At 39.5% G+C, this 124,661-nt stretch overlaps 9 protein-coding genes across 21 annotated transcripts; 6 read left to right on the top strand and 3 right to left on the bottom strand.

Annotated features, from left to right (window-relative positions):
- Nucleotides 1–5,786: 5,786 nt before the first annotated feature.
- LOC116718880 (coiled-coil domain-containing protein 81) lies at nt 5,787–16,730 on the bottom strand. Of its 6 annotated transcripts, XM_032561136.1 has the most exons (10): nt 16,639–16,730; nt 13,365–13,470; nt 10,904–11,114; nt 9,717–9,812; nt 8,682–8,851; nt 8,515–8,593; nt 8,150–8,260; nt 7,969–8,052; nt 7,757–7,920; nt 5,787–7,447 (listed from the first exon to the last, which is right to left on the bottom strand). In XM_032561136.1, the coding sequence occupies exons 1-10, from the start codon at nt 16,712–16,714 to the stop codon at nt 7,309–7,311; spliced, it is 1,236 nt and encodes a 411-aa protein (XP_032417027.1). In that variant the 5' UTR covers nt 16,715–16,730; the 3' UTR covers nt 5,787–7,308. The 6 variants fall into 6 exon arrangements, 1 of the variants encoding a protein (XP_032417027.1); XR_004339008.1 differs by lacking the exons at nt 5,787–7,447; nt 7,757–7,920; nt 10,904–11,114; nt 16,639–16,730 and adding an exon at nt 13,781–14,282 and having other exon boundaries at nt 7,973–8,052; nt 8,150–8,851; XR_004339009.1 differs by lacking the exons at nt 5,787–7,447; nt 7,757–7,920; nt 10,904–11,114; nt 16,639–16,730 and having other exon boundaries at nt 7,973–8,052; nt 8,384–8,851; nt 13,365–13,682.
- LOC116718687 (uncharacterized) lies at nt 16,697–32,510 on the top strand. Its single transcript, XM_032560879.1, has 15 exons — nt 16,697–17,243; nt 20,048–20,300; nt 21,888–22,074; nt 22,241–22,385; nt 22,868–22,927; nt 23,010–23,133; nt 23,264–23,418; nt 23,554–23,673; nt 29,298–29,465; nt 30,250–30,315; nt 30,424–30,535; nt 30,651–30,793; nt 30,919–31,071; nt 31,559–31,711; nt 31,785–32,510. Exons 1-15 carry the CDS (start codon nt 17,201–17,203, stop codon nt 32,117–32,119), a joined length of 2,217 nt encoding a protein of 738 aa, XP_032416770.1. The 5' UTR covers nt 16,697–17,200; the 3' UTR covers nt 32,120–32,510.
- Nucleotides 32,511–33,855: 1,345 nt separating this feature from the next.
- Nucleotides 33,856–40,571, top strand: LOC116718144 (interleukin-18 receptor 1-like). The gene is made up of 10 exons (XM_032559836.1): nt 33,856–34,056; nt 35,781–36,030; nt 37,140–37,326; nt 37,477–37,615; nt 37,707–37,772; nt 37,874–38,003; nt 38,110–38,255; nt 38,381–38,533; nt 38,941–39,093; nt 39,167–40,571. The coding sequence occupies exons 1-10, from the start codon at nt 34,020–34,022 to the stop codon at nt 39,499–39,501; spliced, it is 1,596 nt and encodes a 531-aa protein (XP_032415727.1). The 5' UTR covers nt 33,856–34,019; the 3' UTR covers nt 39,502–40,571.
- A 2,807-nt stretch (nt 40,572–43,378) lies between these two features.
- On the top strand, nt 43,379–52,145 carry LOC116718440 (interleukin-18 receptor accessory protein-like). Of its 2 annotated transcripts, XM_032560359.1 has the most exons (12): nt 43,379–43,689; nt 43,820–43,982; nt 44,180–44,330; nt 44,496–44,661; nt 47,970–48,041; nt 48,209–48,338; nt 48,416–48,564; nt 49,290–49,427; nt 49,660–49,761; nt 49,847–49,954; nt 50,062–50,177; nt 51,067–52,145. In XM_032560359.1, exons 1-12 carry the CDS (start codon nt 43,602–43,604, stop codon nt 51,298–51,300), a joined length of 1,617 nt encoding a protein of 538 aa, XP_032416250.1. In that variant the 5' UTR covers nt 43,379–43,601; the 3' UTR covers nt 51,301–52,145. The 2 variants fall into 2 exon arrangements, with proteins under 2 accessions (XP_032416250.1, XP_032416251.1); XM_032560360.1 differs by lacking the exon at nt 43,379–43,689 and having other exon boundaries at nt 43,865–43,994.
- pcnp (PEST proteolytic signal containing nuclear protein) lies at nt 51,680–54,968 on the bottom strand. 2 transcript variants are annotated; one of them, XM_032560363.1, is made up of 5 exons: nt 54,882–54,968; nt 53,445–53,674; nt 53,061–53,129; nt 52,922–52,977; nt 51,680–52,716 (listed from the first exon to the last, which is right to left on the bottom strand). In XM_032560363.1, the coding sequence occupies exons 1-5, from the start codon at nt 54,943–54,945 to the stop codon at nt 52,605–52,607; spliced, it is 531 nt and encodes a 176-aa protein (XP_032416254.1). In that variant the 5' UTR covers nt 54,946–54,968; the 3' UTR covers nt 51,680–52,604. The 2 variants fall into 2 exon arrangements, with proteins under 2 accessions (XP_032416254.1, XP_032416255.1); XM_032560364.1 differs by having other exon boundaries at nt 53,445–53,671.
- A 16-nt stretch (nt 54,969–54,984) lies between these two features.
- On the top strand, nt 54,985–61,052 carry stk16 (serine/threonine kinase 16). The gene is made up of 8 exons (XM_032560361.1): nt 54,985–55,090; nt 56,070–56,196; nt 56,340–56,559; nt 56,644–56,777; nt 57,518–57,605; nt 58,225–58,353; nt 58,500–58,621; nt 58,986–61,052. Exons 2-8 carry the CDS (start codon nt 56,111–56,113, stop codon nt 59,122–59,124), a joined length of 918 nt encoding a protein of 305 aa, XP_032416252.1. The 5' UTR covers nt 54,985–55,090; nt 56,070–56,110; the 3' UTR covers nt 59,125–61,052.
- A 17,314-nt stretch (nt 61,053–78,366) lies between these two features.
- Nucleotides 78,367–83,071, top strand: mnx2b (motor neuron and pancreas homeobox 2b). 3 transcript variants are annotated; one of them, XM_032559940.1, is made up of 4 exons: nt 78,367–80,091; nt 80,508; nt 81,116–81,276; nt 81,974–83,071. In XM_032559940.1, exons 1-4 carry the CDS (start codon nt 79,636–79,638, stop codon nt 82,412–82,414), a joined length of 1,059 nt encoding a protein of 352 aa, XP_032415831.1. In that variant the 5' UTR covers nt 78,367–79,635; the 3' UTR covers nt 82,415–83,071. The 3 variants fall into 3 exon arrangements, with proteins under 3 accessions (XP_032415831.1, XP_032415830.1, XP_032415828.1); XM_032559939.1 differs by lacking the exon at nt 80,508 and having other exon boundaries at nt 78,368–80,068; nt 81,119–81,276; XM_032559937.1 differs by lacking the exon at nt 80,508 and having other exon boundaries at nt 78,369–80,068.
- A 3,698-nt stretch (nt 83,072–86,769) lies between these two features.
- Nucleotides 86,770–94,862, top strand: atic (5-aminoimidazole-4-carboxamide ribonucleotide formyltransferase/IMP cyclohydrolase). The gene is made up of 15 exons (XM_032560014.1): nt 86,770–86,964; nt 87,140–87,266; nt 87,374–87,517; nt 89,426–89,514; nt 89,624–89,775; nt 91,449–91,605; nt 92,012–92,137; nt 92,229–92,336; nt 92,419–92,504; nt 92,587–92,676; nt 92,889–93,014; nt 93,095–93,187; nt 93,276–93,458; nt 94,310–94,465; nt 94,570–94,862. Exons 1-15 carry the CDS (start codon nt 86,946–86,948, stop codon nt 94,687–94,689), a joined length of 1,776 nt encoding a protein of 591 aa, XP_032415905.1. The 5' UTR covers nt 86,770–86,945; the 3' UTR covers nt 94,690–94,862.
- Nucleotides 94,863–95,319: 457 nt separating this feature from the next.
- Nucleotides 95,320–115,169, bottom strand: LOC116718246 (fibronectin-like). Of its 4 annotated transcripts, none has more exons than XM_032560010.1 (46): nt 114,840–115,169; nt 114,559–114,684; nt 114,226–114,357; nt 113,914–114,045; nt 113,694–113,831; nt 113,462–113,608; nt 113,201–113,377; nt 112,876–113,058; nt 112,559–112,735; nt 111,984–112,139; nt 111,734–111,862; nt 111,481–111,624; nt 109,980–110,101; nt 109,328–109,496; nt 109,050–109,226; nt 108,802–108,933; nt 108,590–108,679; nt 108,320–108,514; nt 107,096–107,374; nt 106,716–106,979; nt 106,545–106,639; nt 106,135–106,303; nt 105,868–105,954; nt 105,502–105,693; nt 104,340–104,618; nt 103,885–104,076; nt 103,709–103,798; nt 102,954–103,220; nt 102,733–102,849; nt 102,483–102,644; nt 102,235–102,390; nt 102,030–102,146; nt 101,179–101,448; nt 100,911–101,098; nt 100,734–100,821; nt 99,908–100,087; nt 99,722–99,811; nt 98,769–98,957; nt 98,534–98,623; nt 97,745–98,169; nt 97,514–97,652; nt 96,696–96,851; nt 96,488–96,613; nt 96,290–96,396; nt 96,117–96,203; nt 95,320–96,025 (listed from the first exon to the last, which is right to left on the bottom strand). In XM_032560010.1, the coding sequence occupies exons 1-46, from the start codon at nt 114,979–114,981 to the stop codon at nt 95,948–95,950; spliced, it is 7,347 nt and encodes a 2,448-aa protein (XP_032415901.1). In that variant the 5' UTR covers nt 114,982–115,169; the 3' UTR covers nt 95,320–95,947. The 4 variants fall into 4 exon arrangements, with proteins under 4 accessions (XP_032415901.1, XP_032415902.1, XP_032415903.1 ...); XM_032560011.1 differs by having other exon boundaries at nt 113,207–113,377; XM_032560012.1 differs by lacking the exon at nt 104,340–104,618.
- Between the last annotated feature and the right edge of the window lie 9,492 nt (nt 115,170–124,661).

The raw sequence follows: 124,661 nt of genomic DNA, 5'->3' as shown, positions 1-124,661 counted from the left end.
AAATTCAGAGCTGCATGAATACAGTTTGCCAATCTTTGTAAAAATGGAGCAACACTGCAAAGGTGGGAAAATTCTAATAAAAAGGAGGTCAAGAAGGTTTTGCAGATACAAACTGTCCAATCAACATATGTTTCAGTTTTTACTCTACTCGGGAACTTTGGCTCGGTTTATGGTAAAATAATACTAACATGATGTACCATATCCTTTTCAGATTTTTTTTACCTTTAAGATGAAGTTGAGCAACTTACTCCCAACTTTTAAATTTGGCTGTGTGTTTGAAAAATAACAAATGCAGTCAAAGTGATACAGTGCAAAAGAGTGTTTAAATTAAGACACCATTAGTACAGCAGTTCTTATTTAAGTGAAAGTTACATTTCCTCTGCATGTGAGGTCACTGATATTTGGAGATCATCTTTTTGTACTGAAATCCAGCTTGAAGGGAGCCTGGCTATTGCCTTCCTGTGCATAAAAGAAATTTCACTTTAGCACAATCTGGGTTTTTTCCCCTATGCTTGGATTCTCTGTTAGATTCAATCAGTAAACAGAAGAAGTTGTGAATAATATCGATTTCTGCTCTGTTTTTAAGTTGTAGTCTGTTTGTAGTTTTAGCGTCAAGTAGGCATATTACATACGTCACTGGCAAATGCTAGCAACTGGGCAAAATTTAAAGCCTCATTGGAGTCCGTGCCTCCAGGAATCATTTGTTTCTCAATAGCCGAGAGCCCAGACCCTCTGTACGAAACAAATAGCGTAGGATAAAGGTTCATATTCAAACATCACAGAGGCCATTTTCATGTCATGCCTTTTAGCTGAATCAGCTTTCAAGTTGATCTTATTCACTTACTCCAAAAGTTGCATTTCCATGTTGTGAAAATTGTTCCCAGAAATCGGAGTGTTTTCATCTGGTTATAAAGTCTAAGTTCTGGAAAGCATCCCAGCACACGATGGGCCTCACCTCCGGGTTTTGGAAGGCTCTCAGGGTTTTTATCTGTCTGTTTTTCTTTCCAGCTGTCATTATCTGTCAGTTCACCACTCATTAACAGCCGACAATTAACAGGATCAATTAGACTTGTTTTATGTACTAATTCCTGTCGGATGACCAAATCAGACTGACATCAAAAGTAATTAGACACGCTGCAATACATTTACAGTGGATTTGCTGAAATCCTTTGAGGTTTCTCTTGGCTTTATGAGCCAGACTGACTTTAATCTGTTATTTCACAATGTAGCAGTCAGCTATCACAGCATACATAACACGTGCAAAGAGATTGGAGAGCATGGGCTGATTAACAGGTGATGACATGGGGCGAGGCCTGAAATACAGCTGTGTACGTTTGTGTGAAAGGGAGATTAAGCACTGTGAGATAGTTTACAGTATTCTGCAAATAGTACTGCAATGTGAATATTTCCTCCTGTGATAAGACCTCTAACATATTACAACTTAAACCCTCTTGCTATTTAGATTGTTTTATCTTGTATGCAAGTGGTGATGAGTGAATGAATGAGTCTCCGATGAGAAAGTGTTTGTGTGATCACAAAGGACCTAATAAATTTGTGCACACATCCTCAAGACACCACTGGGTGTTGCACTAGAGCTGCAGAACCTCAGACTGTGAAGTAAAACTCTAAGTTGAAGCCTTCAGGCTGCGTGTACGTGTCCCTGTAACTCTAAGTGTGTCCTACTCTGATCTGTAACGTAGTCAGAGACGTTTATGACAAAAATAATAGTTTATTAAATCTGAAAGTTCTCAGTCAATGCCAAATTGATTTCACTAAAGCCTGCATGAGCTGATAAACTGCAAAGATTTCAAATACTATACCAACATTTAATAATTGGAAAAAGTAACTTTATTCTGTGCAGAATAAATTGGTCATATTCATTCGATATTTGTGTAAATTAATTAACACCACACTGTAAATAAGTGCTCGTGAAAACATCTTCATGCAATGGCTTTTAAGCTTCTTTTGACATTTTAATTTTCAAAAAACTGCTGTCTCTGTATACAGAGAAAATTATTTTTGCCTCCTCTTAGCATCAGACAAGTCTGAACAGCATGCACCATAAAATTAGTGGTTGTTCTATCGCGAACACATTGGCGACGGGTAAACTGAAAAGGTCATTTATTCTTGAACAGTAAACGTATGACTCAAATAATGAGTGTGAGATGAATCAGATCTCATGTAAGGACAACCTTTAAGCTAAAGGTCAAATATTGTACAAATTCATTTTTCCATGAACGCACTGACTCATACACAGGGTGATCACAGGAATCACAAAATGCTTTGGTCCTCAGCCAATGAATCCTTCAAGTCAAGACAAGTCAAGAGTTTTATGCAACACAGGTTTACAATTGTGTTCATCACCAGGCACAGTACATAGCGTATCTGTCCAACTCATTTCAGAAAAAAACCCACCACAGACCAACTTGATTCCAAAATTATTAAGCTATATAGTCAGATTCAAACCCAATTAATATCCAGATTAAATGAAAATTATGATACGAAACAGTCAAATTTAGCTGATCTAGTTCTAACTGGATGTGACATTAGATTTCCTACCAACTGGTAAAACGGTCGTCTCTCTTAATGTGTCAGATTTGCTAGCAGCGAGTGAGCTGTCCCGTCCACAACCCCTAGTTTTGCAAGAGTCCTGAACAAATTGTTCAAAACTAGTGAATCACTTTACTGACTCTTAATTAACTTCCAATTAGCTAGCCCTCCACCCTCCACAAACATGTAGCAGCACAGCAGCTTTTGGTAGCTGTAGTTATATTGACATTTCAACTTAACCGCTGCAATATCCCTACGGGAAAAGCAACTCAACTCACCGTTTCCCTTCCTGCAATGAGCTGTGAACAAAAAAGAATAAAAGTGCCTGCAGGATGGAGGAATCATTGAGCTGATAACTCAGTCCAGTACAGCATTTTCCAAACTCATTTCCAGTTTAGCACCTCATTCACTCTTCCACTTATGGCTATTAGTTTGCGCTTTCTGAGCTGATTAACTCTGCTAAATGCCCAGTGGCGGCGTAGAAACACATTTCTTGCAGCTTCTTGAGTCACGTTCAGCCATTTCAAAAAAGAGAAACGGTTCCAAGATTTATTTTGAGATAAATTTTGTAGAGTGGTGAAAATCTTTTCCTTTATTTACAGTTAAAAGTCAGGGGAGTAGCTGAATTACAAAAGGATACTGTTGTTTGGTTTGGGAAACATTGTGAAATATCAACAGATCAAACCATTTATGTGACAGATGTCTTTAGGGAAGGTTTTGGTTTTTTTTGTCCCCGTTTTTACTCGGTCAGCCTATCGCTTTCTCTTTTCCTTTTAATGCCCACTGGCTGAGCAGTGGGAGACTATGCAGTCATATTTTGACCATAACTAGGCATGAAACATGGAGAGCAAGAGAGAGAGAGTGCAGAGTTAGGAGAAACACACAAATATGCACAAATCATCAGCTAAAATAAACTGTGGAAATATTTACCCACGTCATAGCAAAAAAGGAGAAAAAAAAGTTCACCCTTGATCTCATTGCCCACACTGTTTAAATTTTATCAGCAGCACACTAGATTAGATGTATCCTCCGCCTAATTCGGATGTTGTTCTGTTCAGAGTAAATTTGAGCTCACTGTTGAGCTTAGGAGATCAATTCTGTCTTGAAAATAAACTCCTCAGTTCCACAAACCACAGATGTCTCCACTTTGGCACATCCATGCTGTCCTGCCAGTGTTTGCTGCCAGCTGTAGGTGAGTTTGGTGTGGAACATCTTGTCCTCAAACTGGTAGAAAATCCATAGACTAGCTAGACTTTCTCATCCAACATCAGTGTCTGACCTCACATATTCACTTCCAGAAGAATCAAAGCTTCCCACAACCCCTAACCCCTGTGAAAAACGATCCCAGAAGAGCTGGGATCATTTTATCATTTTTGATCATAAAATGATCAAAACATCATTTTACATCATGTTGTAAAATGATGAAGCAACATCATTTTACAACATTTTACATGGATCAAGTAGGGGATTTAATCGAGTTAATATCTATGAAACTGACATATTTGTGTGTGCAAACAAAGTTTAAAATTAAGAGAAATACAAGAAACATTTACTGTAATTATTTAGTCAGCAGTGTTTGACGGAAGTGCTGAAATTCAACATCTATATCTGCTTGTTTGCATCTGAACTATCTAGCTAAGGCACACGATGTTTTCTCCCATCTCCTGCACCCCCTCTACTGGGGATTTTGAAATGAAGACTCCAACTTATCAATAATCTAATTTTTGAAACTGTTTTTTGACAAAAATTTCTTTTAGCTTTGATTACGTGCAATATTTAGAAGACTTATGAGACACTCTAAAAAGACCTTTCTATGTTGTGGTAAACTGATGCGAACAATTATAATTAAATGTGTTTTTGCTGCTTTTTTTCCACTGTAAACCCTGCAGGGTGTTGACTCACTCAACAGTTACATTTCTTGCTCGTTTCTCAAGCAGTGACTGGACTCTTGACATTTAGGAAAGCATCTTGTTTGCATGTCGCAGCCTGTTTATTCGGGTTTCTCTTCTGGTCACTTTTGGATGGCTTGTGGGGGAGGCTGAGACCATTAGGATATTTAAACAGATGTTTTGGATAGGTGCTATAATAAAGTCAAGCACCATCTGGCTGCCAGTGGACTCTAATGGATTTCTTCCTGTTCTTGGAAACAGAAAGCAGCGAGACATCCAAACATGGAAAGCCTGAAAGAAAGAGAGAAACAGAATTGTGTCCATATTTCACTAAATGAACTATGATCCGCTTTGAACCAAAGAGAACACATTTTATGATGTTGAACAATGACACATCTTAGCCTCTCCTAACCGTAAGCAGACATTCTGTGGTAAAATGTGGTATGCTTGAGCAAAAAATAGAACAACATTTAGAAACTAAGTGACACAGTCTGTGTTGCACTGGCTCACAAATTTGTGAAGGATGAAATAACAGCCCTTTTCCACAAGTATGCACAAGTTGATAAAATATCTTTGTCAGGTTTTACTCAAAACATGTGGAAATACCCCAAAGTATCCTGTCTTCCGACCAAATCCCTTTGCAGCAGATTTAATTAGTGTTGGGTTATCCTTGACTCACTTCTGGAGAAAGGTGCAAATTACATTCAATGACATTTTAGCAATAAGTTTGCAACCTGTCAAAGTTTGCAGTAGCACTCAAATGCCTGCGTACCCAAAGTCTTACCTTTGACCAGGAATTAATTGCTTTGAACAATCTTGTCAAATTGTCTCAGGCACGTTAAACAGACCGTTTAACACATCTAGTGAACGTCTATAGCATTATTGCTCTAATTTTCCAAGTTATTAGAGAAGGTGTACATTACTCATTGTGTACTTGAGTTAGCCAGCAAAACAGTTTTCATTGGTTGTCTCTGCAATCAATACAGAGTAAAATGAATATGTATCAGTGAATCAACAATTGTTTGACTCACTGGCAGTGCTGGCTTTTGTTCCTGGTTCAGAAAGTAATCGATGATAAAGTAAACATAACGTTTATAACATTAAAACGTAATAACTCAAACTTTAAAAATTAATTCAGTTTTCTTGTTGTGATATGAAACATCATGAAATGTGTATTTGAAATTAAAATAGAAAAAAACTATTTAAAGCAGGTTGTTCGCACGGGGAATCAAACTGGCTAGAACCGCCCCTGCTTAAGCTAACAATTAATCACACTGACACTTTTGAAGCAATACATTAACTGGTTTAAATAAAGCACCTCTGAGAATCTGTGCTTGCTATTTTTTATTTTTTTTGCTGCAGCACTTTTACCAGTATGTGCAGTCTGTCTGGTTGAAGTCTCCTCCCTAAGGCGTTACTTGAAACGGTTTTTGTACTAGTGCACAGTTTGTGACTTTTCACTGAGCGATTACAGTGTGGGATGCAGGTGTGGCATTGGGGTTCAGCTCAACTAAGAAAAGCACAGTTCAGCTTTAGATATTACTGAATTTCTATTTGTGATCCTAGAGACAGCATAGACAGCATTCATTAAGGATTCCCAAATATAAAAAGGGCAATGTAGCTGGGAGCCCTAAGTAATTAGTTAATGTAAAACTCTAATATAACGTGAACCCAAATAAATAGATGAAAATGGAGACGATAAAATGACAACAGCAAGAACCTTACCCAAGTTACACATGTTGAAACTTACTGTTGTAGTAGATATTTTCTAACGGTGGGTCTCGTGTAAGGGGCATAAAGGGGCAGGAATCTTGGTAAGTTTATGAGATGCCTGTAATCATCACTTTAGAGATGATTACAAGCATAAACTGAACATTTAATTCCAGAATATATCAAAATAGTTACTGAGGAGAGTCTTTCCTAAATCTGTTTTTTTTTTTATTCAATATTATGGACTAATGTTTGTATTTATTTTTTTAAAAAAGCATATCCTGAAGTGAAACAGAATGGCAGATAAAGCTGGGGAGTTTGGGGGAAAAAATGTCTTTGCTTGCTGTTATTATCTGTAATCTCTGTTATTTGATCATGTTTTTCACTGCCATGTACAAAGCCTGGACATGTAGAGCAAACAGTGGTTTTGTTGAGATGCCGTTTTGATTTACCATTTCCCATCTTTTTAGTCAAAAGAAAAATCCCCACACTTCCCAGGATGGAAAGTGATCTTTCACACGGTTTCTGCAGGCTCACTTTTGTTGTGGTTTCTGAGGAACTCGCAGGTGGTCCCAGGAGATTTAAGAGTATTATTTAGAAAAGCTTCCAAGTAGGATAAATACTGCAAAGCAGGGGGTGTTGCACTCATTCCCAGTAACTGCAGCAGAAAATGTGTAGTAATCCTGTTCCAGTTGCAGCTGGTTAAATTAGGGGACACTGAGGGATACTTTTTTTTCAAGAATTTCCTAAGTACTAATTAAGCTTCATTTAAACTCTGCGGGTATTTCCATTCCACTTTAAATCTTTCTAACTACAAGTCGCCTGTTTTGAACAGATTCTGTCTGAGAAAGCTCGTATCATCGCAGATTTGCTTCTTTAATTTAATAATAATAAAGGCAGAGCAATAAAATGAAGCTCACAATCATCAAATCCTATTTAAAACTTATTCTGTAGAAACACTTATTATGGATCTCTGAAAAAAAGTTTCCAGAGTTTAAAACGACTAAAAAATAAATAAAACACAGAGCAGCTGCGAATTGCGCATTATAATTGTGAAAGAGTGATCAAGAACAATTAAACTGGTGTATATTTCACTGGGCTGCAATGCAGCAGCGACTTGTTCAATTTGTTAGTGTTTTCCTCGTAACGTCATTCTGCTTCAGATCATAAGCTGTGAACCTGAGGGGCAACACGAGTCCTTCCATATGTTGGTTTCTCCGCAGTTGGTGGTCCTCGTTTTACACCTCCAACAGCGTTGGCATTCTTTGAGCTTGTCTACCAGCAGTTTTCCAGCAGACCTGTAATCAGGGAGGCATAGAAGGCAGAGAAGGGGAACATGTTTGGAAACGAATGAAATTATATTTTGAAAGAAAAAAAAAAAGATATGGAAAAGCGATTTACAATCCTTCCACAGAAGACGTAGAGTTTAAGCTCAGGAATCACCTGCATCCTTCCTTTCATTTCCCGTGGTTTTATCGTGCGCTGTTGAATACCCGTCTAATTTATTGCTTTATTTCCACAAATTTCAGTAAAACAAATAAAATTGAGGAACCCAGATTCATATTTCTATCTGCTTCAGGAAGTTTGAGTGTCTTTCAGCAACACACCTCAGGAAGCGCCTCTCCTCTTCCTCTCGCTTGTGTTTGAGCTCAACACTTCGACTCCAGTCGTCCTCCAGTAATTTTCGGAAGGCACGCTTCTTTTCAAAATGATTGGTGTTGTCCTGCATTAACCTGTCCGGAGGGTGGGGGGAGCACATTTTTGATGCACACTTTTTTTTCCTTGCATGTCTTTCTGGGATCGAATTTTATGTCCTCACTCCATCCAGCTGTAGTTGGAAAAAGAAAAAGTGTAGTTGGATCTCCTCCCTCTGAGTGGCAACACTGAAGTTTGCCTGAAAGAGCTGTAAGAGTATGAAACATGGGTGTAAAAGAGAAGTTCTGATGAATACCCAGGCCCTTAAAAAAGAATCAATAGCTAAAAATCAAAAGGGAAGTAACCTTTTGTGCTCTCTTTCGGTTCTCTGCCCTCCTAATTGCTGTTTTGCAGCGATTTAGTCTTGGTTTGTCAGGCGGACACTCGGGACACGATGTGAACATCTTGTCCTCCACCTGAAAGGCAATCAACACGAAACATTTTGGTTGCAAATGCTTCATAAATTTATGTTGAGCTATGTTTGAGGAGGTTGTGGATGAACATTGGTAAAGCACATTTAAAAAAAAGACTATATTCACCGTTAATGTTAACCATTAGCCTCAATTTACTTGCTATTATCACTTCCAGAAACAGGAAGGGCACAAAGATAAGTCTTTCCAAGTAAATGAAAGAAATACTAATAATCAGAGATGGCTTTCTGTTTCCTAGCCTGAGCGTCCAGAGCCTTCCTGTAATGCTTGGTTTTCTCCAGTTTCTTCTGGAGCCGCTGAGCCCTCTGCAAAGCTATCCTGAAATTAAAACATATGGACAAACACACGCACACCCGCTGCAAAACACATAAAATCCAGATATCTGACTTGTTGCTCAGTAACTCACTCCTCCATCAGCTGCATCTGGTCAAGTCGCTCTGTAAGAAGGCGGTACTGCTGGTCCTGAGCCACGAGTTGCTGTCTCCTTTCCATCTGGTTCCGTAGATCACGCCTGTAACGATGCTGCCGTATCCTCTTCGGGGGAGTGACTGGTCGAGCCGGGAAGACGAATGATCTCTAAGCACAACCCGGAGGAGACACGGCAATAAAAAAAAAAAACGTCATTATTTTCCTTAAGTTAGTCTTGTGCAAATTCTCCTGACGTGAACAAGAAATATCTGAAGGATTCTGTTGTGTGTTCGCAAAGAACGCCGATGCATTTGCACTGGCATGGAATGAGAACTTCCTGCACTGCAGATCCTCCAGTGAAAAGTCAGTATTCAGTACCAGTAAGACCAGTTCACCGTTAAAGCCCACATGTGATCAGTTAAAGTAGTCCAATAGAGAAACATGCAGTAATCCTATATGTCTGCGTTCCTCTCATCAGTGGGCAGGATTTTGGTAATGTCTGATTTTGATCATTGTTTTATCGGTGAAAATGAGGCAAAAAATGATAACGATAACAAATTAATTTCATGCCAAGCAGTCCGGAGGAGTCTGTGACGTGGACATAAAGTTCACTTAAGTTTTCAAGCAAAGACTTGGAATATTTAACCCGTTAAGTTAAATATAACTTAAAAGGTCTTCAGAGGTCAGTGAACTACAGGCTCAAGAGGGAAAGCTGCTGTGCTTGCTTGTCATGTTTTTCATCCACTTTACCACAGTTCTTTCAGACGCATCTAAGCTTCCTGCTAAAACAAACCAAACTGATTCCAGTAAAGTAAAACTGATCTCTGTTGTGATCAAAACATTAAACTGACGCATGTGACAATAAGTCGCTGAACTGCAAATAGATGAGCAATCAAAAACACCCTTAAGAAATTCCCACAAACCGACTCACTGGTGCAAACTGCTCTCCTACCGCAGTAACCACAGTTGCCATCACGCTGTACAATAAAAAGGATGTGTAAAGGTTGTTGGTTTTATGTTTACTTCTACTCACAGGACAGTCGAAACAGGAGCTCTTCTCCCGCCTTGACATGTGCAAGTTGAACGCAGCCACCTTCTTTGCCTGCTCACGCCGCTCAGTTAGCTTTGCCTGAAGACAAACACACTTTCAATAAACATGTTGACGATCATTATTAGCAGTTTTTTCACTTTTACATAAATCAGCGTAATTAAACGTACTCTTTTGGATGCAGAAATGTAATTTATTGTAGTCGTTTCATTTAACACAGAGGTCATCTTACCAATACTGGGATTGTCCCAGTTTTGAGAAAAGCATTAGTTCTGGCACCTTTGAAATGGGTGCCATAATGTCGATGGCCATTCATCTCCATACTGGCATACATGGCTGACAAAGTGACTTGTTTTTCACAGAAACGGGGAACCTACAAATTTAATTTCAGCAGTTTGTTACGACAAACTCTTTGCCATAACAAAGAGTTTGTGACTATTGTTGTGGGGATCAGATCTCATCTTCACTGAAACAGTGAGGTAAGGTGACGTCAATAAATCACACAACATGTGCTGCTTTGTTCAGCTGTGTCTCAGCCAATGGAGAGCAGTAAAGTAAACCACTATACTACATTGTTATTTACAGAGTATCCTTTCTTAATTTGTAAACAGAGATTTGCAAGAGGGGTTCATTTCCTCTAGTTCAGTATTAGATCCATGGCTGGAGTTAACCTCATTACTGACCTTTCGTTGGAATTTTTTGTTTCTGGAATCGGAAAATGTCATTATTGGCAGAATTTTTTTCTGGTAAATCACCACCACAGGATCTAGCAGCTTGTAGACGTGTTCTTTTCTGGGTAAACCAGTCCTCTGTTTCCTGGTAATTTCTTTTGTGTTTATTGGCCCTGGACTCAATCTGAGAACTCAAGCAAAAACTCCCTAATTTTGCCAGTAAAATTTGCTTTTCCATGAAACAATTCATCCTGATACGTGGAGAAGATTTTCCAGAAAGAAATTCAAAAATATTAAAAAGAATGAGGTAATCAAGATGAATAAATACTTATGGCACTAAAGCCCCAGTTGTTTTTCAACTAAAGGAAGAAATTTTAGGAAACGTAGGGGATTTTAGTCATATTCACATTTTTCAGACTTGCACAGCACAGCTTTACCTCACATGTAGCCTTTTGTAATTAATACTCTAAATACAAATAAACTGGTGTGTTCTGGCTGTACACTGGCACACCCCAGCTCTTGCTCCATCTCCTGCTCATCTCTCAGTTGTTCTGTAAGCAGTAAAAGGTTTCCACAAGCTTTCTCCTCTGCGTCTCGTTGCTCTCGTCTGTTCTCTAGAACATTCCTCAAAGACCGTTGCATGCACAAGTAGCACAGCTCGTACGGCGAGAGCTGGAGAGTTAGGTTTCTTGGAAGCACAGAGCAACAGTAGCTGTATTCTTAGCCTGGCAAGTATTGTGCCAAAAATGCCCAACAGGACTTGAACCTCTCACAGTCAGCATACTCTACATTACATAATATGTTGGGTGTGTGTGACAGAATGAGTCCACAGTTGGTTGCTTCAGTGGAATCTTGTCAGAATGATTCAACAAAAAATATAAGTCCAACAATAAGTATACAAACATCCTCACTGATGTTATTATTTGGTCTGGTCATAACTTAGAACAAAGGGACAATAGTGACATATGAGTTGCAGTAACAGTCATGTTGTCACGCTAAACAATGCTTGATATTCCCCACAGATCAACTTTAGATGTAACAATAGTAAGTCAATGATGGGTGTGGCTGTTTGAACGATTCAATCTCACAACCAAAGCTTTCCCCACATTGACAGAAGATTTAGTAAAAAAAACTGCTGACAGTCACACAGTGTGAACCCTGCTCTTAGTGACTCTGGTCACCATCTTAAATCACAGCTACTCCACTCATTCTATGAAAAATGTATTTTTGCACTGGGAAAATGTATGTTTGTTGCACTGGGAGTGGTTATAACATGTCAAGAATTTCAAGAAGTGTTCCCTGCTCAAACCACCACATTCACCGAACCGCAGAGCCCACGCTCTCCTCCTGACCTCTAATCTCCATAAAAACCGTCAACGTGGCTGCAAGCAACAGATCTAAGTGGTGGGGGAGGACTGCTCTGTAATGCAGAAGCATTAGCAGCTTGGAAATTGCAGCTACTTGGAGGAGCTACGCCTTGAACGCGGAGCTAGGTCCACCCGGGCATTTTGCACAGCTGAATGGTTGCCATGGGAGATTAAAGGATTTCTCAATCATGCATGGAAGAATCAAAGCAACACTCCAGGTATGTTTTTGATTAGAGAATGTGGGAATGAGAGTAGAAGCAGACTGCTTCACACATCAGAAAGACCAACACGATGTTTGAAATAAAAGAAAAGACAAAAAGTTTCTCAACCTCAACACATTTCTATCAATAGCATTAAACATATTACAGAGGAGTTGAGGGTGTTGACCCTTCTTGGATGTGGGATTGTCAGAATTTGGGTTGGTTGGGTATGTAGCTGGAGTGGGTGGTGGTTCTCCCTGGGCGGTGAAAGTGATGTATGTTTGTTTGTAGGTTTAAGAGTGCGGTTGGAGCCATTAGCCCACCTCCTGTCAGGAGATGCTTGGCAGGTGAGTTGATGTCATACTGGTGATTGTTGAGGGGTCCTGTGTGGTTGTGGGCCTCGCTGGCATCTGCTCTGTTGCCTTCGCACAAGGCCTTTCTGTATTATGTTATGGGGTGTGGGATTTGAGTGTGATTAATAGCGCTAAGTCCTTCTTCCCCGCTCTGATTGGTTGTTTCTGACCAAGCGGTGTATTTCTACAGATGACAATAGGACCATAGGGAGAAGGCGGAGGAGCTCATTTTTTTTCACAGATTATCTGTGTCTTGTTATTCTGTCATGACACAGTGACAATTTTAAGAAATATGTAAAACACCTAATTTTATAACAGTTCACTAATCCAGCCACATAGAGACATTTTATAGCACATTCAAGGTCCGGGAAGGAGCTCTGTCCCCATGGCGGCGCTAGGTCCACCAAGGCGTTTTGCACAACTGAATGGTTGCCACGGGGAAATAAAGTATTTCTCAAACATGCATGAAAGACTCAAGGCAACACTGCTGGTATATTTCTATTTTTTTTGTGATGAGGGAATAACATTCTAACATGATGTAAAGCCCAAATAAAGTCAATTTTACACTAGACTTCAAGGTTTGAAACTTTCATGTTCTCTCAGGTGAACCATGGAGAGGTTTCGGTGTTTGCTTACAGTACATGTGCACTTCAAATTGTGTTTCTTTCCTGAAACGCACGAAAAGACAGAGCATGATTCTGAGAGTTTCCTGGATTTACCTTCAGACATTCCTAGATGAACTCACTGTTCTTGTGTTAACATTTGTTCCAAAGATCGCTTTCATGTACCAGCTGCATTATAAAGGCTTCAGATGTGCTTGTCCAAGCAGACACCTGAAGTGAAAGGAGGTGCGAACAGAGGAGGATCTGTCCGTTCTACATCATTTATGGCGTCTGAAGCTGTTAAAGAGGCATTGACATTAATCTGAGACCCCCATGAAGCTCTCAGCTCTCCCTAATTAACCTGCTTATTCGGAGCGTTGAAAACTGACCCGCCGTATGAAGTCTCTGTGTGTGTTTTCATCCACGTGTGTGTTGACTACCTGCTTGTGGGCTCCGCAGGGGGGATTGGATTCAGTTTCTCAGTCAGGCCGACAGCTTTCATCTGCAGTGATTGATTGGATTTAGACTCTCTTTGCTGGGGAACCTCTGCAAAGAAACACAACACTGAGTGGCTTCACTGCTTTAAGGTTCTGCTAACTATCTTGGTTTCACGATGGAAGCTATTAATTATGTTGTTCTAAAGACTGAATCTAAGCCGCGACGTGGGAACATCTTGGGGGACATGTACAAGTTGTGGACTGAAGCTAAAGTCAGAGCCATCACATAACTGTTGTCTCTGAACCATAAGCAACTTTAAAAACATGATCAGCAGTTCAATGTCTTTTTTGATGAAAGTATGCTTAGGATTGAATTTGAAAATCTCTAGAAGAAAGAAAGGTTGCAGAACAGGACTTACTCAAGGTCCAGTGTGAAGTTTCCACAGTCGCTGGTGATTTGAGGAGACATTCAATCCTCTGCGTTTTATCAAGTCCGAACTCAACTTGGCAAGAAGAAGAGCTGGTCAAGTGAGTGCATGCATCCAACAGTGACTTACTTTTCTATGTACATTTTTGTGTTCAAATGTATTTTTATTAGTCTGATGTACTATGTAAATATTCAATGAAACTGGATTTTCGGTTTTCTTTTACTATAAGCTATGAACTTTTAAATGACCCAGAATTACAACTCCAAATACTCCCTTATTATTTATAATTTCTTAAACTGAATTACTGAAATATTTTGTGTGATAAATCTAATTGATTTTAGATGTATCCATTGGTCATATGGAAATACTTCTTAATCCTTTACAATAATCAGCTTGAGGTTCTCACTGAGAACTAAAAAAATGCTGTTCTGATTGTAATTCAGAGTACTAAAGAAAAACTATGACAGACTACCAGCTTCCCTGAAACGCTGAAGCGATGTTGTCACTGCCGGCAAAACAAATGTATCAGTAAATTGAAGCAAGAGTGCAGGAAATTCTATGACCAAAGGGCAAATGAAGATAAGATCATGAACTATTGATTTTACTGCCTGTCTGGAGCGAATTGGTTAATAAATGACATTACAAAAAAACAGATCTGTTTGCTTTCTGTTTCTTAAATCACAATGAAGCTATTTTCCATCCATCCATCCATCCATCCATCCATCCATCCATCCATCTCTCATCCTCACCGTGTGGATCAAGCCTCTTTAAACTGTCTGAGGAAAGTTGAGAGGAAGGAAAAAACTGTAGCAGAAAAAAATTGCTACACATACACTGTTTTGATGGAGTTGTGCTGAAAGTAGCTCTGGGTTCCCACAGGTACGCTTTTCATTTCAAAGTTTCATTTTCTTTTAGGATTCATTCACACCAGCTCCATTCAGTCTGCTTTAATCAACTTCATAGTTCATTTGCCTAGAAAGTCCGGTTCGCTTGGTGAGATGTGAATGCGTAATTGATCTCTGATGCGGACCAAAAAAGTGAACTCCGCTCTGCGGAGGAGGACAGGTTTATTTTTTTAAAGGGCGCAATGTGAAAGCGAACCGCACCAACTGAAAGGGAAACAAACGTTACATTTATTATATTTTGGCATCTGAACTAAGTTCACCTTTATTTCAAAATCCGTGACTCTTTGACTTGTTGAATAAGGATTGGAGTATCATAAAACACACAAATTCTTGAAAGCACATTTTGTGAGCTTTGATATCTTTAGCGTGTAATAAAAAAAATGGACACAGTTCAAGAACCACAATGTATTATTTGGTTCTGATATCGACTCTGGTGCAGGCAACAATTAAAAAGGCAGATGTCAAGATCATTTTTACAGGATTGAAATGTTCAGCGAAGTTCTGTGTGTCTCACGGACCGGGTTTCCAGGGGAGGACACCGAAGGGAGAGGCGAACAACCCGGCAGTGTTCAACATTCCAGCTATTAGAGGAGTCGAGAATCTGAGAGGAGGTTTGTAGCTGATCTGAGCCTGACCGTTCTCGTGTTTTTCCTCTGATATTGTCGACAGCTGGTGGATTTGTTGGAGGTTGGACAGGCAGGTGATCAGCCGATAGACAAGTGTGAATTCGACCAGGGCAGGAGCGCAGCATGAGGAGCATCCAGGAGAACAAGCTCTTCTTCGAAAAAAGAGACCAAGGAGGCGACCACAAGCCACAGCTTGATCTATCAGGAAGAAGATTAACGGTTTTTCAAGTAGAGAAACAAAGAGCTAGTGCCAGGATGAGTCAAGCATAACATAGGAAAAAAAAACAAACGATGCCAGATTATGTCTTGGTGGGAGTGAGATCTGGTGATCAGGCTGAGCTGGTTCCTCTATAAAACGTCTATCTTATGAAAAACAAGCAGTTTTCAAAAGATTTCATCCATGAAAGAAAAACAACAACCAGGTCTGATGAGTGCCACGCCAGCAAAAACAATCAAAAATTCTTTTAAAAAGAACCTACAGTATGTGATAATATGAAACGAGCTACAGATAGAGAACCTAGAACCCATCTGTCATAAAAATAATAATAATAATAGCACAACCAGTTATTATGTACAGGGGTTATTACTTTTTCACAGAGAAGTTTGGTTTGAGACTTTCTTCTCTTAAGATATGAAATAACATAATTTCTTTTGTATTTCCTCTTTTCTTGGCCAATATTAACATTTCTCTGAATGATACCAACATTAATACAAAAGCAACAACAGAACAAAGTTGTAAAGAAGAACATAATTTCTCACAGTACTGTAGACAGATACTGATGTAGAGCTACTGCAGATTAATTATTCCTCTTGAGCAATATCTCCCAGCTCCAGTTATCCCACATGTCGAGGTTTCCCTAAGTTAGCTTACATGACCCTAATTGCTCAATTATTTTCTTGGCTCTTTTCTGCAAAGGCATCTTTAAAGACAAGTGAATTTGTAATAGAGAAACATTTAAAAACCCCGATAGGCTAGTTGACTTGAAAATGTGAAAGTCCCCAATCCTGATAGGTTGACCCCCTGTAGAAGATAGATAGATAGATAGATAGATAGATAGATAGATAGATAGATAGATAGATAGATAGATAGATAGATAGATAGATAGATAGATAGATAGATAGATAGATAGATAGGTTTACCTTCTGCAAGTTCATCTGACATCGTATATAGAATGATACTTCCGCTCATTCAACATCTGGAAGGAAAAAAAAAAAGGTCGTCATATCTCCTCGTTTTTCTGTACAACCAGCGCCGAGCAACCTAAACTGTGAAAAGAAAATGAATAACCACGTAGCGTTATTGGAAGAAAAAATATACCGTTTTTCGACAACTGCGCCAGACTCCGCAACATCCGCGTGTCCCGTTCGGACACCTGCAGCAGGATGTTGCTCATCTCATCAAGCCTCAGACCCGCAGAAGCTTTAGAAAGAGTCCAGATGCGCCTTTGAAGAGGACAGGCGCGGAGACGCACTTGGAGGACAGAGTTGCACGAATCATGCAAAGAAAAGAAAATCAAAGATCCGGGCTCTTGATTTCTGTTAGAGTTACGGCAAACTGCAACTTAAGCCTAAAGGGAAACCAAAAATGTTCAGGAACATGCGTCATATTTTTCACTTTTTTTTTTTTTGAATAGGCAGACAGATTCAATAGAAAGACGTGGGGGAATGATGATATTAGTGGTGAATAGAAGGCTTTACCAAGCGTGTGGCGTACACAATTAAAGAAACAAAAGCAAAAGCAGTGAACATTCAACGCAGTTGTGGACTGCCTGACGACTTGATCTGTCAGTAGCTGACAGATCAAGAAGGGGGAGGTTTTCCAGGGAAAAGTGACTTCACGCATCAAAGTCATTTACACGTCGGAGTCAATCCAGATCACAATGGAGATGAACGTTCTACTGATGCTCCTTCCTTTCCTGACAGGTAATGTAATTTTTATTCTTTACACTAGTTAACCTGTGTTGGATGCATTATTACGTCTCTCTCTATATATATATATGTATGTATGTATGTATGTATGTATGTATATATAGATAGATAGATAGATAGATAGATAGATAGATAGATAGATAGATAGATAGATAGATAGATAGATAGATAGATAGATAGATAGATAGATAGATAGATAGATAGATAGATAGATAGATAGATAGTTAGTTAGTACTGGACATTTAAAATACATAAGGTGAGCTCTGTCTAAACTGTTGAGTACTCTTTATGTACCCCCTCGTACGTGTGACACAAAATGTGACACAAAAGAAACTTAGACCTTCAGTTTGGCCTAATTCAAGATTGAACATCGGAGAATCGGAGCCACGCTAGGAAATAAAAAAAATAATAAAATCACAATCACCGTCAGACATAGCGCTCACCTGATGTATTTTAAATGTCCAGTACTCTGGTCAACAGATGCTGTTTGGAATGTGTTATATAATTTTTTTTTTTTTTCAAAAATAAAATTAACTATCTGTTATTCATTTGTTCTGTCTAGTAAAATGTAAATAATTATGGAGCCAGTATTGTTCATACCGCGATAATAAAGTTTAAAGTTTTTATTTTTTTATTTTACCAACATCTGGTAATTATTACTGGTAATTTTACCAGTAATCTTGTCAACAACTGTTGATCTTTCTTCTGATTGGTCGTCATATTAATGCTTAGGACTGGACCAGAGCCAAATTCTTACTCCAATCTGATAATCTGTGGAGGAAGCAACAGATTAGGATGGTAACAAGGGAGGTCTTTCAACCTCAAAGACTTGAGGCTCATTGTAAAAGATAAGGATCACGATTTTTTCATGCTGAGCAACAAGCCTGTTCATGCGTTTAAATGTCGTGAGAATTAAGCAAGCAACAAGAAACGTTTCACCTAATTGTCAACATGAAAATTGCGCCACCCGAAGATTAAGTAATTCAAGTTCTGCAATGTCTAAATCGTGTTTACTTAAATGTCAGGCAATATATTTATATATATATCTTCTGCACTGACTGCCAAAAATCCTTTTAGTCAAATATGAACAAGACTTGTTCTTGGAAAAATATGACCCCCTAACTATGCAGTGTCTAGTGTCATGTGCAGGGACGTGCGGTGAGGTTCATAGCTGGTGAGGCACTGACTTAATCATATTCAGATTTACAAATATAGACCCCCTGCATGTTATTGTTTATGTAAGGAAATTGCGCGCATGTGGACAACGCTGGAGGGCAAAAAGACTATTTCCGTTCACTCAATCAAACTTGGACATGTAGATATTATTCATTTCGTGCTGTGCTCCACAGCGAAGGGGAAACCCGTTAAAGTACAACCCAAAACCACGTCTTTTGTCGCTCTCGGTATCAGCGCAGCTACGCGCAGACTCGTTGCCACAGCAACTGACAACAACGACACAATAAAAAACACTCAAATATTTCCCAAGCAAAAAGCAGAACATTCAGTTTGTTGCCGTAGTATTGTTGTAGTATTATTTTGCGATTATTAATTAATTGCTGTGGTAAGAGGAGAAAACTATAAATATATCGCTGCACTTGACCTTATTGTATGGCTAGCTCCATGGCTAGCTCGCTTACAGTATCTTACTCTGCAGTTGTGGAATCACAATGTCTGGGATCATGAGCGCCCCCTGCCATGAGGCAAGAGAACTGCCTGCCTCACCTCGAATCTGTTCTCTGCCGTTTTTGATCGCAATTCAGCACATGAAACACGTTACACACACAATTGGTGACAAAAAAAAAAACACTGTACATTATATACATAAGTTAAATTATGGAAAATCAGTTCATACATTAAATGTTTTTTTAGCCATTTTATTGGCGAACATGCTCTCAGAATGGCAGCCAGTGCAGTTAGCGAGAAGTTGCGCAATCCCAGGTGAGGCTCAGCTCGCTGCTGCCTCACCAGCTTCGCTTCCGAGCATTTGAATGGGAAAATGCAGAAATTCAGCGATTTTGAAGAAAAAATAATCTGAACTTTTTTAAATTAAATGAAAAATAGGTATAGTACAAACCACAGGGTGAAAATAGCAATATAAATGATTTTATCATTATTATTTTTCCATGATTACAGGTGAGGCTCTGCCTCACCTGCCTCCCCTGACCGCACGTCACTGGTCATGTGCTAGTGATTCACAACGGAGGCGCCATGTAAATATTTGTCATGTTCCGCGTTTTTCTGTGTTTATTTTGAGTTTCCTGTGTCTCTGAGTCTCCGTGTTGTCCTGTCTCCCTTTGATTACTTTCTCGTTCCCTAATTACCTCCTGTGTATTTAGTCTCACCTGTGTCTCTGTGTTTTGTCGGGTCCTCGTCATTTGTGACGTCATTTCTGTCTGCCTGTTTGCCAAGTATATTTCTGTTGCTACCGGTGTGAGCCCTGGCTTCTGCTCAGCTGCCAGAACTTTGTGGACTGTTTGGAGCATGACTTATTATTAAAATCTACTATTCATCTTACCTGGGTCTACAGCGTCTGCCTCACCATCTCTCACCACCAATTCATGACAATATTTGCTTTAAGATGTTTTTGCTATCTTCAATAATGTTTAATGAGACAGCACAGTTATCGCTGCACTATCAGAACCACATAAAAACTTTCCTCTTCTGTTTTTGACTTTGTCTCTGAACCGCTAACGGATTACAGGCTGCAGCTGCTAAAGAGTGTGCCGTTTTCAAACAAACTTATGTTGCCTACAACCAAGTCCAACCAATAAATCAGCTAAAATCTGACTCTGTTGCAGGTGTATTTTCACTGAGACCTAAAACAATATACACCAGGGCAGGGGAGATGGTGGTGCTGCGCTGCCCTCAGAAACATGATTCTGACACGACTATCCTGTGGACCAACCAGACGAGACAGGGGATGGATGTGACCAGCATCCTGTCAACACAGTCAGCTGTTTTGAGTCAGATGGACGTGCTTCTACACGGGCACATCCTTGTGATACTCAGCACCTCTTTGAGCCATCAGGGAAATTACTCATGTTCAGCGAGGTAAGATGAAACACTCAAGACCTTCAAAATGACATTTCTATCTGAATATTAGCATACATCATCAATTGCATGTGGGCTGAATTCCAGAAATAAGGGCTGGCTCAGTGTGTCATCTGGATGCCTGATCAGATTAACCCCGGAAGTTAAATCCTTACGTCTTCTTCGAGCTGTTCCTTACACATCTGTTGGGTAGGACCTCTGTTCTGAAAGAGTGCTGAAATAGGTGTGAAGCATTATTCAGTTCAGATTGGAGTCAAGGCAGCCTCTACATTTGTCTTGTGGAACATCCTGTTCAACAATATGATCAGAGTTGTTCATAAAATCTGTCAGTGGTTTCAGTAGTATCTGCTGAGCTGCTACATCTGAACATAAAAGTCTGTTATTAAGCCTGGAAACATAATATCCACATATTTAGTTTCACTTTCAGTTTTAGACTCATTTATCATCTGAACAGGCAATTCAGAACTGTATTTCACCCCTCTTCAGATAATCATTTTATGGCATAATCCAATAACTATGTTACCTTCAGTAGTTGTAAAAATAAAATAAAATAAAAAAACTATGAAAAAAGAGCTATATCTATCTAATATGACTCAAAGGAAATTTTACTTCCAGATCTTAATGCCTTGAAATTGGGCCTCTGTCGCTTTAAAACTGTCTGAAACTCCTCCTTCAGGAATTCCTCATTCCTCTGGTAACCTTTTACAATTTTTGTTAGCGTTGCTCTGGGAAGTAGCTCATATAATGAGCTCAGCAGATGCACAGTTCCACCAGGTGTTTGCTAATTGCTGCTGACTAGTCTGAAGGAGCTGAGTGTTGGAGTCCTGGGGGAGGACTGATCTGTGAGGTGGAAGGTTGGAAACTGCAACTTTGAGGAGGAGCTGTGCCTCAAAGCGCAGTGCTAGGTCCAACCAGACGTTTTACACAGCTGAATGGTCGCCATGGGAGATTAAAGGATTTCTCAAACGTCCATGAAAGAATCAAGCTATGTTTTAGACAAGCATAACATGACATGTAGCTCAAAAAAGTTGATTTTTACACAATACTGCCCTGCTACGTCTTATTGGACTATATTTTTAACAGTCAGTAAAACTGTATTGTTTGCATTGTGATGAACTTAAGGCTTTTTATTCTTTTTAAATCTGTAAGCTGGTGTGCTTTTCAGACAAAATATTCTTATATATAATTGTTATTATCTTTTTTGATGGAAGAAGCTTGTTAATTTCTCTGTATTGCACTGTTTATTGTTTTTATATTGATGTACCCTGAGGGACTACAGATAAAAACTAGCCTTTATGGCAAACTCTGGCATATCATGTGTTGGGCATTGTCCCTTAGAAATAAATAAACATCAACAAGTGTTCATGCTGCACTTGAAAATAAGGAGAAAGAAGGCTGAATTAATTATACAATCTCTTAAAAACCCAAATAAAATATGTTTGTAGTTGCAATGTGACAAAAAGTGGAAAAGTTCACCTATACGTTTGCAAGGCACTGCAATCAGGCTTTTCATACACCAGCCATCCTTGTTTTAATTACAGATGCTAAGTGAAAGCTCTCTTGTCACGTTGCTTAATGTTTTGACAGGAATGCCAGCAGAAGGTTCTGGTTCAGCCTGATTGTGTATGAACCCCAGTCCAGAGAGTATGAAGAGAGGAATCGTTATTCCACAACATGCTACACACAGGAGTCCTGCACACTGTATTGTCCTACAGCGAACATCCCCGCTCATGATACTCCTAATATCACAGGCAGAGGAATCACGTGGCACAAGGTATTTGAAAGCAGAGGAAGCATCGGTGTGGATAGGGTCAGCCTGAGAAGGTTGCATGATTTTCTTTCCTTTTCTTTTGAAAGCTTTACTTCAAGGTATTACATTGTGGCGATATCTTTCCAAGTTTAAAGATTCACTGCTTCTGAACATGTCTTCTATCTGGCAGGAGGGCGAGACAGTGTCAACACCACACGACTTTCCGAGTGCAGTGGAAAGAGACGGTGGCATCTACAAGTGCATCAGATCTTTCTTGTACGACGGTCAAATTTATAATATGAGCTTCTCAGTAATGCTGGAAATCCAGAAAAGCAGTAAGGACAACACACTTTGATGTACAGTACAGACCAAAAGTTTGGACACACCTTTCTAATTCAATGGGTTTTCTTTATTTTCATGACTATTTATAAGGCAAGAAATCCCACTTATTAACCTGACAGGGCACACCTATGAAGTGAAAACCATTTCAGGTGACTACCTCTTGAAGCTCATCAAGAAAATGCAGAGTGTGTGCAAAGCAGTAATCACAGCAAAAGGTTGCTACTTTGAAGAAACTAGAATATAAGGGGTATTTTCAGTTGTTTTACACTTTTTTGTTTAGTGCATATTTCCACATGTGTTATTCATAGTTTTGATGCCTTCAGTGTGAATCTACAATGTCAATAGTCATGAAAATAAAGGAAACTCATTGAATTAAAAGGTGTGTCCAAACTTTTGGTCTGTACTGTATATCTATGCTCTTTATATTTTAAACTATTTTAAACAGAAACCTTTTTTTTTTTTTTTGGTTGCATAGAATATGGAAAATCCGAGATCATCTCGCCACAGCAAAATGACGTGTTCCACATAGACTTAGGTGAGTTCTTGTCTGGTTTCATTCTAAGACTGCGTCTCAAAGTTGAATCAATAATTTATGTTTTTTTCAACTCTGTTCTTAGGATCAACATTAGTGATAGAATGTAAAGCAGTTGCGTACTCCGACTATGACGTGGTGTTTTGGCTAAGTGAGAATTCATTTGTCGATAAGGATGAGAGCCTACCCGTTTTCTACAATTATTCAAGGTGAAACGTTTTCTACATATTGTCTGACCAAGCTTGTAAAAAAAAACACAACACAGTCAACATTTCGCCCACATCTAGTAGAGCTAATACGTTTGCTTCTTTTCTTTCCATTCTGTTTTGCTCCTTTTAGTACCAAATATATAGATGAAGTAAATATGACAGCCTCGTTAGTCTTCAAAGACGTGTCAGAGGAGGACCTGTTGAAGAAATACACATGTAAACTGGAGTCTGACCACCAACAGTCAAGCTTTATCACCATCTCTCTGGCTGAAAAACGTACGCCAGGTGAATATTTACAGGATGAGATTAACCTTTAATAAACCACCATTAAACTGAAGTCATAATCTGCTGATTTATAACATTTAAATCTTCGACGTAACTTATCTTAATTACTACATATTATGTTAAATTTTCCTACAGCTCATCTGGTCTCGTTCTTCCCAGTCTTCTGCACTTTGGCCGTCGTTGCTGTTGTTGTGATCATGGTGTTGTTACTGGCGTTCCATGTGAAAAGGTCCAAATATTCCAGTTGCAGAGTATAAAAGCGTCTGTGGAGCTCCGGATCAGTTAATCATAGCTTTGGCAAAGTAAGGTTAACATGTTCAGCACCAAGACAAAGCCTCGGTAAGGCTGTGACTGTCAGTTTCTAAAGACTAAAGTCTGGAGGAGTTCATGTTTTCAAGTACTTGCTTCTACCTCACACTGCAAGCAGATAATGCGGCACATTTAGCAGTGTTTTTTATGCTTGGTTTCCCCCTAGTGGAGATCAATTGTAAGCGCAAGTTTAATTTTACACATACGAATCACACAGATGATTCCTAAGAGGCCAATTAAGCAAAAATAGGCTACGTAGTGTATTAAACATTCTTCCACTGGCTTCACAACTAATATTCTGCTAAGATAGAAGAAAACAAACCCACCAGCGTAACTCTGCTTTGTCTCAAGTACAATGGGAAGTTATAAAAGAAAAAAAACAAACATGAAAACTCATTTCATAAAAGCGTAAGAACATGATATATATCAATCAAATCAGTCAAATTTTATTTGTGCAGCACATTTCAGCAACGAGACATTTCCAAGTGCTTTACATCGTAAAAACACAAAAAATAAAAAGTCATAAACACAACAACTGAAACATTACATTTATTCAAGTGCCATAGATACATTTTTCATTGATTATGTTTCAAAAGCAACTCCAAACAGGTGGGTTTTTAGGCACTCAGTGATATAATCACATACAAATATACACTGACATAACATTTAAGTCAGTAAAGGTGTAGTCTGATTTTTATCTGACAGCTGACTGACATTGTTTTCTTGGTTTGTACATTATGTATTATACTATTTATTACACTCATGACCTAAAAGTTGACTTTTTATTGTCTGAAGCTCCAAGGGTGTTTAATTAGCAACCCGACTGTTAAAAGTGTTTGCGAGTATTTAAGGATTTCATGATTTTTTTTATTTTTTTTTATTGAATCAACTAAAATAACTTCTCCGAGAGGAATGACAGAATGTGGCAAGTACAAATGAGGGAGTCTTATTATTAATGCCACAAACAGCAGAGATCATTTCTCTACTATAAATCAGTTCAGACTGCTCTACTTTTTCAACCTGCAACAACCAGTGTTAGCCAGCAGGGGGTGGTAGAACATCAACATCTTCAGCACTGAACATGAGCTTGGATTAATTTGAAATGAATGGAACAGAATTACTTCAATTTACTAAGTATTCAGAATTTAATAGAGCTAATTAGTTGTTCATGAGTTTAAATATAATTAAGCTGGCACACATGGACTCATTCATGCATCCAACTATTTTTCCTTGTTTTATGTTTTAATTTGAAATAAAACCTGATTATGTCTTGCTTTGGTTACGTACAGGTAAGGGGAGGATTCCCTCGCATACTACTGCGCTATGCTTTTATATTTTTAGCAGACCAGCAACACTTATTTTAGTGCTGCTAAAATCTTATCCAACATTAAGAAGAGAGATTGTGAAGCTGACTGCATAAGTAGCACATGACTTCAGAACAGCATCATTTCTCTGCCCAGCAAATAAACTGAAAAGAATTGGGGGAAACCTCGTCAGTGATAGAGGGAATTTATTTATTGATACAACACATGAAGGTCAAACATAAATAAAGACTCAGGGAAAGGAAACTATTGCATAACGTCGATGTGGTTATGGAGAAGCTTTGTAAGCATTCTGGGAAAAAAAAAAACAATGATAACGATTAGTGAAGCAGTTTTTTTTTTTTTTAAAGTGTGAGATGGTTAAAGTATTTTAGGAGAAGCAACCTCAACTTCACCCTGAATCTTGGCTTTCAGTCGCCCTTCGTCAAATCCGAGACAGATGAAAAACATCTGGATTAACCGACCACCATTTTTTTCCAGTTGACTTGTCTTGTATACGAAGAGATAAATGAAAGTAATAATCAAACAGACTCTAGAAGTTAAGTTGTGGTTAATGCACGTGTCTGCACAGACAGTGGTTGATGCGTCATTCAACACGGTGCACTATTATTATCAGTGTTTGCTCAGTGTTTGCTTTAAAAGGCTTTCTGCACACATAAATCCCTGGTTCACAGGCAATAGTGAGACAAAGATGAACTAAACTGACTGTTTGAATGTTTTGTGTTTGAAAATTATACGAGTCACTTCAAAATATTTATTAAATGAACAGCACTTTGCATAATGCGTTCGTTGTGAAAATATATATATTTTTATTTCAATAAAAGTTTCTCCAACTCAGATAACAGCATGACCAGACAGAAGATTCATAGAGTTCCTCCTTTGTCCTGAATTCAATAGTCTTTTAGGTCTAGTAATGTTTTTTTTTGGTCCGTTTCAAATGTTTCCTGAGCTCACACATATTATATTAGCTCTTAATTATCACTTTGTTTTTGTCTCAAGTCTATTGAGGCCAACATGCTAACAGACATTGGAGTATGGGAAGGCTAACCAGCCGTAATGCTCACTTGTGGCGAAGGCCAGCTGTGCTACACGGTACCAGGAAGGTGAAAGTAATCTATGGGTTTACATCACAGGTGTCAAACTCCAGTCCTCAAGGGCCGCTGTCCTGCAACTTTTAGATGTGCCTCTGCTGCACCACACCTGACTAGAATAATTAGGTCATGGCTCTGGAGAACTGATCTACACAAGGAGGAGGTCATTAAGTCACTTCATTCCAGTGTTTTGTGCCTGTGGCACATCTAAAAACTGCAGGACAGTTTTAGTCCTCCCTTGAGGACTGGAGTTTGACAAACCCTGGTTTACATGATAAGTAACATCTAGCATAAAACGTTTATTCCTAAAAGGTGCTGACATGTTCTCAAGCTGAGAGGGGCGGCTTTGACAGTAAAAAAACAAAAAACAAAAAACTTGAATTTTAAAATGAAATGTTATGACGTCAACAAATCTGTATCCAAGTTCTGTTGCCCACAGTTTTATTGCTGAGTATTTTTCACTTCAATTCTAGATGAGAAAAAAAAAAAAAACCCTATCAATAACTTTATACCACTGTAGGCCTATGTGGGGGGAAATGGTTTCGATAATCACTGTGTTTTTGGTCACACGCAGAGTAAAGAAAACCCGAACACAGATTATGCAGCTTCTTTGGAACAGGAGGTAAAAAAATCACACGAGCTGAGAGCGTTCGTGGCGGACTCTTCCCCACAGCTGTACTGTGGGTGGGTTTTTTTCTCGTTTACAGAGCAGCTCTTACTTGTCACTGACACAAAACTCCCGATTATATATATATTTTTTTTATTTTTCCAATTACGCCGGAATAAACGGTGGGAGGAGGGACTACCGCGACTCAGTTTACCAGTTTCTTGGACGATTGAGACGAAAAGAAAACGAGGGCGGCTTAAGGAATAAGCAACTGTGCCGTGATCTTCCTTAAGTTTCACTTAATCTTCCATCGCACGTCGGTAACGTGGAGGAAGTGGCTTTCAGCGCGTGGGGGGAAATTTAGGCAGGAGCCAAACTGTTCACAGACACGACGCTGCTGGAGGCAACCAAGGATGATTCTGCTTCTTCTCGTCCTTTATACGGGTAAGTCAACGTTGATGGTTTCTACACACGTTTACCTTTGACAGGTGCCCTATAATGATGGTTATGTGCGGAATGACGTCACGCAAGGAGATAGGAGAAACTGTAGTAAATATGATTTTGACACATTGTCGTTGTAATGGCCGCAAAATAAATGAGAGTGATTTATACACCGCTGGGTTAGATGCGGGGTCCTCTTTAATTAAAAATATTTGATTTACAGTGAACCCTCGTTATGACGCGGTTCACCTTTCGCGGCTTTGCGGATTTTTTTCCACAGTGCCTCGTGTTCTGCGTCCTGATTGGCTTAACAGTCTGCGCTCCTTCTCCACCTGTGTGCCAATACCGTTACGGTATTTAAATATACGTAATACAGCTGGGCAAATTTTGGCAAATATTTTTGCCCAGAACAACTACCGATAACTACTGTATGTTCTTCTCTCGAAAAAAAAAAAAACTCACCTGCACCGCAGGCTTCAGGAGAAAGAGACACTGCAAAGCGGAGTGAGGCCGCAGCGTCACAGTCAGAGGAACAGTGAAATACGCGAGTCACAATTTGTCCCACTGTACTTCGTGTTGATGATTAAAATGATTATTTTACTGTAGTTAGCCTATTTGTAAGAAAGTGTTATATTTGTTTTAAAAAAAAATGCTTGGGCCTGAAAACAGATTTTGTTCTTTGGATTCAATGTAGAGTATTTAATTATGCTGCGTCATAATTGTAATTTAAAAAAAAAAAAAAAAACTACTTCACGGATTTCGCCTATCACGGGTTCTTTTCGGAACGCAACCCCCGCGAAAAACGAGGGTATTTATGTCGTTATCTACATGATAATTAATGATAATTAGGTATGTGGGCAAAATGTTGCGTAGGGAATTTTATCATAATACGTGAGAAATGCTCTTGTGCGATTATGTCAGGGGAAACATTGAGTGAAGCTGCATAATATCATCAACATGAAAGCAGAAAAAAGGGGAAAGTGTCTCAACTTTTAAAAAAAAAAAAGGCTGTCGGGAAAAAAACAGGCATTGGTGCAAGAAACCTTCCTTAATATTGTACACACTAAACCCTCGCAAAAAGAATCAGAGGGATCTTCAAATACTGGAAAATGTTGCATGTAGTTCAGAAGAAATTTGTCTGTTTTCACACCCCTGGCCCCTCCTAGAAATTAGGATGTGGTTAACTTGTTGCCTTCGGTGACTTGACAGCTACTGCAGACCATGTGGTTGACACATCTGGCAGCATGGTGCATTGTTATCAAAGTTTGCATCAAGCTAAAGGGATTATTTATAGAAAATTCAGATAGCCTTTGCATGCTCCCTACAAAATTGCAACATTTACCACACGATCACTGAAGACGGACGTCTTTTTAATGATCATTTAAGGTTGGACTGTAGAAAGAAAACAGAAATGTGACTTATTTTTTTTTAGCCTGATGTTCAAAGTCAGGCTTGGTTAGTCAATTTAACCCGCATTTAGACTTCAAGAAACATCTTTTATGTGGCTTTCTTTTCACCTTTTACCTTTCAAACCACTATTTCACATTGTTTAACCTTTGCTCAGGGGAAACGCAATAGTGGTTTCTAATCCATACATGATACCATCTGTGCTGTGTGAAAGGATTGAGCAGGCACATTTGGTGTGAAACTAACATTTCAGAGACAGAAGATCGTATCTAGAGTCCAATATGGCGGTGGTGTGATGGTCAGAGGCTGCCTTTCTGCTTCAAGATCTGCACAATCGGCTGAACTTGATTCTCTCATGTTGATTTCTTACCAGAAAAACATGTATAAAAAACATACAAAAAATTCAAAGTTGTCTTTTTTTAGTTGTAAAGTTGTCTTTACTAGCTGGATTAATGGCAAAAATGTCTGGTTTGTAAAAGGTTGTAGAGGTATGTACTAGTTCAGCAGTATATATCCACCAACAAAAACTCAGTTCAGTGTGATATCATTTCATTATAAATTCAAAACTAATTAAATAAGATTTTTCTTTCCTTTTCTTATCATTATTAGTTTTTGAACAGCTATATTTTTTACAAGGAAATCCACTGATAAAAAAAACAAAAACTACCATAGCAAATGAAATTTGTTGTTTTGTTTTTGCAGGCATTTGTCCCGTGACGGCCAATGAGATCTATGCTAACGCTGGTGACCTGGTGATGCTAAACTGCAGGGAGTCTAAACATAATGGTACCGTAATGCTTTGGAAGATGGAGAAAGACCAGAAGATGCACCTCTACAGCAACATGTCAGCGTCTGAGCAGCAGAAGCTCGGTTTGATTTTTTATCGGCGCAGCCTTGTGATTCTCAGTGCATCTACAAACCATCAGGGGAATTACTCATGTGGTCCTCTCGGGTACGAACTGATGCTCACACTCCATACCTTAAGAGTCTCTTTGTAGAAATGTATTTAAAAAAACCCGTAAACTTTACTTTAGATGTACATCTTTAAACATAGACCAAGCCATCTGAATAATGATTTTCATGCTCTGTCCATCTCTCTTTGATGATTTACTGGAATACCAGCAGCCAGATGTGGTTCAGACTTACAATATGCGAAGAGAAGTCCACAGATTGTGCCATCAGGAACAAGTACTCTATGACATGTTTCGCAAAGCAAGCCTGCAAACTGATTTGTCCTGAAGGAAGCATCCCCGATGCAGGAATCCCCGGCATGGAGAGCAAGGAACACATGTGGCACAAGGTATTAAAATCAGCAGTGGGTGTGATCTGATTATATAACATCTGTCTGACAAGTTCAAGTGAGATTATTCTTGCTAATATTGAAATCCAATAGTATAATTGGTTTACAATATGGCTCCTTTCTCAGGAGAATGGTGAGCGCTCAGTTAATTACTTCCCAAGCGTTGGAGTGGAGAATAGTGGAGTCTACATCTGCATGCGGTCTTTCTTGTATTCTGGGGAAATATATAATACTTCCTCTTCATTGGAACTTGATGTCCAAACAGGTGTTACAAAAATGCCCTCTTGATATCTATTTATGTGTTTTTATAGTTAAACTTTTGTCAAAACCTAAAATACATGTCCTTGCGTGCAGATGAGCCTCCGCCAAAGTTAGGAATCTATTCACCCAAGAATGGTCAGATTTTTGAAGTAGAACTCGGTGAGTGTTTTGTTTATAACATTAAGACACCAAAATACATTCTATATTTTTCTGTGTTATTATTATGTTTTTATTCTTCTGTGATTTTCTTTTTTTTTTTTATTGCAGGCACAAAAAAAGTGATTGCTTGCAAAGCACTCGTAGATTCTTGCCAAAATGAACCATATTGGACGAGTGACGGGGAGTTTGTGGACGACTCGGATTTTTTCACAGATCCATGGCAAGAACCGAACTTACATTTTACATATACTGCAACTGATGATAAGTAGAAATGTCATGTAGATGTAATGCTGTCAGTGATAGCTCATTGACGTCCCTTATGTCCTTTCCATCAGTGAAAATGAAAAAATGCCGAAATGGATGAATACATCTTTAATTTTCAGAGAGGTGTCACCTGAAAACCTGTCAAAAACTTTTACATGTGCATATTCAAGTCACAAACTCATCTCCACCGTCAACATCACCCTCGTTAAAATAGGTGTGGGAATTTTCAAACGTTCAGTGTTCTCGATTGCTCATTTCGTGAACAGATTATCTCTTATTGCAGAACAATTGCAAAATGAGTTATCTAATGATTTCATCAATTCAATCGCCTCCCTGCAGCTCAACCTTCTCATGTGACGCTAACCGTATGCTCTGTCTGCGTTGTGGTGTCGATGGTGGTGATCGTTGTTGTTTATGTGAAGTTTAAAATTGACGTCACCCTTTTCCTACGAGATAAAGTTGGCTTTAAAGATTGCCGAAGCAGCACTTCAGGTGAGTCTTGACCAGAAAAAGCTCATTTGATCTTAAGTTCAAAAAGGAAAATAGGCCCGGGATGCGTTAATTCACTACACAGATTTTGATTGTGCAAGAAGACTATTAAACCAGTCATCCATCTAACTTTATTTGTTTAGAGACCGCACATAGTCAGTGGTACACACTGTTTCCCTATAAGTGATCTTTCTAGTCGTCAGATAATTTGCAGATCCAGAACATTTTCTGGATTTATTTCTATCAAGACAGTGTAGTTAACGTTTCTGAGAAATTATTAAAGTTGTCCAGTTGCTAAAACCTTGACGGCAGAATGTCAACGGCGATGGAAAATGTTTTCAAACGCTTTAAAGACTTAACAAATGCCTGTCTGCTCTGAGTAGCAACAAAAAAGATGTTTAAGAAGTTATTGTATTTAATTTACATCAGAATGGGTTTTTGAAGGCGAACATGGGAGAAGTTAATAATAATGTTTTTTTGGTGTTTTTAGATGGAAGAAGCTATGATGCATTTTTGATGTGTTATAAAAGCATCACTGATGGAGGACTGAGTGAGGAAGACAGAAAGTGCCTGGCGAGCACTTTGGAAAATGAGTTTGGCTACAGCATCTGTCTTTATGATCGAGATGTCTTACCTGGTCAAGGTAAGCTGAAATGAAACGCGGCCTATTGTATAGTAAAATTGTAATATTTACCCTGCGCTCATATCCGTTGCAGCTGTAGCCGATGCTGTGTTGGACTGCATAGAGCAGAGCCGGGCTGTGGTTTTGGTTCCCAGCTTTCCAGATCCTGAACCAGGAAGTGCAGTGCTGAGTGCCATCCACTCTTCTCTAGTGGAGCGGAAGACTCGCTTGATTTTTATAAACACAGAGCAGACGGAGGCGTCGACGTCGGGTTCGTTTCCAGAGGCTTTGCAGCTTCTGAGTAAAGCCGGGAATAGCGTCACCTGGAAGGGACGGCCGCCCTCCACCTCCTTCTGGAAGCAGCTGCGTTATCACTTACCGGCCCCACAGCAAACACCAAAAATGCAACTTTTATCACAAGAATGCTAGGATGATATCCAAACCTAACTCTAACCATTTTACACTGGACATACAACATGAACGATAAGAAATGCCAAGTATTTTGTTTATGCGTTAACAAAATAATGCAGAAATCAATTTAATGAATGTGTTTATATTTAAAATATCCTGTTTATTTATGACTTTAGTCTACTGAGTACCTCAGTGCAGTACACTAAGAAAAACTGACATGTGAATGCAACAATTATATTTCTATCTTATTGCTACAGTACAAGTTGAGTATTTGCAGTTGTTTATGTAACATGTGAACAGCACAGTAAAAGTGAACAGCAGAATGTGAATTAATCTCAGCTGTTTTATTATTTAATTTGTACATTTTTGTTTCTTCATTTAGAAATTAAATTTCTGTGTTTATTGTCAACTGTTACTGTCTTTGCTGCACCATTAAATATGAAAAGCAAACATACAATGAGGAAAATCAGTGTTCGTAACGCCCCGCGACTTTACAAGTTCTCCCACTTAGAAATCATGGAGGGGTCTGAAATTTTAATTTTAGGCGCATATATGCTGTCAGAGACATAGTATTAAAAAAGAAAATCCAAAAATCACAATATATGATTTTTTAAAAGAATTTATTTGTGTGTTACTGCTGCAAATAAGTATGTGAACACCTTGCAATCAGCAAAAATTCTGGCCATCAAAGACCTGTTAGTTCATTTCTAAAAAGTCCACCTTCGCTCCGCTTATTATTCTTAATTAGAAGCATTTGTTTGAGGTCATTAGCTGCATAAAGACTCCTGCCCACCAAACACAGTCAGTAAGACTCCAACTAGTAACATGGCTAAGACCAAACAGCTCTCCAAAGACTCCAGAGACAAAATTGTAGACCTCCACAAGGCTGGAAAGGGCCAGCCTTAGTAAAATGGATGCCTATGGATGGATGGTAAACTGAAAGTTGTTACTGACACAAAATCACTCACATTTACCAATTAAGATGGAATACGTAAAATGAAACTGAAATACATTTTTAATGAGCTTTACTTGTTGTATATTACACAGGAAATATGTAACTAGGGAACGGGGGGGAAACATGCAGCGATGGTCTTAGGGTCAGGAATCAAACACTGGACGGTTGCATCAAGACCTCCTGTTAGAGAGGAAACAGTATTTATGGAGTTGTTTTTGTGAAAGGGTTCTTGGCATCACTCTGGGTCAAAGTGACCCGTACTCCTCTCTTCCTTGTGTGTGAAGTCAGAACTGAACACTATCTATGACTCGGAGAGAATGCTGTTTGGACAAATTAAAACAAAATGAAAATGGAGCAGATGTTGATATCAAGAGGTCCCGAATAATTTCTAGGAAGTCCCAATACACACCCGCTATAAATGACGCCAAGAAGCCTTAAGTAAATCAAGGGTCTTCTTTCCAACTCACACCACTAGAGATGAGACTCTATAAATGCGGTGATGTTAGGAATAGAAGGGGGGATTTTTGAATTTTGTATTGACGTGATTGAGAAGATGTACTGCTGGTAATAAATCTCCACCCGCCTTTGGCCTAAGCAGCAAGGAATTGAGTCCTGTGTGCGTTATTTCTTTTACTCATATATTTGAGAGTTAGCCACCTTTCTAATCTCCTACACTCCAAGCCTCCATTCACGGTGAGTCACGCGCCTTTCCTGGAAACCAGTTTTGAAGAAGATTCATACGTTTCTACTAAAAACTGCAGAAGTTGGGGACAGAGGAAGAAGTCTTGGTTTATGATTCAAAGGCATAAAAGACAGCGTGATGTTCTTCCTTCCTTCAGTTTCATTTTCTCTCCAACCTCACGCTGCAGTCAGATTAAGGAAATCACTGTTTGCTCTGAAGGAGAAGGAATTTAGGCAGAGGGCAAACTGTTCACAGTGAAGTCTCTCCTGGCACTACTGAAGATGTTCCTGCTACTTTCATTCCTCGCATTTATCTCAGGTGAGTTAGAATGGGCGCCAGTCGGGAAATGTCTGCAAAGGAGAAATAACAATGTACTTCTTGCTTAGTCAGATGTTGGATGTGTTTCCCTCGAGCACTACTTCCACATTCGTGCGGTTAAAAGTTTTCTGTTCTTTACACCATGATCCTATGGAGATTATTAAAGTTATGAATTAAACATTATCAAGTAAAATTTAGTTTAAGAATTTTAACTCGAAATACAGAATAAAAAGGATCCTGTGCAAGTAGCTGTATGAATTCAGCAAGAATAAGCCTTATTAAGGAAGCAACCCAGACACTTAAAACCGCTCTGAAGCTTAAGTGGGTGAGATGGGGGAGAGTTTACCTTGAAAAACCGTTCCAGGTTGTTCAATGCTCAAAGCTGTGTGGGAAAGACAGAAAACAAATAGATCTAATGGAGATCTTGCCTGGAATCTTTCCAAACATGCCAGAGAAACTCCAAGAAGAATGTTATTTTGTCGGTGAGAGAAAAGCTGTTGATGTGGAAAATTACAATAAGGTCACACCTGCTAGTTGTATTGCTATATGTTTATTCTAAGTTCCTGTATAGTCCCACCAAGATAAAGCTATTTTGGTTACATGTACAAGGTTGGACGTTGTTTTTCACAGCTGCATGGGAACCAGTCTGCTTCCCATGCTTTGGATCCCTTATCCTTTTGTATAAAACTCATGTGTTGTCTCTGCCTGGCAGAGCTTTTCATCCAGACTTGCTTCATTACTGATTGTCCTACAAGCTCTCTGTATTGTGCACAATATATGAATAAACCTGATTGAGTGATTTCACCTGACAGTGCTTGGTAAAACAGTTTTTTCCACAACACTGTCTATTTTCGTTAACAGACGATATGTTATGTTTGGGGAACATCAAACATTGCACGCCATCAGAAACATAACATTTATGCCGTGAAGCATGGTGGTGGCAGTAAGGTGTCAGGGCGTAGACGGCTTGTAAAGGTAGAGGGGAACATGAACGTGGGCAATATTATAAAATTCAGTAGAATAATCTGACAGATATGTGCAGAGGATGCTTTAATTTACACAATAACATTTGTTTTTGGGGACTTCTTTTGGTATTTTGCAGATTGCTTTCAGGGTGAACTTGCTTGGAAAGCCAGACCTGGGCATGTTGGTACATGTTTTGAATGTCCTCCACTTGTAGAGTATTTCCCTTACAACTGACTTTAAATTCTTGTCAGACCTCTTTTTTCCCTTTCCAGTCTGGAGGCTGATACAATCTTTCGTCTGAGGGCCTCAAACTGCTTATTTGACCATACAGTGGAGTCTAGCTCACCTCTACAGTCAGAAACTCATCATATTAAATCTACAATTTTAGCTATTTCAGGTGGAAACAAATGTGGAAGAGTCTTACTTTACCCTTTCTCAGAAAAGTTTGTCTATTAGCTTTTCATTTTTAAAGTTACAAAAGTACATGGAGTTGAAGCAATATATGAGCATAGTTATCACAGTTAACCAGATTGTGTGATGATTTGGCGGTGAAACATAAAGGGTCCCTGTGTTTTTTCATGTTTTTTTGTTTAATGAGATTTTACAAGAAGCTTAGAAGAATAGTAAATTGCTTTTTTATGGGGAAACTAAAGCCAGGAAGCACAGCCACAATGCTTTTCAAGTTAACAAGAATGATGTAAACTTGAGTTATTTCAGAAATAAATTTGCTCACTCTCTTTTTTGGGTTTTTTTTTTAGGCATTTGCCCCATGACAACCAATAAGATCTATGTCAGAGCTGGTGACCTGGTGATGCTGCAATGTGAAGAGTGTAAATATGACGGTACTGTAGTGCTTTGGAAACTGGAGACTGGCCAGAAAACACAACTCTACAGCAACATGTCAGCGTCTGAGCAGCAGCGGCTTGGTTTGGTTCTGTATCAGAACAGCCTTGTGATTCTCAGTGCATCTTTAAACCATCAGGGGAATTACTCGTGTGGTCCTCTCAGGTACGACCCATAAACTGATTCCTGTTCAACACATCTACAATCACTCTGTATATTCATAACTGATTCATTCTGTCCATATTACACTTAAATCTTTCATGATTATATTAAAAATATATCAGACAAAATAAAATTACCTGGGAAAAAAAAGCTCTTGTTTTCCAAATGATGATTTCATTATAATGGGAAAAGCAATCTATGCCTGGACTTATGTGAAAATGTTGTTCATAACATTTTGCAAAAGGTAAAGGTAAATTTCACTAGCCTGACTACTAACCCTGCTACTGCCAGGGTTGAACATAAACCAACACATCATGCTTCAGTCGGATGAGAAACAACGTCACTGACATCTCAGGCAGGAAATGTTCACACATCCATTTCTGAGACTTGGGGGACTCCAGTGAACCACCTCCAGAGCCATTATCCACAAATGAGGAGAATTTGGATGAAACATTTGTTGTACCTTCCCCAAGAGTCGTTGGCCTAATAAAATTACCTCAAGAGACAACTGGGAATTAATCCAGGTGGAGATAAAAGAACCCAGAACAACATTTAACACCGCAGACCTCATGTTGCTTCAGTTAATGTCGGTGTTCATGATTCAGCAGCAAGAAAAAACGTCATCCATGGGCGAGTTTCAAGAAAAAAAAACAACAAAAAAACTCATAAAGGTTAGAATCACAGTTGCCAAAATCCACACCAAAGATGTTTGGAAAGTGTTCTGTGGACTGATGAGACTAAAGTGGAATTGATGTTGGTACATCCAACACTTTGATGATCTGGGTCTGATTTGCTTCCTAGGGATCTAGGAGGCATGTAATAATAGAAGCAACCATGAATTCTGCTTTCTACCAGAAAATCCTGAAGGAGATGGTCGGTGATTAGATTGTGACCTTAAGCTTATTTCCACCTTAGTTATACAGCAGGACAAGGATCCTAAACACCTACAAGTTTAGTACCAAATGGAGGAAAAGGCTCTCTATAAAGTGACCTGTTCAAAATCCTTAATTAAATAAAAACTGAGAAATTGGCTTTTTGTCTGATTTTAAAACTTGTTAATATTCTGCAACAGCTGGAAAATAATTTTTTGTCTTCACTTTGATGATTTACAGTATCAGTATCACCAGGTGCCAGATGGAGTTCAGGCTTACAGTATACTCAGAGTCGTCCAGAGAGGCTGAGTTTGGAAACAGGTACAGTCAAACATGTTACAAAAACCAAACCTGCGAACTGAACTGCCCTGAAGAAAACCTCCCCTGCAGCACTGCTTGGAAGCTGCTGGAAATCACATGGCACAAGGTATAATAATCAGCAGATCAATCACTGTGGATGTAACTTGATGTCATAACAACAATAGCCATGAACATTTAATGGTGCTTTTCTTACATTTCAGTTTGAATTTCAGTATTGTATGTATATATATTTTTTTTATTGTTCCTGCTTTCCCAGGAGAATGGTGAGATCTCAGAAGATTACTTCCCAAATATTGATGTAGAGAAAAGTGGAGTCTACTTCTGCACCAGGTCTTTCTTGTATTCTGGTCAAACATACAACGCTTCCTTCACAGTGGTACTTGATGTCCAAACAGGTATAAAAGGCCCTTTATTTACCAGATTAAGTGTTAGCTAGTTAGTTAGTTAAAGAAAAACACAAATAAATGTGGGTTTCTCTACGTGCAGGAAAGCCGCCGACAAACATAGGAATCTATTCACCAAAGAATGGTAAAGTTTTTGAAGTAGAGCTTGGTGAGTTTTTTTTTTTTTATTATTTGAAGCATTGAGATACAAATATATATATTTTTTGCATTATGCTATGTTCAGTTCGATGACTTTTTTTGTTTTTCAAGGCAAAACAGCTGCGATTACTTGTACGGCACTCATAGATTCTAGCGACGGTTCGCTGTTCTGGTTGAGAAATGATGAATTTGTGGACAATAACGACACCCTTCGCTATTTCTACAACAGTACATCCTCAAAGTAAGTGCAGAACTCACATTTCTATGTCAAATCGAGTTGATATTACAAACTAAATGACAAACACATTAATATCTTGATGATGTCCACTATTTCCCGTGCTTTCCAGGAACGCATCACTGGATGACGCCATTTATCTGAGCGCAACTTTAGTCTTCAGAGAAGTGTTGGCAGAGGATCTGTCCACAAATTTCAGCTGTAAACTTGAAAGTGCTGAACTCACACGTTACGTCTCAGTCACCCTGGATAAAACAGGTGTGTGAATTTGTAAACTTATCACATTTTTTTTTACAATCGTACATCACAGAACGTTTACTATGCAGTGGAAAATTAATTTTAAAGTTGCTGTACTAATTCTCTGCTGCTAACTCTCCCTGCAGCTGGCCCTTCATATGTTATTCTGACCGCATGCGTCGCCTGCATCCTGGTGGTGATGGTTGTGATTGTTGCTACATATGTGAAGTTTAAAATTGACGTCACCCTTTTCCTAAGAGACAAACTTGGTTCTAGCGGTTGCCAGAGCAACAAGTCAGGTGAGTTTCTTTTTTTGTTTTGGCTTTTTTACTAGAAAAGCAAACCTTGTAACAAAATGCAGCTGAATCAGGCCGACAAAAGCTTCATAAAAATAATAAGATGCCCTTAGTCTCAAAGTCAGACAAAGAAACTTGGAATTTATAGATTTTATCTGTGTAAGTTTTCTAATATCAGCAGCATAAATTCCTATTGAATTATTATATTGGCCAAACATGGTTTAAAATCTGAAAATGAAGAAAAAACCTTCCTAAAGTTACAAAAAGAAACAACAATTATCTGTAGACTGTAACAACTGTTTCTGTTTCAGTTCTTAGTTTATTTAACATGAAAATTAATCTCTAAGTTAGCCATGATCTTTGATGGACTCCAGCTTCCTTTACAACGGCAGCTTTTTCTTTGCGTTCAGATGAAAACAGCTACGATGCATTTTTGATGTGTTATAAAAGCATCACTGACGGAGGACTGAGTGAGGAAGACAGAAAGTGCCTGGCGAGCACTTTGGAAGATGAGTTTGGCTACAGCATCTGTCTTTATGATCGAGATGTCTTACCTGCTCAAGGTGAGCTGAAATGAAACGCGGCCTATTGTATAGTAAAATTGTAATATTTACCCTGCGCTCATATCCGTTGCAGCTGTAGCCGATGCTGTGTTGGACTGCATAGAGAAGAGCCGGGCTGTGGTTTTGGTTCCCAGCTTTCCAGATCCTGAACCAGGAAGTGCAGTGCTGAGCGCCATCCACTCTTCTCTAGTGGAGCGGAAGACTCGCTTGATTTTTATAAACACAGAGCAGACGGAGGCGTCGACGTCGGGTTCGTTTCCAGAGGCTTTGCAGCTTCTGAGTAAAGCCGGGAATAGCGTCACCTGGAAGGGACGGCCGCCCTCCACCTCCTTCTGGAAGCAGCTGCGTTATCACTTACCGGCCCCACAGCAAACACCAAAAATGCAACTTTTATCACAAGAATGCTAGGATCATGGGTGTCGTGGTGGCACCGGGGAAAGTGCGGCCCATGTACGGAGGCCTTAGTCCTCGACTACTGACACCATTTTTAACAGAGCAAAGGGGCAAAACAGACAATCTGGAAAAGACTACAATGAGCTCCAAGAACAACTGGAAGCTTGGTGAGAAAGTAACAGCTGTTGGAGCAATTACTGAAAACTGGTAAAAATACTAAATTCACCCTCTGTTTGGAGCTCCATTTATGGTCTTGACTTAAGACCATAAATGGTGAAACCCCGAATTAGAAATCTATCGATGAGTCCTGGATGAGTCTTCCAGCAGGACAATATATGTAGATACAATGCTAAAACAAACATGAAGCCAGAGGTGCATTATGGTTATGAATTAATAAGTTTTGAGATCTTTAATCCTGCAGAAAATCTGCAAATTCAAATTAGGCTTTGCTAAGCGATAAGAACTGTATTCTATTCAATAGTCAAACATTTCTTATTGTTTATGTAATTCATGTTTTCTCAGATTTAATTAGTTGTGTTCTGTTTCCCTTTGTTTAAATGAAACTGCCGTACAACTATGAGACATTAGAGGGTTATTGTGTTTAAAAGTAAGCAACAGAAAAACAGCAGGGATCAATGTGTCACTTTGAGTCATCCAAGTAATGGGATTTCATTACAATACTACTGAGTAGCAAACTGTGAATTTATCTGTCATGCGTTTTGTTGTTGCTGCGTACACCAACACCTCAGCTTTTGCTCGTCGTCTATTTTAAATTCTTTTGCTAAGATTTCTTCGACATGTTCTCACTGGATCGTGAACAACTACTCAAAATAACTTTATTTCCACAAAAGAAGTCCCAGAAGTGTAAAATATGAAGAATGTGTGCCTTTGCTCATTGTAACCTCTGTTTGTACGAAAGCTGCCAAAAGACATGAAAAGTCTAAGACGAATGAAAGGTTTTTGTTAGAATACATACATAATCTAATTTTTTTTTATGATGTTAATTTACAATTAGTAATAATTTTGAATATTGATTAGTAAAAACTTTCTGGAATAAAGTACATACAATTTGTTTTCACCATTTACTATGATAATTTTCTTATATTCTGCTGTTCATACAAATCTTTTCAAATGCTGTTATTTACTGCTGGTTAATTCTGCTTTCAGCTACTTCCATAGCCAGTTGCTATGAAAGCGAGGCGAATGGTCCAGTCCAGTTCAGGGTGCAGCACAACATTACTGCTGCTGGCTCTTTTGCTGCTCTTGTCAGGTTTTGCGGTGTGAGTGGTGGTGAGGCAGAGGCAGCAAACCCAGGTAGCGATAAAGTAGATGATTTAATAAGATGCAAATCCAAAATCCAAAAGTCCAGAACACAGAGAAGCAGAGAGCAATGATCACTACAGGTGACAACTGGAAACTAGACAGACACGACGAGGAACAAAGAACACAGGTGGGGTTAAATACACAGAGGGTAATCAAGGAGACAAGAAACACCTGGGAACAAACAAGGGGAGACAATACAATACGGAGACTAAGAGACACAGAAACTCAAAATAAACACAGATCCTGACAGCTCTCTGAGCAAACCACAACAAAGAAAGTCGCAATGGTCACAACACACTATTAAAGCAAAAAGCACATTTTAAGATCTTTAAAAAAAGACCTAGGCTTCCCCAGGAAATAGATTTTATTCATCTTGTAACTTTGTTGTGTGTGTGTGTGAGGCGGGGAGGGGGGTTTCCATTCAAGTTCATAGTTGTTGGATGCTGGTAGTAGCACCTTGGCGACTGATGCTCTTCACAAACCCTACTTCCTCTCTCTAGTAGCTGTGAGGCTGTCTTCTTCCTCTTATTTTCTACTCCTATCTTCTTGCTCATCTCAGTTTCGTTTAAGTTATTTCCACAGTTATCTCTCAGTTATCTCTCAATGCCCTCCTGCGCTCCTCTTAAACAACAGTTCATCAGAAATGTAGTCAACCAAAAGACCACTGATGCATTCAGGTCTTTATATTTGCCACCTTTAGTTTTACACTTTTGTTTTGATGAGCCAAGTGTCTAACGATGGATCACAATAAAACTGTTTCTGCACAATGTTACGGAGCAATATGAAAACATTCAAAAGATATTAGCGTTGCATAAAAGAAATATTTTGGGTGTTAAAAAATCATGCTAAAATTACTTAAAGAAGAATATTCATTTTCTTCAACTCTTCTAAATATTGCAAAGCAAAAAAAAGGCTGGATTTATTTACGCAAAGCGTAAACAAATAATGGGTGATTTGAAACTTTAGCACAGCAGTGCATTTTAACATCAGATATAACCCCATGAGATCCTGAAGATTAGAACATGTCCCGATACTGGATGTGGTGAACTACTTCTTCAGACTATCTTGTCTCATCTGCTCAGACAATGCTGCTTGTCAGGGTAAAGAGCAGCATCTGTTTTGCTACTTCGCTTTTCCATTTCTGCTTCAATACTTTATGAACATAGTACAAGTCAACTCCACTGAGTTTAAAGTTTCTGCACAAAAAATGTGCACATGAAACTAAATTAGTCCCGATACAAAATCATCCAATTCTGAATGACCAGTGCTGTTTGTGACTCACAGTTAGCATAAAATAAATTACCGTCCTCCGAAAATTGGTGTTGGTCATGAGGCAGATTTTAGACTTCACATTCACAGGCCAAACATGTCACCAAGGTATTCAGTCAGCTATGTTAGATGCAGTTTCACAACACTGCTTAATTTATAAATACATTCTCAAAATTGTAAAAAAAAAAATAATATCTTGCTCTATTTTAAAAATCTGAAATTACACCATGAGGGCATACAAGGTTAGTGCAGGAAAAATATTCTGATTTTAAATTTTCTTTCTATTTGTAATTCAACTTCAATTTTAGCCATGAAGATGATTTATTTTTGAATTTATTGCATATGGGATTTTCTGGCGGTTTCCAACTTGATTCCTATTTCTGTTATCACCTTTGTAGCCAAGACAACATTCTTTGTCAAGAACTTTGAATACAGCAGGCACTGACGAAAGTACTGAACAAAAACAAGTGGAAATAAAATTCAAGAAAAATGTAGATACAAGAAAATACAATATGAAATACAAAATAGAATACATATAAAGAAAACAAAAGTAAAATGAACCACTTATACTAGATTGAAAGCTAAGAAGAAGAGGTGGGTCTTAAAATCAGAATTAAAATGGTAAGCGAAGAGGCTTTTCTAATTTGCAGTGGAAAAGCGTTTTATGATTGTAGGAGACACAAAGGCACAGAAATCACAGAAAACTTCCTCATTATATGGAAATCCAGGAGATTGTAATTAAGCCATAGAAACAAACTCTTTCACATAATTTTAGTGCTGTGCTCATGTGACATGGTCTTAAAGTACATACCTGCATTGTCCTCCGAATTACACAGTATGGAGATGCAAAATGTGGCAGGGATGGAAAAATGAAAAAGCAGATTTGAATCAAGTGCTGTGTTTGCATGGACCACAAGAAACGGTGGAATGATGTAGGTCAGGTTTAGAGAAGTCATTTCAAATAGGTCATGCAGGGCTAACCATAACTTACAGGTTTAAAGAAGAGCATCTGATGCAAGAGAAAAACTGCATTCAATATATATATACCTATATATATATACAGTTTTTAATTTCTGTCTGACCTTTTTTATTAATGCTTTCTTTCTTCCTTTTTTGCTTTTATGCTTATCTCCAAAATGCCAAACAGATAATTTCACAACACCAAAAAAAAAAGACATCTCAACATCATCTACTTCCTACATATAAACATATGAAGTGGAAGTAGCCACCTCCTATGTTTACATAGGAAGTTGTGATCATGTTAGATTTCATAGAAATCAAGTTCAAAGACAAGCAAACAGGAAACTGTGCGTCAACCCACCATGAGAGCAGTTTGCCCTTTGAAAATAACACCACAAGATTCACCCCTCAAGAGAGAGGTTGATAACGTTTAAGATGAAGAAAAGAACATATCCGAAGCATCACTTCTGGCTGGTCATAAAAAAAAAGAATTAGTGCGATGTAAAGATCTGCAATATCTTCCACTGACAAAATCAACAAGCCTGTGGTTTTGGAGACGGAGCATGCGAACCGGGATCGTTCTGTTTTACTTTTTCTTTCCAACTATCACAAAGGGATGCTGTGGGAAGAAACAACAGAGGATTTTGACAGGTATTCATTCCAGCTTTGTATTAAAGTGCCTAAAAAGTCAAAGCTAGCACGCAGGAATTTACAAACAACTGAATAATTTGGTCGAAGAAACAAAAAGAGTTTGATGCAGCTGCAAAGCTCCTCTCTGCAGATCAGCTGTTTCATCACTACAAAGCTGTGGAGGGGGAAGTCTTTGTGATGCCATGCGATCCATCTGAGAAGTTCAACGTGAAGAGAGCCGATGCCGGTGAAGGCAAAACATGTGGGGAAGAGTTTGTGGCTAAAGATGCTGGAGCAAATAGAAGCTTCACAGGGTAACTAATGAGGTCATTGTAACAACATTTATTTTAACTGAACGCTAGAGTTTAACTCCATTCACTAAAGTGCCTTGAACGTCGGGTTCATGCTTATATGTTGTTCCTTTAATACATATGTTTTAATACTCTGCATACTAAAAGTGGTTTGATTGAAATATTGTTGATCCCACCCCGCCACTTGACTGTTGTTGCAGGTCAAATTCGACTCTGCAGGTCATCGCAAAAACCAGTTTGAGATGCTTTAAGCCTGAAGAGAGCAGCGTGATGTTGGTGGTTGACGCTGGTGGAAGCATCCCCTGCCCCGGACATGCCTGTTATAACAACACAGGTGTGGTTTGGTACAAGGTGAAGTACATACCAGTGCAAAGTAGCAACTTTTCACAACACCCAAAACCGCTTCCTTGCAAAATCCATTTCTGATTGTTTTTCACGACTGAGGTACTTCGCCAGTGTGAAGGCGACGTGCTCCTAGATCTCAACAGAAATTCACTCCTGTATGCCTTCTTGCAGAAAAACAGACCTGTGTCTATAGCTAGAGACTCCTGTGTTAAAGACGGGGAGCTTCACCTCTGCACAGTCTACAAAGAGGACACGGGTGTATTTTATTGTGACAGACGAATAACTGAGCAAGGAGTCGCGAGGATCTTCAGGAGGGCCGTCCACGTTAAAGTCATACGTAAGACTTCGATATTTCTGTTATAATTTAGAAACCTAACCTGAAGCCATTTCATGCATGTGCTGCGCCACAACTGCCACAGTGAATCACACAAATGTCTGAAGATAATTCTGAAAGTTTTGATTTATCACGTAGCACCTCCTCTGTACTGCAAACCAGACATGCTGCTCACACCTGTTCTACGAACACACAAAAGTCTGCACTGAAAAAACACAGAGTCACACTTCTGCAAAATGCAGCGTGTGTGTAATCTGTAGACAAAACGAATAAGTCTTACATTTTTGCCATGTCATTCAATAATTAATAGACAAATGCTGGCAAATGCTTTCAAGCAGAAATATTTTCTGGGTGTTTTAACCATAAATGTCCATATTTCTTCCATACATATGCAAAATCTACCTTCTCCTAGCTTTTCAAGCAACACCCCATTTAAAGGATTGCAGTTTATGCATGCATCCACTTGTAAGCAGGTGCAGAATCATTTTCGAAGGATTGCAAAAACTTCAAAAAACCTTTACAGTTTATAAAGTTAAGGGTCTTCATTATATGGGGAATATGTTGCATTAGCCCCAAATATGGCAGCTATTTTTCTAGATCACCCAGTGACAAACATGTTCATCATAACTGTTTTTATCCCCCCCCCCCCCCCCCCACCAATAAATTAGTTCACTGATAACCCTGAAACTAGGAGGCGTCTTCTGCAGAAAGTGGTTGACTGTTGGTGTGGTTGCTGGAGCCTTTGCTCTGCTGTGGTAGATGTGTAGTGTCACAAATATATGAAATATACAGGCTGAATATTCTGTGTATATCATATTTTGTTGAATAAATGCACATCATCTAAAAAAATAGTACCTTCACAAACTTTTAACATCAGGTGTATTGGTAAAAAAAATATATATATTAATGTGAAGTCAGTTTTTAGGCCTGAGGCAGAGAGGAAGTTTCAGAAATGCAAGATTCAGTTTTTCCACTGTTAGCGCTCATGCTCACACTCACACTTTGTGGTTTTCCTTTTCCCACTAAACAGAGAGTACACACAGCAAGTAATGCTTTCCTGCAGTTATACTTGAATGTAAAGTTCATGTTCGTTTAAAATTTGAAATATTTTCCGGTTTCTTTGTCTTGTGTTTTTAATTTTCCAACTTTATATAGCAAAGTGTTAATAGTACAGATGCAGCAAATCTACATAATAATAATAATAATAATAATAATAATAATAATAATAAAAACCAACAGATAAATGAAGAGATAATTCATACTATTTAACACACTTACTGGACATTTCATAATGTACAATGATTCAAGTGTTTTTTAGCTCCAGCAGAGAATTAATTAATTGCATGTGCACAACTCAATGCATGTAGACGCCTGAATGCAGTCTACATGCATTCATGCTTGTAGACTGAATGAATGCATTCATGGTGTAGACATTCATCTTCCTTCCCCATAAGAAAGGGGAAGAATGTGGATTAAGTAACATGGTGGTTGGAGGCATGCCAGACTAGTATGAATATTTCAAAAACAACATTTTGTGGCTCTAAGAAAAGGGCAGTTCTCAAGGCCACTGAGTAAGTGTGTGTCTCGATAGGGACACACACAATAGTCCCAATGACATATTGCCATTGTAAGTATTTTCCCTCGCATTGTTAACTTTGATTTTCCTAATCGTGACTATTTCATTTCTGCAGTTTGCAATGTTTATTTAGAAGTGAATACTTGATGCTACCATCCACAGTAGCATTTGAAACCACTTTTTGCTTAAACTAGCTGCTTACTTTATTGAGTTTAATGTATTTATAAAAGTATTAAAGAAGCCCTATCTGTTAAGAATGATGTTATTTATCCTTCTTGGTTCACTGGTTTGACAGAGCTCTGTTTTCACAGTACTTTAGACTATCTTTTTTTTTTTTAAGAAAAATGAAACTAATCTAGTCTTCCCATATCTGTGGCTTACCAGTGCTTTACTGTTTCACCTCTGAGTTTCTCAGTCACTTTCATTGTGTGCATTCTCCACTCGAAAGCATTATCTAATTTGGTTTTTATTCTGAGACAAGTTATCTGGAGCTTTGCAGGAAGCCATGCTGCAAATGGTTTTGTTGTGTTAATCTCGGCAATCTGAGCTTCATCTCTTACAGTTTGATGGAGGATTTCCAGACTCATAAAATATGGTTTCCAACTCTAAAGTGTATCAAAAATATTTACTTAAACTAGCAGGTTGTACGGAAGCATTTTATCACAACACGTTTGACAACATTTTGTCAAACGCTGCGAAAACATGTGAGGCATAAAAACTGGGCTCATTTTTTTTTTCCTGTTAAACCAAACTCACATAAATAGGATTTATAGTCATCTAAAAAATATATTGTTTCAATAACCATCAACTACAGACATTCTTACTGATTTTTTATGACTGAAGAGGAAAAGAGGAAGACTGGTGCTGTCAATTAGATGCACTAGATTAACTTTTATAGTGACCAACACTATAAAAGCTGGCACTTTAGTTCAGTACTATTAAGGAAGAAATTAACAATAATCTTACATAGCAGTGGTTGCTGCCGACTGATCTGTAAAAGTTTATTTCTAAATAATTTGAAATCAATCATTCCACAGTGAGAAAAATGATTTAGTTTAGTTCAGACAACTTTATTAATGCCAATGGGTAATTGTCACCAACCTGTGTGTACTTTCACCTCTAAAATGCATCCACTAGCCATAATCATCAATACACTGATCGAAAACACACATTAGTACCACAACAGATAAAACAGCAGACAACAAAAACATAAAAAAACGGTCACAAGAATATAGCAGCTTGATTTAGGTCTGCAAACCTTCACCTGACTGAAATGTAGGAGTTTTGCAACAATATTCTTCAGACAAAAAAGGTCAAAGTGGAGATTTGGGGCCATAAAGCAGAAGGCTATTTTTGGAGAAAATCAAAGAGAGGTTTTCATCACAAACTCCAACTATCTGCCCAGCATAGTGCTGGAAGATTGATGATAAGGGACTGTTTGGAGACAGAATCAAGGTGCCTAATTTTTTCATGACTTATTCACATAAAACCTTAGACTTCACCTTGACTGTGGTGAATTACCCGCTAACCTCTTATTTCTCACGTAGAACGGAACGGGAACTAAAAATAAATCTGTTGTAGTCCAAAAGACTGCTGAAAATAACATGTTGAGTTATTTCTTTTTGCATTTTTATATGTAAGACTTTCTAGCAAAGTTTGGGTCTGGATAGTGTAGCACCTTTGAAGTCCCATGTTTTGCAGAATGAAAATATAACTTTATTTCCTGTTACCACAGCATATTTGCAAGCAAACTCTCCTCCTGTGGTTAAGTATCCAGCTGCTAACATGACTGAGGAGGTTGAGCTTGGTAAGTGCTATGATGCCGCTATCTGGACTAATATCAAAATCTTAGATTTTTTTATTTTTTATCACTGATATTTTATGTAAATGATGTAGACTGTTAAGAATATCCCAGCTTAGTTAAACCAAGCATTTTACACTTGTACATCTGAAACAAATTGTTTTCTGTTTCAGGTCAGCCTCACAACCTCACATGTGACGTAGACTTTGATTTTGAGGTAAACATTTCTCGAAAGGTAGAGTGGTTCATGAATTATGGCGGCGATATGGACAACATGACCCTGTTAGACACGGAGCAGCATCAGTGAGTAAATAATGGCACTTTCAACTGACAGTTTTGCTTTGAAACAGAAAGTAAGTTAACGTTCTCCTACGTTCCAGTGAAGTCTTGTTTTCAGAGACCAAGGTCACGCAGACACACACCATAAAGGAAGTGACGCCTCAGCACCTGAAGCACTCGTACACCTGCTTCACCAGAAACGCTATGGGAAACAGCAGCGTCACAATTACACTTAAACAAAAAAAGCAAGGTAGCCCATTTGTGCTCCATTTGTTGGGCATTTCCAATTCGGTGTTTGACTTTTTTAAAATTACATCGTTGCTCCAACAGCTGCATATGAAAGGCGATGACTGAGTCAGCTACATCGGTATGACGAGGTGCTTTGGTTATTCCGTTTAGTTTTTAAGACTTGCGTGGGTGTGAGCTGTGTGATGAAGCCAAACCGAAGGCTTAAAACCACATAGATTTACTGAGGCTCAGATTTTGATTGAGAAGATAACATAATCATGTCAGCCGAACAACACCTATAAAGAAGAATGCTGCTCGGGTAGCCGTACCAAGATAAAAATATTATTGCTAATTTTTGTCTCGACAAAAGGTTGTAGTAATTGTATTTCCTAATATAGTAGATTACAAGATTTTTTTTTTTTTTTTAAATCAATTAAAATTTTTTATTTAACTTATTTTTTAAGCCAAACTTAACCTTTTTTTTCATTATTTTTAGAAAATTCTCCCCATTCTCACTGAATCCCAAAGAGGTCAAATCATTTCGCAGCCTTAGTTGATTTTTTAATCATTTTAAAACCTTTAGTAAAAATCGATAATATGTCATGCTTGTTCATTATGCTAAAAAAATTAATTGCCTGGTCGGGGTGCCAATAAGAAAATAAATAGTCAGTTTATCTGATTGTGTATTGTAGTAATTAAGCTACACAGTAATGCCAATTTTAAGATGTGTGTGTGCTTTCATTCCAGTAAAATGGCCGTCACTGGTTGGGTATCCGTTTGGCTGCTTTCTGCTGGTAGTCTGCCTGGGAATCACCTTGCATGTGAAGTGGGTGGAATTACAGCTCATCTTCAGATCACGCTTCCAGTTTGGAAAAGATGATGGAGGTCAGAAAACACACACACACACACCCACGCCCACACACACGCACACACACACACACACACACCCCGCATGATACGGCTGATCTCATTGCTAAGATCTGACATTGTGAAATCTCACGTTATTTTATCAAGCAAATGCAGATGCAGTTTTCTGATAATACACAGTAATGTTGCTTATGGTAGAAAAAAAAAATGTAATTCCTATTTTAATATTTAATTTTTTTTTACCTTACAGAAAAGGAATTTGATGTTTTTGTGTCATACGTGTGGACGGGTCCATCAGCAGAGGCGGTAAATGGTTTGACCATTTCCTCCAGGCCTTACAGTGATGCAGGAGGTAGGAGCGAATATGCGTATCATTGTTTGGATTTAAAAGAGAACAAAACAAGTAAAGTTTTGTTTCCTTCGTACATCAAACGTAGAGATGCAGAGCCGTGAGGAACCGATAGAAATGTGGCTGCCACAGGTGTTAGAGGACCAGTGGGGGTATCGCGTCTGTCTGCTGGAAAGGGACATTCTTCCAGGAGGAGGTAATAGCATCAGCTGTGTGGGTGTGTGTGTGGAGGGCGGGGTGTGTGTGTGTGTGTGTGTGTGTCTCCACAAATGTTTTAATTAATTATCTGATTTTGCTTTACAGCTTATACAAACGATGTGGTTCTCACTATAAACAGAAGTCGGATGCTCATCTGTGTCCTGTCAGCTGAATATTTCGCCAGCAGCAACTCTGTTTTTGTACTGGAATCAGGAGTCAAGGTAGGCCGCCATATTTCAGAGTGGTTTGGTTTCTGTCGCTGTCGCTGCTTTTTTTGAGTGTGTACTGCAGTGGAAACTGGAAAATACAATTAAAAAAACTCACAATTTAAAAAATTTTAATTAGTCAAAATTTATGTTTTTAAAGGACAGTTTCTGTATTTTCATAGAAAATGATCAATTATGAGAATGGTACCATTTAGAAACTGGACAAAATAAGTTAAGAGCAACTTCCTTTTCAATACTTTGATTTCATTTATTGCATGAATGCAGCTTAGTGTGGGTAGGCCTAAAATAAACATGGCATTTTTTTTATTACAGCTCACAGCCAATGCATCATTATTAAAGTTTTGCTGAAAATGGCAAATTTGTTCAAATTCTGATCTGTCAGCTTTATGGGACAAATGATAAATTATGCTTTGAGATTTTGGATTGCACATAATTATTCAAAATGAATTCCACCTAAGTTTTTTATTTACATACTTGTGGGTTTAAATGTTTTTGCATGTTTTTTTTTAAATACCAGAAGAACAAACGCAAGCCAGTACCATTCCCACTGCTTTCATTCACAAGAATCTCTAGTTCTTCTATATTTTCTACATAATATTTTACCCCCAAAACTTTGTGGACTTTTAAAGGAAAAAGAGAAAACACCACAACTGTTAAAAATCCAGTTTATACTGATTCTGAGAGTAATACAAAAACAGCTTGGTTTTATTTGTGGCTGTTTTGACATAAACAGAAACTGGCACCGGTACAAGAAATAAAGACGCTCAATCCACAACAAAGCACAAAGAATCCTCTGTAGTTTCTGAATGGTTCAGTTTACCATCCTGATTCACTGTCAAGTCATTTTAACCCCAGTGACTCACATCTCCTTCCACATCTTCAGGCCTTACTGCAAAACTCTGCCTTCAAGATGCTGTTGATTTGGACCAGAGGAACTTCGGCGTCCTTCATCCAGCCAGAACCTCCACTGCCCAAACTGGTGCAAAGAGCCTTGAAGGTGCTTCCCAGTCTGCAGTGGAGCACAGACGCACCTTCCACGGCCACCAGGAGCTTCTGGATCTCTTTGCAGAAAGCTATGCCAGCTGGTGGAGCGAGGCTGGCTTCACATTTGCAATAAGCCTGAGGTGTGGGAAACACGTTTCCCCGCTGGCACTCTACTCAATATGCGTTAGTTTTCATAAATGTGCGTCACCAAAAGACCATATCAGAAAGCTAAAGCTGAGTCTGAACAAAGAAATGTGTGAAGAGCGGTTCCATGGTGACGCACATGCAGGCGTACCAAGTGTTAATTTAAAATGCTCGGGGGGGGGGGGGGATAAAAAATCATTTTCCATCTGCAGGAATTCGTCCGTCTCATCAAATTTTCATCAATTCTTCAGTTTAAAACTATGGAAAGAAATAAAAACTGAACTGTTAAATAAAAATAAATAAAAATAAATAAGACCATTTTTTTTATTCATATTCACTAGACATGATTGAAACAAAGACTATAGCAATAGGTGTTGATATATTTTATTCGGAGATGTCAGAACGAATGGTTGCGTAATCCGCAGAAAAATCTAAACTACACATTTTGGACAGTGGGAAAAGAGTTTAAGACACATAACATGTTGGTGAGTTATGATATTAAATTCAAAAGGAAAAGAGTTTGGGAAAGTACCTAATTTTAACAAAAGTGCAACCAAGAAAGTGTATATGGTAACAATTCAATGTTTAAATATTTGACAACAGAAAACATTTACTGTAAGCGTGACAAACTGGAGTTCGGCTGCATGTTTGACAGGCTGAATGAGGCAGAAATGAAAAAAAAAAAGAAAAAGTGTGTTCTCATAGGTGAGGAAGCTGGTGAAAGCAAAGGGCTGTGCAGTAAAAGTGAGGATCTAAATTCAAAAAAGAATTTAATCTGAAAACAAAACCAAAAAAAACCCCTACACTTAATATTTTAACCCACCGTCTAGTTTGTGAATTAAGAAATAAAACATTGTCACTATGTACATTTTTACACCAACATCAAACAAGCAACGTGCTTGTTAGGATTAAACCAAACCAGCGCATGGAGGGAACAAGAACGGTAACACCATGAGAGCAAGAACTATCCCAATCATCTAATTAGCCAACAAAACAAAAGCAACACGTAGCAAAAAAATTTCAAATTATTTTCTGGCCAACTCCTCCCTTTGTCATCACCACTCCACATCTCTGGAGCCAGAGACACCTGGCAATTTCTCCTCTCGAGTTAAGATCAACCAGCTGTGGTTAGAAGCGTAAACACAAGGTGGAAGACTGAAAGTAGCCTCCACTGCTGTGCGCCGAGTTGTACAAACCAAGGCTGCAGCGACAAAAATGAGAGCCTTCGTAGAGATCTCACAACGTTAACAAGTATAAAAATGTCATTTAGTGACAGAAGTTTGTGGCAGAGATTTACAACTTGTCAGATTGGGTCTTCATCTTCCTCTCCCAGAGTTTCTGATTATCAGAGAAGCCCTGCTTGCCCTTGTTGAAGGAGTTAGGGCCTGCAGATGTTGGGGTCTCCCTGAAAAGATAAGTTTATCGTCTTACGTCAAGTTATAAAAAAAAAAACTTAACACACATTTGAAAGCAGATGTTTACATACACTGCATAAAAAATTTTTTTTTTTTTACAAAAATTTTATTTTTTTCTTTCTTTTTGAAAAAAAAAAAAAATCAAAAACTGATTTACTAAAAGAAAAACGGGCAAAACTGTCGCAGCTTTTGTACCTCCCAATGTTCTTCATCCTCATCTTTGCTTCTGGAGGCATTTCTTCTGGTTCGCTCTATACAAGGGAGAAAACTAACATCAGCTAATTTTCATCGATTCCACTCCATACGACGTTTTTTTTTATGAGCAGGTACTTACATCATCATCTTCGTTAAAAACTGACACCAGCTTTTTTGGAGGAAGTGATGGCACTGTCTCCTTGGGTTTCTAGAACAGGTCAGGGACAAAAATAAAGTAAAACAGCTAAGCAGCATCCACACTTCTTTGTTTTGTGACATAACTAAAGACGTCCTCATATTTAGTAAGAGTTAAGTAAAAAAAAAAAAATTGTAATAATTAACCAACTTTAGGTTGTTTCAAAACCCAAACACGTAGGAATAGAATCTGCTCATCTTTATAACCCAAAGGCCTCAACATTTTCATGGCTCAGACCTCAGTGTGCTCATTTTCAGGCTGTTCTGCAACTACTTTCACAATACTATCTGCACAAATGGTGTTCTGTAAAATAAGCTTAACACTTACCGTTGCTCCTAGTTTGATAGAAATAGGGTTCGATTTCTTCGCCATCTTACTGCCCATGCTGAAGCCAATTTTGGAGGTTTTGCATGGTGCTGGTTGGTCTGCTGAGGACTCGTCCTCGTCTTCAGGGGTAAGATGCTGAGATGTGCGTTTGACAGCAGTCCCATCTCCTCCCCCAGTGCTACAAGAGACAGGCTTAGTTTTCACTCTGTCCTCCTCCTCCTGTGGCCCTGCTTGAGGCAAGACAACTCGCCAAGGTGAACAACTGCTTTGTGGGATCTGGGAGTGTTCAAAGCTACAATTTAAGTTCTTATTTGCTTAGAATTCAGATTACAAGTCTTATTTATGAACGTCACAGTTAATGGCAGTAGCTGATAAGAGTTTACACCACACATGAAGCCAAGGATATTACTACTTTTACTAGTACAGAACAAACTAGAAGAAAACATGGATTGATACACTGAAGTCACTGCAGCTGCCATTTTAACAGTGACAGTGCTCGTCAAATTATTCTAGAATAAAAGGTTAGTTTCTTAAAGACATTTTCAAATGCCTTTAAACCTGATCATGCAGGCTTTCTACTTTATATCAAGGTAGTCACAATGTAGTGACTACGTAGTAAGTAGTGTAGGTAGAAAATTTCAATCCCTTCTCCCTAACTCGATAAATGGTTTTTGATGTGTTGGGGGAGAAAAAGAAAAACAATGATTAGATGTGAAAAATTATATTAAAAAGTCTATTCAAGACTTGTGAACATGAATGCACATGAATATCACTATTATAATGCAGCATAAACAGAGCATATTCTTAAAAAAACAAGCTAATTATTATATTTAATATACTACTATTACTACCAATGCATGGTTACCTTAAAACAAAAATTAATAGTGGTTTCAGTCGGATACAAACCATATAAATAACTGATTGTGTGATTTTAATTAGACACATTTTTATCTGGCATTTAACACGAGCCAAATAAAAATGACAAAATAAAGCCAACAGTATTCAAAGCTGAATGCAGTTGCTCCTTTTCTCTGCGAGTCTAGCCATCACTAAATCAAAAAGTCATTTAATTCTGTCTCCAATTCCTCTTGCATCAAGACGTTTACCTTGAAACTGCCTGTGGTAAGTTAGCTTAGCAAATTCTTAGCTCAACTTAGCAAATAACAAAAGACTACTGTTACCCAAACTCATGTAAATGATGAGTGATTCTCTTCGCTCATGGTTTGTAGCCTCATTAACACACTTTAAGTAACATTACTTGTAGCCTTATTCCAGCGTTAATGATGCTAGCAGTAGCCAGCTAAAGCTAACATGTAGTAAGTTCACAAAGCGTCTATTTGTAGGACGAGCTTCTTTTAAGCAAATGGGTAGCACATAAAATTTAACAGTTTTTATATGTTAACTAGATTTTAAACATCAAAACAGCACAAGTATCACCTCCGTCGTCGGAGCTATTTTTCCTGTTAGGCCTGTTATCCGCCATCATATCTTTCTCTGGCATCTGCCACTAGTCTTTATTTGGCGCTGTTTGATTTATGGTCTTCACAATGTTCGCAAACTAGAGACGAAGAAGAAGCAGCAGCAGAAGGGAGAAAAAAAACACAAAAATGATAGCAAGCTAACTTGTAAGGGAAAGAGGGAAGCAGGTAAGAAATATTCAGTTACCAAGTTAAGAAGAACATTTTGTCAGGGGCTCAGTTTAAATAATACATATAAAAGAAATTAAGACGGTAACGGTATTCCAGATTGCTTGAAAATATTGCCAGTGTGATGCGTTAGCTAACCTTCGTTTTCATGCTATCTTAAGGTAGCATGCGACTAGTATCCTTCATATTAATCCACATTATTACCAAATAATGTAGCATAATTTATTTTTCGCTGGTATTTTTTTTTAAATCCACCCAGGGGTTGAAATTTTTTGCAGCTTATTTTCTTGAGCTTTGAAACGTTACCTCTAATCGAAAAGGTTTCTTTGATGATTGAGTCATTACAGGGAAGGAATTCCTATATTCCTGGGTTTGAATAGAACATGAAACAATTTAAGGTATTCGGAATTAATGTATTTAATGCTACCGCAGGCTTCAAGGTTAATTACCCATCAACTAGCATATGTAAAACCATAGGTACGCTAGTGTAGACAGGCTACTGAAGACATATATTATGGAGAATCTTAACAATTGGATAACAGAATCAGTGTCACTGTCAGACTGTTCCACCCTATCAAAAAGAACTCAGTATAAGAATTCAAGAGCCAAGTGATGGCTGAGTTGACAGCAGAGTAACCAATGTTGCTTGGTATAAAAAAAAAAGTACACTCACACATTAGTATAGGAGAAGGCTTTGCCTCTGACCAATGACCTTTGGAGATGTGCACCAAACCCCAGTGACCCTGCAAGGATAAGCAGGTATAGACGACGGATTGCCTACATGACACGTCAGTACTAATTAACTTCACTCTTGACAGTGATCAAGAAAACAAATTGCATTTCAAAGTTTACAGCACCAAGAATTGCCCCTCAATTAGAACTGGTGAAGCGTTTTGGATGGGAGGCCTACAAAGAGGATAGAAACAGTTGCCCTCTGTGTTCATGCATGTTTTTCGAATGTCTTTATTGTTTCTCTTAGGTTCTTTTTAAAGTTTTTGGTTAAACAATGTACATGTCGGCATGGGACAGGCCCTGTGTATATGCTCCCGTGGCTCCATCACCATTGATAACAAAAAGTACTACTTTGTCCAGAAATTGGATGAAGGGTGAGTTGACTTGATTGTGTTGTAAAGTTTCATGTCAACTGCTGTGCAACTTTATTGTTATTGTAATTATAACATTTAGGATTCACATTACCCCCCTTTTAATGTCATGCTTCCTCTAACCTGCTGTCTCTCCGTCAATTCAGTGGGTTCAGCTATGTTGATCTGGTTGAGGGGGCAAAGGACGGACAGTTCTACGCTCTGAAGAGGATCTTATGTCATGATCGCCAGGCTCGCCAGGAGGCTCAGACGGAGGTGGAAATGCATCAGACGTTTAATCATCCCAACATCTTGAGCCTGGTTGCATATGCCTTCTCTGACAGCGGAGGCAAGACAGAAGCCTGGCTACTTCTGCCTTACGTTAGAGTAAGTTGATACTGTAATTTGGACGACGAAGGAAACTTGTCAGAATGTGGTCCTGTTGTGATTTGTTTGTGTATTTGTGAACAGAAAGGAACCCTGTGGTCTGTCTTAGAGAAGCTGAGAGACAAAGGGAGCTCAATGCCTGAAAACCAGATTTTGAAAATCTTCCGCGGAATCTGCTCTGGTTTGAAGACCATTCACGACAAAGGCTATGCCCACAGGTAAAGTCGCCCAACTTTCAGAGACGAGCAAATTGTATTTGTTGTATTTTATGTGAAGTTGTATGCATCCATGTGCCAAAACACGAAGCACAAGTATGTCTATGTAAAAGATATGATCACAGGGGTTTCCATAAAGAAATACAGATTAGTTTCATATATATTTTAGATGCAATTGTTTTAAGTAAATATTCGGTTATTTGGTCCAAGAAAGAAATAACCATCTACAGAAACACTGCAAATACTTATTGAAGATGGACATTATGGAGGGGTGATGTTTGCACAGTGAAGAGCATCTATGTTTATCTGACCGATCTGGCGGAACAGCTAATCATATCTTATATGTTAACACTCAGCTTGCCTGATGTCATAACTACAGAAGTGGATACTTATGCTCATGAACAGATTAATAAGATTAGTTAGTATATTCATCTGTGCCCAATCTGCTCGTCCATCACAGAAAAGCACGAGAGGAGTGATTAAGGCTTTTGATTATTGAAAACATACTGTGATAAGTGTGATGTGTATGAATATTTGACAAAACTGCTTTGTAAAAATGTTTAAATTAGCAAGTCTGCTGATGTGCTGTTTTTCTTTTGGGTTTTTTTTCCCCCAAACATTCTAAGTTTGTCATTTCTACAGAATTTAGCTTCCAGTGTTTATAATTTTGTGACTGTCTTGTGTATAAAAAGCCTTCTGGTTATTATTGTCCACCACTTATGTCATTTTATTTAATCTGACAGGGATCTGAAACCCACAAATGTTCTCTTGGATGAGGAAGACAGGCCAGTTCTAATGGATCTGGGCTCAATGAACCGGGCAAGAATTGAGGTAAGAGTGGACATCTATAGAAAGTTGGAAAATCTTTACTTATTAAATGTAAATATTTTCACACGGTGATAGCCACCTATAAAATTGCAAAGTTAATTTGATGTGATCGACAGAGTGCGACACATATTGTCACTTAGACAGAAGTGTTAAAACATAGTATACAGTAGCCAGAAGCACTGCAAATAATTGATTCTTAAATAATATTGAATACTTATAAACAGGTTTTCTTTTTCAATAAATGGTTCTGTTTTTTACCACTAGGTGGCAGCTTAGCATTGTTGATGCTGTTGTAACTCTTCATAAGATGAGGTTCACGTCCTAACATCTTCTGTCTTTCTGGTAGTTTTTTCTCAGGGCAGCCATTGTAATGTATTTTGTTTTCAAATCAACAGCACTGTTTTAATCGGTTAATTCAGAATCTTTTTTTTTTGTAAGAATGACAGAAAAAACACATTTCTCTTTAAATTCATAACTTGGATGTTCAGAAATGGTGTCAAAATTGTTATTTTATTTTCATTTGTGCTGTGAACATTGAAGTTTACTAGATTTACTTTTAGGCGTTACTCACCCTGTCGGGACTATAATACTAATTGGTCAATTTTTTAATTTTTTTGAATAGGTCAGGGGATCCAGAGAAGCCATGACTGTACAGGACTGGGCGGCCCAAAGATGTACCATTTCCTACAGAGCTCCTGAGCTCTTTAACGTAGAAAGTCACTGCATTATAGATGAGCGAACTGATATTTGGGTAAGACATCTTCCCTCCCGTTTTGAGCAAATTGTCTTAGTTTATTTTCTGTATTGGCCTCTGTATCTCTCTGACGCTTGAAATAAAAGTGAAAATCTTTATTTCAGCTAATAACATCTTCTGTGTGTGTTTTCATAAACCTCCAGTCGCTGGGCTGCGTGCTGTACTGCATGATGATGCTGGAGGGCCCTTATGATCTGATCTTTCAGAAGGGGGATAGTGTTGCTCTGGCTGTCCAGAATCCAGTGACCATCCCTTCAACTTGTAGGTCCGTATTCAAACTGCAACAAAACGATGAGCACTTACCACAAAGTTTTAAGTTTTGTAGCAGTTGTTAACCAAGATTTCTTTACACTTCTTGCATTTTTCATTCACTACTTCTGTCTTGTACTTTCCTCCACAACAAAGTTAAAACTTAAAATGTACCATCTTGCTTTTTTTTGTCATCAAATTAAAGCATTACTTTTGTAAGTATAGCTTGTCTTGTTGCTTATGAAGACTTCTTCCAGCAAAATAACAACAAATCATATTCTTGTTGTTTGTGATTCAAATCTAAACTATTAGCTCAACATCTGCATCTCTGGATGTGAATAAAACTGTGCTAATCTTTTGTCTGTCTGTTTTTGATTCAGTTACTCCAATGGTCTCCAGATGCTGCTGAGCTCCATAATGGTTTCGAATCCCCAGGAGCGACCGGGCATCGGCTGGGTCCTCGATCAGGTACAGGACCTGCAGAGCCGCAGTCCAAACACTCAGACCAACATGGTTTGATTCCTTCATGTTGCGCCATGGACACTTCGCCACGTCGGTGTACCTTCGCTTAGTTCCAGGTTGAAATCTCACCTTTTATTTGTTCTTTTAAAGTGTAAAATGTTTCTGGGTTGTTTTTTATTGTGACAGTTGCTATCTAATTAATTGCTTAATCCTTTTAAAGCAAAATTAAAGAAATGCCTTAAATTGTTTCACACTCTGAAGTGCAATGCATTACCATGTCGTTGGTATTAGGATAATTTCACTTTATTTCTTTCTTAATAGTTGTTAAAGGGGATGAATAGTTCAGGTTTTTCTTTAAATGATCGGCATTTTATTTTAGCTCTTGAATAGATCTGGGAAAAAGGTGCTAGCTGGGTTTACCAGAAAGCAGACAAATCATTCATCATATTATATCTTGTTGGCTTTATCTGTTCTGAATAAAATTAATCAAAACATACATTACGTATAAAGGTACATTATGAGTAAATGACTTGTGGATTTAGTTAGTTACACCTTAAAGGTGTCAGCTCTGTCCTCCTTTTTCCAAAGCTGGTCTGGGACAAATAGCCAATGGTGTATATTTAGTACCTGCAGCTTCCTGACCTGCTTCAGTAAGCAATATATTGTAACATTTGGGCAAAGTAATGCAGTGACTGCTTTGCCATTGAAGCCGAAATCAGCTTCCAGCTGATTGCACTAATAGACGGCCTAAATTTGTTTCCTTTGACACACATAAGGCACGGTTGCTGTAGAGACCCAGCTTTGTGAAGTTTGAATGCCTAATATTTAGCTTGAAATATGTATTTTAACAAAGAAAATGATTTTATGTCTGTTAACGGGGAAAAAAAATGAAGCAAGCGTTGTTTTCTTGTTGGACCTAGTTATAGTTTTTATGAATATTGTCATTATTATAGTCAGACTTTAATGAAATTGAAACTTTCCAGTGAATGAATGTTGCTTGAATTTAGCATGTTGGGTTACATTCTCCCTGAAAAAGGATTAATGATTATTTATTATTCCTCAGTTTCGGTCCAACATCTGTTTTTAAAATGTCAGCTGTTATTTTTAGACAACAGCTTCACCTTTTCTCTTTCTAATCGCAATCTTTTAGTTCCAATTGGAGTCACCAGTGCAGTATGTGTCTACATGGTGCTGTGATTATTCATCTGTGCGTACTGACACTTTATTTACAATTCCAGATTCAGCGTCTTGCATCACAAGTAGGTAAAAAAATAAATCTTATGATTAGACAAAGGTTGTATAATCAAGAAAACGGCTTTTTAGATTCAGTAATCCTATAGAAAAACATCTATTGACAGACGGGGGACGGATTATGCTACTGCAGGATAACACTTTTCTTATCCTGTAATTTTTATGTTTATAATGGTGTTTTAATCAAATTTGTATTTTGCATTCCACAATTACTTGTGTTTAGTTTTGATTTTCTGACACGCTTGAGTGCGTGTGTGTGTTTCACACTTTACTTTTCTCAGGGTATGCTTACATAACAAGATCCACACTAGAGGATTACCAAGGTACCTGGAAAAACAAATGTTTTTGGCATTCATGATTAATTTATTGCTTTTGTGACTGTAACACAGTAATATTTCGACCATGAAGAGTCAATTTGGCTTTGTTATTGGACTTGTACAGTTGGAGTTTATTTGACTTTTTGGTGTAAAAACATTTTCTTTTGATGCAACGGTTGGTTTCAAGCAATGACTGTAAGGTCTTGTGTTTTTGCAAACTAAATCCTACTTTAATGCTGCTGGTAAGACAGTGCAACGATGTGAGTCAGTCGTTATTAAAGGTTATTTATCATTACTGGAAATTGGTAAAAACATCTCATATTTTCCGCACTGCAATGAGTGTATAAATGTTAAATATGTAGCATTCTATATTCCGTATACTTTTTAATAATTATGAAATAAAACTACTTCCTGTAATTTGCTCTGTTCTAAGCACTCCTTCCTCTGCTTATACTTTAATAAACACAAGCCAATGGAGACCCCCTGCTGTCAAGAAGTGGTGTTGCGGTGAAATACGGCGCGTAAAGGTGAGACGAGGAATGCCAGGAACCAAGGTCGGCAAGCAGAATGTCACACCATAACAGCATGATGGCTTCTGTCTCACTTGTTTTAATGTTTTGGCTGAAAACTAAATGGTAAAACAAATCTCAAAACTGAATTGTAGACTTAAATCCAATTTTTAAGCAATCGTTGATGTAGTTAGAATAGAAGCTGCAGTCAGACTTAGCAAAATTGAATCTTGATTAAATATGCTTGAGGCCTCATAGAAAACCTGAACATGCACAGGCAGGAAGTTCAAACTTCATGCAGAAAATATACATTTTGGCTATTTGAATAGAAATGACTGAGATGATATGTGTAGATGAGATGAGCTGCATCGCTATGTCGGTCTTGTTGAATACTCCTGTGTCATTTAAGTTGATCGCTCTTGAAATGTCAAATGTGTAAAGTAGAAGAAAAACAAAGTGGACTCTAGTTACACAAATGCACTAAAATCTGTTGCTTTATTCAAAGATAGTTTTCAGAGTAATAGTTTCCTCCTCGCTGAGTGGCCATCCAGGCCATGTCTGTTCAGGTCATGAATGTTTCACTGTGAATAATGACACTGTCTAACCAGCTTCAGCCAGCATCTAGAGACCAGACAAGGCCGTTAATATGTATGACACATTTTCAGTAACAAGGCAATTCAAAGTGGTTTACATGAGTAAAAGGAAAATCAAACAACAAATGAGCAAAAACATTGCAGAAGCAACATAAGGGAAAGCAATGAGAGATTGAAGAACTGTAGTTTTTTGTATTCCGGTTGTTATCAAAGACAACACTAAACAAATTAGTTTTTAAGCCTTGATTTAGAGGAATATGGAGTTTCAGCATTTTTGCAGTTTTCTGGAAGTGTCTTCCAGATTATTGGAGCATACAAGCTGAATGCTATTTCTCCATGAACTAGAAGACCTGAGTGGAAGATTAATACAACAGATCTTAAACGTATTTTGGTGCACTCCTGCAGTCAATGTGACTGAAGATAAACGCAATGACGAGTTTTCTAGATCTTGTTCGGACATTAGTCGTTTCATCCTGGAAATATTCTTCAGGTGATAGAAAACTGACTTTGTAACTATGCCTTTGTGTCTGTGAAGGCTCAGGTCTGAGTCCATCACCGCACACAGATATCCTCCCTGTTCAGTCGTTTCCATCTGTAATAACAGAAGCGGTGTACTGACATTTGATTGTTTCCTTTTAGATCAAAAATTCTCCACACATTTATTTGTTCTCGTATCTCCTCAGCAGGGAATGCAGAAATCGGTTTATTAGGATTATCTGTTTAGTTTTTGTTTCGTACAAAGTGAGCTACCCTAGATGTAACAAGAGTTTGTCTGATTCTAAAGCAAAGCCTCTGAAGTAAGTTTAAATATTGCTTTGTACTTCTAAATACCACCTTCATCTGGCAATAAGGCAGAATTTACTGTTCATCTACCTCTGTGCCGGCGGCGTGCTTGGAAACAAATATTAAACTGTTCATGCAGGTGGATTTACAACAGTTACATCCTCTCCAATAAGCGAGATATTACATTGTGCCTTTGGTTCAATTACATTTAATAAAAAAATTTTTGCCTTTCCAGGTTCAGGCCTGCAAATGTGACTTATTGTAAATAAAGCACGATCTGCCTGATGTTTCTAATTTAGATGCCTTTTAGTATTCCAAATATCCCAAGAAGTCTTTATGCTTGAAATAATAAAATCTTCTTTGGTTTCTTCCAGAAACTCCCTGACAAAGCTTGGATTCCCTAAGGATCAAGGGAGTTCACACTCTAAATTGACAATCATGGTCTTCTGAGGGGCAGAGTGAAGTCCTACAACACAACCACAAGGTCAATTATTTTGAACCTAAGGACAACTGTAAGGACCTCTCCCATTCATTCATAGGGCAGTGCTGTTGGTTGCACCTTGTCTTTTTACTGGAAACCGCATGCATTTCATCTGCAGCCTCACCCAAGTCCTCTTGCACAAACTGGTCTCACAATATATAAACCATCTGCAGTCTTTATTGATTTGGCAATGAATCAATTAGTGAATTATTTAATTAGCGAAGCATTATGGGTCAGCGCAAACCTGCTCCTCGCCTGCAGTGCGTCTAAATCTTCTAAATCATTTTGCACGTTTGGAAGCCATGAGGACGTGTCTATAAAAAAATGGCCAAATAAGCCCGACTAAATACAGAGAATTATTTTATGATTCCGGTAAAACCTTGTAAAGTCATCTAGTGAGTTTCTGTTGTTACTTGCCAGGGAGATCTTATTTCTTTAAGGCTTTATGTGGCCAGAGTCAGAACTTTTGCTGTCACTTGAGTCCAAATTGGTCTTGGCTGCAGCCGAAAGAGTAAAATATGGACATTACGTCTGCCCCGTTGAGTGGATGAGTTATGACTTCTGCCTGCGATCAGGGCGTTGTTTCCGTCCAGGAGCTTTCTGCGCGCTCATTAATTCACGGGAATGTTTGGGTTAAAATGCATAATGAGTTCATTAAGGGGGATTGGCGTAATCAAGAAAGGTCTTGCCTTAATTACTGGCACCAGGCCAAACCTATCCGTTCTTGGAAAGGCCGGCCACCCACAGTCCACAGGACTCACTAATTTAATTAAGTGTACAAAACGCTACACCTAACGTCACCCTGGGGGGCAATTATGGCACTAGATATTGAAAGATCTCCATCGGGGGTATTTTTACTTACTGGCAGGAGATTGCCTGTGTCAGTTAGCTGATTGCATTGATTATATTGATTTGTAACAGCTTTTCGGGTAATTTCATCTACAAAGGTGAGAGCAACACGTTGGTCCAGGAATTTCTTTTATTTATTTACCTATTCCTTCTTTATATAGACCCTGGACTCTTTTGCCAAGTGATTAGATGGAATGGAGCTCCACAATAAGTCTTTTAAAGTGGGAGTTGGGGGGAGAGGAGGATCGATAGTTTTTATTTGCCACATAAGGTCAGTACAGGTAGTACAGGTCGGTCGTTGTAGATTCTTTTACAGGCTCTCCACCTGCCGCGTAGCTGCCTGTCTGATGCGAAGAAGCAAGAAAATGGCTTGAAACAGGAAGCTGAAAAGAGGAGTTGCAGCATTAAAATAGATACAAGGCACCCAAACCACCAGGAAAGGCAAAATCTTGTTTTTCTACACTTTTGCCAATGCTTAAAAAATAACAACATATTGTGAGTCTTCAACTAGTTTAAAACATGAATATTTATTTTTTACTGATTTTTAAAAACCTAATGTTTAAAAATAGTGAGTTTGACATTTTTGGCAATAGCCTAATATTTCAAGAGATGGGTTCTAACCTTGGAAAATACAAAATGCAAGGCAAGTAGTTTAAAATTAAAGAGATCGCAGCGACACAAGGCTTCACCTTATGTCTTTCTCTTTGTCACTCTGTCATATACGGCTGATTTGTATATTGCACAACTGATATTTGTCAAAGTCTACTGCCAGAGTTGTTGATGCTTGCACTTCCTCCAGAGTTTCCATGAATATGTTGGCTACTTTTCTTATTAGTCCTTTCATTAATGTTTTGAACAAATCTTTGAGGCCTCAACAGAACATCTTATTTTATTATTACATTTATATTGAATGACTCCTCAGTACAGTTTGTTGCACCAGATTTTATTTAGCGGTATTAGAGTAAAGAAACCGAATACGAAAGGTACACACATACATTTTGCATTGAGTTTCCACAACAATTGATACAATTAACTACTTCCTCAGAGGAACTTTGTGTATTGAACCTATTAATTGATTTGTCAGTTTTCAAATCGACATGTTTATAGAAGTTGTTCAAGCATGCGACATGTAGCAGATGGGTGAAAACCAAAGTATGGTGCAAATAAAATCAAGGGATGCCAACACTTTTTTTCTGATAAATGTAGTGAAACGTTCTTTTATGATGGTTTTACAAAACCACAGTAACTCCTTCCCTCTCTATTATTTGTTGTGTCTACAAAATATTTAAGGACCCAAACCAGCTATATTGTTGCTAAAAAAAAAAATCCCTCTGTTTTACAATGCCTATTCCTGAAGATTATTACACATTTAATTTTATCTTCAGTACAAATTCATTATTAGTGTTAAAAATTTTTTCTTATGTTTGGAATTAGGGTGATGTTTTTTTTACACACTGTAACATGAACCTTACATTCATTTGCACAGATGTAACAGTGAGTGCACAGGATTTCTTATAACCTCTTTACCACTCTTCTTATTGTGTGTGTGGTGGGGGGGGTGGTAACAACAGCATATATCTATTTTGAGTCCTGACAGTCATAGTTAAGTTGCTTTTTATTTATTACACAATGGCTTCGTTCTCTTGTTAAATGTGTTCACATAACTTGACTTAGAAAATCTGGCCTCTGTGACACATTTATACCCAACACTTTAACACATCTTAATAAATAAACCATATATTATAAAAATGGGTTACTTACACACTTTGCAAGAATTTCTGCTTGAGTGACCGTCTGTTTCCACGTATTCTTAGACTGAATTTTAATGGCGGTGCACATGCTGATCAGCAGAACATTTTATTCTTGGCACAACCATAGCAAGAGCTTAACCAAGGTAGTGGCCGTTTTGTCTTGGGGCCTGTATTTCTTTAATAATTTTTAAATAAGTGACAGGTTTGAAAAAACAAGTTAAATCTCAGTTTTGTATTTTTTTTGCGTCAACAACAAATTTAGAAGCAATGATGTCGACCTTTGACCTAACCCTCGACCCTGGCATTACACCTGCAGGCACCAAGTCCACTTCTTTATATTTTATTTCAGTGACTGTGTTACATCACCATGAACAGGGCTGGGACAGTTACCATGACATTTTAAGTTTTTTTTTTTGTTGTATGGATGAAGACGCACCTAGAAATGATGCTGTAAGCTCGTTTTAAAAATGCACCATTAAAACCATTTGCCCAAAACATGTTGGTGTGAACAAGGTCTAAAAACCTTGAAGTTGGTGTGAACCTAACAATAAAGCCATGGTAAAAAATAAACTTTTGTTGACAGGATAAGGCACTAGGACTGAGTGAACCATTGTTATCGGAAATCCAGACCAGATCTTTTCACAAAAATGGGGAGTCAAAGGCAACTGAACTTATTTTTTTTAATTTATTTTAAACTGAAACTCGTTTTTCCGAGCTGTGAGATTTCTTTTTTTAATTTGCACTTGTGCTCTTCTGTCTTCTGCTCATTTAAAAAAAAAAAAAAAAAAACCTCTGTTGCACATTATCTTTTGCCAATTAAAGAGAAGAACTGCTGCCCGGCAGATAATTTTTAATTACAGGCTTTTAACCTTTGTTAAGCTCAGCAAAGCAAAGTAGAAGCTAATAGTTTGATGAGCAGTTAATCAGCGCTGATTAAGAGGCTGAAACGACAAGATAATCCAGAGGTGGCCCGGTCTTTAAGGGTGACCAGAGGAGGGCAAATTAGTTGATTAAACAAGTTGCTGGCCATCCAGCGCTGAGCAGGCAGCAGGGAGATCCTTGCTGGAGTGATGGATGAGGGGCTGCGGGGGAAAGCCTTTATGTCCCCTCGCTGGTGGCGTTGTCACTGAATGAGTGAAGTGGCTTCATCAATTTGGAGCCATTATCATGTCAAAAGGCGAGGACGGTGCTTGGGGGAACAAGTTGGAGGAGGAGGAGGTGGGAGGGGCAGAGCCTATCTGCATACTTCAAGTTTATTCATCTTCACCCACTCCCCTTGAGCCCCTCCTCCCATGGCCCGGCCCGTTTACCGTAAGGCTGTTTAATTTTCCTGAAATAGGGCTGTGACAGCTGTGTCATGCTGATGAGAGGAGTGGCAGCCAGTCTCATCTCATCTATTTCTGCTCTGCTACAGCCGGACCTCCTCCTCTTCCTCCTCCTCCTCCTCCTTCTTGCTCCCCGCCATCCGAGATGTCAAAGCTTTTTCTTAAATAAACACAGCAGTCCCAGTCTGTTAAACTGGAGTGTGTTGAGGGAGGGAGCGGAAGGGGGCTGAATTTGGGCGGTGAAACGCGGGACGAGGACAAGAAGTAATAACCAGGAGCTGTTTTTTATTTCACCTCCACTGATTGTTATAGGTCTCTTTATCATCTGACCTGGCTCAATTATGCCAATTGGATATCCCTGTGACACAGTGAGGTGGCGGGGACAGTAAAATGAAGCGAGAGGGGGGATGAAATTGTGTGTGTGGGTGTTGGAGAAGGTGGATTAAAGATGCTGCAGATGAGTGTAGAAAACAGCTTGTTGGTGGAATCTGCATTAGCGTGTATTACTTTGCTGAAAGAAGGACAACAACTAAAAATTTTTAGTGATGTCATTTCCACCTGTCAGTCACGGCCGGGTGCGATAAAAACGTAGAGCTATTATATAAATGAGATGTTGACGTGACCCTCGGTATGCATGCATGCAGACGCAGTTTTTATGTAAATAGAAGACAAATCTGGTGAATAACTTGACCTCCGTGTGTCAGCAGCAGCACCAGAAGACCAGCAACATCAGGAAAGATTTGTCAAAATCAGGTGCATTCAAATTTATTATTATCATATTTAGTGACTGAAGTTGCTCTGTGATCAAGTAACCCCAAAGAATTGTGGATGAATGTAGTTGAAACAAGATATGTACACGCAGAAAAATGCACAGCTTTTTTATTCACACCGTCAGACGCTCCTGTTGTAGATCAGTCAAAATTACCGCGATACTTTTTTATTCACCAAATGCCAGAACGATGAGAAGTCATGGACTAAATAGCAGTACGGCTGTAGACAAGTTGGGAAAACACAAATTATGTCATCATGGTTTTTAAGCTAATGACTGGTTAATTTAGGCTTGGTCAACTTTTGAGTTAAATGAAGCTGCACTTTTGTTGAACTATAGGCAACAGCTCAAACACGCTGCTTCCTTGTGTGGCATCAAGGGAAATTAAAAGAAATCAGCTAAAATATCAGGAAGCAAATTGTGGAGCCCCAAAATTATTAATATCATTGAAATGTCCCATCAACCTGTTTAGGAAGAAAACAGGTTTTGTGCCATATAATCTGGTGAAAGATGTGTGTATTAACACCAGAGGCAAAATACTTAAGTCTGCCAATTGACACCCAGAAGCTACAGTATGTACTTCAAATAAAATTTATACTCAATAGTCAGGAGATGCATGAAGACATTTAAAAGAAAAAAGAAAATGTAAAATAAAAACACTGGTAATCCTAGCTGTCTGGTAAGAAGGAAACATTTTCTCAGATTTATTATCAGACACTGAGGAGAAAAAAAACATATATTTTTATAAGGCTGCTCAAATATCCTTAGGTAACTTTAAGTGTCTGAGAGCTGCAGTACAGATATGTAGCTGTGTTATAGTAACATCACCAAAAGCTTCTCTTCTTGGCTGCTTTCAGTAACAAAAAAAATTGTTATTGAAAAGTTCAATTTGGTAAATTAAGTTATGTACAGTACAGACCAAAAGTTTGGACACAACTGTGTGTCCAAACTTTTGGTCTGTACTGTATGTAAATTAGGATTTTATTGGAATTTTACTGATTGATTATTAACTAGTTTTTTTTATTGTTGCTATTTGACTGGTTTTGTTCAAGAATCTGTTTCTGTAGAAAAAATGACTATTTTTAATTAGTTTTCTCCAAAAAGCTACAATTTACCTTACTGGGTATGTTAGCTTTAAAATTAAAATCTGTTTGAATATTGTTAGATTTAATCTTGTAATTCCAAAATGTGTCAAAAACTTAACCCTTAACCCTGCTGTAATGTGTGCCATATAATCTGGATTACATATTATTCTGCAGCATAAGTAAACCCAATGTTTAACAATGTGAACCAATTAATTTTAAAAAGCAAAGATGTTTGTTTGTAAATATAATTAGCTCAGAATACATTTTCAGTTTGACAGTTTTTCAAAGGCACACTTTTTTTTTGCCAACCAACATGTTTTGTTCTTATTTGGTATCTGGCTGAAGAGAAATTAAATTACAATCCCACAGCGACAAATTTCTTCCTCGGGTCGCATGTAGTTGGAAGGACTATTTCTCCCAACAAATAAAATACATTTAAATGTTCAAAATTAAACACCTTTCAGTTTAAAAGTTATACAATGTTTAAATGTTATATATATTTGTTTTCAAACCAAATTTAATCGGTTCCTGAACACTAACTGAGAATTTAATTCATCTCTAACTCAGGTTTGCCTGCAAATTACGTCCTCTAAAAAATTAAACTGTCAAAATATCAAGTTACACTTTTACGAATTTGTTGATATATTCTATTTTCAGATTAGAAATATTTCATGCTGCATATTGAGTTGATTTTCTTTAGTTAAAGCTGGAGGCAGTTTTCTAATTAATGCGTCTTCCCATGCGATCTCTGATCCAGGTACTGGCACGCTCACATAACCGTGAGTTCATGTGTAACTTTCCCAAACAAGCGGCCCGGGGAACGCCTCCCTCCATGTGAACGGTGCCAGTTCTTTTGATGCTGTCATCCGGACAGATGGGCCCTCTCTTAACCTGCTTTTGAACCCTGCGTGCCGCACGAAAGCCAGAAACCGGCGCAAACACCTTTTCACATTAATGTCATTTTTATTTGCCGTTGTCACTTTAGAAAGCAGAGGAAGGATAAGTTTGTTTTGAGTCAGCGATACGATCATATGTGACAATAATAATAATAATAATAATAATAAATCAATTTTATAAAACGGGACAGATTAGAAAAGGTCAACAACACTGTAGCGACAGACAAAAAGGACAAAAGCATCATCATCGTCAGCATCATCATCATTTGTTGATTACCTGAGCAGGCCTGGGAAAGCAAACATTGTTATTACAGACAAGCACAGTGCAGAAAGAAACCTTAAACAGTTACTGTGTTTAATTATGATAAGAACAACCGCTGTTCTTTGGGTTTTGAACTCCTCAGCTTGTTACCTTGCGACCACCGTTGCTACTATAAATATATAAGGATGTTCCCATTAAATGTTCTTGCAGTTGAGATGACTTTATGTATAAATATGCTTTTGCATGCATCGTTGCGCTGCAATACGTTCCAAGGACAATCCTTCATATAAAACTGGTCATTTAATTGAAATGTATTATTTATTATCCATGTCAGTGACACTGAGTGTCAGCTCTGATTAGACCTGAACTGTCTCCGTGTGTCTCTGCAGTTTTGGGGAGCTGAGGTGGGAGATGAGAGCAGCGAAGGGGGAGAGAAGGAGGAACAGAGGTCGGGAGGTCAGTTCTTTCCCCCCGCCAGGGGAGGGGAGATCGTCTGTGTTGGTATGGGCGGGTAGACGGTGGGGGGATTTAATTAGAGCAAGTGCCTGCATCCCCCCTCCAGTGTCCTGTTCCGAATTACTACTTGCTGCCAAGGGTTAACCAGTCTGATAAATGGGATCAGCTACACAATACCAATACACACACCCACACACACACTTCTTCCTGGAGGAAAGGAATGAGGCCTGAATAATTCTAATAAACTATCTGTACCAAAACAATATGAGGCCAACATTTTTTAATGGATTCATGCACCAAACACCAAGACATATTCTAAAACCCTAGCCAGGCAGCACGGCCATTTCTGCTCCCATGATGTCGCATCCCTTATTTGTGAGTTTAACATGCGATGCACAAGTGTTGAGTTGAATTTTGCTTAGAAGAGCTCCAGAAGACGTTTACTTGGAGGTGAAACAAGCATTTTTTTTCATGATGTTTTTTTCTGTGCACATTGAAAAGCAATAGGTTGATAAGATTTGGAAAGATGCAGAATTTTGGAAACAAACTATAACCAAGGACACAAAAATAGACTCTTTGAATATCCATATTTCTTGAAAAATTCTTAGCAGTCATACTTCAACATTATGAAAAGCCTTTTAGGAAGATGTTTAGGCTTTCTGAGTCGACATGCATTTAGTGATTAATAAAAAAAGTGGGGATGATTAACTAGCGACGTTAATCAAAGTTCCTGTTTGGATAAATAAAATGTTAAAGGTTTAGGAAACAAAGATGCAAATTTTATCCCCTTTCTTTATTTCAAATACTCCTAAAATACACCCATGGTAAAGAAAAGAAAGTGAAAGTTTTTCATTTCTTGTTTTTGGCGTATTACTCAGATCTGTAAAAAAAGGAGAAAGTTTTCTATCTAAGGAAACCCAGCAGCTTGCATCGAGCATTCACTCCTCCTTGACGAGCATGTGGCGACAGTGGAGAATAGTGCAAATTGAAGAATAAAAGATCAAACGTGGAGAGTGAGGAAACATGGCCAGTTTTTCCTTCTGCAGCCTAAGTCTACAGAATAACAGAATAACTCCAGAGTTATCTCAGAGTTACCTAACCCCTTTGAAACAGGCAGTGCGAGGGAGAGCGGATATTTATGCCTCACACACATTAAACAGTGTCAATAGGCGACATCAGTAAAAATAACAGTAAAAATGGAGAGGAAATAAGACGTTTCATGTTTTCAACACCTTCATAAACTGCTGCAAATCAGCCTCTGATTTGCTAAACAGACTTATCTGAATATTTAATTTGAGTAGAACTGTTATAGCTTTCGGAAATGTTCACATATCTTAATAATATGTCATATTTCTGTTATAAGGCTGCAAATGCTGCATAAGGGTTTGGGGCAGAATTACATAAATTCAAAATCTCACTTAATTGCACATGAGGCTAATCTTTTAAGCAAATTAACTTCTTTGTATTATTGCTAGTTGTGCCACCTCCACGGAGTAATCATTGTTAGGAGGTCGTCAATAGTCCAAACACTGGAATGAACCCTTCAGTCAGTATTTCATCAATAAGTAGTAATGGAGCCCAGTTGAGATTTGTCGATAGATGAAATTGGGTCAGATGTAAATCACAGCATTGTGGCCGTTTTTTTTTTTTTAATGACGCTGAATTGATGAAAACATTTGGAGAGGTTTGACAAAGTGTGAGCCATGTAAGTCCTTTAAATGACATGGTAAAGAAGCGACAAAATAATTCTTCCACCTTGAACAAATATTAATAATTTATCCCTGTCATAGCACAGTTTAAATGCAAATTGGAAATTGCATAGATAGAATCAAAAAAAATCTTCACACAAGTGCAAATCAGTAGTGAGTATCTTGATTTGTTTAGTTTTGAGTGTTTCATGTTTTGTACCTTTTCTTTGTTTCTGATGTTTGTTGTGTTTACTGGCTAAAAGGGTCAAAAGAGCAGCAATTGTCTCTTCATGTGTCCTAATTGGTTTCTATAGGCTGCTGCTCCGAATAAACAACACATGGTCTGCTTGATTCATCATTGTTTTAACCTGTCACAAAAAATAAAAAAATAAAAATTACTCTGGAAGCTATCAAATAAGCTGACAAATTAAATGTTCTCAACTTTAAATAATATTCTTCAAAACCATAAGAACAAAAGGTTTCTGCTCAGATATTTTTGAAGCAGCTTTCATCTGTGATCTGAAATGAATATTTACAAATGCAACTTTAATTGCTCAAGCTTTTTAAACAATTTTTCAATGCTTTTTACAAACAAAATACATTTTTCTTTTTTTTTTTATTTAATTGGAGCCTTTTGTGAAGTTACTAAAGCTTAATATAAGATAGTTTTGATTTAGTTCGCCACCACATGAATATATTGGCCTTTTTCAGAACCAAATTTTCCAAACATGTCCTAAATTTATCTTCACTTATTACGTTCATACCTTGTTTTTGTAAAGTACTTAGTACACCAACCATGTTTACACATGTACAGCCTATTGACATTCACGTCTGTCTAAATATTCACAGTAGATTAGTACTGTTTGTGATTCCCTGTTTGCGTTCGGGCGCACTGACGTGTTGAGTTTTGGGAAACGTACCAGATGTGCCGAGCTGCAGAATGACTCAACGTGAACCCTCCCTGAGGAATTAGCTGCTCAATAACCCACACAGTCGGTTATTGAGCCGGGATGACGCTGCAAGTGAGACATTTGTCTTCAGTCACGCTGTGTCCAAAACTAGAGACTTCAACAAGCGGATTTATGATGTCTTGTTCTGCAGTGTACAGTAGGCTTACAGTGGCAGGCCATCAGTCGTATTGGAGAAGTACTGTAGTTCAGTTTGGACCAAAGTGGCGACAGATCACAAACTGCTCAAAAGTTTTTCATGCAAATATTATTTCTCAAAGTCAGAATAGTCATTCATTTAATCGGAATTCATTGAAATCTTGGTATTTTATTCTTTGATTGTCCATTTCTTCTCTCTAACCTTTGATTGCCAGACAGATTGAACCATGGGATATTTATTTCTCGTGAGTGTGGATGGCAGCAGGTGATTTTTGCAGCATGCCAGAAGGCTAGCTTTGACCGGCGTGTGCACAACGTGCCGATTATTTGCTGATTTAATAAACGTGATTTCTGACAAAGAGGTTTGGCTCTCGGCTGGAGGGAAAGAGGCTGGATTTATAACACGCTGCAGAGTTGAAGCTAAGTTTATCTGTAAAGAGGAGAGAACTATAAACACCCAACTGACGGAAATCTTCAAAGCTCTTGATGACTCTGAATATACTCATAAGTGGCCAGATAATGTGTGATGAAGAGGAACGGCGAGATAGGAGGGTGAAAGTAATGATGCCTTGTTGTGGCTGATAAAGCGTATTTATCTCCTATCTCTTGTATCTATGCACAATGGGGCACTTGTATGACTGACTATAAAACTCCGGGCTGTTAAATAGAAGGACCCATTAAATGATAATAAAAGTCACACTGGGCTGGATACTGTTGAAAAGGAGCTTTTGTTTCCACCGTTGGACCTCTAAAAGTGAAACCAGTGATCTGGGAAGCAGACTGAGAAGTTGAAAGGTTTCCCTAAATTGGACCAGGGCAGATGCATTTGTTCTGAATCTATCATGGTGTCTCAGTTGTGAAAACTTTATTACGTTGTCATTAATAAGCTCAGATCTAACAAGAAGGATCTAACAGAGTTGTTGAGATAAGATAAGTGAAAACAGCAATGTTGTTTTTATGTATCTTTGTTTTGTTTTTTTTTAGGGTGGGGGATTAGGTTTAACTTAACTTAAAATTAGGCCATAGGATACTTACTTACACTTATTTAGCAACCCAGAACAGGGATTAGAACCTGGAATCCAGAACAATTACCTCAGCAACTACTTTTTAGACTCCTATTCTCCCAACCCAGAAAAGGAATCAGACCAGACCTTACTTATACTTATCTACCAACCCTGAATAGTAACTGAGTATTCAGATACTCCTTAATAGGAGTATTTAGTTTATTTACTTTGGATCAACATTATTAGCTTTTTCTTCTTTCGCCCTGTTATTTTGTTTGTATTTCCTTTTAATTCCTGTAAAGCACTTTGTATTGCCTTGTTGCTGAAAATGTGCTATATAAATAAAATTGCCTTTATCTTTACCTTTACCTTTACTTTTAAAAGCCAGGAAAGGTACAAATATAACAGAAAGTTCCCATGATTTAAACATTAAAAAACAAATGCAACTACCCTCACAAAGTAGTCCAAATCATAATCCCTCCACTCTCTAATTTAAACGAGTTTGTGTTTGTGTTATATTCTTCCATTAAAGTTAACGTTGCACATGTTACTTGAGGCTAATGTGCTTTCAGGTGACTAATAAACTTTTCTGAAAAACCTCTGACCTGCTCCAAGCAACACAACATTGCCCAAACAGCAGAGCTCAAATCAATGTTTTCAGCAGTATAGCAGCAACACAGCGCTGCTACAAATTCTCTTAAAGGGACAGTTTGTTGTTTTGGTAGTCGAGTTCTGCCGCGACACTTTGAGTAGTTAACTTACCTACAGTAAATGAATTTGCCAGCATCTTCACTGTGTGTCAACAGATTAACGACCAGTCGTATTGGCCGAAAGAATTTGAGTCGTAGTTCATTCAAATGTTACTTGATAAGCCTTTAAACTGTTTTATTTAATTTTGAACATAGAAATGCTAAACACCACCGTTTGTATTTGGAGTTGTTCTAATTTTGATCTTCAGGTTCCTTTTCCCTACCAGCTAATATCTTTCTAACAGAGACTTCTGAAACGTCAAAACTGTTTAACCCTTTTTGGGAGTTTTTAAAAGGAACATAACAATCTGAGAGTCCATGTTTTCACTTATATATCAAGCACTTATTTTCCCAAACTTAAACTCACTGTTTATGACATCCCATAATGTTTTAGCCCCACAGAGAAGAGTGTCGGTGATTTTAAAATGCTGTCACTCTCTTAATATGTATAACCTAGGAAAAACAGTCTGGGTGTAATTTGATTGGTTTAAGTTATTTTCCGATGGCATAATTCGCTTTGACATAAAACTCTTAACAAAATGTAGCCAGCAAATTTATTAGCTTAAAAGCCAATCTCTGTTTCATAAAGGGTAAAACAATCACACACTTACAGAAGGAAAGATGATTACTGCTTATAAACTCTCAACAAAACCCCCCACTTAAAAAGCCTGAGCATTCAATTTAATTCCTATCAGTGCAGAATCAGTGTACAGAGTTGCTGATTCTTTCTGTTCTGTTTTGTTTCCTGGGTCGTCTCAGCTTCTTCTTCTTCATCTTAAGACAGCACGAGGTCCTGATGAGCCAACACTCGAAGGAGCTCAAGCTTTGTTTTTACGATGACTGGAACAGAACTGAATCATCTATAGAATTTCTAGAATCAGAACAATAAAAAGGTGAAGCTTCTTGCTTTAGACGATTTTTTCTATGAAATTTTGTGCATAAAAAAAAAACAGTCAAGCAGCCGAATTGTCTAAAGTTTTGTGGACTTGCACTATAGCTGTGATGCACAGCAAAGAGGATTTGCACACTCTAGATTACATACATGTACTTATTTAGTTATTAGTAAGTAAAGCCTTTCATTTCAGCCACTTGAGGGAAGAACTTTCTTGTCTGCAATAAGCCTTCGCATTTATGAATCAACTGTCTTGTTACTAGACAGATTTGGCTTTTATGGTGTAGCATCTGTAAGCATCTCCGTTTTTATTGCTTTATTTGGTCGGGTCGCCCGGGCAACCGTGAAAGTAAACATCCAACTACGTGGAAAATAATCAGCTCAAGAACGGTTTCCAGGCCGAGTAAACAGCTTCATTATCTCTGATGGAAGTGCTTATTCACACCTGATGGGGATGGGAGGAGTGAGGTGGGGGTGAGGGGAGGGGAATCAGAAAGGGCCAAAGTAGCAAAGTCAGACAGAAAGAGATTCATGTCCAGTGGGCTAAATGTCATATGGCAAAGCTCAATATTGGTTAATAAATGATGGGGACAAGGTACAGAGCCTGAAAAGAGAAGTAAAACTCTAATAAATTACCTTTATCTCCATAATGAGACAACACTAATTTTGGTCTCAAGGTCTGGCAGAAGCAAGCTGATTTATCACATGCATTAGACATTGTGGGAATTAGTCTAATTACCACTGGGAGGGAGAGCTGATTTTCACTTCACAGAAAGCTCATTGTGCACCCGGATCATTTATCACAGCCTCGGCCACCGTGCCGCTCTCAAGGCCTGGTGGGAAAGGTGGTGCCCATCCACAATCTCCCTGAAAGCCTCGTGTGTGTCACAAGATGACACAGGAACACGCTCACACACACACGCACGCACACCCCCCCCCCCCCACACACACAAACACACACCATCAATGCTGACTGAATCGTGGCAAATCGTCACACCTGGAGAGTACCAGTGACTGAGAATCAAATCATCTGGAGATGCATCAAAGGTTTTCAACAGGACAAACTGCAGAAGCTCCAGAAATGTGCTCCCTAATCACTCGACAGCAGTGTGAAAAATCTTATCAGCATGTTAAGGAAATCAGCGGGAGTCTGTGACCTGAAGAGTGAATATTGCACCGGGGCATACAAAGAGCACAAGAGCATACCTGGATTAGTTTAAGGACAGGGCAAGCCGTCTCAGAGCTGTGGTAATGATTGAAAAATATGCCTGTAATTGCTGATAAGCTCTTTAATGTTTCAGTAAACTCCTGTTGGCCGCTAAGTTTACTGACGCATAACTCGTCGATAAACTCTGGCTTTGTAGTCGACGGCCGGCGGCCTCTTTGAATCAATTGTCCTCTCACGGTGAGAAGGGTGTGAGCGCTGAATTTTCAGAGCGCTGAAAAAAGTTCAAGAGGGCACGAGCATGTAATGGCTTGTGATAGAGGATGAAAGAAGGTGGGAAGGAGGAAAAAAAGTTCAGATCAAAGTAAAAATAAAAACGAACTAACCAGCAATAGTGAGCTAATTTATATAATGACCTATAGGGGCTAACATTTCATTCTTTGCTCCAAATTCACCTGTAAACATAATCAAAGGTAAATCAAACTGGCTCATTTGAATGCTTCTACCAAATCATCCTGGAAAACCAGATATTGAACTGACTGCCACAAGACTGAAAACTCTCACTTTACAACTCTCACTCAAGTTTAAAGTTATTACTGATGGAGCAACACTAAATAGCACAATGTGCCTGTACTTTAACTCTCCATCAACAAAGTAATCTAATGGCAGAAACCCAATTTCTCAACTTAAGTTCTTAGTCTTAGTGTTAGTTTCTGGGACAGCATGTGAGAAACAGCCGTTTGGCTAATTCTGGCACATTTACTGAAATATTACGTAAAGTGCGTTTTCCCTGCCAAATAAATGGATGAAAGTTCTTATATTACCACCCATTTATTGCAAATGAGTGTAGTCCCTTAACTGTGTGGGTGTTTTGTTGGGCGAAAATCTCTGGACAATAATTGCGAAATGAAGCCAAGAAATGAGAAACGGTAAGAACAGCGTTTGTCACGTTTTATTTGTTGTGCTGAGATCTGACCATTTATGGAAACTGTTACATTCAGGACACGCTTTCAGCATTGCAACCTAGTGTGTTCACACACACTAAATCTAAACATCTTGCGATAATTATAATAAAGCTATGACGATACAGAGTCTGTGAAAGGAGCAAAAACCCTCCGAATGGTAAGTGTGCAAGTTTTATAAGGTTATATCAATTATTCATGTTCCACCCTTTTTTGGGACAAACTGAAAGAGAAAAAAAATCAATTTCTTTCCTACCATCATATTTACGAACCAGTGTTAAAGACTCTAAATGGAATATCTGTTTTGGTCATAGGGAGCTGATAGGAACAGTGCAGGTGGAGGAGCAAAAATGATTACATTTAACAACAAACATGTTAAACTGATCCAAACATGTTCAGATTGTGAAAATGATTCGTGGTTTAGAACACAGCTTTTCATCTTTTATTTTACACAAATATGCAGAGCAGATGCCTGCATGATTCACCCATAAAGGTCCCTTACATGTTATGAAAGACCGCATGTATAATTCAGTCATTGCCAATCTATGCTTAAGGTCAGCTGTCCTTTCGCACAGCACACAATGAAGCAATTCTGTCATATATTTTTTCGAACATATGTTTAAGTCATGCAAAATTGATTAAATGTGCAAAATAAATTAGAGATTAGGACATTTGTTGAAGTAGGCTGCAGACATTTGCCACACAAGTGAAGGAGCTTCAGTGATGTTTGATGAGAATTTGTCAGTGATGCGCCATGAAGAAACATTTCTGAAGAGATTTAAGGCATCCATCACCTCCTGTCATTTCCCCCAGCAACCGCTGAATGAGACTCATCTTTAGCTGACGCCCTTTGACTTTTTCAGTCTTAAAATGGCATTAGTCCACATTAAGCGGGAGGCCAATTAATTTAAGGCCTCCTCTGCCAAGTCATTACGGTTTTATACGATTTGTGTGCAATTCTTGATCGTAAACTTTAATGGAAATGGTATGCCCTTAGCATGAGACGAGACGGAGGAGTTCGTATTAAAAACCCAAATGATGGACAGATTGTTTTCTGAGCAGTTCGAAGGCTGTTTGACTGCATCCTCCTGATGCTGAGGAGGATTTCCGCAGCATCTTTTCTTTGTGCCGAGTTGCTCCAATCTCGGGAGAGTCCTGCTGAACATATAAGTGCCCAATCTTCTAATGTAACCCCCGCGCTTCAATACAGTTGAAGGTGTTTGCAGGCGGGACAAGGGTTGAACATTACCTCACTCTGAATGCTTTCTGGGGGGGGAGAAACGAGCGAGTAATTAGCTGATTAGAGGCCCGTCGGAGCAGCTCCGCTTCCAGCCAATCCCGGCTCACTCCGGCCCCTTGAGGTGGAGAGGGGCGGCTGGCGGAGAGCCGCATACCTTTGTAGTTTTAATGGTGCAGAGCGATATGTATGAGGTGCGCTTAAGAAGAAAGGATGACTGGATGCAAGCGCCATAAAACAGCCTTGAAATTGTGATAACTCGTTAATGAATGTTGTTGTTTTTTTCTCCCCCCCCTGCTCGCTCCCAGACTAATTTTATGAAAACGTCTCACTGAAGAGGCTTCACTGTCTGCGTGCTGACGCACGGCACAGGTGCGCATCTCCTCAGCTTGTTTTCGTCAAAAAGGCTTCAAAGTTTCATCACTCCTTTAGGACGATATGGAAAAGTCCCAAAACTTCAGAATCGACGCCCTCCTCGCCGATGCGACTAACCGTGGCGGTCGAAACGTTTCCCCGGGCCTGAGCAGCGACAGCCCCGGGGGCAGCCCCGTCTCCTGCCACCGCGCCGACACCCCATCCCCGCGGGGCGCTCACCTTCAGACGGGAATAATCCCCAAACCGAGCGTCCTAAGTTTCCCGCACCCAGGCCTGGCTTCTCTGACGCCGGGCGCCATTCCCGGTATGTACCCGGCACCGATGTATCCACTGAGCGCTCTGGGAGGGCAGCACCCAGCTTTCGCATACACCGGCTTCACGCAGCTGACACAGGGCTACCCGGAGCACCTGAAGGCGGCTGCCATGGCCGGATCACTGCCCCTGGAACACTGGATCCGAGCCGGGATCATGATGCCGCGGATGCCGGATTACACCTGTAAGTATGAGCAAATGAGATTAGTTCCACCCAAAGCGTGAATTTTAAAATATGGGAGAAAAGAAAACAAACAAAAAGGTTCCAAGAAAAAACAAATAGAGGATATCGCTTATAATGTTTCTGAGACGTCGGGGATAGATTATTATTATTATTATTATTATTATTATTATTATTATTATTATTATTATTATTATTATTATTTACAAAGCATTTTGATAGTTGGGATGTTTTTTCGTTTGGTTTCTTTTTTTTTCTTTCTTTCCATCTTTTCAAAGCTGCACAATCTACACTTGAAATAAAATAACCTTTTCTTCTGAATCAATAAATGTTCTTTTTAACCTTTTATTTTTCTTACTGTTTCTTCATAATTAAAAAAAATATATTTTACTTTTTTAAAATGTATTTTTAAAGAATAATATTTGTATAGCATTTCCTCCAGAGTTTGAAGTTGTAGTGCTCCATCTCTGCAAGCCTCAAGTCTCTCGCAGTACAGTGCGTCTCCATTTTTTTTTTTTTTTTATTGCTTATCCTTGTGTCATATTTTTAATTTTGTCTCATTTATTTCTCTATAAACGCCAACAAGATGAAAATTGTCTTTGTGTGACGAAGTAACTATAAACAAACACCTAAAACGTACTGTAGATCATCAATAAAACCCCAAAAGCCTTCATTGGATTTTCATTAAGTTAATGGCATGCCTGCGTTTTTATGGCCCGCGCCTGCTGCGTCCCCCCGTCAACAATAAACTGCAGTGAAGCTATTATAGTTAATGATGGCCACAGAGTGCTGGCATATGTGTCCCTGTTCCCACCCACAGCATCACAGTGAACTTCCAATGTCCTTGGTGTTTTATAATTAAGAGAGGTGTCTGTGTTTGTCCCAAATATTTTGATATGGAAAAAAAAATGTAAATGAACCTAAATTTGCTGTGCAACCAACTTCAAATACGTCTTATACCAAAGTTGTTTGCTGCTCTCGGGACAAATAGCAAGAAATTGGTAGCATGTTGAAATATATGATTGACAACTGATGCTCTTCCTCTTCCAGCAGGCCCTCAGTCCGGCCTGTTGGGGAAATGTCGCAGGCCTCGTACGGCCTTCACCAGTCAGCAGCTCCTGGAGCTGGAAAACCAGTTCAAACTAAACAAGTACTTGTCCAGACCCAAGCGCTTTGAGGTGGCCACGTCCCTGATGCTGACCGAGACGCAGGTAAGACGGCATCATCGATCAGGAGGTTTGGCTTCTGAGCTCCTCGTGTCTCGGGGTGAAAGTCTTCAAACGCAAACACGTTAAAAGGTTCTCGTTCCAGACTGCTGCAAGTTATTGCCTTTAACGTTGACATATGGATTTTTGTGGCTAAATCTCAGGACTTTCTTGCAATTTCTAACGGCTTGTTTTGGCCTGTCACAGCCACGCGAACCTTTGAACAGAGTAACTGTAAAACCAAATGAATTTACAGCTTTAAAAACAAAATCTATATATTGTTTTTACCATAAAAGCTTTGATTAAAATATTGCATGGACTTGAAAACGACCAGTACTTCACACAAACACGAAACTTTATACACGATTTTAACAAGGACTAGATTGTTCATAAATCTAGTCAGTGATGTCAATGATCTCCAACTCTAGAAGTATTCTGCTTCATTTCTTTGCGTAAGCTTAAACTACATTTTGTGTTACATTTTACCAGTGGCAGGGTTAAATGAAAGACTGGACTTTTCTCCAAAGGCAATTTGCGCCAACTGAAAAAGAAAAAAGAAAGAAAGAATGAAATTACATCAGATAAAATTTAGCTCCCAGCAATTTCTTTACAAATTCAATTGTTTGAAGAGCAACTGTTGTCATACAGATCTTATTTTTCAGATGTATTAAAAATATCTATCACGTTCCATTTCCCCCGGCAGGTCAAGATTTGGTTTCAGAACCGGAGGATGAAGTGGAAGCGCAGCAGGAAAGCCAAGGAGCAGGCATCCGCCTCCAGCAAGGCGGAGGGGGAGCAGCTCAGAAGTGGAGGAAAAATAGCCAGCGCCAAAACAGACGAGGCCAGACGGGGTTTAAATGTGGACGGCAGACGGGCAGACTACGGGTTGGAGGACAGAGAGGACGGTGAGGAAGACGATGAGGTAGACGAAGAGGAAGAAGAAGAGGAAGAGGAGGAGGAGGACGGAAGCCAGCATGGGTATCGCATCACTGTGAGCAACAAAGTTGAAATATCACGGTCCACAGACTTCATGCAGCACAGCAACAAGCTCGGGTACGATCCCCTCAGCCCGTTCTCTGATGATGAGCTGGAGGGGGTTCAGGTAGGAGGAGGAGGAGACCGGAAGATTGGGGCAGGACTGTGAGGAGACCCCAGGAAGACCCTGAATGTTACAAAGATTTTACCAGGAAAACTGCTCAAAAAGCAGCTGTTTGTGTTTACTCTAAAAGACAGCGTCCAAATCTGAAAATGTGTCTGTTTTCATTTCCATCAAAAAAAGGTTTTTTTTGTTTGTTTGTTTTTTTAAGAAAAAAAACCCACTAATAATTAACACAGCACATTCTGGACAAATTAGTATCTGAATAAAATCACTTTATGTACTGTAAACCTTGTAGCATGTGAAAAAATGAGATTTAGCATCCTGCAGATCTGTCACTTATTATTTGTCAACATCCTGTTTGTTCCACCTGCTGACAGCTGGAGCTCAACCCTGCACACACACTTTCTGTAAATGAAGGATGTAAAGACAGTCTGAGGACAAACAGCTTGTGCTCCGTTCAAGAGTCACGAAGGTAAACAGGTTGCATGGTACTCATCACGTGTTGCATTGTTTTAATGTAAATATCACCGTTTGTCTGTCATTTCTAACGTTGATGAATCCGTTCCTGTCACTGACATGCAAGTGAATGAGTTTAATTTATTTGAATGATTGCAAAGATTAATTAGAGTCGTATTTATGTCAAACTTGTCTGTGGTACAACTGTGAAATAAAAAAGCGAACGCAACACAAGACTGGAAATTATTCAACAGTTTTCACACTCTCGTTCATTTTTCGTTGGTAAACAAAATAAAAAAAAAAAAACCTGATTGTTTGCAACAACAAAATAGTAAAGAATAATACAATACCCACTGGTATGCACTTTTTAGCCAAACACATCCCAAATCATTTTATGTTTAACCTACAAGTAGGGTGGAACAATTTGGAAAGTCTTGAAATAAAGTAAGCATCTGGTAAGCTTTTCATTAAAGCCAAACTGAATTCAAACCTTACATTTCCCAGTTCACAATATATAAAATGAATTAATTTGTGTGGATAAAACTCACCTGGCGAAATTCTGTAGTTGTCAGTAATAGAAATACCATGTTTGTTTCTGTGCAGACTGTGCCTGTTTACACTCCTGCTGGTTGCTTCCTGCAGTTGTGTAATGCACATCAAAATTTTCACGTCAGCTGCAATTTACCACCGAGGCTCCCAGATATTAATTATTTGGTGGTGTTTACTGATAGCCAAATAATTAAGCTAATGAAGGGAAGTAAAGCCATCAAAAGCCTGATGGTGAGCGGTCACACAAGGCCATTTCTTAACAGCAACAGCACTGAACTGGCTCAGACTTTTATTGGGCACCAGTGTGATTAAGGAGCAGATTGGTGTACAGCTGATGAGGTGTTTTCACCCCATGTTAGACCACAACCACGTGTGAGATCACATGATTTCACAGAAGATCTTGGCTCTTTTTAGCACAAAATAAGTTTCTTTAAAAACTGGAATTGTAGTTTGTTTCCTTGTCCTGTTTTTTCAGTCTCATTGGCAGCCCGGAATCAATCACAGTTGTGAATGGAGAATAAAGGATTAAACTATCACGCGTGTTTTATGGAGTGGGAAAAGGCTGAAGGAAATCAAGAGCAACCATACAGCATGCACACAAATTCACATATGCAACATGGCTCTCACAGTGAACATCCACCTGTTAGAAATGTCCAGATTTATGATGAAAATGTTAAAAAGCAAAAAGGAGCATAATATAAACTTATGCTTTGTTTTGCCACTGTTTTGTCCAATCACATTATGTGGTTTCCCTGTGTTTGCACCTAAAACGAATTACTGTAAATCTGATTAACCAGAAACAGTTCAGCTGTCACTTTCATTCCTGCATGGTTGCAGCTGGTTCCGGTGTGCATCATTCATGTGTCTGAATTGAACTACATAGAAACAGTAATTATGAAATCAAATAGTTGAATTTCCCTCTGTAATAAATGAAGCATTTGTTATTCAGCTGAGTTAAATGAATTCTACTATTGGTAAAATGTTCATAGCATGTCCCTAAAAAGGACAATTGAGTGTGCAAAGCAAATAATATGTACACTATCTACAAACCAGCTATATACATATTAATTCAAAATGGCTATACATTGAGAGCATAGGAGAGCCGCTGTCATTCTTTGACCAAAGGAAAACTGAATCTGATAACATCAAAATTAATAAACATCAATATTTGTTAACGTCATGAATTTACTCTAATGGTGTAAATTAGAGTAAATTCATGTAAATAAGAGTAAATATCGTAGTGTGAGAGGAAGAACACTGAAGCACACATTTTGTCCACATCCAGCTGATTCAAAAATATGAGCTTCAGTGTTTGGTTCTGTGACTTTCATAAAGGTACAACTTCTGATTGAAAAATGATTTACAGAAAACAAAACAATCAAACCGAGCGAAGAAGCAAACATGATTTTCAAGTCAAACTGATGATTAAGATAAACTTTGTATTCAAAACAAATTGTTTCAAAAATCCATCTGACTGATTGTTGAATAGTTTGCTCAGTCAAATGTCCCAGCTCCAACGAGAGGATTTCTGAGAATCTTTTTTTTTTCTCCTTTAACTCAAATTACAAAGAATACCTTCCTTTGCAGACTGGAATGAATCAACCACTCTGTGTGTGTGTGTGTGTGTTTTAAATTGGGCTGATGAAAAATCATGCAAATCAATAGGACCTAATTTAGCTGTGTGACTTGTCATCTGTTTGACAAAAGGCCCCTTTGACACAGAACAAAAATCACAGCTAATTGATAAGGCAGGAGAGCAATATATGGAGGCCATTGATCCTATTCATCCTGTAATTTCATCCAAATCCAGGCTTCATGTTAATTTAAAAAACCCCTGCGCATAAATTACACTTAGTGCTGATAATGCTGTCAGTTTTTTCAACGGCCCTCAGACAGAAGTGCTGACGGCTCCATCACTTCTTTCGTTTTTGAACCAATAACGCATAGTGAGCCTGTGTTTTACCATAAAAACGTTTCATGGTCTATTGAATCACTCACGTCCCCGCTGAGATGTCAGAGTGGTTACCAGAAACCCCCATTTTCATGGTTACACAAATAAAATTGGCGTCTTTTTGCTTTGTTGGATTATAAATCAGGGGCCCCTTAAAATATTTACACCCCGCGGTTTAATCAATCAGCAAAACGTCGGACTCATTACGTAAATATGAACAGATTGCGCGATCTTTTAGCGTAATCACACGTATTGCTGCTACTTTCTCAAGGCCCTGTCCTGTCACTTAACTAATGGACAAGTACTGCGGGGCCCAATAAATCCACATCTGTCCGACTTAAAACGCTGTTCTAAAGCATGAAAATGCAGCATTTTTTTTAATTTTTACCAGTAAAGTCTATTGAAGAGGCGTCAGCGGGGAGAATATATTCATGGAGCGTCATTTATTGTTGCAGGAAATATGCGTTACAGGTGTCGCGCCAATTATAATGAGAATGGTGCCAATCTCCACGTCAGCGTAACCTTCAGCGCCCGATTATCTGCAGAAACACTTAAACTGGATCAACAAATAGAGAAAAGTAAAGCTGAGGCTCCTTGTTCTTTACATCACTGATTCAGGGCAGCATGACTCGTCAAGTAAAGTCCATTGTTTTTCTTTGAAGTTTCAATTATGTAAAGAGACTTGAAACAAAATAATTGTATTTATTTATTATATTATGTATTTACTATATTATGCGTCTGATAAACTGCTGGTCAGATACGTCCATTCGTTCAGTTTGCGTACATGTCTGCCCTCTGGTGGAAAAATAAAAGAAGACACTCTCAAAACACTCAAAAGCTATTCAGTTATTTTTTTTTAAATGTGGTATTTTTAGCTTTTGCTATTTCCATACCTCTGCATCGTTGTTGTAATTTTTTTTTTATTGTCACATATATTTATTTATTTATTGGTCCTTGAAATGTTCATGTCTTATGTGTTTTTTTATTCATGTCTGGTCTGTTTTGTTATTTTTGTTGACTGCGAGCAGATGCAGGTTTTTAAAAAAAATGTAAAACAACAAAAACATAATTTATTGACTTAGGTGCAAAATATCAGAGAGACAAGAATATGAGGCTCATATAGAAAATTTTAGACTTCATATTGAAAAAACAGAATTTTTGCATAAAGACTTGAATTCAATGATTAAAGGATTTATCAAATATGCATGGAAGAATCAAAGCAACATAGGCTTTGATTATAACATGATACAGAACTAAAAAAAAGAAATCACTTTTTAAGGAGCATGTCTGGTGACATGGGAGTCGTGGGCACGAATTATAAAGTTCTGGCCAGGATTTCTGTTTTTTCTCCCATGTCTCCAGACGGGCTCCGTAGCCCTTTGCGTAAAAAAAAACAAAAACGCACATTTTCTGCGCAGTTGGTTCGTTTGGTATGTGGGACTGGCCTCAGAGGGGCGGTTCCCTGGAGTTTGGAAGCGCACGATGAATCGGTGAAGAGCTTGAAAACTTCTCGTCTCTTGCTGGTTTTGCTCTTCAGCGCTGACTGAAAGTGAAACAGCCTCCGCAGAAAGAGCCAGCTGGTATCCAGACAGAGCGTTTCCTGACGCTGCAGCAGTGAACATGGCCTCCACGGAGCTCGGTAAGACGTGTTTTTTTTCTCTCTCCCAACTTCCATTCAAGCTTTTTGTCCCCTGATGAAGAGTTTCTCTGCCACATGCGCAGAGCTAGCTACGCAGCTAGCATTAGCCAGCGTGCAGAGCCTTTACTACGCTGAAACACGTACTTTGAACGAGTCTCTGTCTCTGTCTCTGCAGCTCTTCTGAGTGTGTCAGATAAAACTGGGCTGGTGGACTTCGCCAAACGCCTGGTTAACGTGGGCCTGTCTCTCGTGGGCTCAGGAGGCACAGCCAAAGCCCTGCGCGATGCCGGACTGGCTGTCAGGTTGGGAGTTTAGCTGGACTCCTTGGTTGCATTCAAACCCTGTGCTGAGGGCGGTTCTTTTTTTTTTTCTTTCTTTTTTTAAAAAACCTGTCTCTGCTGTGTGTCAGGGATGTGTCTGAGCTGACCGGACATCCGGAGATGCTGGGAGGCAGAGTGAAGACCCTGCACCCTGCTGTCCACGGAGGCATCCTGGCCAGGAAAAGCGCCTCTGACTCTGCAGACATGGAGAAACTGGGATACAGCCTGGTCAGGTGAGGAGGGAACATTTCCAATATCTAAACACACGTTCAGTTTTTTATTTTATTTATATATATATATATATATATATATATATATATATATATATATATTTTTTTTTTACCTTCTACAGTTCTTTCACCACAGTGAGGGGGGTTGCTTCTTTAACCCTCCTGTTATGTTCCGGGTCAAATTGACCCGTTTTAAAATTTACAAATTAAAAAAAAATAAATAGAAGCATTTTTTTTGCATGAAACGTTTTCTATTTGTCTTAATAGGTGCACTCTAGACATAAGTTGAAAATTTATTCATTTTACACATTTGTACCAAACCCTAGGTCTACTTTTTACATCGATACTGTTCGGGTCAATTTGACCCGGCAGTCAGGTTAAAGTGCAAAAAAAGATTTTATAATGTCCAATTCTATATGTTTCCTTGCAGTTATGAACCATATTTCACCACACACACACTCACACACACACACACGCAACCACACACACACAAGCCCACTTTCTCACTATTATCTTTACTTCACTAGGAAACTGTGAGAAAGCAGGTGTTCACACAACCTTTGACGGGAATCTTTTCTGTTCCTGTGGACAAACTCCACCCACACTGAGTGGACACTCAGCAGAAGTGGAGAAAAACATAAATACTCTCTGCATGACTCATTTATCTTGATTTTAATCAGCGGGTCAATTTGACCCAGAACAGTATGTGTGTCTCAAGTTCAATTATAAAGATCACCCTTTGGTAAAAAAAAAAAGTATAATATAAAATAATTTACCAAAGGTCAACTTCAAGGAAATTATTGTTTTTTTGTGTCTAGGTTTTTTTCAGTGGACATTAAAAATCTAAATTCCATTTTTTATGTCCAAATGAGTAAATGAGCAGGTTGTCATTGATCCTTAATTTCTGAGAAATAATAAAACATCATTGCACAAATATTGATTGAAATGGTTAGTATTGGAGTTAATAATCAGATACAAAAATGTTTTGGAGGAATTTTTTGGTTTCTGACACTATTGCATGATTAAACACTCCCTGGGTCAAACTGACCCACGAACATTTTTGCTGTACCCTAGAAACGAACATAACAGGAGGGTTAAAAGCAGATGAGAAGCCGTTGCGAGGTTGGCTTAAATCAAACAACCTCTGCAACCTCTGGCTTTGAAGCACTTTACAAGCTCATCAGATTTAATGGCAGTGCGTGCACATGTTATCAGCAAGCACGCGCATTGGATTTGGCATCTTGATAATTGGACAACTGCTGATCATCTTGTGACTCTTGTTTAACTGAGACCAACAGAAAACGATTAAATCGCAGACACACTGCGGGGGCCTCTGGAGCTGATTTTGTGGGGGAAATTTTTTTTTTGGGTGAAGTTCTGTGAAGAGTTTTAATCAAATGCAGTGAAGATAATTATTTATTTCAAAACCAGTAGATTCTGTAAAAAGGGTAATTAGGGAAATTTACTGTATGAGGCTTTAGAGAAAAGTGTCGCAGAAGCCGGTGAAATAAGAGCAATGCACACTGAATATTTAGGGTTCTTGAACTTACTACTAGTGATTATTATTATACAGAAAGCAAAAAAGAGGAACTGGATCCGTAATCTAATTGATTTCAGAAATCTGGTCCACATGACTAAAATTATTGAAACATCTTTGTTCCCAAAACTGATGTAAGCCTAAAGGTTTGACTTAAAAGTCCAAGTATTTTTTATATATAAACTTGCATTTTCACTGACGATTAATAAAACAAAACGAGGAAGCATTTCAGAGATCCAATGTTATGATGCTACCCGTACGTACTTAATCAGTTGAATGTTAATTCTGGTTATTTGTGAATGGATGAAGCTTGAGTATATTCCTGAGAAAATTAGTAAACTTGTTTTTCTGTTTCTTTGTTTTTTTTTTTAAAGAGTGGTGGTTTGCAACCTCTACCCTTTTGTAAAGACAATCTCAAGCCCAGATGTGACTGTGGAGGGTGCCGTCGAGCAGATTGACATTGGTAAGTCAAGCTAGTGAGAGCCTTCATGCAGTCTGTGTAAGATTTACATTTTTAAATAAAACCACCAACAGTTGTTATGTAGAGGTCTGAACTTTTCGTGTCTCTTTAGGCGGTGTAACTCTGCTGAGAGCAGCAGCTAAGAACCACGCTCGCGTCACCATTGTGTGCGATCCGGCTGACTATTCGCTGGTTGCCAAGGAGATGGAGAGTTCAGGAGACAAAGATACGACCCTGGAAACCCGCAGGACTTTGGCCCTAAAAGTGAGGCATTTTCATTTTTTCCCCCCAGTATTTTCCCTTGCCGTGTTTAAAATGCAGAAGTTTCTAATTGACTCAAGTTTTGACACGCGTATGAAAAGTCATGCTTTGTTTTTCTGTCCTTCACTACAATATTTTTTTCCAGATTTGTTAGAAACTTTTAAAGAGTTTTTTTTTGTCTTTCATTTAAAACAAATCATTTTTAATTGCTTCTAAAATCTGAGATTCTTCTAAATTGGTCTTGGTTTAATTTTTTTCATTAGTTTTTATTTTAATAGGAACTAAATTATGTGACAACAGAGTTTTATGGGGCTCATAGACTCTCTTGGAAATACTAGAAAACTGTATGATTTGTTTTTACCATTCTCCATGTCTTTACTAATGGGGGGTGGGGGGGATAAAATTGAGAGTGGGGACTCTCATGTCACCAGACGTGCTCCTTAAAAAGTGGATGGGAGCGTAATTTTTTTTTTAGTTTTGTATCATGTTATAATCAAAGCCTGTATTGCTCTTCACAACTTCATTGTTTGAAAACTTCAAACTTTTCTCAGTGATTTAGAAATAGAATTAAACGCTATAGCCTCTCAGTGGGGAATTTCAGCTGTATCAGTAACAACTGCGACAGACTGGTGACCTGTCCAGGGTGAACCCGCCTCTCACCTGGAACGTTAGCTGGAGAGAGGCACCAACGCCCCTCCCGACCCCACTAGGGGCAAGGGTGTTAGAAGATGGATGGATGGACAGTAACAACTGTGACTGTGCAGTCAGAACAAATTTACAAAATAAGAGACAGATAATAGAATAATTGGATTTTAAAAATGTGCAAAATGAGTACGTATATTTTTGCATTTAAGTTAGAGATAAGAAAAGCAAATTATAAGAAAATCAAAAATGCCAGCTGTGCAAACAACAGCAGGGTTGTAAAAACGTCTTGAGAACAGTGGTGGTTATAAAGTCTGCAGAAGGATCTACAGTGACGCTCATTTGTACCTCTAGGATGCAGCAGTCTGTCACTGAAGGAGTTCTCCAGTTCACTACATTAACTATTTTTTTTTCCCCCTTGAAGTTCATTTAACTTTTTTCAAACAATTGAATACATTTGCAGGTTTTCACAAACGCTTATACTTGAGTTGCATTTGCTTGAATAAACTCCAATTCTTATACACAAATCTTCTACAAATCCAAAAGTTACATATTTCAAAATTGAGTTCATATATTTTGAGTCTAGATGCCAAACAGCACACTCTGAAACTGGAAGACCATTTGATCATTGTTTTGTTTCATTACTTCTGGAATTTGCAGCCAAGGCTGATGACATGAAAGCAATTAAATGTATGGATTTTTTTTTTGTGTGCGTTTGACTTGGAATTGGTCAGGGGGAAAAAATCCATAGAGGGTCATATGATGTTTTTTCTTTTTCTTCTTCTTCTTTTGTGTGTGCATGTGTAAAGGTGTTGGTCAGAGCAGAACAAAGTCCAGAGTAAACTTTTTATCACAGGTCACAGCTTTAGCATTTCAGGCACCTGAACTTTAACCATAACTGATTGGTGAAGCTTGCAGACACAAATACTTTCCTCAAATTTTACTCTAGGTGGATTAGTGGCAAAAAGTGAGTTTTTAGTCAAATTCTTAAATGTGAACTGGGCTCATGCATGTGAATTTGATTCCCTCTCCAGGCCTTCACACATACAGCGCAGTATGACGAGGCCATATCTGACTACTTCCGTGGGCAATACAGTCGCGGAGTGTCCCAGCTGCCCCTCCGTTACGGCATGAACCCCCACCAAGCCCCGGCCCAGATCTTCACGCTGCGCTCTGAGCTCCCGCTCAAGGGTACAGATGCATCACAGACGGCTCAGCTGACTGGAATATTTTAATTTAAAATTTAAAAGTGTGAAAACCTGAACACAAAGCAAGTTTCTCTGTGATTACTATTAATGTGGATATCAAACTTTGTAGTTTTGATGCGTCAAAGGAAAAGAAAAACCACCAAGATTCGATTGCTGTTTTTTTTTCAGTTAATAAGTAGAAACTCTTTTTGACCTGCCAACTGTAATATAATTGAAAACAGATTATCTTTTGCAAACTAGGGCTCCTTTTCACATTATAAAACAATGTTCTCAGCGACGTGAACATAATTTCCTATCTGCAACAAACTTTTTGTTCAGATGAAAATATTTTTTGAAACATCTGCCTGGGGGTATGAACAATTTTGAGCTCAACGTTTTCTGTCCTTCAGTGGCAAATGGCTCTCCGGGCTTCATCAACCTCTGCGACGCTCTGAACGCCTGGCAGCTGGTCAGAGAGCTGAAGGCCGCCCTCGGCGTGGCTGCTGCCACGTCCTTCAAACACGTCAGCCCTGCCGGTGAGACGATGACACACTGCCGCTCCTCAATATGTCGGAGGAGGGATCTGTGCTGCTTTATCTGCATGGTTTTTCCGCCTCCTCTCTGCAGGAGCTGCAGTAGGAGTTCCTCTGAGTGAGGAGGAAGCCAAAGTGTGCATGGTCCATGACATGTTGAAGGATCTCACCCCTCTGGCCACAGCGTATGCAAGAGCAAGAGGTCAAACAGGCTGAGTGTTTATTAATGTAAAGTATTTTGTGTTTGAATCTCTATGCCATTGACCTTAATGAAATCCTTCCAGGCTCAGACCGAATGTCTTCTTTTGGGGATTTTATTGCTCTGTCGGATGTTTGTGATGTTCCTACAGCCAAGATTATATCCAGAGAGGTGAATAAAAAAAGAAATGAATACGAGTAGTTGATTCTTATTTTGAATTTAACGCTGTTTGTTTCGCTCTGGTGATTTTCAGGTGTCAGATGGTATCATAGCTCCTGGTTATGAGGAGGAGGCGCTCAAAATTCTTTCGAAAAAGAAAAACGGCAACTACTGCGTGCTTCAGGTGAACATGGCACAAGTTTCACTAAAGGAGACAGTTTAACTCTGCTTTCCTCAAGTCTGTTAATAGAGAAAACACATTTTTATCTTCCTACATAATCAAAGGAGTTGCACAAAAACACTGAAGCAAAACCCGGTGCTGCGTTTGCTTCAGTTTAATGCTTTTTCCTGTTTAATAAAATTGATTTCGTTTTTCACCTTGTTCCTTTCTTCCAGATGGATCCAGAATATGAGCCTGACAGCACCGAGGTGAGGGTGCTGTTTGGTCTCTATCTCAAGCAGAAGAGGAACGGCGCTCTGATCAACAAGGAGTTCTTCAGGAATGTTGTTTCCGAGGGTTCGGTGAGTCTCTGCGACGCACCGCTGCTCACCTGCACGGCCTGAACGATCAACTCTAACTGCTTTCTGACCTTAACCACAAGCTGACTGAGGACGCCCTGCGTGACCTCACTGTGGCCACCATCGCTGTCAAGTACACCCAGTCCAATTCGGTCTGCTACGCTAAAGCTGGACAGGTCAGTCCAGTCAGGAAGGATGTTATTGCATTCTGAATGAAATGATCCGACTCGGTGTTAATTTTCCACTCGTCTGCGGTGTGTCCAGGTCATTGGCATCGGTGCCGGTCAGCAGTCTCGTATCCACTGCATGCGGCTGGCGGGTGACAAGGCGGACAACTGGTGGCTCAGACACCACCCTCGTGTTCTGAGCATGAAGTTTCGCAGTGGTGTGAAGCGAGCCGAGATGGCCAACGCCATCGACCAGTTTGTCAGCGACACCGTTGGCGAGGTGAGGAGGAGATGGCCACCATGTTTCTGGTAGCTCTGCTCTGCCTGCATTTCATCAGTTCAGAAGTGTGTTTTATCTGTGCAGGAAGAACAGAATGCAATAACAAAATCATGATTTCGCTGCAACTAATGATTGTTGTGTATGATTAATCTATTGATTATTCTGACAATCTGATAAAAAATGGTGCATTCTGCAGATTAGAAATCCATTAAAAGATGCAAATAAAAAAATATTTATTTCTGTATTTAAAAATGGAATTGAACAGGGTTTTTTTGCCTACATTGCAATAATTGCATTCCTTTAGCCTCATTGTTTGTAGCAAATTATGCAATGAAAATAATACATCTAACATAAACGTGCTAAACACCCTTTCTGCTTGACTTAAAGTCAATTCAGTGCAGGGCTGATCTGTTTGAGCGATTTTATAAGTGGATAGCAAAAGGTAAAAGTTTTTTTTTTCTTCTTTTTTTTACACATTTTGAACCAGGTTATGTTAAAACTGTCATAGTACATATCTGGGTAGTACATATTTACAAAGATGGGTTTTTTTTTAATCTTTAATGCAAAATGTATTTTTTGTTTTGTACAGTTTTGGCTTAATTACTGCTCTGTGTGTTCTTTCAGCGAATTACCCTTTTGAGTCTTCATAAACCTTTTAATGATTAATCGATTACTAAATTAGTTGTTGATTATTTAAATAATTAATTCATCCCAATTAATCATTTCAGCCCATCTACAACTTCACCCAAGCTGTGAGACCAGCAGCAGAAAACAGAAGAGTGTTTAGTTTGAAAGATTTACGGGAATTGATGTTTGTTTCTCAAGGTCGTATGTGTGTTTTGTGCTTGCAGGGCCCAGACCTGGATGTCTGGAAGTCCATGTACGATGAGGTACCGGAGTTTCTGTCGGCTACTGAAAAGAAGAACTGGATCAGCTCCCTGCAGGCCGTCACTGTCAGCTCTGATGCCTTCTTTCCCTTCAGAGACAACATAGATCGAGCCAAACGGGTAAATTGCACTCCAAGCATGTACACGCTCTTTAGCATGTGTGAAAATCAGCCCAGTTTGCAGGCTAACCACCTCTCATGTCTCTTCTTTCTGTCTGTATGCAGAGCGGTGTTGAGTACATCGCAGCTCCTGCGGGCTCTGCTGCTGATGAGGTTGTGATTAATGCCTGCAATGAACAGGGGATCACTCTGGTGCACACCAGCCTGCGACTCTTCCATCACTGAGCATTACCAACATTTCTGATACTGAGACATTCCTACTGTTACCATTGGAGAAGTGTAGCAATCACTACTGGTTTGTTTTTGTAACATTAGTTGCGCTCTAATATGGGGGAGCAATAAAGTAGCTGTGAATGTTGAATGTAGGTCATTCAAATAAACTGCTGAGTAGTATTGTTTTTATTCTTGTGGTCTGTTATCTTGCTTCTCAAGTTTTTAACTTGGTATTCAGTTACATCACTAGGTCAAAACATTATTTTAAGTTATTTTGAATTTATTACATTCATTCCTGTTTTTGAAAAATGACAAGTTTGTTCCACCAATATTTAGAAAACCACTTTAGCATCACGATTCTCTACAGAATATGCATGAACAAATTTGCAACTACTATTTTTGGTCATATTCCTCATTTGATTTCAAAACTCAGTTGGCAACATATGAACAAAATGAATGTTAAGCAGTTGATTGCATGCTAGCAAGCCAAGGTTTGTTAGCATGCAAGCTAACTACCCAGAAAAAAATCTATTTGCTTTATACAAGACAAGACACCAAGGGACGTTCAGTTATTCCCCTGGTGTCTAAGTTTCTGTTTGTATGCAGAACAAAAAGATATAGCATAGATGATCACACAATACGCAAAATTTAGAATCTCTCCAGCTTTATTAAAACAAGGGACTTTTGTCAAAGACAAAAACCACATTGTCACTGACAAAGTACAAAAATAGACCGGTTCACATTCTCACAGCCTAGCTCAAACATTCGAATACCGTGATTAAAGGGATGAACTGGTAAAAAAAAAAAGATGTTTGAAGTTTGTCAATCACACACGGTGTGACCCTTCCACCTTAAAACGAAGGGTTACAGAAAGAACCAGATGCTTGCAGACAGTTACAAATGCTAACTACTTGCATTCTTAAACACAGTGCTTACTTTCTGACAATGTTTTGTGATGAGTAGATCCAAAACATGTCAATGGAAAACAAATGCCAGCTGGAGAAGTAGCCTTTATAACCTTATTTACATTTAGATGTAATGGGTCATTAGAGCCCTCAGTTCGGTCATTAGGCAGGTGTTTTCAACAGTGAACTGACTGGCTTGAAAAAGAGATCTGGACAGATCAGGCAGCAGGGCAGGAAGCTAGGTGAACGTGCCATAGAAAGTGATAATGCAGTCACACTAACAGCATGGCTTCTACAAGGTGAGACAGTGCAGCAACTGAGGCGGTGACGGAGCAAACGCAAGAGTCACGCCACCGTATGAGAAGTTACTTCTGAGCATTTTGATGAGTGATTCCATCCGCTAGCAGCTCAGGTCGGAGGCACTCGATGGGGCAATGGATATTCTGAAAAATAAGAAGAGTGCAACGTCAACGTGAGGAGTTGGCAAAAAGAACTATATTCAATACTTGTAAAAGAATATAATATTCATCTCACTTTTCGAAGTGTGTTTTCTCCATATCTAACAGACTCCAACAGGGTGACATCAGAGCCTGGTCTGCGGCAGTTCTCACACCGCCATCCCTGTGAGACACAAACATGCACGGTTACACGTCAATTAGGGCTCCATCTAATTCACCACAAATAAAGTGAAGGTTGATTTATCAAACCTGTTGTCCTCCGTCGCAAGTGCAGGTGCAGATAGAGCCTAGGTACTCCTTCTGCCACTGGCTGCCCACCTGGTAGGTTTTGCCCTCATCATAACACACTGACGCGTCTGTGTGAAAAGTCACGCACAGTAAAACTCGGCTGTATTGGAAACTCCTCATCACGTCAGAAAATATCTCTGGGTGTGAAAGAAGCCTTACGTGGTTCACACTTAAATTCTCCTTTGCTGTTTCCCAAGCAGGTGCAGCTCATGAGGTGTCCGTTCTCGGCCTGGCGATCCCACTGCTCTCCGATGCGGTAGTTCACGCCGTTGTCATGGCACCACTCTGCAATACAAGAACAAACTGTTACGGAAGTCGAGAGAAACCTGCTCGGTTGTGTTCATATGTGAGCACCCCCAAAACTTACTCGATGAATCACATCTAAAGTGACCGCCGGCCAGGCACCTGCACCACAGCTTGAAGCCCGTCTCGGACATGCGCTCCCATTCGCCTCCGACGTCGTGGTAGGTGGCAGTGAAGGCATCGTAGCATGGGTCGTTGGTGGTGGGGACTCCACTCGATCCTGGCAGAAGATTAGGATTGAGAATTAAAAAAAAAAAAAATGACAGATCAACATCATTTTTGTAGTCTGCTTATAAACACGGTTTAGTTTTCAGTAGTATAATGGTGAATATCTAAGCAGGTCTCTAGAAATATGAAATCTGATATGAGTGTTGCAAATTGTTTCATATTTATCTTGAATATTTTTCCATCTTAAGGGTTCTTTTTGTGAGAATTTTCTGGTTGAAAAGAACAGGATTTAAACATTTCTTTTAGATTTCTTTAGCAATTCTAGAACTGTAAAACGGGCCATAACTTGCGAAGCATCAACATTTCTGAACTACATCCATGTGCTGAAGTTTATGCTCACAAGTAGAATAATAAAAAAGAAAAATTCAACAACAAATTTCATTAATGTTAAAGAACCTCATTTACAATTTTTCTGTCATTTTTTTCATAAGATAAAAAAATGTTTCTAATTAGTTTTTGTAATATTTTATCCCAACATTTAATATCATTACAGTAGTAACGACTATGAGTCTGTTTCTGCTGCATATTCTCCCAAACAGATCAGAGATGCTATATTTTAAAACATTTTTGTTTTGTCTGTCCTATTTGGAGTCCAGATTCCCCAGCAGATCATTGAAGACGCTGCATCGCTGTTTCCCTGAACACTGAGCTTACTTGTGTTTCCAGCGGTGACTCTCTGCTCCAGAATCTTGTGTTTGAGTGCTCCCAGCAGCGCCTCCACTATCACGTTATAGTCTTCTCCAGGAGTGAGTCCTATCAGGGTGGCGGTGGTGGCTGTGCCTGGCAGGCGGGCCTGTAGACCAAGAATTGATTGAATTTGAAATGAGTTACATGACTCCGGCTACATGCTGCGTTGACTAAAATCTTTCGGGTCTCACTCCTCACCGTGAACATCTTCTCATTTCTGCTTGTGAGGGGATTGCAGGACAGGAGGTAGGCATTGCTCTGCCTGTAAGGCTTCCAGGAGATGCTGGTTTGAGTCTGGGCTTCCTGTGGTACTCCTGTCGCGTTAAAAAGCGAGGCTCTGATGGGAAATTTGAGCTTCACAACAGGCTGCCTACGGCCTTCTGCATCGGGGAGAGGGAGAAAGACCAGGGGCTCACGGACTTGATCATTGGGCGACTGTGGGTTGCCTCCATTGTTGTTAAACTCTGTGTACTCCACATGCTGGCTTTGACCCCCAACTACATCCTGGTTGGGTCCTGTAAACTGGACTTGGTTGTCTAAGTGAGTTTCGGGCACATCTAGCTGGTCGCCAGCCCCAGGGCGGTACGGCGGCGGCAGAGGCTGGGGAAGCAGGGAGTCTGACTCTGGGCGGGAGAGACGAGGTTAGGGAAGCAAGCTGGTTAGATGAGGCAGAGCTACGGTGAAGCTAATTTATCACAGCCACACAGGACGCAGCACATTGGCAGCTTTGGACTAAAACTCAACTATTTCATGATGTAGCGTTGCAAACACACGCATATATTTTTGAATGACATTTGTGAAGACATTCAAACTATAAATAGGTATTATGTTTAAGAGCCAAACACTGCTTAACTGTAGGCGTCCTACAGCAAATAAAAAAATGCATTTGAGCAAATAAAAGCAGAGGCTCAAATATGACATTTTTCAACTCATTTACCTGCAACCACTTTGTTTTTAATATAAAAGGTAAATATTCTGAATACTTACGAGTCCTGATCTTTCCCACCAGAGGTGTGCTCCTCTGTCCGTTCTGGATGACGATAATCTTGATGATGTACTCTGTGGCTGGTTTCAGACCTGAACAGAAACATCACATATCACGTCCAGTTAATTCATTAGTGCTAAATAAAAATACAAAGGGTGGCTATTTTAAGACGACTTTGGTACTATTTAACTCTGAAATTAGATTCTATTACTTGGACAAGAAATGATTTGGACCTACCAGTTATGGTGGCGTAGTTTTGGCCAGCGTGGGGTCGTGGGATGAGCTCCTGCGGGGCTCTTCCAGTCTCTTCATAGGTGATGTAGTATCCGGTGATTTGTGTGGGAGGAGGCTGCCAGGTGAAGGAGATGGATGTGGGGGTCAAAGATGTAAACTGGAGGCCGGTAGGAGCCTGGACCACGGGTTTAACTGTGAAGAAGAAAAAAAATCATGTGTGTCATGAACTATTTTCAAAAAAAAATATTCCCAACAAATGAGGATTTCATTTACAGTAGAAAATGAGTTGTTCAAACCAATCTGCCCCTATATTAAATATAATTGCCCTATTAAATCATGATTTAACTGCAGAGTGCAAAACCCATTCAGTCAGAATGAAGAAATCACCTAAAAGGACCCAACCGACAACATGAAGTAGGCTAAAACAAAAATCTAAACAACAACACATCATGTGCTAGACCAGAGCTGCTGCCCCCAAAACAGAGAAAACATGATGGTAGTCTGAGCCTGCTTTGCTGCTTCAGGACCTGAATGACTTGCCATTATTTATAGAACAATGAATTCTGTCAGAAAATCGTGAAGGAGAAAGTCCCTCCATTAGTTCATGACTTATGTTCTGATAAGCAAAAACATCAATTAAAACAGGGATCCTTTTTTTTACCTTAAAAAGGGAAGGTATACCTCAAATAAATCAACTAAAGTTTTACAACAAATTCAGTATGTGTTGTTATTGTGAATGTTGGTGTAGTCCAAGACTTTCTACTAACAGACTGTATGTAAAAAAATAAAAACTAATAATTTAACTTTACACCTACTCAAGAGAAAGTGTATTTTTTATTATGCATCACTCTTCTTATTCAACCATATCCATGTGTGATTATAAAGGTCAAAATATGTAAAATTGCCACATCGATGCTTCCCAAGGTGTGTTAAACGATAAGGCACTTGTTTTATACCTGTTTCACCCCGGAGAGTAAACGGAGCGCTCCTTGTGTTTCCATTCAGAGTGTACAAGTTAATAGAATAAAGGGTTCCTGGCCGCAGACCTGAAAAACACAAAAACTCACACTGTGAAGCGAGACCTATTCAACAAGTCACTTCAGATGACAAACCAGTTCATTTAGCTGAGACATGAGGCCTACCAGTCAAAGTGTAGATGTATGTGTCTCCTGGGATGGTCCTTCTGATGGTGTCACGAGAACCACTCATAGGCGTAGCTTCAAGAAGGAAGCCAGTGATCGTCTCCCCCTTGGGGCGCCAACTCAAAGTTAAAGAGGTTTCCTCCGAATCGATGATCCGCACACGGCGAGGAGCGCTGACCTCTGTATTGACCAAATTACAAACGGATCAGTGAGCTCTACAAATGTAACAGTTTACATCATGGTGGAAGAGTCTTAAGCCATCTGTCATTTCTTTATGTTTTGCTTCCAAGAGGCCCCCTGTTCTAGTAAGCTTTCATAGAGGTCTCTTCCCTCTGACCTGCCAGTAATAGGTTACATTTTAAAAAATGTGTTCTATGCCACCAATTTACAACAAAAAGCAAATTTCCTGTTACAATAAAAACAAATCTAATTCATATGCTGGTCTATTGAATTCAAAGTGGTCCAAATTTAGTGCAAATGAAGCAAACTAATCCCAATCCAATGAGATTGTCAGATTTAGATTGTATTATGTACAGTGTAATTGAGTGCAGTTATTCTATAATAAAGTCAGATTCAGCTGATCACCAAATCCCAACTAGTGAAAAGTTATCTATGAGGGTGAGAGTTTAGTAAAGAAAAAGACAAACACAGAATTCATGGGTCAAAAATTGTTTAAAAGACGAGATAAAAACCGAGGACATGAAGTTGGTGCCGGCAATGACTCCACTAATGGTTCTGACCAGGAACCACCCAGAAAGATTACAAAATGGCTTCCTCCTGGCAAGCAAATGATGAACACATTTTGGGAAGTAAAGAAGCCACAGACCTTCCAGTGTGGTTGCCTCTCCTTCCAGTGGTCTGCTGGTGACAGAGTTCTTCAAGGCGTAGACCTGAATCTGATACATTGTTGCAACCTAAAGGACAAAGACATATTACTGATGTGCTGCCACCGAATAAAATGCATTTATCTCACTTTTCATTCATGTACAAAAACATTGTTTACCATAAGCCCTGGTACAACTACGCGCGTGGTATCTGGGGCAACGTTCATTTCTTTGCGGGGGCTGTTGATATTCTTTGGGGTGATGACCACACGGTAGCCTGTCAGGCGGGCGTCTGGAGCCCGCCACGTAATCGTGAAGAAAGATGGTCCAACCTCAGAGACCATCATGTTGGTCGGCGCAGGGATTACTAAAACAAAGTCACCATAGCAAACATTAAGCTTGCATGTATGTCAGTCATGCATAGGAATATGTTTCCTAAATTTCTACCTGTTGATTGGGTTCCCACTAAAGGCGTGCTGGGAGTCCGGCCGTTGAAGGCAATGACCTTCACTGTGTACTCAGTCCCAGGACGGAGATCTCTTAGCACAGCGCTGTCCTGATCACCTCTGGGGGCTGGGCGAAGTTCTCTCTCTCCCTCCTCTGAGCTGGAGTACAAGACGCGGTAAGACGTCACCATGCCGTCGGGGCTGTCCCACGTGATGCGCATGGAGGTGGAGTCGATGTCGGAGAAGATCAGGTCCTTGGGATGATCCATGGCTGCAACAAAGAAGGAGGATGAAATATTCCTTTCATAGCAAAGCCAGAGTTTTAACTCGTTTTGTACACCATCTATTTTTACATCTCATCCTGTTCCCAAAATGAGATTAACTCCACAAAGTCTCTATCTTTCAAGATTTTTTTTAACTCCAACCTTTAAGCTGTTTAAAACTGTACATTTCCTTAAATGACGTTCACAATTTGTACACTGTCTTTACAGGGCTGCATCCCAAAAGACATACTGTAGCTTTACAATGTTGCTGTAGAGACTGAGAACAGCAAATCCGTTGTTTCTGTTTTGTGCTAAACTGGTCTCTAATTGATGGAATAATTCTAAAGGAGCTTTAAAATGAATCTAATTATTTTGAGTAATGGCGGCTTGTCCGCAGATGTCCATCCTATCCAGTTGTTTTCTGACATTTCTCAGGGATTTTCCCTTCTGCCATATGCCACATTTAAAGTATGCTTTTCTATTACATATGAATGTCATTGCAAGCTTCTTAACAGCATCTAACACATTTTTTTTTTTATCAAAGCAGTCCTTTTCTTGCATCAGTTTTAGATGTTTGAATTAAACTAACCAGTGAAAGCATTCTCCACAACAGGAGAAGAGGGTTGTCCACCATTGCCCAAGGCAAAAACGCTGACAACGTACTCAACTGTGGGCATCAGACCTACGAAAGACTTTTCTGTCGTCTCTGCAAAGCAAAAATAAAATAGGTCAGTTTTTGAGGGAAATAACCTTAAGTATTTAGGAACGTTACGTAAGAACATAGCATATCTTACGGGGAGCCACTACTTCAGAGTAGGAAGGTCCCAAACCATTCTTGGGGGCAACTGTGACTCTGTAGCCTCTGACTGGACCCTGAGGTGGAGACCAGCGCACTTTAATGCCGTTGTCAGTCACATCGGTGACCTTCATGTCAGTGGGGGGTTCGGTATCTGAATAAAATGGGAATTAATGAAACCTTTAGATCCCTTCTAACAATCAGATCTCTTAAAACTGTATTTTTGCTTTGTTCACATTATAATACCTGTCCTGTGTGTTATGTAGACAGGTCTGTTGGAGGCAGGGCTGTCTCCTCGTGCTGTGACGGCATAAACTGTGATGGTGTAGTCAGTGCCGGGCCTCAGCCCAGTGATGGTGGCGGTGGTCTGGGAGCCTGGGATTGTAAACTCTTGGGGAGATTCACCACCTACAAGGGAATAAACAAAATGTCACTGTCAAACTTTGCACTTTGGTGAGGTGTGGACCAAATTTGGAAATTAATCACAACTACACACTTGTGCCTCCATAGGTGATCCTGTAGTTCTTCACTTCCACAGAAGGGGCGTCCCAGCGGATGGTGATGCTGGTAGGTGTGGATGATGTTACCTCAAGATCAGTGGGTGCATCAGAGACTGAAAAGCAGTAACAGAAAAGAGGTAAAAGAACGACATTAGTCATAATCAAAGATTAAAGGATCAAGCTGCAGGATCCCACTTCAAAGAAACAAAAAACTCACTGGTGGCTTGTGTTCCAGTTAGAGGTTGACTTTCCTCATTGTCATAGACAGCGTACACATAGATCATGTACTCAGCCTCAGGTTCCAGTCCGGTCACAGTGAAGTGGTTCTTGGATGGGGGGAGCCTATCGTCCTTGGCTCGCCCACCACTTGTTTTCTGGTACCGAAATCGGTAGCCCGTGATAGGAGATATGGGAGCCTGCCACTGAACAGTGAAGGAGTTGGTCCGGATGTCGGTGAAACTCAGGTCAGTCGGCGAGTCCAGAACTGGAAGGAGGTTTTAGGAAATTGAGCTGAATTGGAAGTCAGCATAAAAACAAATCTGGAGAGAAATCTAAAACAAAGGTTTGAAATGACTCAGAGACTGTTTCAAATTAATAAATGTGGACAAGGGAGAAGAAAAGAAGAAATTAAAGCAAAATCCTTAGCAGACGAGCATTATTGGAAAGTTATGTCTTTAAGTGATATGCATCACCCATCTCCTGTTCATTGGGTTTTCATCTAACAGTAGTTAGGATCCACATAAATTCCCACGAAAACTTTCATATAGTCTGGAGAACTACTGATTGAGAACAATGTAAATCCACTGATGGTATACTGCAAGGTCTAAACTACATGAAAATGTACATGAAAATGTAGTTTTCCTATAGTTTTCATCATATAAATGATGAAAATTGAGATTTTTGGGGTTTTTTGTCGTTTTCCGTCAGCTTTCACATCACCTTTCATAAGACAGCCTACTCCATAATACTCACTCGTTCTCTGAGTCCCTGTAGCAGGTTCACTTTCTCGTTCACCATAGACGCAGACAACACTGATACGGTACTCCGTGTTGGGCTGCAGGTCTTTATAGAAAAAATGAGAAATAATAATAGTTGCAACATGCAATTTTATTTTTTCAACAGACACCATAAGCTGCGTGTTGTCTTACTCTGCAGCAGGAAGGTATTAGTGGCGCCACCAACATTGACTTCCTTTACATCGTCGTCCGTGTTCACGGGGTGGTAGCGGATTACAAAACGAGAAATTTCACTGGGCGTGGCGATGTTGGGGATGGTCCATGTCACCCGGATGTGGTCTGGACCCACACCTCCAAACTGCAAGTTAGTCGGAGCTGGTACAGCTGGAAGAACGGAAAATTGAAGGTTATGTATCAACAAGGCATTAGTTAAACGAGACATTATGCATATTTTACAGCTAAATTCAACAAAAGGCATATGAATGGTTTGATTTGATAAAAAGAATAAATCAGATTTTCCTAGGAATCTGTATTTGCACATAAAAATTGACACAAGGGTCAAACAAATAAAATGCAGTGTGCTGCTATGTCTCTAAAATTCAATTTCCCGTCCCTCCCCTTTAATTAAGTGGTAAAAAAGAAATCACCAGCTTCTGTTTGTTTTGTGTATGTGGTCGCCTTGCTCTCTCCCTCCTCTGTAACTGTGACGATAGTGATGTCATAGTCCACGCCGGGCTCCAAGCCGTGAATCGTGTAATACCCAGCAGACACCTCCACCATATCTTGAAAGATGGGCATGCTCTCGCCTGAGGTTTCTACCGTTATGCGGTAAGCAATGATGGCGGTAAAGTTTACAGGGGTCCATCGCAGGCCAATGGTGGTGTCAGTAATGTCGACGAAGTCAACGTGAGTTGGGATGGGGATTTCTGAAAAGGGGTTAGACCGGTTCCCAAGCACAAGCAAAAATCAGACAGAAAGGAGAATAGAATTACACCAGCAACTTGTCATTCCAATTAAAGCAGTCAGAGAAGTACTGTGTAACAGTAGCCATGCCAAATAACAATACAGCAAATGAAAAAAACAATAACCATCAATTAAAATGAAAAATGCATGCAATGTTTAAAGTTATTGGCCATGCTGGAAAGTTTGATCCCATCATCTATTAACTGTGATCTCCATGCAGTTCACAGCTCAACCAGTGATCATGTTAGTTTTAGTATTTAGCACTGCATTTGCGCAAAAATTTAAAACCTTCTTGAAGGTTTTTAATGTCTGGCTTAATGTTTGACAAACATTGTCCCTGCATGAGATAGAAAGCAGCTAACAGTGGTGTTTGTTGTATTTGCCAAAATAAGACAAAACATTTGGCTTTATCCTCCACTTCATTGTAATAAGAATCAACCTTTCTTATGGTCTTTTAAAGAGGGTTCGATTTTTCCCAGATTCTTAAAAGTAGAACTTTCAGATTCTGTTCATCCACAAGATATTTTCACTTGTGTACAATTACCTGTAGACTGGCTGAAAAACAGTTGATCAGGAGCTTTACAACAATTATAGGAAATCAGGCTTCTTTAAAGGTGAAGACATGTTAACACCATGGTAGACAGGGCCTACTGTGCTGCTGCCCTAGGTTTTGTTCCTAATCTATAGAGCTTTGAGATTTTTGGTTTGAAACTTTGGCCCAAAGATGAGAACAAAGATACAGCTTTTGATTATTTCAATAAAGAAACAATCTGCCTACTAACAAGACACTTTCTTTTGGCACAGCTGTGTGGTTAACAGGGAAAGATGCCTTCCTGGTGGCTCTACCTGGGGTGATAACAGTGGATATCGGTACGCTCTCCACTGGTCCCTTGAGAGTGAATACGCTGACGTTGTACTCCACCCCCAGATTGAGGTTTTCTAGAAGGCATGTGTTTTGATCCGGTGCTACAAACTCCTCCAAAAAGTTCCCTCTGTGGCCACTGGTTGGCGCACTTGTCACTCTGTAGCCAGAGATCCCTGCAGAAAATAGGGGAGTGAAAGATTTTGAAAAAGTTGGACACATTATCAAATGATAGTGAGAAAGAGGTAATAGAGACATTTGTCCAGGTGGATTGGGGATCTAAAGCCAAGGTCTAGACTTGGTCCCATCCAACAGCTTGGCGGCGCGTGGGGTGCTTAGTCAATATTTACCTGGTGTTCTGGAGGCAATCCAGTAGACGGTTAGATCTCCCGTGTCCGGGTTGGACACCACTCTGAGGTCGGTTGGAGGAGACACAGCTGCACATGAGAAAGGATTTTATGCAGCTGTTAAGGTCTTGCCAAATTGTTTAAACAGTGCTGCATTGGCTCACAAAAGCATTACATCATTCTGGTTATAAACACTTTAACAAAGATTCATGTTGAGCAGTTGTTATCAGGGCTGTGTTTTTCCTCCAGTCAAATGAAATACAGACGCACTGGTGACAACGTTGCGGGTGATGGGGTTTCCACGGTTGCGGCCGTTGAAAATGGGCTGAACGCTGTAGGTGTACTGAGTTCCTGGGAACAGGCCGCCAATGTCAATGCGCCCAGAGTCCGAGGTCTCTTCTCTAGGAGATTCGCCTTCCTCACTCGGGAGCACAGAAAGCTGAAGAAAGCAGAGAGAAAACATTGTGATCAGCAGATACTCATAAAATTTAGCACAATACCTAAAATCTCCTCACAACTGACCAAAACAACATGCTGAGATTTCAGCAAACGACTAATCTCCTGGGGTTAGTTGCCCAACTAATCAGCTTCGTACATTGAAGATGGAGACGTAGCTTTTCATTGATGCATAAAAACTGCGACAGTTTTGGAGTTATCAGAGCAAAAGGGCGATGACCTACCTTGTAGCTGAATCTGTGGATAGGCGTCCAGCTAATAACGATGGAGGTGTCTGTGACCTCTGTGCTGAAAGGAGGAGCGTTTCCCATCCGAGGAGCTGGAAACAAGACAGAAGACATGAGTAAAACCTCCACATAAAAAGATATTCTAGTCTGGGGTGAAAGTTTTCTGACCGGTAGTAAAATACGCAGTGGTTCCCTCGCTCAGCTCATTGTTCTGCACAGAGTGTAACTGTGCCGTGTACTGTGTGTCTGGGCGCAAATTCTTCAAAGAGTACTGTGTGACCACTCCAGGGATTCTCCTCTCAACGGGGTTGGAGCCCTCGATGCTCAGGAGGAGGCGGAAACCAGTAACAACAGCGCGGGGAGCATCCCAGATGACCAGTGCGCTGTCATGTCCAATGTCAGTGAAACGTACGTTTGTTGGTGAGTCAGGTTCTGCAGGGGAAAAGAAGACATAACCCATGTGAAAAAGTCAGCATGTGTTTTGTAATCTGATGATTTTTTTATAATCTGAGTTTTGAAGTTTAAAAAAAAACAACAGTGCCACCTACTGGTGGATTTTTCTCCAACAAGCGGCTGGCTCTCAGAATCGCCTCTGACGGCGTAGATGTAGAAGCGGTAGAGCGTGCCGGGCTGCAGATGGGTGATTTCAGCGTACGCGTTGGGGGAAACGGGCAGCTGAAGGGGCCGCAGCTCGGTGCCGTCCTGGCCCATTGGTGAGAAGACCACCCTGTAGCCGGTAACCTCGGTGGGAGGACCCGTCCAAGTAATGCTGATCCTGGTATCCGAAACCTCGTAGAACTGCAGGTCGGTCGGAGCTGGGATCTTTTCTGTGGAGAGGAAAAGATTTGGTCACACATAGTTAAATATCAGGTGTTTCTCATAACGTTTATTGAAACTCTCGAGAACAAACATCTGTTAAGCATTTCTTCTTAAAAGATTGAACACTCACTTTATGGTTTAGAACAGCTAAGACTTTTGCCTCATTGGTATTTGATGATCTGTGTAACCCAATAGTTATCCTTTACGTTATGTACATATTATTTTTATCATGAAGCAAATGATATTTAAAATATTTGCAAGACCTCTGCCATATTGATATTAGATAAGGAAGAAAGGTAATAGTAAAAGAAACAACTGTTTATAATGATCAAAAAGGAAACATCCAGCTTGTTTTCAAATTCCAAACTTGAAAGGTAAGTCCAATAAAGGTTTTAACAGTTCCCAAGTTGAGTTTTTGCCTAAGTTTGGCTCAAACCAGGTGGAAAATCCAGAGCAAATACTAAAGCAAGAGAAGGAATTAAAGTAATAGTCGTTTCCTACAACATCTGTTTTTATTTTTCAAGAACAAATTTCCTAGTCCAGCCACAAGGAAGTAAAAGAAATTATTATCTTTTCTAAACTATGTGCTAAAGATTGATGAGGTGTTTGTGCTTTAGGGGTGTTGGCTCTCTAAGCATTTGTCTTTCCAAGTGTTAAAACTTTATCTCGGAAGACTTTGCAGACCCCCCATAAATCACGTGCTAGTCAAAACCTAGATTGAGAAGATGAGAAAAATATTTAAGTTACTAATGAAGTTATATCATATATAACATATATAACATATATAACTCATACCTGACAGCTCATTTTAATAGCCTTCCACGTCATTTTAAGAATTGTTTTTCTAAATCTAACCAGCTAAACCAAAGAGCCATCCAGCCTCATACATGGGGGCTGAATTTGATTATCTGTGCAGTTATTTTATTTGCAAAGCAGCCATTTATAATGTGTACCTCGTTTTGGCGAGCCAGCCGTGCTGACCCGCACAGAAACAGGCTCACTCTCCAGGTTCTCCTCCACAGCATAGATACTGACGTTATAGAGGAGACCTGGGCTAAGGTCCACCAGGGTCACTGAAGTCTCCGAGTTAGGGAGGATGAGCTCGGTGCTGCTGCCTTCCTCTGACGGAGTGTAAACCAAGCGGTACCCTGAGAGCAGAAGCATGGAGTTGACTTACATAACCCAAACATTTCAAGTAATAAATGCAGAAAGTCGGTTGTTACCAGTTATCGGCGCCTGAGGTCTGCTCCAGCTGATGCGGATGGAGGTTTCCGTGATCTCATCCACAGGAAGCAAAGTGGGTGTGTCAGGAGCTGGCAGAGAAAAAAAAAGAAATTAGGGAAGTTATGCAAACAAATTTTTACAAAGTTGGATAAAATTTGATGTATTCTAAACATTATTGTTATTTAAGAAGAGTGGGAGAAATGTTTCCAACCAGTGGTCTGTGAGGTGGTCAGGATGAGGTTCGGATGTCCGTCTCCCTCGGGCATCTCGTACACGCTGACGTTGTATCTGCGGCCAGGCTCAAGATCGCTAATGGTGACCGACGTGGTGGTGCGGGGAACATCTGAAGAACCACAAAAAGGTTTGATGAAACACCCAACAGGTTATTAGTTACAACACAACTCAAACAGTTAAATGTGAATGTGCTTTTCAAGTTTATTCCAAAGTAAATTAATTCACCCAGGTACTTTGGTGTAGACCCCTCTTCGATGAGCTCATACTCCAACCTAAAGCCAGAGATGGTAGAAGAAGCCGAGGTCCACGACACCACAAAGCTGTTGGAGGTGATCTCTGTTATCGACTCAGACATGTCCACAATTGGCGGAGGTGGCGTCGTCTCTCCTTCCCATGTCTCCACTTTTTGAGATTAGTTGGGTAGGGGGAAAAAACATTTTCTTTAAGAAAGTGTTCTTGATTTTGTGGCATTCAAAGACTGTTAAACCCTGCAGTGAACTTACAGGAGCCATAAGCGGTTGTAAAATCGAAACGTGTGACCTCGCGTTGCCCGTAGTGCATAATGCTGATCAGCTGACCCTCGTAGGTCACACCTGGACGCAGTCCACTGATGGTGTAGGAGTTGAGGTTTCCAGGAATGATGACCTCCCTCCATGGGTTGCGACTGTTTTTCTACATGACAGAGTAAAAAGACAAAGAGCTGAAGACTTCCAAGACTCTTTATGATAACGAATATTTACTCTCATGCTGCTGAGAAGCTTTACATAAACAGAGGTGAGAGTAAGCTTTTTAAATGAAAATAACTGCATCTATGAGAGCTCTTCAACTTAAACTAATGATCCCAGAAGTCATTTGATGATACACGGTGTCCAACCTAGACAGGTTACAGTCCATCATAGAACTAAACTCAGAGACAAAAAATATGCAGCATTTGGACAGGAAGCACTCAAAAGAAGGCTTCACCTGCACAGGGAATGTGTGTAAACTAGCTGGAACGACAGTGTGTGTCACAGAGAGTTCATGGACTCAAACTTTGGACTAAATCAACAAAGATTTTCCACCTCATTCGCAACTTTTAGCCTCAAACTCTATGCATTCTCACAAAAAAAAATCACCAGGAAAGATAACATTTCTAAACATCTCAGTGTGACTTACAAGTCTCCATTTGAGGATGTACTGGGTGACATGGGTAGACGGTGGCACATTCCACTGAATGGGGTGGGAATCTGGCTGGTTTCCTGCTTCTGTTATAAGCACCTGGACGGGTCTTGAGCCGCCTGAGGAGTTATCGGCAGCAAATGGTTGAAGAAACATCAATAAAAAGCACAAAATGAAAATGTGGCTTACATAAAGAAAAAGAAAAAGACTTGTGAGTAACATGACAGTGTGACCTGCGGTGGAGACCTGGGGACTGTTTGATGAGTTACAGCTAAGCGATTCAGAGTTTTGGGTCAGAATCAAACCACCAGGCGATGCTAAACCAGCTCAACACCTACTGACGGCTTACAGTCTGAAATGACACCTTCATGCTATATTCATCACTTTTATTGGCCCCCTCGTTCTCATATGAACTCATTGCACGGGCTCACTGGCTGTTCACCCTGCACAAACAGTACAGGGCCCTGATAGAACGATAAGCATCACAACTGTCCCTATTTAGGTCAACATTAGCTCCTCGACTCAGTTCAAAGTAACAGTTTAGGCAACTTTTGTGTAAATAAGGACAGGAGGTTTTCCAAAACTTTTGCCTGTCCAATGAAATATTTTATCTGAGCAGGACAACAAACATTACTCAGCAACAGGTGGGGGAGGAGAAAAAACACAAACTTTAAACTTCAAAGGTTAAAGGAAATGACAGGGGTGTTGAGACTGAAAAAAACAAATCCAGCATTTATGCACCAAACAGGAACAGGAGCTATGTTTTACATACAACATGGGATGGTAGGTAACTTTCAAAAAAAAAAGCATTTGTGAGGGATCTATTATCTAAAACTAAGGTAAAAATAATTGCAAATACTGAACAAAGCCTTTAAGCTTTGAATGTATTTATAATTATTGACAGTTTGGTAAGTTATGATGACAGAAAAAAACCTTCATGTTAACATAAAGGAATGACATGTACGATTTAGTGACATCTTGTGGTGAAGTTGCAAACTGCAAAAAATAAAATGCTCTAAGGACCCCCAACATACTCCTACATACTTCACTCCTCAGAGGTCCATGCAAACTCAAAGCGGACGTCCACCAAGGTAGATTTTTACGTTTGTGAGCTAGGCACCGAGGTGGCTTATCAAACTTGCTAGTATCCACTCGGATTGTGGGAAATGAAGGAATTTATCACGAGAAATGTAGGCATCTGTAAAAGTTACAGATACAAAGTTATGTCAGCATTTCCCACTGTTATGCAGGAGAATCTTAAATCACCCAAAAACATAAAAGAAAAGAAAATACATGCAAATCAGAATAATTTTTTGGCCATTAAAAAGTAAATATTTAAAAATTGTGTATGAAGATTTTATGTATGTATTGTGTATTACGCAGGAAACATTTCTGCTGGGTTCCAAAAGGTGCCACAAACCCCAATATGTTGTGACCAAAAAAATCTGTCACAAAAACAGCTAAATTCTGATGTTTATGAAAGAGCATTTTCTCTTACCTGGGTAGGCCTGCAGGGGTTCGCATCCCATTTCTCCTCTTCCTTTGCCATAGCAAGTGCATCTGTAGTGATATCCACTGATGACTTTGTCCCACTGTTCTCCAATCTGATAGATCGCATTGTTCTGTTGATCTCTGCACTGATCTAGTAGAGAAAAACCAAGCAGATGGGAAAGTTGAGTTGGTTGGACAGAGAAGGTTGGATGTGGACATGTGGAGTATTGACCAGCTAAGGCAGTGAGCCACAAACCAACCTATAGCATCACACTTCCAGTAGCCGCGTCCCAGTCCGAAGCAGGTGCAGTTCATCATGTGTCCCTCGTTGTGGCGCTTTGAGAACTGCTGGTTGACTTCATAGGTCAAGCCATCAACAACGCAGTTGTCTGAACACATAGAGAAAAGCGAGAATTTACTCTCTAAACTGGAAAGCTTTCATATGCGCATCTTCTCAAGATGACTTTAAATCATCTTTATTTCAACTCCACATGGAGTCAGTTGTCTCACCTCGCAGCTGCGAATGGGCAATGCAGTTCCACTCTCCACGGCCATTTCCCAGGCAAGTGCACTCCATCATGTGACCCATGACGTCATGCCGTTTGTCCCACTTGTCTCCGATACGATGCATCACTCCATCATTGGTGGTGCATACCTCCTCATGGGCTAATTAGGAAAAGAGTAATAAAATGCATCCAATCAACTGTGTTTTTTTTTTTTCTTGCACATGCAGTTCAAACAGTTCAGTTTAGAGCTGTGCTACATTTTTGGATGTGATAGTCTTTACCAACAAGTTTTTCATAGTCACTAATTATTTGCCCTGGAAAAATGAAATTTAGTCTAATAAAACAGGAAGAGATAACTCTAAGGAGCACATTTTCACAACAGCAAGTCTGCTTTGGTTGAACCAAACCACATGTGTTGGGTGAGATAAACTCAGACCCATTCTGATTCGTCTTGATATTAAATTACACAGGACACATTCTGCTAGGAATGAACATTAGATGAAGTTATTTTGAATCTTTTTGCTTAATACTGTGAATTTATTGGAAATCCTACAAAACATCTGAACACTTCACACTAACCAGCCATGGGGCAAAATCCAAAACGCTGGTCCACGTCATAGTTGTAGGTGGTACCGCACCATCTCATGCCATCACGGCGGCCATCGGTGGTACAGTCTGTGTAGTTGCGACCGCTGTAGAGGTATGGGAAGTGGCAAAGGGCACCGTTGGAGTTCCCACCTTGTGTCACCACAACGGCTGCAATTTTCACAGAAATTTATATAGTTACTCCGGAGCTCTAATTTGGATAACAGTAACTGACAAAAGTCAACACAATACCTCAACAAAGTCACTGTCATTGTTAAGATAAAAACAACATCTCTGTTTCAGAGTCTCACCAAATTTTTCTGTACAGAAGGAATACTGCTGATCTCTCTCATAGTTGGATGTTGTGGAGCACCAGAGCTGCCCATCAGTGCGTCCATCTGAAGTGCAAGAGTAGTACGTCTTTTCCATGAAGACAAATGGGAAAACACACGGCTGGCCATTAGAATTGCCACCATACGCCTGGTTCCTGGCCTCTACACAAACAGGAAGTAATTTAGTAAGAACAGACGTAAAATGACAGAAATCAAAATTGAATTTGCGCAAAATTCAATTTTCACTACAGCGGTACCCTAGTTTTCAGTAGGAAGCATGTTTTTTTGTTCCATTATAACATACGCTCACCCCATTCCTGGCAGCTGACTCCATTGCCCAGACATGTACACAACATCTGTTTGCTGCCCTGGCTCCTGATCCAGCGGTGCCCGTCAAAGTACGAGGAACCAGAGTCTGTGCGGCAGGTTCCTTCGGTGGTGGGCACGTGATGATGCAGCAGAGCCTGGGTTACACCAGGGCCTGTTAACAGATCGATAAAACAATGTCAAAGACTAAAGTGAGAGGATATTTTTTGTTTACATGACTGCCTTTAACAGAACTCACCTCGGCCTGTGCTCTGTCCTTGACAATTCGATTCTCCCCTGCCGTTACCCAAGCACACGCACTTCATAGCATTCCCCTTGTCGTCAGTCTTTGTCCAAGTGTCTCCAATCCCAAAAGACCTCCTGGTCTGAAGGTCATTGCAACGGTCTGGTTCGAAAATAATGACAAATGAGCTGGCACTGAAAATCAAACCAGGCCTATTAGCTTAATCGCCGATTTAATTCATACTTACTCCTTGAGGTACAGCTGATACGTCCATTTCCTTCTCCGTAGCAGGTGCAATCCAGCATCATCCAGCCTTGGTATGGCCTTTCCCAGGTCTCACCAACCAGATACGATGATCCAGAGTAGCTATCAAAGCATTTTTCAGCTGCAAGGATAAAAAGTAAAGCAACAGGTAAGCATGGTTGAGGATTAAACGCTTAAAAGCGTTTTTCAGGGAAGACACTCACCCACAGGTTTGCATGTCCATTCTCCCTTGTTGTTCCCAAGACAAACACACTCCAGCAGGTATTCACCGCTCTCATGAGGCTTCTGCCAAGTTTCCCCAATTTTATAAGACCTCCCACTGTCATGGCAACGGTCTGTCAATCACCCAAAGGATCAGACAGTTTATTATTGACATATCAAATATTACTTTTGCATCTCGAACACACATCTAACACTAAAAGGCAACACAGTGTCACGCAGCATTAATAAACAAGACCTCTGTCGTTTCACATTGAAATTTGACCTGTGAGCTTTAGAATGAGAGTGTAACCTACATGCTATGGTACAGCTGATTTTCCCAGAGCTAACGCAGGTGCAATCCCACATGAACCCGTCCTTTGGTCTCTCGTAGATTTCTCCCACCCGGTATGTCCGGGCATTGTCCTTATCATAACAGGTCTCATCCGCTGAGACAAAAACAGAGGAAACAGAAAGGTCAAGAGTTATTGTGAGCCTATCTTGGACTGTTGTCCTGCATGTGTGTAAAAACACTCAAATCTAACATCTGGATCTTTTGAGCACCTTTACTTTGCTTATCAGTGCTTTAATAATAACGTCTGAAATTGTTGATTTTGGCTTGGAGAGTTGGACTTCAGATTTTGACTGACCTTCAGGCTTTGTTTTACACTTGATGCCTGCTGCTCCATTGCAGGTGCAAACCAATACACTTCCTCGGTAGGGTTTCTCCCACTGTTGGTTCCGTCTGTAAGAGTTACCATTCTCCTCACAACTGTCTAAAGAGTAAAAACGTGGAAATAACACTTTAAAAGTTGCAGTTGGCTAAGTTTAATCTTTCTCAAACAAACATTAGATGCAACATCTCACATCTCATTCCAATCAGTAAGTTTAAAAGCATCACAAACTCGCACACGAAACAACTTGTGTTTACCTGGAGAGAGAGCAGATGCGTCATGCGGGTCTGGATACACCTGATACTGACCCGTTTGTCTTTTGCTCTTCTTCGGGGCGCAGTGGACTGCGCTACTTACGCACAGCGCAACCAGCAACCCCGTCAGTGGGCCACTAGTCATTTTGTGGATGGACACGGATTTTAATGCAGAATTTAATAATATTGATAAAAAAGTTTAACTACAAAAGAGCATCTACAAAAACAGGAAGACAGAAGGAGGTGTGCTGAAGTCAAAGCTTGGAGAGATTTTGGAGATTCAGCTCTCTGCGGCTGCCTCTCCAGGCAGATTTTGCACCAGAATGAGGAGAGGGGAGAGGAGCGGTTTTATACCAGGACGCTGCTCTGCCCCAGGGGGAGGGATTTTACTGGAGTTTGGATCATCCTCTTGCGTGTGAGTAATACTCACCCGTCACTTTCAGTGCATGAAATAAGTCAAAAATAATTGTAAGGTGTGAAAAGAGCGTAAAAGCTACAGGAACGGACTAAATATTTGTGCGCGAATTGTTCTAAATTCAAGATAGCAGTAATTTATTGTACTGATAAATCAAGGACAATATTTATTCTACCTCCATCTACTGGTATTTCTGTGCAAGGACAGCTACACTTACGTTTGTTCAAATTAATTTCCGTAGCGTCTTTAATAGCATCTATCGCAACATGCAAAATATATTTTCTCTGTAAAGAATATGCACCCTTTTACAAAAAAAATCTAAATGAAGTGTGGGACTATAATAGGCTATGGTAAAATAAAGTCAAACACATTCACAAATACATTTTTAAAACTGGACTCAAACTGTAACATGACATGACCTTCAGTAATTTCAGCTCAAACCTTCATCTCAGTCATGCAATATATACCAACCTGATTTATTTATGACTTTATGTACTCGCTGTCTTCAAGGCCCGATCTAGTCAGTTAGACCATCAACATGCACATACATGGCCTTATTAACTTCTCAACAGTAGGCCTTGATTGTTAGCATCATCCAGCCATAGAAAAATAAATATAAAAAAAAACTCCAAACCTTTTATATTTATTTACCTACACTTTGGTTTTTCAACACCAGAGAAGTTTAGTTCTGGTGTTTTCCTGCTACAGGAAAATTGAACCAGCTTTATACTTTTACTATAAGAACATAGAAGTAGGTGCAGAATTTTTTATTATTATTATTATTTATTAAATTTACTAGACAACATCACACTCATGACGACTCGCTGAATAAGGAGAAGTGAAACCCTGCTAGATAAAAAGTATCTGGCAGGGCACTGAGGCAGAAGGTCACACATTATTTCTGTCTAGTTTGAGAAATACTTTTATTTCCTCAGACTTTCTCATGAGTCATTTTGCAACATTTTTACATGTGTTTGCAAAGCATTTTTTGCTTATTCTGTGCTAAAATGAATAGGAATGTAGATAACTTTACATCCAAACCTTCCAGACCCTTTTCTAGCATTGCTTTCCAAAGCAATTCTTTGTTCCACAATTTATGCCAAACCTTCATTTAAATCTAAGCCTCATAATTTGCTCTAATAAAATTATGTGTTCTTCAGCAAGAAACAGATTTAATTAAGGTACGAGAAACAAAAACATAATCACGTTTCCTTACACGGAACAGCTGTTTGGTTTTTTTTTCTTTCCAAACTGCCTGGTTTTGTTCATCATGCCGCTTTTCCTTTCCTTCATTTTGACCTGTCTGCATAAGCTCAGTGTACCAGACATAAATAAACAGCTTCCTTTAATTTTCTTGACTTTTACAGTCAGCTTCAGTTAGAAACAAGACAAAGCACGAGGTCTTGTTATGATCCTTGAGCATCCAGCTTTGCCAAATGTATTTATGGATCTCGCCTGGAAAGTAGTTTGCGCTATATAGCAACTCCTGTCACAATGCAGAAGAAACAAGCGGTGCCCGCGGCCGCCAACATAAAACCAAAATTTGGGGAAACATGGGGAAATGAAAGCATGAACCCTGTTGGCTTACGTGAGCAAAACTGAGTCATCATTTTCTTCCATGTGGAAAAAGCTTTTAAATTATTTCCATTTGTGAAACAGTCCTAAATTGTACAGGATCAAAATACCTCAGACCTTAAGGTATTATTTAACTGGCATTTCCAGGTCCAGTGATGCGATACACCAGGCTTCCTGGATGTTCACTCATGCAGCCTGGGTGGGAAACGTGTGTAAGAGCAAAAAACATATAAAAACAAAACCATCCTGAATTCCTGCTATTATCGTACTTTATGGGTTTTTGGGTATTGTGATGTAATGTCTCTGGACGTTTGGTGAACTTTACGTGAATTTATGAGCTGTCCCTCTGGAAGCTTCTGGAAGGCAGGCTGGCTTTTGTCAAGTGTTTCACCTCATCTCTTGTTTTCTCTCTTTGTTTTTCTTGCATAACATCCATATTTCCAGCAGGATTCATCTCCATACTGTATGTTTTTGTAGTGACTTACATGAAGGAGTTAGCTGGGGCCTGCTTTCCTACACAGAGTTCCACTTTTCAGACTGTTGTCATTTTTCAAGAATATCAAAACAACACTGAACATGGCTTATGCTCAAGAAATGGCTGCATACTCTAAAATTTATGTGGGTTTTTTTTTTTTTTCAAATTTGTAGTACAATTTAAAAAGTTGTTAGTAGCTACAAAGTCATTTCTTTTTATGCATACAACTTCTATATTTCAAAGTTTGCACAAGTAAAGTATTTTTCTCAGCAGTTCAGCATTTTTAGTCTTTCAAGGCAAAGTTTGTTGTCTTAAAAAGATTAAAGGGTTTGATTAACGATTAACAATTTGATGATGAATCTGAAAAAGAAAATAATTCTTTAAGATCTACGATTAGGTTCAGGTCTCGCTCGGCAAAAAAAATGTATTGGTGTTGAAAACTAAATGAAAGTGCACAGATAAAATGTTATTTTACTGGTTGATTTGGGATAATTTGCAGCTGAGCTAATATATTGCTATAAAGGGCTTTTGCATTGTCTTGTCTGAATAATGAAACAGAAAATTAAACTTCTTAAACCTCCACACAGTTCATTTTAATGGACAAGGGAATAATATTCCATTATGAGGTGCCTTATCTAAAACAAATTAAGCCTACAAGTGCAGCTGTCTCCATTTGTCCCTAATTTAAAGTTCAGCAAAAGCTTCAGAGGCTCAGCAGATGGAAAGCCTTGGGTCGGCTTGTTTTCAAAGTTTGGTTCTCCACCCTAAACTCACTAAACTGTGGCTTGGCACTTCAGAGAGTGAGAGCCAGATGGCCTCAGATGGATGGGTTAGGAGTGGGGGTGGGGATTGAAGTATTTTGGGGGGCTGGGGACGTTAAGTAACTGGGGTTGAAATAAGTTAATGATGATTTGGAGCAGAAATGTTGAAGGTTGAGATGACGGGTTTACGCAATTCAAGGGAGGAAATGAGCATCGTCCGCTGCTGTCTCCATGTCCCACCCGTGCATTTGTTGTTCAGAATATAAGCAGAATATAAACAGAATGTTGAATAATAAAAGGACATGACAGTTATGCAGAGGTTCATGCCCCAGATAGTCGCTTGGTGACTGAAAATAGTTGAGCAACACACTTTTAGTTTGTCAGCATTCTCACCGGTCAGCATCATGAATCAGTCCAAAATTTCTGCACAGGATGTGAGGACCGTGCGCTGCTTAGCTGTTGACACATTGGAGAAGTCACCCTTGCGAAGGCAAACGCTCTGAAGATGCATTAATCAAAGATTCCATAACACAGTGCAACAAAAACAGCGTCGCTGTGGAAACAAGATTGAGTGGGGGCCCTTTGTAGAGTGATACAAAGGTCAGGTCAGTCATGGGCGCTGATGGTGGATCTTCGTCCACTGAATTACATACTGAGTCACAGACAACATTCACACGCCCATGTCATGAGGTACCCAGTGTCTAGAGGAGCAAGTCGGTGCTAAAACGGCGTGCCAAGTTGTTAGCACCGAAAGAATGGATGGCTTTACCTGAAGTCTTCGTTGTCCTCATGCTGAAAGCAACTCAGTAACTTTAAGACCTAGCTAAATACAAGCAGATGTTCATAAATTGGAATTGGCATGAAGAAAGAAATAAAGAGCAGCACGGATTAAACTGAATCCTTTCTCCATGTTCTTGTTGACCTACCAGCTCATTTTAGCAATGCAGCTGCGAAAGGATGTTTGAAAAGCAGCAATTTTCATAAGCAATTGCGTACCATGCCCAGTTTGTGATTGCGAATGGACAAGCGTTCAGCGAGCATGAATACTTATCCAACACACTGCAGAGAAGCGAGACACAATATCTAAGCAGTAGCCCAGAGGCATACAATCTTTGTTTGCTAATTTGCTTTTTACACTTCCTCATGTATTTTTCCTAACATCCAAATAAGCAGAAAATGTAAATGTTCTTGATTTATTTATTCTGACAAATAGATAGGTATTACTTTACACATTTGTACATGAAACATAATTAAAAAAGATACAGTTCAAACTCTGTTTTAAAGATTTACGTGGTTCTAATGGCCTTTATTCTCCAGCAGCTGGACAGGAAGAAGGACAGAGAGAGAAGATGAAAGCATGGAGTAAATAATCCAGGGCCGGGAGTTGAACCGACGACAACTGTGTTGAGAGCAGCAGCCTCGAAATATTATGTGTCTGCTCTACCACTGAGCCACTCCGTCACTCCATCACTGAGTCTATTGCCATTGAAAGATTTAATCAGCCCGCATTTCTTCCTGAGCAGAGCAGCCTATTCCAGCCATGAAGTAGCCTACTTGTTTGGTATCGACCGGATATGAATAAGGCTGAAGGATGATGAAATTATGCTCAGAGCTGCCGAAGCGCTGAAGCCAGGAAAACCTTGCTCATGACTGTATCATAGGCAGCAATCTTATAAATGCTGCCGGTAATGTTATCCATCGTAATTATAGCTACCTTAATTGACGTTAGGTAATAAGGAGCAATCTAAGCCACAAGGGTACCTATTGTCACAGAGGGGAGTCCGTCGTGCACGGCCTCGCTGACCTTTCTCCATCCCGATCCAAGAGTAACACCTCTTCTGTTCGGCTTTGTGAACGCAGAGCCACTCCCTCCTCCTCCCCAGACAGCTGCGTACCTCCAGGCCAGTCACAGTTTACACTTCCAGGAGTCAAAAACCTCCCATTAGCTGTTCTGCAAGCTGCCGGATGGCACCCAGTCATGACTTTCTCTCCCTCCCCGTCTCAGCCATGAAAACCTGGCCTGTGCTTTTACATCCTCGCATCGGGTGTGAATGAGTCTGACCTCTGCAATGTCAACATGTGTTTGCTGCAGGAGACTTGATCAAAAAGTAACTCGGTGAAAGAGGACCTTTGTAACCTGTGTCCTCAAGCATGCAGATTGGGCTTAGTGGATATATGGAAGACAAGCTGCCTTTTTCCCCATGGAGTAATCCCCAGACTGAAGAGCAGTTTTAATAAAACCAAATTAAAAGCAGAGGAAGCATGTCTGCATCCTGTTTACTCGTTTGTGTTGCAAAACAAGCTCTGCCTACATGCTCCACGGGAAACCATTTTAACTTTTATACCTGTCACAACTAAAACTGTTTTTACTGTTAATTTATTATTTCGCATCTAATTACTGAACTCCTCATGCGGACAGGTGACGTTTTCACACGTTCAGGGAACATTTCCAGGACTTGCAGTAAACTCCAGAGCCAGTCATCTCCGACTTCTCATTCCCTCTATGATTGTGTGTTTTCGATGTGCACTGGTGCATCACCCCTTTGCCAGAACCAGCCTGCTGCTGACTTCTTCCCTCCAAGGGGAGTTTGTCCTCACAAGATCCTGCAGGAAGCAGACAGACAGACAGAGTGTTTTTTGGTGAATTAGTGGATGTTTTGCTGGCCTTGGGAAAAAGTTCCTGGCCATTAACCCCTTAAAAGTTCTCTAATTTGACATGAAAGTTTGTAACGCACCACAAACTGGACATAAAAATGAATCTGTGCATACATATTATTTCCAGAGCACTTTCAGTCTGGCACTGCAACTGCTCTGCAGAGAAAATGTGGACCTTTTCCTGTAATACTTGAGAGCACTGACAAAAAAAAATAAAATTCCTAGACACGTTTTTCCGAGATTGGAGTATGATAAATGTGTTATATCACGTGTTAGGTCGGAGCTTTCCTGCAGGGAACATCTGTTGCATAAATCACATCCACTGGTGAGCTGCAGGACCCCAAATAAAGACCTCAGTGAAGTAAAACAAAAACCAAAAAAAGCTTTGAAGCCTCCTATTTCTCTTGTTTTTCTCATTGTCTGCCCTTCCCCATTATAGTTGTTGCATAAAGATTAGCTTAACGCCAAAGCAAAGATCCTCAGGGCAAGAGCGCAGTGTTTATGGGCCGACAACTCCCAAACATAATTATTCTGCTTCCCATATAAAATACAGCTGGACTGTGATGAAGCAAACATATTTTCCAAAGTTGTGAGAGGAGGAAATGTCATTAAACGTGCGTATATAGGAGTAGGTATCACTGTTACTCATTCCCGTCTAGACAGCATAGAGGTGCCAGGTCACGTGAGGCTGTTTGAAGAAATCATCCCATGTGGTGGGAAACTGTTTTTGTCAGATGTGACTGTGATGGGAAGATGAAAGAAGAGAGAGAAACGTGACGGCTTTATGATGTGGCTCTCAGGGACGGACGCAAATGGTCGTGTACAGACCTCTCCAGAACACGCACACACACACACACCCCCACCCACACACACACCCCCACACACACCCACACACGCACACACACAGTCAGACACATCCACCAACAAAGTCATGAACAGGGATGCGCAGACACCTCTGCAAACATAGCCAGCAAATTATATTTGCTCTCCTTCAACACATCTGTGCTGCATCTTTTAAATGAAACTTCAAGCTTTGGTCACGTTTGCCACGCAGCAAATTGTTATTTGAGATGTTATTTTGTGTGGTGTTCTGTTTTTAAGTTACTGGCTTTTGATGAAAATTAGCAAAAAGGGTCTCTGTTGGAGTGAGGACAAAGTTTGGAGGTAGAGGAGCTGTGGATGAGCAGGCGGCTGTAGTTTATGAGCGAAGCGCGGCTCACAGTTCACACCCAGGCAATAATTGCACCAGTGGCTGACGGGACGGACATAGTTGCACCTCTTCAAATTTGATAAGGTCATGGTGATGAGTGAGTTATCTCCTGCATCCACAGAGAGGCATTTAGAGAGGCAAAAATATGACAAAATTTTATTCTAACAAAACAAAATTCAGTTTTGTTTGTCGTATGAAATACATTCCTACTTTACCTTCCAAATACTTTAGAACTCTGTCTTAAATTCACTGAGCAAAATGAGAAAGGTGATTGAATAACTCCGCTTTAAAGAGGTTATGATGCGTGTTGAATGTAGTTTAATTTTTAATTTCTTTATTCTACTGCATGTCGAATAAAAAAAGTGAAAGTAGATAAACATGAAAAGGAAAAAAAATATGTGCAAAAACTTTGTCCTTGAGAGAATGATAAAGAGGTTCTCAAGGCTGTTTCATTGGAATAATTCCTCAACAAATACCATAAAACCGTTCAAATATTCAAAATCTTGGAGGCTGAACTCCAGATTGAAAGTTACATTCACATTTTTGATGTTTTCTTTTCTCAATCATCACTGGCCTTCATCAAACCTAAGCAGGATTGTTTTGCTCTTCTTCCCTATTGAGGAAATGTATACATCGGGGATTGCATTAACTATGCAACAGTTAAAACAAATAAAACACAAATAATTTGTTCATTCGTTATGTATGTATGTAGACAAATGAAGATTTTAAACCAAAACTAGTTGAGGAAAGAGGAAGTAGCAGCAGTGCACTGCAGCAGCATCGCCTCTGAATAATTTCATGTGTGTGAGGATGTTGTTCCCCTTCATCAAGTATTATCCCTTGTTTTGTCATCCCCTTTTGAGTCCCCCACCCACCCACCACTCCTTGCCTCCTCTTTCCTCTCTGCAGCCTTTTTTGGTCTCAACCGTCTCTCTGCTCTCCATTTGGCTCCATGTGAGCCTGGCAGCAGCCTCCCCTTTTTTAGACCATTTGCCACAGTGCTGTTTTCTGAAGGAAATGCCAGAATGTCTTACTGGCAGTGCTGCACACTTTAGCCCTCAACACAATACCCTTACAGTGTGTTTTCTATTTAAACACCAACACTGAATGATTTACCGAAGAGAATTACAAGAAATATAAGGTGTAAATATGTTTCTGACAGTGATTCCTGTTCCTCCAGGTGGGCTGCGACTCACATGCAGGGGGCTTCAGCTCGACAGAATCTCAGGGAAGCGGCGAGAGGGTGAGTCACGGTGTGTGGACGGGCACAGTGACAGACCTTTCCCAGCAGAAACTCTCTCTGCATGGAGAAACCATTTGGAAGAGCTTGGACGGAGCAAGCTTTAAAAAGGAAAAAAAAAAAAAAACTTTTGGAAGAGAAATTTTGTACAGTACAGTCAGAGAAATTGGTGGTGTCCACTCAGTAGTGCCAGTAAACTTAATTCCTCATCTGGGGAATCGCTTACAAGAAAATGTAGCAAAGAAAAAAAGAAGACGACGTATAAACTTTAGAAGATCTGGAAACTTTAAAGCATTTAATGCTTCACAGCCATTGCAGCATTTTTAAAAGCTCTTTAGAAGACAAACTACAAATCATCATCTTGCCCTGCAGCTTTGACCAGATGATGAGGTCAAACGCCCGTGTTTTGGATGCCTCTTTCCAATTCTTGCCTCCTGTAATTACACACTTTGGTCTACCCTGCAGGGATCCAGCAGGTGACGTCAGGCCGACCATCAGCCAGTTGCTTGTTTAAAAGGATGAGCTGGATCGTCACATGTTGCTCCACATGATATGATCTGTTGTTTATATGACTCACTGGGAAAGGGAACATAAAAGTGCGCAGCAAAGGTAATGCAAGTTTGATTTCAGGCATATAATCTTTCAGGCATATAATCATTCAGTGTCAAGCAGAAATATACGTGCACACACACACACACACACACACAGGACATCAGTTTGAACCGAAGTTCAACCAAATGCTGCGGAAATGATTACAGTGCAGTTTATAAATGACGCCTGCGGCTGCTGAAGCAACGGTTTTGCGGAGAGGTGTTGTGTAAGTTTGGGTTTGTTGTGGAGATGTTGTGGCCGCGTTGGTTTGAGCCAAAAAAATAAATAAATAAATAAAGATCGGGGCGTTGCTGAGGTGAAGTCACTGGGAACACAGTGTGAGAAATCTATAGACTGTGTTCTTTAGATTTTATTTTTAAAAAGATCAAGTTTAGCAATATGCTTTAGGGTTAAAATTTTAAACACAAGTGCAAAACAATTTACAAATCAGGAAAATTGTCTGACGACAAAATACATTTTCATTTCAATGACCTGTTTGAATTCCCAAACCTCAGAGGAACAACTTCTAGCTCTTTGTGTAGTTTTCACTCATAAACCCCGAACTGAATGTTTTAAGCTCATCTGATTCTCTTTGCACACTCGACATCCATCATTTATTTTTTTAAGGAATGAGATTGTTTAGATGTTCCACATTTCTGTGTCAACAGAAGGAAATAGGTGTGCAACAACGACATAACCAGGAGAATCCTGGATCTAAAAGAGCAGAGACTGGTACCAAAGCTTTGGCAGACAGAGATGAGAGGAAACAATCATTGGCACATTTTGTGCAGACATAAGAGAGCTTAAAGGCTTTTAGAAACCTTTTAGCACTTTCTATATGAGACTCAAACATTTAGAAGTGAAAATTGTGACATGCTTCAATGTTTTTTCACCATCCTTTGT

Source organism: Xiphophorus hellerii, chromosome 4 (assembly GCF_003331165.1).
Source record: "Xiphophorus hellerii strain 12219 chromosome 4, Xiphophorus_hellerii-4.1, whole genome shotgun sequence".
In the NCBI taxonomy this organism is placed as follows: Eukaryota; Metazoa; Chordata; class Actinopteri; order Cyprinodontiformes; family Poeciliidae; genus Xiphophorus; species Xiphophorus hellerii.
Note: the sequence above shows the minus strand (reverse complement) of the source record. Positions and strands in the feature narration are given on the sequence as shown.

Bases quoted from the DNA above. Each gene is read 5' to 3' on its own strand.
- LOC116718880 (XM_032561136.1), bottom strand. From the start codon at position 16,714: ATGAGCAACATCCTGCTGCAGGTGTCCGAACGGGACACGCGGATGTTG. The intron at 11,115-13,364 runs GTAGTCAACACA...CTAAGAATACAG, and splicing joins CCTGCGGAGCCCACAAGCAG to CTACTGTTGCTCTGTGCTTC. The intron at 8,852-9,716 runs GTGAGTAGAAGT...GGTTGTGCTTAG, and splicing joins GCTCCTGTTTCGACTGTCCT to AGATCATTCGTCTTCCCGGC.
- pcnp (XM_032560363.1), bottom strand. From the start codon at position 54,945: ATGCCAGAGAAAGATATGATGGCGGATAACAGGCCTAACAGGAAAAAT. The intron at 53,675-54,881 runs GTGATACTTGTG...TCTTGCCTCAAG, and splicing joins AAATAGCTCCGACGACGGAG to CAGGGCCACAGGAGGAGGAG. The intron at 52,717-52,921 runs GTACAAAAGCTG...TTATCTTTTCAG, and splicing joins AGGATGAAGAACATTGGGAG to GGAGACCCCAACATCTGCAG.
- LOC116718440 (XM_032560359.1), top strand. From the start codon at position 43,602: ATGCGAACCGGGATCGTTCTGTTTTACTTTTTCTTTCCAACTATCACA. The intron at 44,662-47,969 runs GTAAGACTTCGA...CTGTTACCACAG, and splicing joins CGTCCACGTTAAAGTCATAC to CATATTTGCAAGCAAACTCT. The intron at 49,762-49,846 runs GTAGGAGCGAAT...CATCAAACGTAG, and splicing joins GCCTTACAGTGATGCAGGAG to AGATGCAGAGCCGTGAGGAA.
- LOC116718144 (XM_032559836.1), top strand. From the start codon at position 34,020: ATGTTCCTGCTACTTTCATTCCTCGCATTTATCTCAG. The intron at 36,031-37,139 runs GTACGACCCATA...GATGATTTACAG, and splicing joins TACTCGTGTGGTCCTCTCAG to TATCAGTATCACCAGGTGCC. The intron at 38,534-38,940 runs GTGAGTTTCTTT...CTTTGCGTTCAG, and splicing joins TTGCCAGAGCAACAAGTCAG to ATGAAAACAGCTACGATGCA.
- LOC116718246 (XM_032560010.1), bottom strand. From the start codon at position 114,981: ATGACTAGTGGCCCACTGACGGGGTTGCTGGTTGCGCTGTGCGTAAGT. The intron at 113,832-113,913 runs GTGAGTGTCTTC...TTATCCTTGCAG, and splicing joins ATGGACATGCAAACCTGTGG to CTGAAAAATGCTTTGATAGC. The intron at 113,378-113,461 runs GTGAGTTCTGTT...ATCTGTTAACAG, and splicing joins AGGACAGAGCACAGGCCGAG to GCCCTGGTGTAACCCAGGCT.
- atic (XM_032560014.1), top strand. The intron at 92,677-92,888 runs GTGAACATGGCA...CCTTTCTTCCAG, and splicing joins GCAACTACTGCGTGCTTCAG to ATGGATCCAGAATATGAGCC. The intron at 93,459-94,309 runs GTGAGGAGGAGA...TTGTGCTTGCAG, and splicing joins TCAGCGACACCGTTGGCGAG to GGCCCAGACCTGGATGTCTG.
- LOC116718687 (XM_032560879.1), top strand. From the start codon at position 17,201: ATGGAGATGAACGTTCTACTGATGCTCCTTCCTTTCCTGACAG. The intron at 22,386-22,867 runs GTAAGGACAACA...TTGGTTGCATAG, and splicing joins GCTGGAAATCCAGAAAAGCA to AATATGGAAAATCCGAGATC. The intron at 23,674-29,297 runs AAAAGCGTCTGT...TTGTTTTTGCAG, and splicing joins ATATTCCAGTTGCAGAGTAT to GCATTTGTCCCGTGACGGCC.
- stk16 (XM_032560361.1), top strand. From the start codon at position 56,111: ATGGGACAGGCCCTGTGTATATGCTCCCGTGGCTCCATCACCATTGAT. The intron at 56,778-57,517 runs GTAAAGTCGCCC...TTAATCTGACAG, and splicing joins GACAAAGGCTATGCCCACAG to GGATCTGAAACCCACAAATG. The intron at 58,354-58,499 runs GTAAGACATCTT...ATAAACCTCCAG, and splicing joins ATGAGCGAACTGATATTTGG to TCGCTGGGCTGCGTGCTGTA.
- mnx2b (XM_032559940.1), top strand. From the start codon at position 79,636: ATGGAAAAGTCCCAAAACTTCAGAATCGACGCCCTCCTCGCCGATGCG. The intron at 81,277-81,973 runs GTAAGACGGCAT...TTCCCCCGGCAG, and splicing joins TGATGCTGACCGAGACGCAG to GTCAAGATTTGGTTTCAGAA.